This window comes from Pollachius pollachius (assembly GCF_949987615.1).
Source record: "Pollachius pollachius genome assembly, chromosome: 3".
In the NCBI taxonomy this organism is placed as follows: Eukaryota; Metazoa; Chordata; class Actinopteri; order Gadiformes; family Gadidae; genus Pollachius; species Pollachius pollachius.
In genome coordinates, this window is record NC_136936.1 from 30683955 (window position 1) to 30807036 (window position 123082).

The window sequence follows — 123082 nt, forward strand, 5'->3', positions numbered from 1 at the left end:
AAATTTTCTTTACATCCCGACAGCAACAATAAATTAAATGCTCTGACAGAAATAGAAAAACAATCCGGTATCTGTGGCGTGTCTGTAATAAGGTCATCTAATTTTGTATGATCAATTTTGCATCTGTATGCGTTATTCATGACAGATACAGTGAGAGCATAGGGACTGAGCCCTAAAAGTACACGCTTCCACCTCAACCTCTAGGTCCAGCTCCACCTCTCCACCTCCACCTCTAGGTCCAGCTCCACCTCTAGGTTCAGCTCCACCTCTCCAGCTCCACCTCTAGGTCCAGCTCTAGGTCCAGCTCCACCTCTCCAGCTCCACCTCTAGGTCCAGCTCCACCTCTAGGTCCAGCTCTAGGTCCAGCTCCGCCTCTAGCTCCAGCCTCACCTCTAGGTCCAGCTCCACCTCTAGGTCCAGCTCCACCTCTCCAGCTCCAACTCTAGGTCCAGCTCCACCTCTAGGTCCAGCTCCACCTCTCCAGCTCCAACTCTAGGTCCAGCTCCACCTCTAGGTCAAGCTCCACCTCTCCAGCTCCAACTCTAGGTCCAGCTCTAGGTTCAGCTCCACCTCAAGCTCCACCTCTAGGTCCAGCTCCACCTCTAGGTCCAGCTCCACCTCTCCAGCTCCACCTCTAGGTCCAGCTCCACCTCTAGGTCAAGCTCCACCTCTCCAGGTCCAACTCTAGGTCCAGCTCTAGGTCCAGCTCCAACTCTAGGTCCAGCTCTAGGTCCAGCTCCAACTCTAGGTCCAGCTCTAGGTTCAGCTCCACCTCAAGCTCCACCTTTAGGTCCAGCTCCACCTCTAGGTCCAGCTCCACCTCTAGGTCAAGCTCCACCTCTCCAGGTCCAACTCTAGGTCCAGCTCTAGGTCCAGCTCCAACTCTAGGTCCAGCTCTAGGTCCAGCTCCAACTCTAGGTCCAGCTCTAGGTTCAGCTCCACCTCAAGCTCCACCTTTAGGTCCAGCTCCACCTCTAGGTCCAGCTCCACCTCTCTAGCTCCAACTCTAGGTCCAGCTCTAGGTCCAGCTCCACCTCTAGCTCCACCTCTAGGTCCAGCTCCACCTCTAGGTCCAGCTCTAGGTCCAGCTCCACCTCTAGGTCCAGCTCCACCTCTAGGTCCATTACCCTAACCTTAACCCCTTAACCTACCATAACACCTAAACATAACACTAAACCTACCATAACCCAAACCTTAACTCCTTAACCTACAATAACACCTAACCCTAACAAATAACCCTACCATAACCCTCACCCCTTAACTCCTATACCTTACCATAACCCTAACCTTAACCCCTAAACTACCATAACACTAACATTAACCCCTTAACCTAACCATAACCCTAACCGTAACCCCTAACCTACCATAACCCTAACCTTAACCCTTAACCTACCATAACCCTAACCCCTTAACCTACCATAACAACTAAATCTACCATAACCATAATCCTTAACCTACCATAACAAAACCCATTTATCTGGACTAGGTCCAGAGAGGTGAAGCGGGACTAGGTCCAGAGAGGTGGAGCTGGACTAGGTCCAGAGAGGTGGAGCTGGACTAGGTCCAGAGAGGTGGAGCTGAACTAGGTCTAGAGAGGTGAAGCTGAACTAGGTCCAGAGAGGTGAAGCTGGACTAGGTCCAGAGAGGTGGAGCTGGACTAGGCCCAGAGAGGTGAAGCTGAACTAGGTCCAGAGAGGTGGAGCTGGACTAGGTCCAGAGAGGTGGAGCTGGACTAGGTCAAGCTCCGCTCATTTGGCTCTGCAGTGAGAACCACTTGCAATTTTTTTATTTGGCCCTAAGGAAATGATTAGATGGCTTACCTGTCTGTCTACTACGTGTCTGTCTACTCCCCGGCTACCCGTGCACACTCCATTTATTGCGCATGACCAGTGAGTCTTCCACTGGGAAGCAGACCTATTGCTAAAGCTAGCGAGCTAGTCACTTGTTTTGGAAGAGTAGCTTTGGAGGAAGATTTGAAGGGAGAGGTGAAACATGTATATTCTATATGTATGATGCATGTGTGTGGTTAATGGACTACATTAATATAGTGCTTTTCAGACCTGCTGTGGCCACAAAGTGCTTTGCAGTTATTGCCTGGCATTCGCCCCCATACACACATTCATTACCTATATTTGATGTCTGTATAAAGTATATATGTATATATAATATAGATGTATGGGTGGTGTTCAGAGTGATATTCTTGTTATCAGGACTTTGAACTGCAGAGTGCTTGTTGCTGTGGTGATTTCTCATTGCTAGGTGGGTTACCAAGCAACCGGCAAATCATTGATTGTCTATCTCTCTGTCTATATGTTTGTCTGTCTATCTATCTATCTATCTATCTATCTATCTATCTATCTATCTATCTATCTATCTATCTATCTATCTATCTGTCTATCTGTCTGTCTGTCTGTCTGTCTGTCTGTCTGTCTGTCTGTCTGTTTGTCTGTCCCTCTGTCTATCACTCTAACTATCCATCTGTCTTTCTGTCCATCTGTCCTCTCTATCTCTCTCTCACACATAGTCTTTGTGTGTGTGTATGGAGAGAATGAGAGAAAGAGAGTGTGTTTGTGTGTGTGTGCAAGATGGAGAGAGCGAGGGGAGAGCGAGAGATCGATTTCATTGTTTGCTTGGTCACATGACTGATTATGGTGATCTGACCTTTAAGAACACACACACAAACACACACAAACACACACAGACACATACACATACATACACACACACAAACACACACTTACACACACACACACACACACACACACACACACACACACACACACATAAATCACATCCGTGATAGCACTCAAATGTTCCTGTTCATCCAGCTGTTTAGCCCTGTTACATACGACCCCGTTATATACGACCCCGTTACATACGACCCCGGAATATACGACATGTTACATACGTCCCTGTTATATATGACCCCGTTACATACGACCCCGTTACACACAACCCTGTTACACAGGACACCGTTACACAGGACCCTGTTAGACACAACCCCGTTACACACAATCCCATTACATATGACCCCGTTCTTTAGCTCCACCTGGAGAGCAAGTTTATGGGCGTTGGAGCAGAGAGACAGAAAGTGTCCCCTGAATTTCAATCACTGGCCCTTGGTTCCAGTGATTGAAATTGATTATTGGCCGAGCAGACGTCATCCATTCTTATCCAAGTTTTGATTCCAACATCGGGAATGTAAACAGATTTTATTTGTCAAATTCAAAAACTAATCCAGGCCAATACTGAGAGAATAGTGCACACTTTTATCACTAGTAGGCTGGACTATAACAGTGCTCTCCCTTCTGGTCCAGCCAGAGAAACCTTAGATCCACTCCACCTTCTCAAGAGGAACCATAGATCAACTCAACCTTCTCGAAACATCTCCTGGTGTTGGCCAGGAGCAGCAGACACATAAAGCCTGCTTTACTGAAATCATGGCATCTGCTCTTAGTTTGAGGATTACTGTAATATGAAGAGTAATTTATTGGTCCCTAATAACTAAATGTTCACGCTCCTGACTCCATTTCTGAGATGTTTTTACGGTAAGATGTGTACCTACTAGGTTCCTGAGGGCCTCTGGTACCTCCCACTGTCAGCCCCCCTCCCCAGCCCTGGAACCACTCTCCCTGAGACCCTGGGGGTGGCAAAGAGGGTATCTCTAAAATAACACCTTTAACACACCTATTAAGCCTTGCTTTAATGTTGTGAGGTTTCTTTTAGTTGTATTGTTATGATTGCGTTTCCGCTTTTGTTATTAGTTTTATTATATTATATTTATTCATTTTCATATGTTGTTTCATAACTCATGTTCTTCTTAACCTTACTCCTATTTCCACTTTTGTGTTCAGTTGCATTTGATGTATAACTTAAAGTGCTTTAAAAATAAAATGTGATAGATTGAATGAAGTGTATATTACATTTGAGTTCATTGAGTTTCAGCAACACGGTTTTAAACTGGCTTTTGGCGCCCCCCATTGGTCACATCAACATATGGTCTTCTTCTTCTTCTTCTTCTTCTTCTTCTTCTTCTTCTTCTTCTTCTTCTTCTTCTTCTTCTTCTTCTTCTTCTTCTTCTTCTTCTTCTTCTTCTTCTTCTTCTTCTTCTTCTTCTTCTTCTTCTTCTTCTTCTTCTTCTTCGTACTAAAATAGTTATAGCAACAGTCAAGGTTATAGTATTATCACTTATATTCCAATAGGTATCAGGCCTATTATCATTATTATTGATAACATTGTTATTATTATGTATATTTTTTACATAACCAAATGATCATGATGAACAACATTATTATTAGTATTATCATTATTATTAATAATAATGACATACCTATTATTATATTTATGGTGATTATTTGATTATAATCTGCGTGAGTTTCCCACGGACGGTGGTTCTGACAGGCCCCCACTCCTTGACCACGCCCCTATTAATCGGCCACGCCCCCGTCATCGGCCACGCCCCTTGGTCTGCTCTGTATGCGGAAGCGGAAAAACGGCAGAGAAAAGTTTTGAAAAGTTTTAAAGTTTATAAAGTTCGGATATCGCCTGAAATCAACGGAACGCTTCGAGCGGCGGAGGGCGATGGTAAGATAAGACCTCCATCAGGTTAAGGATCAGGATTAAAAGGTCCTAGTAATTGGTGCTGTATTCTGAAACAATGTCAGACAAAACTTTGTTGAAAGTTAGGAAAAATACAACATATGGAGCTCATACACATGTTACATCCCGTATAACATTACATATGTTAACTAAACTTGTGTTTCTTCAAGGATAACATAGCATAACGTATGTTAACTAAACATATGTTACACATGTTACATGACGTGTGAGAGGTGGACTCCGTACAGCTACTGTTCTGTTTCTGGTTTTCCGTACAACTATTATTAACATTAACGCTATATTCCCTAACTATTGTGCTTTTAGTTGTGCAAACTGTGTTATTTTATTTACATCCAGCATAACTAAATTTCTGTAAACTATGTTATGTTATTTATATCCAAGCCAAGTTACTGTTAACTATGTTATGTTATTAACATCCAGGACAACTAAGTTACTGTTAACTATGTTATGTTACTAACATCCAGGGCAACAAAGTTACTGTTAACCATGTTATGTTATTTGCATCCAAAACAACTAAGTTACTATTAATCGTGTTATGTTATTTACATCCAGGACAACTTAAATTACTGTTAACTATGTTATGTTATTTACAGCCAGCACAGCTAAGTTACTGTTAACTATGTTAGTGTGAGCTGTATTCAGCACATCTACTATTAACTCTGTTGGTTGTATTCAGTCAGAAACACTAGTGATGTTTGGTACCGTTTAGTGGTTTTCAGTGCTACCACTAAGGGGATGTTAGTTGTATTAAGTAACTTTGGTTTTATTCAGTGCAGCTGCTATTCATTTAATGTAATTTGTGTTCTGTACAGCAAACATTAAGCTTATGTAAGTTGTGTTAATGTTATGTTAATTGTATTCAGTACAACTACCATTTACTGTGATGAAAATAGTTTTCACTGTTATGTTAATATTGACTATTGTAATGAGGTACATGTTGTGTTAGGATGGAGTATCAATTATTGTTCATTACTCTGCTGGTAATTGTTATTGTGTGTACATGTGTGTCAAGGTTGAGTGCCATGTAGTTTGCCGCACCTTGACTACGAAGGTGTGTGTGTGTGTGTGTGTGTGTGTGTGTGTGTGTGTGTGTGTGTGTGTGTGTGTTTGACAGGACACAATGCTAGCCAACATGGCTTGTGGAAGGCTGGTAGACAACATGACTGAAAGTACACTATAGGGGTCAACATGGCTGACAGGATTCTATGGGGGCCACATGGCTGGTAGGACTATGGTGGCCAAGCCTCTTGGTAGAATCATGTTTGTTTTTTAGGGCTAGTGGTTACCTGAGAAACTAAGTTAAAGATTAACTAGATAAGATTCGGACGCATTATCGACTGCTCACTGCAGTGTTTCCCCCAGCACTGTATGGTTAAGGCAGCCGCCTTAACAACAATAAGGCCCCGCCTTGACTACCAATGTACGAAAATAAATAAATGAAAATAATAATAATATTATTATTTATTTTTAATAAATATTTTTTAATTATTATGCATTAGCAAAGTACAAAAGTCCCATAGGGAAAGAAGTATTTCCCCCCCACACACACACACCGCTCCTTAACCACCTTGCTGACTCACCTGTCACTCAAGCCATTTCCGCACTAGTCAAGACACATTTGAAAACACTTTCCCAGGAAACGTTTTGTTTTCACAGTGTTTCCAAGACCTTGAAGTCTTTTCTGTCCTACTTCAAATTACAGAAAAGTGGCAGAGAATACAAACACATGAATAGTTATTTAAGCCAAATGAAACAGACATGTTAACAAAGACTGCTATAAAGACAGAGATCAAACTTTGTAAAATGGCTGGCCTATTGAAAATCTAGAATTTATAGAATTAATTAAACAAAATGGACGTTAAACAATGATACAATTTTATAAAAAGGTTAATCTATACAAATTAGGTTTTTGGTGCTGATGAAATCAATCAAGTGAGCCAGCAGATGTCCGAAATGGAGGGAGACGCTCCAGGGAGACCCTGATCTCTCCTTCTGGTTGAAGGCTCCAGTAGATAGAGGGCCTCGGTCGAGGTTTGGACTGGTTGGATAAGGGGTCGATAGCCCAGCAGTGTGAGCAGGAGCTAGGCCACGCCGACCCTATAAGAGTCAAAGAGTCGGAATGTTGGACCTGCAGCTCATCTCGTTAGCAGCCTGGCAGCTCACTCTGTACTCGCTGGAGGAAGTCCGACGTCTGGTTCGGGCGGGTGAAATGGGGGTTACAATCATCTGAAGATGAAGTTATGAAGAAGTCACTCCATATAATTTGGTCATGACAACTCTTGCAATGTTTAGTATCTGTAAAAAGCCTAGCTGCACAAGCTCGGTGATGCGTTGCTCGCAGTGCAGGTCAGAACCAACGCCGGGATTTATCAAGGAGGCATGCTGTAGCCAGGGGTGAAATATACTGAGCCCCCACTCTGGAGAATCACAAGGATATTCTCCCTTGATCAGGGTCAAGCCGGAGGAAGATTTGAGACAAAGAATAGAACACACAAATACAACGTATTCAAAGCCGATAAATACCCTTCGACCCCTCGACCCCATAGCTGTGAGCAACGTGATATCGTAAAAAGTACCTGTATGTAAACGGCAAATATCACTTTAAACCTATCAAAGTGTCCCTTCTTAGTTCTTAGTATGTTGTGATCATGTCAAAGTCACGTGGTGGACCCAAGGAAGAAATAAGAAATTTCGGAAAAATTGTATCAAGTTACAAAACCTAAGAAAAACAGAGATAGCTATTTGCAGTATTAGTTTGAATCTGTGTGTGTAATCTATAGATCCCATCTTGTAATGTTCTTTCTATCAACCAGTCCCCCTATCCCTCTGGTCTTCCCAGACAGGAAGTGGTTATGATCTTTGATCTTTATTATAAACACTTTCTTCCTGTTTACTGTCCCACTTCTCATTTCATTTATTCTCTCTTCCTCTGTTTTTCCTCTCTTTTCTCTCTCTTTCTCTAGCTTCAATGCCAGCCTGGTTCTCTTTGAGATGTAAGCGAGCTACAGGTGAACTGTAATCATGGGGCCAAATGGCACATATTACTATGTTCAAGATCATAGAAGACATACTTTGGTGTATAAAGGTAGCTCATGTGGTATCCGTCTTGAATTCCTTCTGGCCTCTAGGTTTTCTCCATCTTTCAAATGCACCTCTAAAGACTGACCTTGTTTCAGCAACGCCATTGAGGTTTGAGGACACGCTTATCCCCAAAAACCTAATTGGGCTATTCCTTCTTGTGCACAATTTGTAAAGACTGAATTGTTCAGAAGATCAACTTGGGCCTTGGTCTGATCTGTTAGACTAGTGGTAGGCTTAAAAGCCATACACTGTTTTGAATGCTGGCCTTGTTAATAAAGCCTTAATATGGGCTCATTTGTTTGATAAGTCAAAGGGATCACAGCTGCCATTTTGTGATTAAGAAGCTAGTGAAACACTGGTACCAACGCAATGGTACAATGTGGAGTCCAGAAAGGTCTTTACCTGAAACACGGGTTCAGTACACAGATTACCAGTGCAGTCATCGAGGCAGAGGTATCCAGAAACAACAGAGCAGAGGGGAGGAGTACGGAAACTAGGTCTGTTATAATCAGGAGAACACAAGGAGAAAACTGCTGCAATACTAGAACTTAGATTCAGGGATGAACTGGCCCAAGGAGCAGGGAGAGCAAGGCTCAACACAAAGCGATGATGAACTAATACGAAGAACTAGAAACCATAGAGCATCCTCTGGTACCACATGCTATAATGGAGCTCTAGCTCTGTGAAAGAATATTTCTTCAAGGATTTATTTTTCTGCAGTAGAGGAGGACTTTAGTTTTTTAGAGTGTGCCACTGCTGGCCACGTCTTGCTCTGTCCTCCTGTTTGACTTGGTGAGCGCTACGGTCTGAGAATGTTATTTCCTGTTTGCATGGACACATAGCAGATGTGCTAGCGGTAGCTCCAGTAATAACACATCATGTGTGTGTTGTTAGGTGTGTGAGTCCCTGTGAGCAGGGCGTCCAGTAGAAAGAGAGAGACTACACTCCCACAAGCCCATGGAAACCATCAAGGAACAAGGTATGTAAGAGTTCCCCTCACACACACTGCTGCACATTGGATGGTCAGGATGGTTGGAGACTGTTTGGTTAACTGGTGGACTGGTTCGTTTTATCCTTCATATCTCTGAGTAAGGGTGTAACGATTCACTCCGTTCATGGTCCGGTTTGATTCACGATACTCAGTTCATAATTCAATTCTCTTACACATTTTTGGGGATGTTTTAATGTGGTTAAGTCTGTACTGATCCTAGACTTTTATATTAAACACTGAACGTATATAGCATGTGTTTTATTTTATGACAGAAGTGAAGACAGAGGCCCAGTCCCCTAGCCATTACTTTAGGCTGTCCCCAGAGTCGTTTCATTGAGGGGTAGGCTAAGGGTAGGGCAAAGGGAAGGGCTGTCCCAGAGTGTTTTCTTTGAGGGGTAGGCTAAGGGAAGGGCTGTCCCAGAGTTGTTTTATTGAGGGATAGGCTAAGGGTAGGGCTAAGGGATGGGCTGTCCCAGAGTGGTTTCATTGAAGGGTAGGGTAGGGCTAAAGGAAGGGCTGTCCTAGAGTGGTTTCATTGAAGGGTAGGGTAGGGCTAAGGGAAGGGCTGTCCCAGAGTGGTTTCATTGAGGGGTAGGCTAAGGGGATGCATATGCAACGACAACGTTCTTGCCGTTATTACCAGACGGTTCTGGTGGGAAATTTGGGTTAAAAAAACAGTATTAAAGTAGTGAACAGTGCAGTTTTTTGTGATAAATGAATTATAATAAATATCTGATTATTATCGCCGGAAACTGAACTGAATCACTACGTGCGCCTGAAGGAATATTGCATTGTTGTTGCAATTGACGTCTTGTTTCATATGCAATACATTTATCAGGGGTGGGAATCTCACGATTCTTTTAGATTTAAATTCTTGGAGTGAAGCTTTGAATCAAAATATATTCTCAATTTCAACATTATGTGCAGCAAGAATACAATTTTAACCAGTGATCAATAGCCATTTTTAGCTTATAATCACTACCCAAGTCAACATTTAAGGTCGTACTAGTTGAGAATAAATCAATTGAATGTAAAGCCAGGGTAGGCAATTTGCTGAAACCAGCCAGGGTAAGCTAGATTTTAAAGTATCCAACCAAACCAAAACTCTCCCTTCCATCAAGCCTCCCTCCAAAACCACTCCCATAAAACACACGACTAGCTAGCTAAATCATCTGTAAACGAAAAATAACAGTCTTTGCTTCCCAGAAGTAGATAGGCACTCGTACCAGGAGGAAAATATACTATATAAAAAGTCTGCTGCCATCTAAAACTGTCAGTGACTGTCGGTGAAGACGGCTGAGAATGTAGCACCTATAGTGATTTCATAACTGGGAACATGCAGGAGCATGTAATCATGTAATCTACCAAACAACTTCTCCTTTGGAGGCCGAGATGTATTGATTCAGACAGGAACTTCGCTCTGTGACCAAGCAGAGCCAGTGCTGAAGGACATAGACCTGCCCCTGTCCAAAGCTTTGTCAACTGCCATGCTTCCACCCAAAGTACCCGCAACAGTTATTCCCAGGGACTACTTCTAGACCCTGGTTCCTGCTGTGGAGACGCTGAATAAACTAGTTCATGGTTGAAGTGAATAGATGCCTCCTGCACATTACTGATGTTACTTCCCCAAACAAAAGAGGACAGAAAAGTAAATCATGACTTGATGTGTTTTGACTCAGTAGGGATGATATTAAATGTTATATTAATATTAAAGTGGAATTACAGGAGTAAATATTTGAAAGCAATTCAGAATGCTTGAGAGCCTCACTGCATGACTTCCATTATCTCTGGAATCGTCACTTGTTGCTTGAGTCTTTGGTTTCTGCCATAAATAAAAACATTTGAACCATGGATTGATGCAGAGAAAGAGGGTGAAACACTTGACTTCCTCCGTTGGGGCTAATGGAGGAAGTGGAGCTCGGCAGGTGTAGACTGACTGACTGATTGTGTCCAGGTGGGCAGGCAGAGCGGAAGGCAGCCGGTCTGAGGCGGAGGGCCTGGGCCCAGAGCAAGGACTTAAGCTGGGGCCCCACCAAGGAAGAACCAGGTCTTTACTGAAATACTGTATCTACTATCTGTGTGTATTACCATTATTATTATTATGTAATTCTATATAGAACCAATCGCTCTCGCTCTCTCTCTCAGGGGAGGGTCACCAGATCTCCAGTTGGCTGAGTGAGTGCAGGTATTGTAGCCCTCCTCCGTTACCATAGCATCACAACACCTATAGTGTATACCTGCCGTGTAGCGACACCAGGTGACCTCGGTACACAGATCATTACTCATGTCATTCACTAGGAACCAGCCAACCCTTATGTCAGGCAGTGTGGCCTGGGGTGAATCAACACCATAATAAGGCAAGAACAAGTGCTTTACAGCATAACCAACCAAAACAAAGGCTATGGGGGGTTTACTGCAGACTCACTTCCAAGACTGTCTGTAACCCAGTTACCGTGGTGACCATGGTAATTAAATAAGGAGTATGTTGACCACTTAACTGAAAAAGACCGTAGCCAGGTTACCTTAGTGACCAGGTAAAGCATCATTAGTATGTTACCCCTTAACTGGGGGTGTAATAAGCGTAACCCGGTAACAGCCTGCCCGGGCTCCCCTTTGTCATCTGCAGTTTGTGACATAAAGATGGCTCTACAGGTGCTGATAGGGTTGCACAAACGTGTGTGCGTGGCATGCCCCATGTGAAGATAAGAGCAGAACACATTGTATAACAGGTGGCTTCAGTGCTGCAGGCTTGTTGTTCAGCCTCCTGCTGTGAGCTGTGGGCTTGTATCTGATGTCTCAGACCATACACTAGTTAGTCATACACTTACTGGGCTAGTGAGGCTTTAAGCAGGCAGCTTTTGCTTTCCAGAGATATTAAGCACTGCTAAGTAAGATACACACACGCACGCACGCACGTGTGCGCGACAGTGAGCTATATAACACAGGCCCCATAAGAAGCCTGTCCCCTTAAGAGATGGCATCAGTAGGTCCTTCAGGGCCCTGGTGCAAACATATTTATGGGCCACCCTACTGCCGCCTAACACAGTTATTTATTACATAACTTCGAAAACAATACTGCAATTCAGTATTCAAAAATGTAAATGTTTTTTTACCATCTCTGCATATTTGGGGACTGCGGACAGAAGGCTGGGTTACATTTGGTCTGAATATCCCAATGAACAGATATATATGTAATATAAATGCAATATATATGACGGGGAGCTAGACTTCAGAGAACGCCTCACGTCAACAAACATCAGAACGGCCAAACATGGAAGGACAGATTATCATTGGTTAGTTTTGGATTGAGGTCCAGTGTGAGGCCATAACCCCCTAGCCATCTGCATGTTAATGGTTGGAGAAGGGTTTTAATAATGAACGTATTTAGCAGCTATTTCAATGTTCAAACGAGCCAAAAGACACCACAGAGCTCTACCTACTCATAATAACAATGTGTTGGTTGTTTAGTAAACATGACCAGAACAGGTAGTGATGTTTGTCCTTCATGGCGATCCGTCCCTCACAACAGAGCCTGTGTGATTAATCACCGGTTTACGGCACTAAGGTTTACGGCACTACAGGACTTTAACCTAGTCCTGCTTTGTAATGTATTCAAAACTTGGCCCAATGTTCAAACCCCCTATAGGCTTTTTGATAATTGGAAGTAGGCCTACTCTCATACTTTCGAAACCGTGTTCAGAAACGTTTGTCTGCATTGAAGCTCTGTAGTAGTCAAACTCAGACTGATGGGTGGGTACCCACTGACGTGATGACCAATAGATCCACTTTAGAAAACCCTTGATAAAGAGTTGATGTTGCAGCAGTGAACTCCACCTGCTGCCTTTACAGACTGAGGAAGATGCACTCTTCTTTCTTTACACTTCACTGAATATTCTGATATTAGTTAAAAAAAACTGATGAATATTCAAAGCTTGAATAGATGTATTGTGGCAAGCCCTACAGGTCTCCCACAGGCCCATCCACCAAGAAATGTTTGGTTCCTTCAAATGCATTCAACCTGGCGGAAATTAAAGGCTACTATAGTTAAATATATAGTTATAGGCCTTAAAGGCCTGATGTACTATAATATAGACTAGTATAATATTCTGTGATTAATATAAAACATCTATGACACCAAACAGAGGCCGGTGTCCATGGAAACGGAGCGCTCTGTCCTGTCTGATTCCGCACCGTATTCAAATCCCCTCATGACAAAACCTTCATTGATAAATTGACTGGTCATGTGACAGATAATCAATCTAGAATCCATGTGACTAACGTGTTGCAGTATAGAACAATGCTGCCCCATTCTCTTCAGCAGAGCAGCCAGAATACACAACAGACTACAGAGGGAATCCTTCCACCAGCGTGAGTGCTGTGATATGACAGCTGCTATGGACACTGGTTGAATTTTACTTTTTTGGATCATCTTGAATTGTTTAGAAATTCTGCCAAACTCTAGACTTTTTCTTCCATGACATTGTGTTTCCTTCTAGACTACTGGACCAAACTATCTCAAGGCTAAACCATATCCCATCCCACTTCATTTCATTTACAACTAGAATATGACAAACTAAGCAAATGCGGGGAGTGTTGCTATAAATGAAACTAAACATAGACGGATACTCGGTAATGTGCCTAGATTTTCTCGTGATGCCGATGGATGCTCCTTAGGTGGTTAAAGTTGCTCTTAACTGCTCCTGCAGTGAAACTCTGACATGTGGCTGGGCTTGTCTTCTTCCTCTATATGTTTTTCTTTCAATCTGCAAATAAATGCTCACTCTTTCATTCCTAATTTCTAATAAAATATATCGCATACTTGCGCCACTACTCTTGAGCCCTGAGAGGCGTGTTGGCGAAAAGCAAAGGCGTGTTCCAGCGCAAATGACACATGTTGCTATCTAACTGATCGATTAAGTAATTTCGCCACTGATCGAAAAAAATCCTGGTCTAAGAGCACTAGCGGATAGAGCAGTTGGTGTTGCTATTTTGACGTACCATGGCAGGTCGGAACTGCAACATAAGCTTACACACCAGTAGGCTATACACAGCACAAACATGCAAACGATTAGCCTAATTGAAATATTATGATGATGATGTGGATTGTGGAAAGAATAATGAACACTGCAGTAGGCTACGCCATGTGTTAAAATAATAATAATAATAATAATAATAATAATAATAACAATTATGAACTTGATTAAAGTAGGCTATATCCCAGCCTTCCAAAACAAAATCTTGTTTTAGGGTAAATTATAACGTTGGTTAAATTATTTGAGAAACAACAGCTGATACAGCGGTAAGAAGTTGTACTTTTAAAACAATGCATCTGCACACCGTACAGCAAACACATCTTTTCTTGAGACAGACATCGTGTACAAGCCCATAACTTTTACGATTGATATATATTTGATCGTGAGGAAACATAGTTTTACCGCGAGTGAGTGTTTAAAAAAAATGAATGAATGCGGGTGATGCTTGGCGTGCGTGTGTTTGTTTTAACACACGCAAACTAAACACGTAAAGCATAATACAGTCCATGGCAATGCATATTCACGGGGAGACACATGCATATTATGAACATAAGTCGATAACGATACTGTATACAATACTGGTAAGAAACGATGTTCGTTAATGTATTGCCGCATATCATTAAATAGACCCACAGTTGCGGCCACAGGACCGCATATCATATAGGTGTTAAGTTCTCTTTGCCGAAATTTACATGACGACTCAGTTTCTGAAGTTGTAGAAGAAACGCTATTCCATGTGGGAATAAGGCCTATTATTCGGCCATTGACTGAGCCATTTGAAGTTTGAAATTCATGTGGTCATGCATCTGTCTCAGCGGAGACTGCAAATGCGCTGTCAAAATATCAACTCGTCAAGTTCAAATGCGCTCTTGGCTCTTAAAGGGGATGGGAGATGGCACTCTCATTGGTTAATTGCATGTTACGCCCAAAACACACCTACGGGTATTCAGACCAACCCATTTTAGATTTGCGTCGGGCGCAAGAGTCATTTATCCGCTGGTATAATAGCAACAGCGCCAGAGATCCGCCCACAAAGCTACTTGCGTTTCGCGCTTCTCACTTGCGTTTCAGACCGTTAAAATAGGGCCCTAGATTTGTTGGTCCAGTTGACAATCCTCCTTGGACTAAACATGGGCTCAAAGCTGTAGAGAGAAGGCATGGTTTCCCAGCCCAGTTAAACCGTAGAAAGAACTCCTCAGAACCAGTACTGATGGTGGATCTGAGGGGGGACGTTTACAGCCACCCACAAATACAGCTGTATTTTCTGTGTCTTTTTTTTTTCTTCATAAATGTATATATTTTGTTAATTGTTGCTCTATATCTTGGGTAAAGTCTTCTAAAGCAATGTTCTCTGTGTTTTTGTTTGTCCATGTGTCTTTGTGTCTACTTGTCTATGTGATCATCATGTCTGTCTATCTCTCTTACGGTCTTCCTTGCTACCTCTATCTCTCGGCTTGTCCGTCTGTATACATGTGTCTCTACCTGTCTATCTCTCTTCCTGTCTGCCTCTCTACCTGTCTGCATGGATACCTTTCTGTCTCTCAGGACTCCTCTTACGGTTTCTATGGATGACCCAAGTACTTTACCTGGCAAAGGTAAGTGTGTGTTTGTGTGTGTGTGTGTGTGTGTGTGTGTTGCGTTGCGTTGCATTGCAGCATGCAAGTTCATATTTGTGCATTTTTATGTTTTTTTTGCATTTTCTTTATGTATTTTTGATGTGCGTGTGTGTGTGTGTGTAACAGGCATTTTAAAGACTGGGTGTAGCTTTGAAGATGACCTCAAACTGGGAGCTGAAGGTTAGACACACACACGCGCACTGTGCACACTCACGCACTGCGCACACACACTCCTGCACATACGGCCGTGGTGGTGAGGGCTGGGCATTGTGGTCCAGTTCTCACAGAAACACCTCGATCTTAATCAGTGATGTATCCAGGCTGCATTTAGAGATCTGTGGGCTGAGACAATTACAACGAGAAACTAATGGTATTAAACATTTTTGTCACTTTCCGCAATTGGACCTAATTTCCTTCCTCTTTGATCCCGGTTCAATAAATAAAAATCAGGCTAAAGTCTGATCTCCGCAACAGAAAGAGTTGGGGAAGGAACTTTTAAATGGGTAGTGAACCCAAAATCAATCACTTTTTACTAAAATAGGGCCATCATTAATAAAAAACAGGAGCTAATTCATATGTTTTGGCTGTTCTCTACCACCAAGTTGAACGTCCCCCTCTGAAGGCATCGCCCAACACACGGATCATGTGATAGCGACCGCGGCTGAGCTCGCAACCAGCATCTCACCTTTATTTTAGGTTTTGTTTTTTGCTCGTGAAAGTTAGCAGGGTGCTTATGGTGTGTGATATGAAATCTAAATCATTGTTTAGTTCTCATCACTCATCCAATCCTTTGCTCAAGAGAGCTTGCTCAGGCAGCAGCCACATCTAGGTGGCCTCTGAGGGAAGCGTAGTTCCAACACAACTATTTGTAACTTGTAGTTTCTAACCCTAACCCAATTTGACTATTTGTGTGGTCGATTTTTAGTTTTAAGAATACACAGCAGCCTTTAGCATTAGACTGTCATCAGTTTAACCTCAAACTGCGTGTTGCATTTTGAAGATGATTCTACTTATTCATCACACATCACACATCAGTTACAGCAGAACTAGAAGTCACGTGATGGAGCCTCCAGTAGATATTAAGTTCCAGACAGGACGGCTTGAGGCTTTCTGTCCGAGGCGTTTCTCCAGGAAAGGTCAACATTGTTTGGCAGGAGAAAGGTAGGTGATAAAAATAATGAAAACAATGACCTTAACCTTTTTAATTCAATAATTATAAGATAAAAAACAAAGACAGATCCAGCAGTTAATCTACTCGGCATGTGTGTATCCCACCCAAGAACACAAACACAATTCGTACTTTTAATCAGATATATTATAAACCATTATATTATATATTTTCGAAGTTATGTAATATATATTTCTCAGAGGGAGAGGTTAACACTGGAATTTTAATTATATGAACAAACTAATAATGAATCAAGCATTGGAGAACTCTGCTCTCACACACACATGTAAACTTAATGTATTTAGTCCAATAATATTGCCCTATGTGATTGAATCGTTTAAGAAACCTTAATTATGTTTGGATTGTTTAACCGAACACACATAACGATATCTATTATCGTTATGTGTCGTTATGTGTATGCGCATACCTACACCTAGCCCCATACCTACACCTAGCCCAATACCTACACCTAGCCCCATACCTACACATAGCCCCATAGCTACGGCTAGCCCCATAGCTACTGCTAGCCCCATAGCTACTGCTAGCCCCATACCTAGAGCTAGCCCCATAGCTACACCTAGCCCCATTGCTACACCTAGCCCCATATCTACACCCAGCCCAATAGCTACAGCTATCCCTATAGCTACAGCTAGCCCCATAGCTACAGCTAGCCCCATAGCTACAGCTAGCCACATAGCTACATGTAGCCGCATAGCTACACCTAGCCCAATAGCTATACCTAGCCCCATTGCTACACCTAGCCCCATGCCTACACCTAGCCCTATACCCACAGCTACTCCCAGTCCCATAGCTACTGCTAGCCCCATAGCTACTGCTAGCCCCATACCTACACATAGCCCCATAGCTACAGCTAGCCCCATAGCTACTGCTAGCCCCATACCTACACCTAGCCCCATACCTACACCTAGCCCCATACCTAGAGCTAGCCCCATGGCTACACCTAGCCCCATTGCTACACCTAGCCCCATATCTACACCCAGCCCAATAGCTACAGCTATCCATATAGCTACAACTAGCCCCATAGCTACAGCTAGCCCCATAGCTACATTTAGCCCCATAGCTACATTTAGCCCCATAGCTACAGCTAGCCACATAGCTACATTTAGCCCCATAACTACACCTAGCCCCAATCCTACACCTAGCCCCATACCTACACATAGCCCCATAGCTACAGCTAGCCCCATAGCTACACTCAGCCACAAAGCTGGACCCAGCCCAAAAGCTACACCTAGCCCCATACCTACACCAAGACCCAAACCTACTCCTAGCCACCTAGCTAAAGCTAGCCCCATATCTACACCTAGCCCCATACCTACTCCAAACCCCATAGCTACACCTAGCCTGTTACCTACAGCTAACCCCATAGCTACGCCTAGCCCAATAGCTACAGCTAGCCATATAGCTAGAGTTAGCCCCATACCTACAGCTAGCCCCATCATTTTCAATACACAACTTGTTAAGAACAGCAGTGTTTTTTGCAACACCTTTTTTTTATATATATATAAATGCAGCAGCTTCACCACGGAGCGTTTGAATATCTCACAAAAGGAACGTTTAATTTTGTGCAATTCTCCAGTGTGTGCGGTGCACAGCATACACAGAGCACATGAGAGCACATTGAGAACACATGAGAGCACATGAGAGCACCACTTTAAAAAAACAAAACTATTGTCTTCTGCTCCGGCGCCGTTTTATTTGCAGGTGGCGAACGCCAAAGTAGCTGCTCAATGTATTTTGTTTGATCTCCCGTTAGTTATGCAAAAGCGTTGTAGTGACACAAGTGACGTTACGCATCCCTGATTATGGGCGCGCATTCATACTTGCGTACCAGTTATGTGCACCCCTGCCCATACCTACACCTAGCCCCATACCTAAAACCAGCCCCATAGCTACACCTAGCCCCGTAGCTACAGCTACGCTTAGTGGAATAGAGCGGATTGGTAATGTCTTTATAAATGATAAACATATTAAGAACGGGGGGGGGGAGGAAGGGGGAACTCCATGTTGCCTCAGGGCCATGGTCATGTGCCCCTATCGCCCTGAGGTAATCTGTCATTGTATATCATCTGTCTCGCCACACATCGGACTAGGTTTTACCTCCTCTATCTTGTCTTACTACCTATATCATCTGTTTGAATTATTTGAAAAACCTCTTGTTTTCAGCTAAGCATCTTCGGTCCCCTGATGCCAAAGCTGAACCCATCTGGTAAGTTCTGGTCCTGTTCTCTTCTTTTATATTGGAGAGGGTGCATCTGTTGACCCTGATGGATGTGGGTCTGATTCTCTCTCTCTCTCTCTCTCTCTCTCTCTCTCTCTCTGTCTCTCTCTCTCTCTTTCTCTTTCTCTTTCTCTTTCTCTTTCTCTCGGTCTCGGTCTCTTTCTCTCTCTTTATCTCTCTCTTTTTCTCTCTCTCTGTCTCTCTCTCTTTTTCTCTCTGACTTACCATTTGGGTTAGGGGCTATATTGAAAATTATTCCATTGTTTTTAAACAGTTTTTTCCAGTTTATTTTAGCGTACTGTGCAATGATCTTGAGTTGAATCCAACATACATTGAGAAACTTTTGACTGTTAATGACTGTAGTTTCTTGCTTCATTCTTTGAATTGTATTGATTGCTGTAGCATAGGCTATTAGGACAACATGAACAATGACTTATAATACAGTTGAGTGATTATCATCATCACCGATCATTATCAGCAAATATTTACGCCCTAAACACACCATTGATCGCTGAAATTGGTCAATTGCAGGAGGAGATCTCAAAATATTGTGCACAAGACGCACCATCATTATGTCACTGAGACCATTAATGTTGTGCTTAAACAATGACCTGCTTTAACAAATTTCATACATATACTTAACTTAACCACAGACATAGGCGTCACTTTACCATAGACAAAGGCTTCACTTAACCATAGACATAGGCTTCACTTAACCATAGACACAGGCTTCACTTAACCATAGAAAGACATAGGCTTAATTTAACCATAGACACAGGCTTCACTTAACCATATGCATAGGCTTAATTTAACCCTAGACATAGGCTTCACTTAACCATAGACATATGCTTCATTTAACCATAGACACATGCTTCCCTTAACCATAGACATAGGCTTAATTTAACTCTAGACATAGGCTTTGCTTAACCATAGACATAGGCTTTATTCAACCGTAGACACAGGCTTCACTTAACCATAGACACAGGCTTCACTTAACCATAGACATATGCTTCATTTAACCATAGACACATGCTTCCCTTAACCATAGACATAGGCTTAATTTAACTCTAGACATAGGCTTCGCTTAACCATAGACATTGGCTTTATTTAACCATAGACACAGGCTTCACTTAACCTTAGACACAGGCTTCACTTAACCATAGACATATGCTACACTTAACCGTAGACATATGCTTCACTTAACCATAGACATAGGCTTCATTTAACCATGCCTACATCACAAAAACGAAACCTTAACGAAACCAGCTGATCCCACATTAGAAATATCGGCCTAAAAAAACTTGATCAATGCATCGCAAATACTAATACTAATGAATATGTTGACCATAATTATTGTAATAATCGTGATGATGATGAGTTATTACTAATAATAATAATACTAATGGTGATAAGAATGCTCTGTGTAGTTTTGGTGTCCAGGAGAAGAGAATTCATTACAAACAGCGAGGAAGGAGCATCAACTCCACCGGCTCTGGGAAGAGTAGCACTGTCTCAAGGTACACCGGCTGTCTGGCTGTGTTCAGTCAGGGTCACCTGTCTGTCGGCATGTCTATCATAAAGTCTGTGTCTGATTGTCTGTCTCTGTGTCTGATCGCTTGGCTCTGTGTCTGCAGCGTGTCTGAGTTGCTGGATCTTTATGAGGAAGACCCAGAGGAGATCCTGTTGAATCTGGGTTTTGGTCGAGAGGAGCCGGACTTGGCCTCTAAGATCCCCTCTCGCTTCTTCAGCAACACATCGGGGGCCCAAGGCATTGATATCACGGTGCTGCTCCCTCTCTTAGCCCTGTTGGGCCTTATATCTGTCTGGTGTTGTGTTGTGATATTCATCTTCACCTGGAGATGCACCTGAGTATATGATTGTTGTGATGATATTATTAATATCATCAATATATGTGATGATATTATTAATATCATCACAACACAGACACAGCCCAGCCATCCGTGAGGAACTCGGATTAGAGCCGCTGCTCCTCTGCTTAGAAAGGAGTCAGTTGAGGTGGTTCGGGCATCTGGTAAGGCTGCTCACTGGGCGCCTCCCTTGGGAGGTGTTCCAGGCATAACCAGTGGGGAGGAGACCTCGGGGAAGACCCAGGACTAGGTGAAGAGATTATATCTCAACACTGGCCTGGGAACGCCTCGGGATCCCCCCTCAAAGCTGAGCAATGTGGCCCGGGAAAGGGGCCCCTGCTTGAGCTGCTGCCCCCTTGACCCGACCCTGGAAAAGCGGTAAGACGATGAGGATGATGAGTATAGATACTAATACTATTCATCTCTGCCTGCAGGTGTACCTCGAGGCTCAACTCCAACGGTTGGAGCTGGAGAACCCAAACTACGCTCTCACAAGTGTGTACTGTGTGTACTGTGTGTATTGTGTGTGTGTGTGTGTGTCTGTGTGTGTGTTGCCTAACACACTAAACAAGCTCTCTGTCTTGTGTCTCAGGTCGGTTCAGACAGATAGAGGTTTTGACGACGGTAGCCAACGAGTTCTTCCAGTTATACAGTCATGTGTCGGGCCAGCCGCTACACCGCATTGGTAAACATGACCGTCCTCTGCCCTCTGTCCTCTCCCTGTGTCCTTACAGTCTAATAACTGTGCATCCCTGTGGCGGTTATTGCTCATAGTAGTCCTAAAATTCCAGATATTTGAAGTTGCCCTCATGATGGGCTATATGCATCTAGCGGCCATCTTGGTTCTAAATGCTAGCTGAGGGGGGAAAAGTGTTCAGTTTCCCAACTAGCACTTAGAACCAAGATGGCCGGTTGTTGAATAAGGCCCATTGAGGTTTGGGTTTAACGTTGACCTTTGGCCTGTGTTGTTTTGCTCATAGGAGGAGAGGGAGGAGGAGGTGAAGGGCAGGTGTTACCCTCTCCACTAAAGAGGAATAACTCTGCTCTACATGTTGCTAAAATCCTCAAGAAGACCCTCACTAAACACAACCTGCTGGGGACATCCCAGTCCACTAGTGGAGGAGAGAGGAGTACAGCACCCTTTAGTGGTGGAGAAAGTGGGAGCCCCATAGCACCCCCTAGTGGAGGAGAGGAGAGTACAGCACCGTTTAGTGGTGGAGAAGGCAGGGGTACCCAGTCTCACCACGAGGTGAAAGCACACTCTATGAAGACTGTCAGCGAGCAAACTGATGGTGGTCTGGAGTTGACGGATGGACAGCCAGACACCAGGTACAGAAGGAAAGCTGGCAGACAGACCGTGTTAAGGTGCCCCTATTATACCTCCAGGTGTGAGTTTGATTAGCCAGTACAAGCAGTTTGAAAATCTGCTTTTCCCTCTGCCTGTGACATCACAAGTGGGCGTGTCCACCTAGATGTATGATGACTAATGTACTGGCTAATCACACTCACAGCTGGTGGTATAATTGGGGCCCGTTAAACTGGTTCCTATCTGATCTGTTATATTAATGATCTAATATAATACATGCTAATTATCTAAAACATGTTAATGATTGCATATAAAATACGTTAATGATCTCATATAGAACATGTTAATTATCTCATATAGAACATGTTAATGATCTCATATAGAACATGTCAAATTATCTTATAGAATATGTTTATAATTATTACAGAAAATGTTCATTATGTTTAATATCTCATGTAGTACCATTATCTCAGAATATTTGTATGATTTAATTTCAAACCAGTTAATTATCTCTCATGGAAATGATCTGATACAGAAAATGTTGATTTTCTATATCAACATTTTATATCACCATAGACCACCTTAATTATCTCAAACAGAATAGGTTTATTATCTCATGAAGAACATGTAAATGATCTCATATAGGAGATATGTATTGTCTAATAGAACATGTCAATTCTCTCACATAGGAGATATGTATTGTCTAATAGAACATGCAACCCATGTGAGCCATCTCTCGTCCCCCAGCATACAGCCATGCCCGCAGTCCCCAGCCAGTAGAGACACAGCTGTCCTCGAGGGGACCAATCCACAGGAGAGGAACGGGGATCCAGCATTAGAACCAGGGAGGAACAGGACATCCACCCCAGAGAAACCGGTCTGCCTGGCACCCCTGCTTCCCCTGCTGGCTCAGCTGAAGCAAAACACCAAGGACTCCTTTGAGATGGAAGAGGTAGGCCAGCCTCTACACGACTCCTACCAATCACTCCTCAGGGCTACAGTCAAATCAGCTCCTAGCTCTTAGACTGCGCCGTCCTTTGATTAGGCCTGCTTCTCTTACTCTCGCGGCCTCAGAACTACCCAGAAGTCCCAGCAAGCACTACGAAGTGTCCCTATACGTGTTCTGCATCTATCTGTCTCCATCTCTCTACTAAATCATTTTTACGTGACCATTGTCTGCCAGGTTCAGAGTACCGATGACGACCGTCCATCACAAACCTCCCAAGCAAGTGGTGAGCTGTCCTCTGTTACACACATGTCCTGTTATACACCAGCCCTGTTACACACCTGTCCTATTATTAACCTTCCCTTTTATACACCTGTCCTGCTATACATCTGTCCTAGTATGAACCTGTCCTGTTATACACCTGTCCTGTTAACACCTGTCCTCTGTTAACACCTTTCCTGTTATACACCTGTCCTGTTATACACCTGTCCTCTGTAACACCTGTCCTCTGTAACACCTGTTCTCTGTTACACCTGTCCTGTTAACACCTGTCCTCTGTTACACCTGTCCTGTTAACAACTGTCCTGTTATACATTTGTCCTCTGTTAACATCTGCCCTGTTATACACCTGTCCTGTATACACCTGTCCTCTGTTTACACCTGTCGTCTGTCCTCTGTTAACACCTGAACTGTTAACACCTGTCCTCTGTTAACACCTGTCCTGTTATACGCCTGTCCTTTTATACGCCTGTCCTCTGTTGAAGGACACTACCAGAGTACCATAAAAAACCAAATGATCTACTTACCTACTTATTTTAGTAAGTTAATGTGTGTGTGTGTGTGTGTGTGTGTGTGTGTGTGTGTGTGTGTGTGTGTGTGTGTGTGTGTGTGTGTGTGTGTGTGTGTGTGTGTGTGTGTGTGTAGTGTTCCTGCGGTCAGTCAGCCAGCAGTCGGACAGCAGTGGTTTTGCTGAGGATCCCTCCAGCGACTCCACCAACCCCCTCAAGGTTGGAGTTCCATATAGATACCATGTGATGATAATATATCAATATAGTTTTTAGATATATTATTTGTTCATAAATATTATGTTATTTTATGTTAAATTACTATTGTATATTTTAATATATTGTAGATGGATGTAAAAAAATATTTTTATCCAATGTGTCGTGTGTGTGTGTATGTGTGAGTCAATAAAATTGTTCTTACCATGTCTCTTGTTTAATGAATTGTCCCATCCAGGTGCAGGAGAGCAGTGACAGCTGTGACAGTGAGACAACTGTGACGTCCCATGACCCGGCCACTCCCCTGGCCCAGGACCAGCCACTGTTTGGTGGCTTAGCGGACAGAGAGGACGGTGGGAGGGCCTGCAGTGTTGAGGTTCCTCAGTATTCTGTCCACCACATCCGCAGGACTGACGCAGTCGCCACCAATCCTCCCAACCAACAGGACTGTACCCAGGCCCTAGCTTCTCTCCCTGAAGAACCGTCAGAACCACTACCTGGTCCCCCTAACGGACCAGCAGGACCAGAACCTTGTTCCTCTGCAGGACCAGAACCTGTTTCCCTTACAGAACCATCAGAACCAGATCCTGGTTCCCCCACAGAACCATCAGAACCAGAAACTTGTTTCCCTGCCGACTGTTCCTTACAGACGCACATGTTTGATAGCCCTGCCTCCCAGGACTCCGGTCCTGGGGCCCAGGTCTCTGCTGATGGTTTCCAGGTCTCTGCGGCTGGCTCCCAGGTCTCAGATTCTGATTCCCTGGTCTCAGGTCCTGGGTCCCAGGTCTCTGCTGCTGGTTCTCTGGTCTCTGCTGCTGGTTCTCTGGTCTCTGCTGCTGATTCCCTGGTCTCTGCTGCTGGTTTCCAGGTCTCTGGTCAACCAGAGCTTCAAGCCCCCTCAGTGCAGATCCAACAGGCTCTGGATCGAGCCAAGCACAGCCAACCACTGCACAGGATCCCGAGTCCAGCCTGGTCGGCCCCGGTCCAGACCTCTTGGGAGGCGAGAGCCAGGGCGGGGCGGTTTCCCCTGGAGAGGGCCTCCTCTCTGCCCACCTCTATCCTGGCCCGTACCAAGGTGGTGTCATCGGTGAAGATCCAGTTTGGGAGGGATGCCCCTACCTCCTGCAGCGCTCCACGCTTCTCCTTCAAATACAGCTGTGGAGAGGAGGAGGAGGAGGAGGCGTATTCAGACAACGAGCTGGACAAATGTCTCTCTACTCTTATAATAAACCCTGCCACCTCTAATCCTGACAACCAACATCTAAAGCGCCACCAAGATCCTCTATTGGCTCAGCAACCCCTCCTCCACCACCGAGCACCCTCTTCGCTGCAGTGCTCCAGTCCTCCTCCTAACTGGCTAGAAAGACCACTTGGTAGCCAATCCCATTCCTGGAGCACCCAAAGTGTCCCTAATCTCTCTTCCAATGAGCAGCAGTCTCGTCCTTTGAATCCGTATCCCTACAACCATCAACACGAGTCGTGTAGCTTCACCCCCCTGTGCCCCTACACCCCCCATCACACTGCCATGCATCAGCATCCCACACATCCCCATCACAATGCCATTAATCTGCCTCCCACACACCCCAATAACACTACCATGCATCAGCCTACATCTCCCACAACCACCCAGCATGCCTGCCAGCAGATGCCTCACCATGGCAGTTTGTGCAGCTTGCCTGGAACTCCTGGGATGCAATGCCAACATTGTAGCCACCAAGAGTACTCCAGTCCTTCCCCTTATCATACTCCTGTCCAATACTTCTCGCCCCTCCATACTTTCTATGGGTATAGCCCCTTTCCTGTCACACCCTATGTATTTAGTCCACAGCAACGACCTGCATCTGTCCAAGGACAGATGCTTCATCCTGGGCTGTCTCCAACCCCGGTCCCTGGCTTTGACCTGGGGCCTTCCAGCACCGAGCTGCAGCTAAAGGAAGTTCTGCACCAGATCCACGGAGTCGTCGGGAGTCTAGGCCATGTAACTTCAATATAATGCACACTATTCATATGTGTGTATATATATATATATGTATATGTGTATATATATATATATGCCCGCCATGTTATGTTTCTACGTTAATGTGTTTAGGTTGTCTATTATGAAGGGTTAGGGTTTGAAAGATGCTAATCTCTATAAACAGAGTCTGCTGCAGATCATCCTCCACACACTGCTCTGCTCTTCTCCTAGGAGGCTGAACAAGCTGCTTTACCTGAAGGGTCCAGACACTGTCCTGCTGTTCACATGCTCATGCCCATCACAGAGTGATGTTTCTGTGGTTGGGTTAACTTGTTCAGGGTTGGTGTGTTAACAATATCACTGTTTCTTTTTGTCCGTAGCAGTCGGCAGTGTCGTCATCTAACATGTTTAACGATCAGCGAGCAGCACTTAAATCAAGACAGGTAATGCAGTACATCACAAGGTTCTGGCGAGGGTCGGGGGGATCACCAATTTTTACCGTTGTCCAAAATGTATTGAAAACTGACTCCCTATAATATTTCTACTTTGTACCCATAATGGCTATATGACAGCGGAGTAGACCACAGAGTAGAGATATAAAGATTGATATATCTATATCTACATCTGAATGTACTCTTTGTGCATCATATTTTCAATCTATTTAAATCCTTTAATCAGATGTTGTTTGTATGTATTTTTTTTAATCGTATTTCAATTGAACTTAAACTCTAATCTAATGTCCAAACAAAGGCTGAGATCCAACAGAAAAGGCAGACGCTGAGTGCGTTCCGCAGTCACATGATCGATCTGGAGCTGTCAATCATCGGAGAGCAAGCACAGGTCTACCCACATCTGAGCCCTGCTGAGAGGTACACACACACACGCACGCACGCACGCACGCACGCACGCACGCACACACACACACACACACACACGTAATGCATACTGTGTGTCTACACAGACTCCAGGTTGAACAGTTGAAGACGCTCAGGTCAGCGGTGAGAGAAGAACTGCAGGAGCTGGAAGTCCAACTGGCCAAACACATGGTATGTAACTATATATATATGTATATATATATAAATATATATATATTAGGGCTGTCAAATTAACGCGTTAATTTCGATTAATTAATCACAGGATAAAAAAATTAAACCAGATTAATCGCGCTACTATAGTGCCGTTTGACCCGGTGCGTCATTTGCGTTGAAACAACGCTTGCGGGTAAAAACGACAAAATGTTTTATCGGAAGTGCCTTTCGTTTAGAGTCTAAACGAAAGGCACTTCCGATAAAACATTTTACGTGCAAGCGTCCTCGTGTAAACGGGGTCTTAGGCCCCGTCCACACTAACCCGGGTAACTGTAAAAACGCACATCCGCAATGAAAACGATCTCCGCCCACACTATCGTTTTCATATCGTTTTCGGAATGTTTTGCATCCACGTTCTACACTGAAATCATTTTGATAAACAGTTGTTGTCATGGTTACGTAACTCCGCCACGCCTCTCTGTTTAGATTACAGGCGCGCGATCAGCTGATATTTACAGTTGATCAGCTGGTTAATCATTTTCGACCCGGTCTTGTCCAGAAACGCCGCTCCAAGTACGGTTTGAACTGCCGTCTTTCGGTTTTTTTTACCATCACTGAAGAAGATCAAGTACAGCGCTCGCCTCTGGCGTTGGAGCAACGAATATGTTTGAGCCAATATGTCGAGTTGTATCTGGAGATAAATTAGTACATTGTACAGAGAGATCATCATTTGCATTTCACCTGCCATTTTTTGATGAGCGTCTCGGTCTCGAGCGCAAGCTTGTGGCAGCGTCATGGCAGTGTCATGGCAACCGAACGTCATCGTTTCTGAAAGCCTCCGTCTTCCCTGTCCACACTACAACGTGAACCCAGCGTTTTCACATGTTTTGCTACCAAATAAACTTAAAAGTATATTATGTCTATTATTCATTGAATCACTCATCTGCCATCATTTACCTGAATTAAATTATTTTAAAATACTTTCTCGGAAAGTAATCGCTTGACAGCCCTAATATATATATATATATATATATATATATATATATATATATATATATATATATAGCACATGGTATGTCACGATATGTATATCATATTAGCATTTAGGATTAGCATTATATAAGCATTGAGTAGACGTTACAAATGTCGATTTTGAAGTCAATCCACGTTTATTTCCATTTGATCAGAAGTTCTTACAAACACATGATATGTATATACAGACTGTAGTCTAACCCTAACCCAACAGGATCTGCAGATGGACATGAGTCTGGACAGTAGCTCAACATCAGTAGCAGACCCAGTAAGCCCACACCTACACACGCCTACATACACACACGCACCTACACACAGGGCCGGCGCTAGGCATAGGTGAACTAGGCGGTCGCCTAGGGCGGCAAATGCGTTTGGGGCGACAAAAGCGTTGGCTTAATAAATAGATTAATGAATTTTAATGAAACAAGCGAAATAAAACATGCTGTCCAAACACGTTTCGAAATGGAACGGAGAATGGGACGAACGGGGGAACAACAGCTATTGAATTGTTATTGAAACCATCACTGAAGCTCGCTGAAGCCTCCCCCCCCGCTCGGAAATCTCATATTATATAGCGCTGGGCCTGCCTACACACCTACACACGCCTACACACACACACACTCAAACACATTCTTATCTTCACACACAGACACACGCACACATGTACGCACACGCACACAAGTCCTCCCTTGTCATAATTATGTACTAATTCAAGGCTTAGACAACTCTGCCTTTGAGGTTAAAAATGTTATCTCCCTCATTCAACCTGTCTGTTGGTCTTCTTCCTGCCTGTCTGTCTCTCTACCCGTCTGTTCAGGTGGAGCGTCTCCTTACAGAACAGCTCCTACTCCAATCAGAACTTGATTACGTAGACCACTCCTCCTCCCCTCGGCCCTCCTTCTCTCGCTCCTCTAGTCCAACCAGATATCGCTCCTCAATCAACATCACTCCGGCCCCGCCCTACCGCGCCTCCACCGCCCACGACAGGGAGGAGAGGGGGAGGGGAGAGAGGGGGGGAGAGGAGGAGAGGGGGAGGGGAGAGAGGGGAGGAGAGGATGAGGAGGTGGGGAGGAGAGAGAGAGGAGGAGAGGAGGAGAGAGGAGACACCAGACACGGTATCTCTGTCAACAATCTACAGCAGATAATTCAAGAGGTCAGCCACCTGTCTGTCTGTCTGTCTGTCTGCTTATGGTCTATCTTCTACCTGTCTGCCAGCTACCTGTGTAATGTCTTTTTGTTTTCCAGATCAAACAAGATGTCCGCCAGGAGATCTTCCAGGACCTCCTAGCCACTCTGAGCCACTGGTCACCACAGACCATTAGCAAGCAGCCCCTGTAGCCATGCCAACCCATACATACAGAGAGAGGGGGACAGATATGGAGACATGGATATGTCGCTTTCAATAACAACAATAATAATAAGTCCTTTTAATTAACATAGCAGCATATAATGTACCGTCCTCTGTCCTTTGACTTCCTGTTACTTGGTTAGCACAAGGAGTCAACAATCAGTTATAATAATATAGTTAAACCTTATCTATAATACACCTAAACCATCACAATAATATACCAAAACCATTACAACAATACACCAACTCAATAATATACTAAAACCATCACAATGATACACCATCACAATTATATACCTAAACCATCACTATAAATTAAACCATCACAATAACATACCTAAACCATCACTATAATAAACCATCTTTATAATTTACCAAAACCATCACAATAATACACAATCACAATAATACACCTAAACAATCACTATAATAAACCATCATTATAATCTACCAAAACCATCACAATAATACACCTAAACCATCACAATAATATGCCTAAACCATCACAATAATATACCATCTCAATAATAAATCTTAGCCATCAAATTATTCCTGAACAATCTCAATAATGTACCTATACCATCAGCATTAGAATAATATACTACTATTATGGCTACTACTAATACTATTCCTTCTTTATAAACTACACTGTGACTACTACTACTGCAACATACTTTGTAAGCTACTCCATGACTACTATGAGTTATTTAACTACTGCTACTTTATAAACTACCACTAGTTCTATAACTACTGCTTCTTCATAAACTACCACTAGTTATTTAACTACTGCTACTTTATAAACTACCACTAGCTCTTTAACTACTTCTACTTTATAAACAACTAAAATTTCTTAAACTACTGCTACTTTATAAACTACTCCATGACTACTACTATTTTTTAAACTACCACTAGTTCTTTAACTACTGCTACTTTCTGAACTACTCCATGACTACTACTAGTACTACTACTATACTACTACACACTAATAAATCCACCTTGACTACTCCTACTGCTGCTGCTGCTCTGTATATAAGGATGATTATGGATTGGGACCATTTCCAAGTGGTGGAAGTCATTCCAACATTTCAACAACAGGGAAGTCTTATTCCACTTCAATACTTAGCATTCCAATGAGTCACTACACACTCAAGTAGATCTTCCACTGAGGTGAACAACTGTTAGCAACGTGTGTCTGAGGGAAAGTAAAATTAATGTGTTTGTAAATTAACAGCTGTACATTTTGTTTTGTCTTAAAGCCTGACTCCATCTATGTGTGAATAAAGACAATCATGGGTTGTAGATATGAAAGTATTGATACTCTGGGATGAAGAGGCTTGCTTAATAGTATCAAGGCCAGCCTGCAATCCGATATGTGAGTTAAGCTTAAGGAGAACAAAACAGCACTAAATGCTAACCTCTCCGTCAATCTGTCTGTAACATATCTATGATATCATGGATACAATTTTACTGAGGGTCATTCTTTAAGATCCATGTTTTTTATAATGAGATTATGGTAAAAGTCCTACTGGGGATTGATGTTGCAGAATGATCTTGTGCATCACAGTGTTTCTAACTATGACCAACCACAAACCCAAACACCATCTGTGTGGCTAAACTTTTGCAAATGTCAGCTAAAGCTAATGGCTAAGTTAATAGAGGTTGCTAAAATAAAAGCTATGGGGGCTCTCTTTTACTAAATTACAATCTTTTGCTGCTGTTCAATAAATGTTTGTGTTTGTTTACTTTTATTGTAGTGGATGATTGATTCAATAAAGATATTTATTTTCAAATAAACTTTGGCTGCAGCATCACTCTTTTCAAGATAGCTGAATATACTTAACTTTTAATATTCATGTATTCAGTAAGTCAGTTCATTTCTAGGGTAGTACTTGGCCTGAGTTTAAGTTCTGTCTAACGCTTAGTGGATGCTCTCTAACCCGACCGTAGGAGGGGGGTTAAACCCTACTTTAACCCTTTCACCTTCTCCACCACGGACTTCAGCCTGAATTCTGGAACAGGCCACCTCCAGAAGGTCTCTTAAGCCTCCTCCATAGGGGAGCAGCCTCAGGCTCCTCCCCTCCCCCCACTAGAGTAGTGCGGGTGCAAAACGAAGCAGTTCAGCTGTTCGGCTATCACACCACACTGCTGAGACTCCAGTCTTCACCCGCCCCCCCCCCCCCCATGTATACTTGATCCCTTGACAATTTTGTACGTTTACAGTTAAGACCTTAGATTAAACACGTAAGACAAGTTTTTCGTTGTTTGTGTGTTAATGTTTATTATTATATTAAATGCTTAATATTGGTTTTTAGATTCTACTTATCTTATTTTGGCACTATTTAATCTTATATCTCTAGTTTGGCTGTTTGAATTTCCCCCCTGGGGTTAAAATACACTTTTGTTTCTATCCATCTATCTATCTAGCCTCTGCCTCTCCACGTCATCAGATGAACCCGTCCTTAGTAGTAGTTATTAGACTACATGTCCTCACTGGTCAGATGACCCGCTCCTCCTAAAGGCTTCTTACCCTCCTCTTCTCAATGTCCACATCCTCACTGGTCAGATGACCCGCTCCTCCTAAAGGGTTCTTACCCTCCTCTTCTCAATGTCCACGTCCTCACTGGTCAGATGACCCGCTCTTCCGAAAGGGTTCTTACCCTCCTCTTCTCTGGTCAGATGACCCGCTGCTCCGAAAGGGTTCTTACCCTCCTCTTCTCAATGTACAAATCCTCACTTGGATCCGTCCTTGAGGCCCAAATTCCTATTTCCCTTCCCCTAGAAGGCAACATGGTATTGGCACAAATCTCAGCCACGTCCACCTTCAGCTCAACCCGACTGAGATCTCCTCAGGCTGGTGAGATCTCAGGCTGGTGGGTTCTCCTCAAGCTGGTGAGTTCTCCTCACGCTGGTGAGTTCTCCTCAGCCTGGTGAGTTCTCCTCAGGCTGGTGAGATCTCCTCAGGCTCGTGAGATCTCCTTACGCTGGTGAGATCTACTTAGGCTGGTGAGTTCTCCTCAGGCTGGTGAGATCTCCTCAGGCTTGTGAGATCTCCTCATAGTGGTGAGCCGTCCAGCCCACACAGATCCACATTTCAGTTTGACCCATCACCAGTAGCACCTACCTAGTCTGCTAGAAACCTTGGTGTGTGTGTGTGTGTGTGTGTGTGTGTGTGTGTGTGTGTGAGTGAGAGATCATATTGTTAATCTGGTTCCAAAAGAGAAGCAGTAGAACACAGGTTTAAAGGTGTTTGTTTTCTGTAATAGCACGTGTACAGTACATCTGTCAACAGGATAATCCATCAAACACAAACACAACAGAGCACGGTCTAAAGCACGATCACCGGCCCACACTGACTCCTCCTCTGGGTTCTGGAGAGCTCTTCCACGCCCCTCCCTCATACATGCAGCACATTTCAATTGTTTTTCCTATTAACCGTATAAGTCATACTTTAGGTATTAACCAGGACACATATTAATCATAGTAAATATTTCCCAGCAATTCTTTATTCTAAATTCACAACATTATCTCTTGCAAAAGACTGACCAGGGGTGACAGAGCGTGACGGTGGGACAGTGGCATGGCCGCTGTCCCGGGACCCGGACTACAGTCCACACAGCAGTCCTGCTGGCTCAATGCCATAGTGGGTTGCAATGTTGTTCTCTGCCAAGGCATAGGTTACCAAGGTGATAGTTGCCATGCCACTGCAGAGTGTTGTCAGGCATCCCCAATAACATCCTCCTCAGGCCCCTCCCCTGAAAAACAGTAACCATGACAACAGGGAGTTGAGTGAGTGAGTTTGTAATTGTTCGAGATGTCGAGATAATGAAAGGATAAAGATAAAGGAATGGATTACTGTTCTACATGTCGGGATAATGAGGTTCTAAAGGAATAGATTACTGTTCTACATGTAGTGATAATGAGGTTCTAAAGGAATAGATTACTGCTCTACATGTCGGGATAATGAGGTTCTAAAGGAATAGATTACTGTTCTACATGTAGCGATAATGAGGTTCTAAAAGAATAGATTAATGTTCTACATGTTATGATAATGAGGTTCTAAAGGACTAGATTACTGTTCTACATGTAGCGATAATGAGGTTCTAAAGGAATAGATTACTGCTCTGTATGTAGCGATAATGAGGTTCTAAAGGAATAGATCAGACAGAGATGATGAGATTCTAAAGGAAATTGTTAATGTTCTACATGCAAAGATAATGAGGTTCTAAAGAGTAGACTGTTCTATATGTAAAGACAATGAGGTTCTGAAGGTATAGGTCTGTGTTTTACATGTAGAGATAATAAGGTTCTACGGACTAGATTACTGTTGTATATTTAGAGGTGATGGGGTTTTAACGATGTTTGGGGGGGTTGGACCACACCGTTCAACGTGGTCTTCTCCAGTGGGGGGACGGGATGTGAGGGGGGGCTGTGCTGTCCATCAGGGCTGGGGGAGGAGACCTCCTCTGGGCCTGGGGGGTCACTGGGTTCTCCTGGGCATGGAGAACTCTCTGGTTCCTTTTTCACTGTTTCTGGAGAAACACTTAAAGGTCCCATGACATGCCACCATGCGTGAGTGTGATTAGCCGTTACAAGACGTTTTGAAAATCAGGCTCTTATGACATCACAAGTGGGCTTGTCAACCTAGATGTGTGCTGGATAGATCAGTCTACCAGCCTACCCATTGGACTGTAGCAAACGATGCTCATCTATCCGTCACGCATCTAGGGGGACACGCCCACTTGTGATGTCTTAAGAGACAGATTTTCAAAATGGCTTGTGACGGCTAATCACACTCACACCTGGTGGCATGTCATGGGACTTTTAACATTAACACACTCTAAACCCAAAAGAACAGACATGGTTTATATATGTGAGTATATCTATCTGTCTATCTGTCTATCGATCTAGATATAGATATCTCACAATCTCTCTCCTTCTCTATGGACCTCAATGAGCTGGCCTCCAACTGGCGTATGAGAGTGTCTGTGGTAGTGGACAGCTCCTGGTGTATGAGAGTGTCTGTGGTACCTTGGGAGGACAGCTCCTGGTGTCTGAGAGTGTCTGTGGTAGTGGACAGCTCCTGGTGTATGAGAGTGTCTGTGGTACCTTGGGAGGACAGCTCCTGGTGTCTGAGAGTGTCTGTGGTAGTGGACAGCTCCTGGTGTCTGAGAGTGTCTGTGGTAGTGGACAGCTCCTGGTGTCTGAGAGTGTCTGTGGTAGTGGACAGCTCCTGGTGTCTGAGAGTGTCTGTGGTAGTGGACAGCTCCTGGTGTCTGAGAGTGTCTGTGGTAGTGGACAGCTCCTGGTGTCTGAGAGTGTCTGTGGTAGTGGACAGCTCCTGGTGTCTGAGAGTGTCTGTGGTAGTGGACAGCTCCTGGTGTCTGAGAGTGTCTGTGGTAGTGGACAGCTCCTGGTGTCTGAGAGTGTCTGTGGTAGTGGACAGCTCCTGGTGTCTGAGAGTGTCTGTGGTAGTGGACAGCTCCTGGTGTCTGAGAGTGTCTGTGGTAGTGGACAGCTCCTGGTGTCTGAGAGTGTTTGTGGTAGTGGACAGCTCCTGGTGTCTGTGATACCTTGGGAGGACAGCTCCTTCCAGCGCTCCTTGTTGCTGCTGATGAGGCCGGCCAGGCGCCGACGCAGGGACGGCAGGTCCACGGCGGCCAGGGAGAAGTCTGTCTGTCCGTCCTCACTATTTCCATGACGACCAATGCTGTGCCGTTGGACTGAATCCACGGTAACCGATCCACTTCCTGTTAGACTAGTACACATACTCCATGATGACACTTGTAGTATTATAGTTTTAGTTATCAGTATTGTAGCGACCCTGGGACATTTAAATAGTTTGTGTGTTATGTGTTGCATTGTATTTCGTTGTCCGTTATGCCAGTTGTTCTATGCGCATGCATTGCAATGTTGTTCTTGTCAATCAGTGTGGGGGCCGAATCATCAGGTCAGCTGGGGGAGGGCCTTGGGAGAACAGGAGGGTGGGGGCTTGCACGTTGAAGGGACCGGGTTGGGGGTTGCCTAGTTGTTGTTAGTGTAGATTTTTGCCGTTGGTTATGGGTTACAGTGACCTGGTTTTTGTGATTAAAAAGTTCCTTCAAATACTTATGACTGGACATCGTTATGTTACCGGCGAGGTCATTACAGTATTAACATTATTATAATAATAAAATTTACAGTTAACACTAAGGTGTACCAATAATACAACGTGAGTGTTAGCCGGCCCTGATTAGCCTAAATATACATGTAATTACATTACCTTTACATAGGTAACATGTGCTTCCTGGATACCTGCATTGTCACATATTGACCTGTACCGGTAACTGTATCCGGGGAGCTAGGAGGGTGCAGACTGATCAGTGTGAAAGACTCTCTGATTCCCACCGAAGACGTTGAGGTCTTCCCTAACAAACCATGGCTTTCTAAAGCCCTGAAGGGTCTCATGTTTTAATGAAGGTGATGCTCCCCTTGGAGCGAGAGACTCCAAGGGGAGGTCTTAAATGAGATAGGCTTGAGGTATTAGGTTGGACTGAGGGATTCAGGTATTGGATGGGTTAAGATATAGGATGGATTAAGGTATGAGGAGGGATTGAGGTATGAGGAGGGATTGAGGTATAAGGAGGGATTGAGGCTGAGCTAAACTGCAACTCTACAATGAATGGAATGGTCTGAAAATATGACGGGGTCCCATCAGCTAGGGAAGGGCGGGATAACTCTTCATATTTGACAAAAGGCTGTCTGACAAATTTGATAAAAAAGTTAAGATAAAGTTTTATCCAAGATTTGATTATCATGATTTTAAAACCCAGATGAATGAAATAAAGGAAAACACTTGAGTCCATCCAATTGGCTTGGATGTAAAGAGCATATATCTCTGTACCTAGACCTCCTGAGTCCGCTCTCCCTGGCCAGTCTCTCCTCGTCTATCAGCGGCAGCATCACCTTCTCGGTTGCGTCTATAAGGATGCTGAAGGTAGGCTCCACGATGAAGTCTATGAAACCTACACACACACACGCACACTATGAAGTCTACTCCCAACACACATACACACACACACACATCTGTCATGTGGTATCAGAGGAGGAGGTTCTGCTGGTGTATACCTATCTGTGATTGGCCGATCATGGTGGCTTTCCGGTCGCATAGCGGCGAGAAAGGAAGTCCCAACTGCACCTCTTTATCCCCCTGGAAGGAAAGGATCAGCCATGAGACTCCAGGAAGAAGTCTAGACCTCACCCCAAGACAGACCCCCAGACCCCTATAGACCTCACCCAAAGAGAGGGCCCCAGACCCCTAGACCTCCCCCTCAGACATGGCCCCCAGAACCCTTGACCTCATCCAAAGACACGGCCCCCAGACCCCTAGACCTCACTCCAAGACAAGGCACTAGACCCCTAGACATCACCCCAAGACACAGCCCCCAGGACCCTAGACCTCACCCCAAAACCTGACCCCCAGACCCCTAGACTTCACCCCAATACCTGACCCCCAGACCCCTAGACTTCACCCAAGACATTTCCCACACCCCTAGGATTGACCCCAACACAGGGCCCCAGACCAGCAGCGGAGCAAGGGGGGGGCTAGCGGGGGTTAAAGCTCCCCCAGAAAAAGGCTTTGCCCCCTGAAAGCCCCCTGTCCAAAAACTCCCAGTAATAGAGCGTAACAGCGACGCCCCCTTTTTGAACAGCTCTGGTTCCGGAAGTAAATTTCCCATTCATTTTCACCTTTTGATTTTTCGTAAAATCGTTATATAAAGAGTTTTAAGCCTGGAACCAAGGCAATCGTTCATCATGGTAGTCGTGACCATATAACTTTTGATTCTGGGCAAAAAAATAATTTGGAAAACGGAAGAGAGGCAAAGGTATAAGACTGTGTACATTATTTTTGTGAACGAGTGAGGAACTCCTCATCCCATAAACCCTTGCGAACCTTTTCGCAATGGTTCCAACCCAATAGTTTAGCGTTTTTCTTGCATCTTATTATCTGTGTATGTGTGTGTGAGTGTGTGTGTGTGTGTGTGTGTGTGTGTGTGTGTGTGTGTGTGTGTGTGTGTGTGTGTGTGTGTGTGTGTGTGTGTGTAGTGTTTCATATAGAGTGGCGAAGTCACGCCCCTTCCGGTAGAGCCCATGGGACCTATGACATCGAAAAATATGAATGGGTTTCAATGGAGAGAAAGTAATTATTTAAGTAATTAATTGTGGAGTTAAATGATAATTTTTCATGTCAAGAGTTTGACCGTTTATTGTGCAATTGTTCAGTTAAAGGCTGTAGAGAAAACACAATGAGAAAGACTACATGTCTCGTATGTGACGTCAAGCTCCCTGCGACTGGCGTGGACAAGACCGACAATCTCCCCATCGGCATAACTGAAACTCTCCACATGCCCCGACTTATAATGGTTTTCACCTCTTTCGATGCTTTTATCCTCCCCTTGGAAAAAAGCCGTGAAGTGGAGCAGAGAGATCGACATGAGTTCCAAGTGCGGGTGGTGTCGTATTTCATTCGCGTCGAGAGCAGCGAAGAGCTGTAGTTCACAAAGCGACCTAACACAAAACCTAACATCATCAAACTTGTTTGCGAAAATTTTTAGTTTTCTTTGCAAGAAAAATTATCATTTAAATCCACAAACAACATATGTGTAATCCAGGGCATATAAAGACTGGGACCAGAAAATAATTACTTACTCTCCATTGAAACCCATTCATAATTTTCGATCTCATAGGTCACATGGGCTCTACCGGAAGGCGCGTGACTTCGCCACTCTGGTGAAAATGAATGGGATTTTTACTTCCGGAACCACACTGTTGCGCTCTATTTTTTTTTTAATAATATTGTGGGGAGCAGCACGGGAACGACCAGACAGGAGACCAGGTTATTTGATGTTGCAACTCTCGTGGCACATATTCCGCAAGACCCTGAGAGTTGCCTTTATGTAAACAAACCACACATACTCACATACTCCTGGAAGGGTCGGTGGCTGTGATCGCCACAATAATACTATATATATATATATATATATATATATATTAGGGCTGTCAAAATTAACGTGTTAATAACGCGTTAACGCAATCTTATTTAATGCGATTAAAAAAAATCACGCATTAACGTATTCTCTTTTTTTTTAAGTTCCACTTACTTTACATTTAATTACACTTGCAGTAAGTGACAGCCTGTTTACAATTCCCAAATCTGTGGTGTTCCGTAAATTTCATATTCAACCCACACTGGGTAAGTCAATAAAACTCCCTCAAGATCATTTGTCTAGTATTTGCTTATTAAGTACATTGGTATGAATGATAATATGTCATTCCATTTGATAATCTCTTTTAACTTAAATTGGAGTGGATTTAAAATAGAGGATAATAGATTTTAAAAGTGTGATTAATCGCGAGTTAACTCACCAATACTACTAGGGATTAATCAAGATATTTTTTTTAGCGTTTGACAGCCCTAATTTACTTAAGACATCGGACTGACTTATATGTAACAAAACAGAACTATGAAAGTATTATTTGTTGCGTCAAAATGTAGTTGCACCTGCTATAAACCATCTTGCCCCCCCGTAGCTCCTGCAATCATAATTCTTATGCACCCCTACTGCCCCAGACCCCTAGACTTCACCCAAAGACAGGGCCCAAGACCCCTAGACTTCACCCCAAGACACGGCCCCAGACCCCTAGACTTCACCCAAAGACACGGCCCCAGACCCCTAGACTTCACCCAAAGACAGGGCCCAAGACCCCTAGACTTCACCACAAGACAATGCCCCAGACCCCTAGACTTCACCCCAAGACACGGCCCCAGACCCCTAGACTTCACCCCAAGACACGGCCCCAGACCCCTAGACTTCACCCCAAGACACGGCCCCAGACCCCTAGACTTCACCCCCGGACATGACCCCAGACCCCTAGACTTCACCCCAAGACACGGCCCCAGACCCCTAGACTTCACCCCCGGACATGGCCCCAGACCCCTAGACTTCACTCCAAGACAGGCCCCCAAGATCCCTTGATTTCCCCTTAGCCCTGACCACCAGACCTCTAGATCCAAAGACCAGACCACGAGACCTAACCTCCATACCAGTGGTGGTGCAGGGGCCAGTTGTGTTGGGGTTAGTGATCGTATTTGTTAGTCTGTGTTGGAGTAAGTAATAGCATGTGTTGGTTTGTGTTTGGTTTAGTGGTAGTATTTGTTGGTTTGTGTTGGGGTTAGTTAGTGTGCATGTAGGATGTGTGTTACCTCCATCAGGTGGTGTGTCCACGTGTGTAGTAGGATGTGTGTGTACTTTGTGTTAGTGTGTGTTACCTGTCTGAAGAACTCCATCAGCTGGTGGATCCAGGTGTGTAGTAGGTGTATGTTAGTGTATGTACTGTTTGTTAGTGTGTGTTACCTGTCTGAAGAACTCCTCCATCAGGTGGTGGGTCCAGGTGTGGTGCAGACCCCAGGTCTTGGCTGGATGACTGATGTCTGCCGCGTGGAGCATCAGAGACAACACCTTCACCTTGTCCATCCTGGGAGACAGCAGACAGACAGGTTAGCCCTAACCCTGTCCTGGGAGGGCAGGGATGAGGGTTATGAAGGGGTGAGGGTTATGAAGGGGTGAGGGTTAGTGGTGGTGATGATGTTGGTAGTAGATGTCCTGGGAGTTAAAGATTGATGTATGAATGAGGGTTGAGGGTTAAGGCTGGTTTATAGTCCTCCGTAAAGTGCTGTACGTAGACACGGTGAGCCCTCTCCGTAGCCGGAGAGCCTGTCGGAGAGCTCTTCGTAGCTTACGTGCGCATTCAATATTTTTTAACTATCTGTCGACGCAGCGGAGACGGTAAGGGTTGTGATTGGTCCTCTAACAAATTCATTTCCGGAATCACTTCCCTGGTTTGACTTTGCACCTATTTACTTTGTTCATTGTTCACTTTGCACATTAAGGACCAATAAAACACAGAGTAGGATTTGTAAAGCTTTGGAAGTTTATTTACAAAACTATTGACATGGTTTGTAGTCAACATTTCAGATCGATCGGGCGGCGAATTGCATTGCGTATCCGACATCCCGAAGGAGAACTTCGAATGCTCAAGGGGGTCTCCGTAGTTACAGAGACCGGATATGGATTACGGATACGGAGTAGTATAGGGGGATTATTTGTTTATCAACAGGGCGGATGCGCGCACAGAATGAAAAGAAAATTTGTTTGACCTATTGCCATGCTTATCTTCGTGTGGTTAATTTGCAGTTGCGGTGTTAATTAGCGATTTTGTCAGCTTACTGTTACATTATACTGAAATCAGAAAACACGGTTATATGCTATAGACCCTATAGTATCTGTGGTATAAAGGGACGAATTCTAAATTATAAATATGTACACTTTATGTTGAAAGTATAGACCGTCGCGAGTCCCATTGAAACAAATAGCGCGGTGATTATTCTTCAAAACGAGAGCTGGTAAATTGTGAAAAATGAATTAAACTGTAATCAGACAACGCGGTTATATGCTATAGACCCTAGCGTATCTGTGGTATAAAGGCTTGGACGAATTTCGAATTATAAATATTTACAATCCATAGTTTTCTTTGGCAAGTGACCATGGTATAAGCACGATAATGCCCTTCGAGGTATCAAAACATGTTTGATCGATCGTAATTAAAGGGGACTACTTTTTGAGGGAAGCATGCAATGCGAATAAGAAAAAGCTTAATTATTAAAGTATTTGAATTGTTTTATTATGTTGGCAAGCAAGAAGTAGAATAAATGGGATAATCAGTCTTATTAAAAGTGTTTGTGCAACCAACTGCACAACAAGACATGATTGCGGCTCTTGGCGCTCTCGTCTCTTTCCGCAAATGACATGCGCGTAGAGCGGGGAGTGACGTAGAGTGACGTAGACTGATAATCTTTCTATACTTTGGCCTTTGGTGTGGTGATGGTGTTGGTGGTTCATACTCTTGCACCAGCAGCTGTATTGAAGCGTGTGTTGTGGATCCAGTATGGAGTAGGGCTTTGAATTTTGCCCAAAAATCATATTCAAAGTTCTTTTGTTTATTAATATTAATATTCGAATATATTCGAATATTTATTAATAATATTTTGACCATTAAATGCCTTCAGTAAGACCTATATGGTATAAAACTCAAGTTGTATTTGTTTTGTCCACCAGAGGTCAGTGTATCAGTCAACGTCAAATTGACGTTGATGGTGGAGGTGGAAGACATGGTGGAAGTAGGAGTGATGGTGGGAGTGATGGTGGGGGTGAGGGGAACACTGGTACTGACTCATGGTTCTGGGGGAGATGGTGATAGTGGAAGTGAGGGGAACACTGTTACTGACTCGTGGCTCTGGGGGAGGTGGTTTCTGATGGTCTTGATCTGCTGGAAGTGGCAGGACATGTCAGTGGACATCACCATCTCTATGACCAGAGCCCTCAGCTCCCTGGAACACACACACACACACACACACACACACACACACACACACACACACACACACACACACACACACACACACACACACACACACACACACACACAGACACACACACACACACACACAGACATGCACAAAGACAGACACACAAACACACACACACACACACATACACTGGGACACACACAGATGAGACAATACACACACACACACATACACACAGACACAGACACACACACACACGCACTGTGTGTTAGGGCAGGGTGATGGTTGTGGTTGGGATTAACCAGAGTGTGTGTGTGTGTGTCACTGTGTGTATGTGTGTGTGTGTGTTTGTCTGTGTGCGTGCGTGCATGTGTGTATGTGTCTGAGTGTGTGTGTGTGTGTGTATCTCTGAGTGTGTGTGTGTGTCTCTCTCTGTTTGTCTCTGAATGTGTATGTGTCTCTGTGTGTGTGTGTGTGTGTGTGTCTCTGAGTGTGTGTCCCTTTAGTGTGTGTGTGTGTTTGTGTGTCTTTGAGTGTGTGTGTGTGTGTGTCTTTGTCTCTGTGTGTCGCTGAGTGTCTTTGTGTGTGTGTGTGTGTGTGTCTATTTCCTGACCTCCAGTCCTCCTTGTTGAGGTTGGTGAAGATGTTCATCTCGTCCTCTGCCATCAGCCTGTAGGCGGCGCTCACGTGGTGGTTCTCCAGCACCGAGCGGTCGTTGTACAGGAGGGCCACCTCTGACCTGAGGGGGGGGGGGTCTCAGGTCAGACCCTCTCTGAGCTTAGGAAGGGGACCGGGTCAGACCCTGTCTGAGCTGATGCTCTATCAGTAGTTAGACATTAGTTAGATATCCCCACCTGACTCAGGTTCAGACCCTTTCTGACCTTGGGAGAGGACACGGGTCAGACCTTCTCTGAGCTAGCTGATGCTACATCTAGAGCATAGTTAGACATTAGTTCGATATCCCCGCAAATCATGGAGTCCATTACCCTCCAGCCCTCCTCTGAGCGGGCTATAAACTGTCTTGTGGATCTTGCCTGAACTGGTCTAAACTGGTCTAAACCATGACGGTAAAGAATATGGAAGAAATATGGCGGTAGGTCATGCTGATGAGCTTTATACAGACCCTGGCTATTGTTCTAGATGTTCCTACCAGCAGCAGCAGAAACGGTCCATATTTTGAACATTGTTGAGAGTGAACAGAGAGTGGGTTTGTTCTACGGGCATCAATCCCATGTCCTCCCGTCGTTCCTCTTGCACCCCCTGCAGGCCCTCAGATGAAAGACATGCTGCTCTCTTTCTCTTCTCATTACTCTTGGTCTTGACTGGTCTGAACTGGTTCAGTGTATCTGGTCTGAACTGGTACGGTGATTCTGGTCTGAACTGGTACGGTGTATCTGGTCTGAACTGGTACAGTGCATCTCGTCTGAACTGGTAGTGATCATCTTCTCTGGGAGTGTATTTTGGTATTCTCATCTGGCGTCTAGACCAGTGCAGCTCCTCTCTGCTGGTCTGCTTGTGTGGGCCCTCAGCCTCATCATCACTCATTCATCCTCCAGCTGGTGGAACGAGAGCTCCTCAGCCTCCTCCGCTCCCCGGCTGCTCACACCTCATCACTCACTGCTGCCAACAGGCCCATCCTCCAGCAAATATCACACAATAAACCTGGATATGTATACATATATGCATATGCATATACATATACAATTCTCTATCACTTGTTCCTATATTGAGGCGCTTAAAGCAACAACTTATTTGATCAGACTGATCACTTTACTGACTCTTTGGGTTTTAGTTTAATTGTTGAGTGCACTTAATGTATGTTGCTTGAAGTGTCAACTTTATGAAGGTTTTGTAATGTTGAGTGTATATCTTGTCTGAACTAGTAGAAATGGGCCGACTTGCTAGTGTGTATCTGGTGTGGGTGGTGTAGTTGTAGTAGTTTGTAGTACAGTGTGTGTGTGTGTGTGTGTGTGTGTGTGTGTTACAGTGTGTGGTTGTGTGTGTGTGTGTCTGTATGTTTGTGTGTAGTGTGTAGTACAATGTTTGTACCTGGTCTGTATGTGGAAGTTGTTGGTGGTCCCGGTGTGTTCGAAGTCATGGATTGCTGCAGCGAAGACCATTGCTAGGATCTCCAGTTCACTGAGCCAATGCTGCACACACACACACACACACACACACATACGTTATTGAGGTAGTATGCATATATTTATTTATGCTTATATTTTAAGTACTTAGATATAGTAAACTGTGAATATGGTATAATATATACCATGACACACACTATACTATATCAACACTGCCTCTACCACTACCATATCACTGTGATATGGTATACACACACTAGTATATATATATATATATATATATATATACAGTGGGGCAAAAAAGTATTTAGTCAGCCTCCAATTGTGCAAGTTCTACCACTTAAAATGATGAGAGAGGCCTGTAATTTTCATCATAGGTATACCTCAGCTATGAGAGACAAAATGAAAAAAATAAATCTAGAAAATCACATTGTCTGATTTTTAAAGAATTTATTTGCAAATTATGGTGGAAAATAAGTATTTGGTCAATAACCAAAGGTCATCTCAATACTTTGTTACATGCCCTTTGTTGGCAATGACAGAGGTCAAACGTTTTCTGAAAGTCTTTACAAGGTTTTCACACACTGCTGCTGGTATTTTGGCCCATTCCTCCATGCAGATCTCCTCTAGAGCAGTGATGTTTTTGGGCCACACGGACTTTCAACTCCCTCCAAAGATTTTCTATGGGGTTGAGATCTGGAGACTGGCTAGGCCACTCCAGGACCTTGAAATGCTTCTTACGAAGCCACTCCTTCGTTGCCCGGGCGGTGTGTTTGGGGTCATTGTCATGCTGAAAGACCCAGCCACGTTTCATCTTCAGTGCCCTTGCTGATGGAAGGAGGTTTTCACTCAAAATCTCACGATACATGGCCCCATTCATTCTTTCCGTCACATGGATCAGACGTCCTGGTCCCTTGGCAGAAAAACAGCCCCAAAGCATGGTGTTTCCACCCCCATGCTTCACTGTAGGTATGGTGTTCTTTGGATGCAACTCAGCATTCTTTCTCCTCCAAACACGACGAGTTGAGTTTTTACCAAAAAGTTATATTTTGGTTTCATCTGACCATATGACATTCTCCCAATCCTGTTCTGGATCATCCAAATGCTCTCTAGCAAACTTCAAACGGGCCCGGACATGCACTGGCTTTAGCAGGGGGACACGTCTGGCACTGCAGGATTTGAGTCCCTGGTGGCGTAATGTGTTAGTGATGGTAGCCTTTGTTACTTTGGTCCCAGCTCTCTGGAGGTCATTCACTAGGTCCCCCCGTGTGGTTCTGGGATTTTTGTTCACCGTTCTTGTGATCATTCTGACCCCACAGGGTGAGATCTTGCGTGGAGCCCCAGATCGAGGGAGATTATCAGTGGTCTTGTATGTATTCCATTTCCTAATAATAGGGGTTATGCGGAGCGCCCAGCGTTCGAACCGGAAAACAGGTGTAAACGGGTCTAATCATTTCCGCTTTTCACTTCCGTACACTGGTTGACTGCAGCGGTAGGTGATCTCCTGGTAACTTCTAAGTTTCGCTTTAGTGTATTCTATTTAGTATTTTGTTTTCTATTTCGTGTGATTAAAATTTAATTTTAACATTTGTGAAATTAAAATTTCACAAATGTTAAAATGTTAAAATACCAGAAACGGCAACATCTGAACAGCAGTTTTTGTTGTGTGCCGAGCTGTTCTGTGTCGGGGAAATTTAACTCTAGCGTAAGTTTCCACCAGTTTCCAAAGGATGAGTCAGTTAGGGCGATATGGGTCCGAAACATTAGGCGTGATAAATTCGTTATAAGGAGACACACCACTGTCTGCAGTCGGCATTAGACGGACCTGTGACAAGCTGCTCTGACAGTGACAGTACCTCTCAACCTGTCTTTGTTTGAAACTGGTGGAAAAGAAGATACAGCATCATTTCATTCATTCATTCATCACAGTTGTCTTTATACAAATCAATGTTTTAGAAATCTGAAACACATGCCAGAACGGTAGCAGCTAATCGACATTAATCCAAGCAGCTATCCTAGTAGAGTCTACTAGGATAGTAGTGTCTGGTCTTATGCGTCTACTAGACACATACGACCAGCGTACCACGTCGACAAAGACCAGCTTAAACACACAGGACATCGTAGTAATTATACTGTTGGTAGTATAAACCCATCGCTAAAATGCAGTCTTCATCTGATTGTCTTAATTGTCTGTGAGCAAAAATACTGCTAAACTAACTGATAGCATACAAGTACACAACTAGGCTACTTACAGTTAACTAACGCTAACGAGCGCTATTAGCAAAAGCTACAAATGTAAATACCTTCATAATTATGAATAAATGAGGAGGCGTAAAACTTAAATCCCTTGTCTAACAGAGTCCCCGGGGCTCTGGACGTCCGTTTGGCAATACTGTGCACATCGCTAATAGTTGTTCGGGGTAGATCCTGTAAACACCGGCTGTAGAAGGTCGCCATAATAAACTCAGCTTATTGAGCAGCGGACGACCGGAAGCCAAGACCACTGTTTTGTAGAACCCGGAAGAATGTTGCGCATAAGGCCTATTGCTCCCACAGTTGATTTCTTCACACCAAGCTGCTTACCTATTGCAGATTCAGACTTCCCAGCCTGATGCAGGTCTACAATTGTGTTTCTGGTGTCCTTTGACAGCTCTTTGGTCTTGGCCATAGTGGAGTTTGGAGTGTGACTGTGATAAGGAGTTCAAACAGGTGCCATTAATACAGGTAACAAGTGGAGGACAGAGGAGCCTCTTAAAGAAGAAGTTACAGGTCTGTGACAGCCAGAAATCTTGCTGGTTTGTAGGTGACCAAATACTTATTTTTCACCATAATTTGCAAATAAATTCTTAAAAAATCAGACTGTGATTTTCTGGATTTTTTTTTTTCATTTTGTCTCTCATAGCTGGAGGTTTACCTATGATGAAAATTACAGTCCTCTCTCGTCTTTTAAAGTGGGAGAACTTGCACAATTGGTGGCTGACTAAATACTTTTTTGCCCCACTGTATATATATATGGACATATATAGTGTCTACATAGTGTGTGCATAGTGTAAAGTAGACTCCAATGAGTCCCATCACGTTGATATAGTTCAGTGTTTGTACGTGAGGCCTGCAGACGTGTACTTGAGTAAATTAGTCTAGCAAATGGTGAACAATTGCAAAGATTGTAATCAAAAATTGTTCAGCAGTCATTTTCCAACATCTTAAAAATACATCAGCGTACATATTATGTATTTTGGAAAGTGTTGAAGCAGGATATTTAATTAAACAGTCAAATGCCTTTGTCTAGTGCTGGCCCTAAAAATAGATTGATTCCCCGGCGTTTTGTGAGTTCTCCACTCGCTCCCCAAGTTTTATAACAATGGCCACATTACAATAATTCTCCAAGCCGTGCGTCGACAAGCTGGATGCAGAGATGGGAGAGATTCTGTGGAGCGAGCACTTTAGAAGCTCTGAAGAGAATCAGGTGAATACTTTGATCTGTTATACGGGAGATGAAGCTGAGGAATGTTCTGAGAGGCTCAGTGGTCATTAAAGCTCAGTGATACACTAAAGTGAGGGATGGCTTTCAGTCTTTCTTTGAAGTGAAAAAATAACTTTTTAATATGTGCAAGCAAGAAGCATGGCAGACTGTTGCGTTGTGCAGTCTGACGGTGATTACAGGGCCCTGGAGTTAGGGAGCGTTGCAGGATGATTGCATCAGGGACAGGATGGTGGTTTGGCTGGCAGACACATGGCTATAGACCTGGATCTATCTGTTAACATGGGAGGACAATGAGAGGAGATCAAACAGCGGTTCAACACAGTGGGGAATCGCAGAGGGATGTTAGCTTCGTGGACAGAGTACTAAAGAGGCAGGGGGCAAAAGGAAAAGACAAATATTAGCAAATTCAGAAATAAAAGCCCCACATTTGTCAGGGCAGGAATCCAAAAAGCTGCAAGTGCTCCAAAGTGGAGGCCTGCCTCACCCTAAGCAGGGGGGCCGGCGTGCCTCCCCCTAAGCAGGGGGGTCCAGCCTGTCTCCTTCTAAGCAAAGGGGTCCGGCCTGTCTCCCCCTAAGCAGGGGGGCCCAGCCTGTCTCCCCCTAAGCAGGGGGGCCCAGCCTGTCTCCTTCTAAGCAGGGGGGTCCAGCCTGTCTCCTCCTAAGCAGGGGGGCCCAGCCTGTCTCCTTCTAAGCAAAGGGGTCCAGCCTGTCTCCTCCTAAGCAGGGGGGTCCAGCCCGCTTCCCCCTAAGCAGGGGGACCGGCATGCCCTCCCTTAGCAGGGGGGCCCGGCCTGCTGCAAAGTGCCGTGCCCTTGCTGGGTAAGCTGTGCATTGGATTGAGGGAGAGGAAGAAAGCTTCTTTCTAGGCTCTGTGACAATGGATGCTGATTCATATACTGTGGTCATAGACATAATGGACAAAAACATATCTCTCAAACTTGACACAGCAGTGGATCTCACCATTGTGTCCCAGACTAGTTCGGTCCAGGCAGGATTCCCCTGAAGGTGCGGCCAGACTGAATGAGGATAAGAGCCAACCAGACCACCAGGGAACACGGGAGCCCTGCCATCGCAGCCCTGGGCCTACTCCTCTGTGTCGACAGCATAGACATGGAGACCCTCAACACCCAGTCAGCGGGCGAAGTGAGGTACAACAACCCTGCAGCGTCAAGCTGAAACCAGAGGCCGTCTTCTGTAGGACTGCGCTGTTCAGTAAACCGGATCGCAACATGGGATTTGGCGAATTCCGCTTGCAGAGGAAACAGCCGTACATGGCATTCAATGCACCTACAGGTGGATTCACCTCAACCCTCTTCCTGCAGCATTGCCTCAGCACCCGAACACTCCCAGTGTGAGGGATGAGGTCATCGAGGGGCTAGAAGATGTGGTATGCAACATAAATGACCTCTTGGTGTGGGGGCGGGGCCAGGGAGAGCATGGAAACCTTGCAGGGTCTGGGAGGTGGACCAGGCCCCATGGTTTACTACGCTGTCGTCTCCTCCTGTGCGGGCCATGCAGGACCCTCAATAGGACAGCAATGCTCAGCCGATGCATCATGTAAGGCTTTGGAAGCGTCTTTCTCCAGAGCTGGGAGGAAGAATGGAAGCCTGTGGCGTATGCATCGCATTCGCCTCCTCCAATCTCCTCCAAGGCCCAGGTAGAGGAGGACGGGCTCTGGGTGTTGTGTTGTTCGCTCAGTTTGGTATATGCAAATATGGATAAACCCATATGGATAACCTGCAAATATGGATAAACCTATACTGATAAACCTGCAAATATGGATAAACTTGCATATATGGATAAACCTGCAAAAAATAAAGAATATGAATATCCCATACCATGACTCAAGTGTGTTTATATAGTATAGTGTTAGCATAACATATACCATGAGTCCAGAGTGTTAATAAAGTAAAGTGCTAGCATAACGTATACCATGACTCCAGTGTGCAGCATCAGGTAGTGTGCGGTCTGTAGGACGTCAGCAGCGTGGGTCAGGTTGTGGTAGGGGTTCCTGTTCCTGCTGTAGCCGGCCTCCAGAGCCTCCACGTACTGAACCAGAGCACCTAGCGGGATCTACATAATACACATTATTACACATTGGTAAAAACATACACGTTACAAGGACGTTCTAAACACTAGCCTGCCTGCAGAGCTTCCATGTACGGAACCAACCTACTACCGGATCTACATAATACACACATTAGACACACATTATATACATTGCACACCTGTCAAGCTAGCACAGTAGATTCACAGTAGATCTCTGTCAGACAAAACATTGGTACTACATGTCTTCACCACCCTTCATATTGGGATGGACATTATGTCTATGCTCATGTGAGCTCTGTCCACTGAACGCAGCTCTCTGAACTCTCTGACGCTTACTGGCCGTTGTGGGAGACTTGTGGTCTTTAGCAGTGGTCTTTGGGACCATCAAAAGCACTAATGTAGGCAGAAATCAAATTTTAGGGGGGCTAAGAGAAAACGTTGGATTGCCTTGCCCATCCAAGACCAAGCATTCACACTTCAAACTACCTGCCAATGCACGACAGTTTAATGGTCAGGTAACATTGCAGGCACTGAGACAGGCAGTAAAAAGTCACATAACACAACTGTATCGCACGGTGACTTGACAGAGCATAACCATAAGCACTCACACACATCATACAATGGGGGCTTGGAATGTCTTTTTTCCGTTGGCACTTTCGGCCGTGCCGAGTCAAACTGTGCCGCCTTGATTACCAATGTGCCGCGTCATCACTTATTCAACAAGGGTGGCAGTAACAACCAAACAAGATTGTTGTAGTTGTAGTCTGTCTACAAACTCAGAGATATTTTGGCACTTAATACCGATGGTAACCTGTCAGTTCTATGATCAGCTGCTTCTGTCTGGTAGTCTACACTATGGGGTAACCTGTCAGTTCTATGATCACCTGCTTCTGTCTGGTAGTCTACACTATGGGGTAACCTGTCAGTTCTATGATCAGCTGCTTCTGTCTGGTCGTCTACACTGAGGGTAACCGGTCAGTTCTATGATCACCTGCTTCTGTCTGGTTGTCTACACTGAGGGTAACCTGTCAGTTCTATGATCAGCTGCTTCTGTCTGGTCGTCTACACTGAGGGTAACCGGTCAGTTCTATGATCACCTGCTTCTGTTTTCCCATGTTCTCACTGGTTCTCTATTTTGATAGAGATAGTTATTATTGTAGGGGATTAAATATAAATGTTGTTATTCAACCTGCAACCATTATGCAGACTATATTAAGGTGGTAAGGCAAATGTCTGGCCCCGCACATAATCCTTGTCCCTGCATCCATCTCAAGACTGCAATTCTGACCATAAACCATCTTCTCTCACATTTACTTTACCTTTTCAAATTCGACCAATCACATGCCATGTGCTCCGCTTAATCGATGCTCAACAGGAGGGCCAGCCACAGATCACACATACTCAACCACTTATGCTCAGGTACTTGAGATGCCATTGATCCCCTATCAACCAAGTCTTTATCATGTGCTGATTCATCCCCTGAATGAACCTCTACATACAGCCTCTATGTATCTGACTCTATATACAGCCTCTATGTACCTTACTCTATATACAGCCTCTATGTACCTGACTCTATATACAGCCTCTATGTACCTTACTCTATATACAGCCTCTATGTACCTTACTCTATATACAGCCTCTATGTACCTGACTCTATATACAGTCTGTATGTACCTGACTCTATATACAGCCTCTATGTACCTTACTCTATATACAGCCTCTATGTACCTGACTCTATATACAGTCTCTATGTACCTGACTCTATATACAGCCTCTATGTACCTTACTCTATATACAGCCTCTATGTACCTGACTCTATATACAGCCTCTATGTACCTTACTCTATATACAGCCTCTATGTACCTTACTCTATATACAGCCTCTAGATACAGCCTCTATATACAGCCTCTATGTACCTGACTCTATATACAGCCTCTATGGACCTGACTCTATATACAGGCTCTATAAGCAGACTCTATGTACAACCTCTATTGACCTGACTCTATATACAGCCTCTATGTACCTGACTCTATATACAGCCTCTATATACAGCCTCTATGTACAGCCTCTATGTATCTGACTTACAGCCTCTATATACAGCCTCTTTGTACAGCCTCTATCTATCTGGCTCTATGTACAGCCTCTATGTACCTGACTCTATATACAGCCTCTATATACAGCCTCTTTGTACAGCCTCTATCTATCTGGCTCTATGTACAGCCTCTATGTACCTGACTCTATATACAGACTCTATATACAGCCTCTATGAACCTGACTCTATATACAGCCTCTATGCACAGCCTCTATGTATCTGACTCTATGTACAGCCTCTATGTACCTGACCCTATATACATCCTCTCTGAATGTAGGAAAGCTGAGTGCAGATGGAGGACCGAGCTGTCAACCATCTACACATGAAAGAATTATCATCCCTTCTTGAGAAATCTTGAGCTGTCTACTTAGCTTACTATAACTGATTACGCCAAAAGGCAAAACCAGGTTTCTATTTAGGACTTTAGAGAAGCTTAATAATCTTCAAAACCATCAAATCCTTCTGCTGCGTTTAGCGTTGCCAGGATCAACGGTATCAGATTGAACATTCTGCCTCCCTCCTCCTCTCAAACCTTCTGTTGGAGTATCCCTGTCTCAGTTTGGAAACAGCTGGATAAAGAGTCTAAACATCTCCCTGGCAGCTGGTTACATCCCAGAATACTCAAGATATATACTTAGCTAATATAAAATACACAACTCCCTTAGTCTCTTTATCCGCTCAAACCGCTATGTCGTGTTCCCCAGGGAACAATACCCAGACCCATTCTGCTCTCCCTTATAGAACCTTGGGCAAGCTGCTTTTGGGGCGTCTCTTACCACTACCACACAGACATGTTCAGTTGTACCTATCCTTTAAGCCAAGAAAAACATCCAACCTGATTAAGCTCCCCAATCCACATCTATACATCTATAATGGCAAACCAAAAACAGCTATTGTGTTTGACTCAGAACTTATAACCTGGAGGGTTTACCTCCACTCACTGCTCCTAACCAGCAACCTTGGTACGTCCTTCAATCATGAACATAAACCTGAGGGCCACGTAAAGAAGCTGCTCCAATCCTGGTTCTTTCAGACGATGCAATGCACACACTTTATAGACACTGTGAGTGTGTGTGTTTGTGGGTATAGAGTGTGTGTGTGGGGGTATAGAGTGTTTGAGTATAGTGTGTGTGTGTGTGTGTGTGTTTGTGCATGTAGGTATAGTGTGTGTGTGTGTGTGTGTGTCTGTGTGGGTATAGAGTGTGTGTGTTTGTGTATGTGTAGGTATAGAGTGTGTGTGTGTGTGTGTGTGTAGGTGTAGTGTGTGTGTGTGTGTGTGTTTACCCTGTATCTGTTGATAAGGTCATATCGGGTCAGGAGGTCGTAGGTCAGGAACTTGAGTGCGTGTTCTCCGGTCGCCTCTTGGAACACGAAGACATCGAAGGACCACTTGTCTATTTCCTGGAAAACAACCATTCCCAAGCTGTCACCGCCACCAGCGCTCCAGGGAGGTGAAAGCTATGATGTCACATCCTGTTTACCTTGAGAGAGGCGAGAGCGGCTGGAGGGTAGGTGAGACCGGCCATGTTGGATGTACGCCTGTAGATCCTTCAGACAGACAGAAAATATAATCTAAATCATATGTTCTATATATTATACTTTATAGAATATAGTACCAGCAGTGTTGGGTTCCTGGCTGTAGATTCTTTAAAGATCCAATTTCATGCTTTTTTAGGGTTAATAACATTCATTTAGATGTACTTCTAGAATAGGGTCACATGCCTGTCTGTAAACAATACCTCTTATTATTTGCACACTGTTTGTTTCTGCAAAACCAATTTCAGCGTCTTTCAAAAACGTTCTGATTTGTATCATGTCGCTTTAAGGCCCCCCTCCCCAGTAGAGGGGGATTGATCAGCAAGCCCACTCTGTTGCGATTGGTCTAACACGTGTGTGTCGGCAAATTCACCCCCCCCGAGAAGTTGTAAACCTTGCCGGGAGGAGGGACTTCTGCACCGCCCACGCCACACTATTACGGAAGTAAAGTTTTGAGTGCAAACAAGCTGTTTCCCGCACTTACTGAGGGGCATTCTTGGTGCGCGCAAATAATCCCCCTGGCACAGACTTAGATTTTTCTACTTTAGCAGACGTAAAACTTGTAGGCATACGTCATATAACAGTCATAAGCAAAGGGAAAAGTCGAAAAAGCATGATATCACCCCTTTAAGGTGTTTTCAACCCTCCTCCTGTCCCTCACCTCTCCACGAAGATGCCGGCCTGCACGGCGTGGACGATGCTCCTGAACCGGGGCTTCTCCTCTGGCCGGCGCCGGGCCACGCCCAGTTTCCTGCTGAAGGTCGACGCCAGCCAATAGCGGACCTCGCTTGGCACCGACTCTGCCTGCAGCTCACTGAGCTCATCCTCAGTATCCAGCAGACGTCTGTGGGGGCATATACACGCATACACACGCACACGCACACACACACGCACACGCGCACACGCATATGCACAAACACACTGTTGTCAACATGTGTAACCTTTGTGGGTCCTCTCTGCGTTGGGGGTTGTGTTTGTTCTGGGCCCACCTGCTCTCATCGACGTACACTGCCTCCAGGACAGAAGCAGCCAGCTCCAGGTTCCTTCTGAGCTCCGTCAGGTCCACCAGCCCCTCATCCATCTGGGCCAGCACCCCCCGGAGCCTGGACATCAAAGCACACCATCAGGTCTAATGCTGTAGCTATATGGTAGAATGCTGTAGCCAAACGGTCTTATGCTGTAGCCAAAAGGTCTAATGCTGTGAGGCCATAGGGTCTAATGCTGTAGCCATAGGATCTAATACTGTAGCCATAGTGTCTAATGCTATAGCCATAGGATCTAATACTGTAGCCATAGTGTCTAATGCTGTAGCCATAGGATCTAATACTGTAGCCATAGGGTCTAATGCTGTAGCCATAGGGTTTAATGCTGTAGCCATGGGGTCTAATGATGTAGCCATAGGGTCTAATGCTATAGCCATAGGGTCTAATGATGTGCGGCCATATGGTCTAATGTTGTGATGCCATAGGGTCTAATGCTGTAGCCATACGGTCTAATGCTGTAGCCATACGGTCTAATGCTGTGGCTATCGGGTCTAATACTGTGAGGTCATAGGGTCTTATACTGTACCAAAAGGGTCTAATGCTGTGAGGCCATAGGGTCTAATGGGGGTTAATGTCATACACACAAGGATTTTCAACAAATTGGTACGAGAGAAAAAACTGGCTTGCCGGCTGTGAAGAAGCTAACGCAGTCTTCTGCTACCCCTGCCTACTCTTCCACCCTGATGGCGGCAAGACAGACAGCACTACTTGGGTATCGACTGTTGTGACAGATTGTTGCGGCCACATTGGCCTTTCAGTTGTCATTGCGTGTGTGCTACTCGTTTTGTTTGCCTTTGCACTCATAGGCCTGGTCCCGCATGTTCCAGGATGAGGGTGTTCCCGCATACGGGGCGTGTCCCCTTGAAACAGATTAAAGTGGGCCTGGCCTCTGAGAGACGTGGCGGGAGATTTGATTTGTGTTTTTTTTTTGCCAAGATCAGTTTGATTCATGCTTTTCACGCAATTAAAACAAGAAACGTGGATTGTCGCGCTGTCTCCTGCCCCATTTCTTTGTTACGTCTGAGCCGCCTGACACAGATTGAGATGAGATTTGCGGCTATTGGCAGGGTGAACATTGCCATTCAACTCCAACTCCAAGATAGTTTGACTGCACTCTCTTTTCTACAATCTGAACAAATACCAAGATGCTGTATTTTCAGCTGATTTTGTATTTAATTTGTGTATGAAGAGACATTTTTTGTGAAATTTTTAGTGAAATGTTGAGGAATGTAAAATTATTGTATTTCTATGTACCACTTTCACACCACTTATTTTGCTTTTGTAAGCCAATACTTTCAAGGTCAGTCAATAAATACTTGACTTAATATGCTGCCCCTGTTTATGTTGTTGCCGGACATATCTTTTGTCCTGTTTAGCTATTTTACATTATACAACATTAGGTTCATGTAAATAATTATATAAGGGTTAAATGCTGTGAGGCTAAAGGGTGTAATGCTGAAGCCATAGGGTCTAATACTATGAGGCCATAGCGTCTAATATTTTAGCCATAGGGTCTAATGCTGATGCCATAGGGTCTAATGCTGTAGCCATAGGGTTTAATGCTGTGAGGCCATAGGGTCTAATGCTGTAGCCATAGGCTCTAATGCTGAAGCCATAGAGTCTAATGCTGTGAGGCCATAGGGTCTAAGGCTGAAGCCATAGGGTATATTGCTGTGAGGCCATAGGATCTAATGCTGTAGCCATAGGGTATAATGCTGTAGCCATAGGGTCTAATGATGTGCGGCCATATGGTCTAAGGCTGAAGCCATAGGGTATATTGCTGTGAGGCCATAGGATCTAATGCTGTAGCCATAGGATCTAATACTGTAGCCATAGGGTCTAATGATGTGCGGCCAGTGGAGGTCCCGAAAAAGGGGGTTAAATGGGAGAATTTTGGTAGTTTGAACACGAGGCGTGCTGCAGTGTTCTGGATACGCTGCAAAGGTTTGATCGCGGAGGCAGGGAGTCTAGCCAGGAGCGAGTTGCAGTAGTCAAGGCATGAGATGACGAGCGCTTGGACCAGGAGCTGAGCTGCTTCCCTCGTGAGGGGGCCGGATCCTGCAGATGTTGTAGAGGGCAAATCTGCAGGATCGGGCCACCACGGTGATGTTTGCAGTGCAGCAGAACTGAATGTCCAGTACCACACCGAGGTTTATTGCCGTTGGTGATGGAGATACTGTAATGTCCTTGACAGTGACCAGTAAGTCCATGTGAGGGCAATCTTTCCCAGGCATTAGGAGGAGCTCAGTCTTGAAGCTTAACCGAGGTTAAGCTTCAAGGTGGTTCTTCAGGTGATGGGCGGTCGTCCAAGTGCTGACGTTTGCCAGACATTCTGAGATGCATTTTGCAATCAGGGTGCTGTCAGAGAAGAAGGGGAACGAGAGGAATAGCTGAGAGTTGTCAGCGTAGCAGTGATAGGAGAAACCGTGTAATGTAATTACAGAGCTCAGGGATCTGGTATTTCGGGAGAACAGAAGGAGTCCCACTACAGAACCTTGAGGGACACCAGTGTCGAGAGTGCACGGTCTGGACAAGGAGCCATTCCATGTGACCTGATAGGTGCAATTTGTCAGGTAGGACGTGAACCAGGATAGTGCAGAGTCAGTTGGCGAACGCCGCGGACAGGTCAAGGAGAATGAGAACTGATGAGAGGGTCGAGGCTCTCGCATCACAGAGTGACTCAGTCACCACGAGGAGAGCTGTCTCAGTGGAATGTGCGGTCATGAAGCCTGACTGATGAGGGTCAAGCAGATTGTTTTGTGAGAGATAGGGGGACAGTTGGTTAGGGATGGTACATTCCAGTGTTTTAGAATGGAATGAAAGAAGAGACACTAGTAGTAGTACTGGATGTGTTCCTGTGAAAACGATTTTTGGTAAGGTTTATTATAGTATAGGCACATGTTTGAGTATATATATATCACATCAAATATTACATTTTATGATATATACATCGGTGCGACTGGTATCTTTCCGCAACGCTGTCTATGACAGCAGCTCTGCCCAGTGATGGAGACTCGTTTCTGAGACTTAGGATACAGTTCTGGACAACACATGCGCAGTTAAAGAATGCAGTCCTGGAAGATGCATGAGCAATTTTATCCCAAAAATGGCATTAAGAAAGACAAAGCTTACGGAGTAATGCTACGTCAATTCTGACTGTAATGTTTAGTAAATATCGTTAAATCTATAAAATGCTTAGGGTTAGGGTTTGCTTGCTCAGGTCAGCGCGCTGTAAGGATTGAGGTCAGCGTGAAGGACGGCAGCCCAAGTGCTTCATCTGAGATGACCACCACCTGCAAGGGTGGTGTCAGCGTAGTGCAGCCCAGGTGCTTCATCTGTGATGAACACCACCTGCAGGGGTGGGGGTCTATCAAAAGCCAAGAGATGGTGCAGTGTCCTTTTTTCTCCCTGGCCAGCCCGTGGGCTAGGTACTTAAACCTCACCCGAGCCTGGCCCAGTCTCTCTCTCCTGTTCCTCTGTTTGTCTCTGTGTGGATTGGTGGGCTTGGTCCAGGCTTCAGCTCTCCTGTTCACCCTCCGCATCCTCTGCTCAGTGTACACGAATATTCACCCTTCACTTCCTCTGCTCAATCTACACCGAGTGTTCATCTGCGTCTTCCCTTTCACTCATCTCCAGATAAGTGAGTTCTCATTCAACGTCAGTATTTAAGCTGATGGCGTTTTCTATGTCCCCCATTCGAACGTCCTGGTTTCAGCCTGTCGATCTGACCTGTCCTGCAGGCCCCATCTATCAAGCCCACAAGGCAGACCCACTTTTCTACCTCCAACTCAGACCGGGCTGTACTGTGGTTTTAGAACAGCTTAGATATATGATAAAAGTGACATGAGTCTGCTTTAAAGTTGTAAAAATACCTTGTGCAGGTTGCAACATAAGAGAAGTGCGTCATCAGCTAAAACAACAGTTGAAATGGAGATGCAGGTCTCCCTAGCTGGTCCACTAGCTGGTGTCGTCTAGCTGGCCTCACTAGCTGGTCTCACTAGCAGGTCTCTCTAGCTGCTTTTGCTAGCAGGTCTCACTAGTTGGTCTCACTAGCTGGTCTCACTAGCTGGCCTCACAATCTGGTCTCACAACTTAAGGCGGGGCTGCGGCCAATGGTCGTTCTCTCTAAGGAAGGTTCCTAACTGAGTGAAATGACCAAGAATTATTTAAGTGGAAGCCATGATAAATGGCTTCCCGCCATATCAGGCTACATGGCGGTGCTGTTGTCAGTTACGGACGTCACCGTGCTCAGAGTCCTGCTCAAGACAAACACAACCCAACATGAACTGCAAACAGCCTAAATCCTAGCGATCTCCCACTCATAAGCCTTTGCACAGAACACAAACACAGTACTGCGGGCGGCCCCTGTGGTTCGCTGCAGCATGGCCTTGTCTTCTGGCTAAGACACGCTATGGGAACTGGCATCGACCTGATATTCATCACAACCTCCTCAGCGCAGCAGGGCTTTTCTTGCAAATGTGTTAAAACCTTTTCATTGGTTTCACACATTTCTCAAACCCCTTTTCAAACACATCACATTTAACACAGAACTCATAGAAAGACCCACAACGTTATGGGATTAACTCGGGTAAACAAGAGGACATCTATTAACAGCTGATGGCGATTACTTGCATAATCATGAGCCTCTTATCCACCTTTGTGAAAATCCTTTGTACAAGTCTTCAATCAGCAAATCAGTCCTCTTCCACCTAATAAAGTCACCTCAGTGTTGCTAAGAGCAGTTTGATGGGGATGGAGGCGCAGCAAGGGGAGAAGATAGAGCATGAGTTTCAGATGAAATGTCATGGCATGTCCTTCAGAGAGGCGGGACAAAGGGATTTGAACGAATGGAAGCAGGTAAGTCACAATGTTACTGAACACAACTGTGTCATTCAGCTTTACTGTCTTGCCCTGTTGGCAGAACTGTTACTTCTCCTCACTGCCTCGCACGGGAACACATGGACTGGGATGAGAACCTTGGCCTTGAGAAACCAGCGGGCTCAACTTCCTTCCAATTTTGACCACCTATAAGGTTCCTTTGGTTTCTTTTATGTTTATTATTTGAATTGATATAAATACTATGACCATGTAAAGTATTAACAAATGGTGCAGACATCTAGCACAAACCCCTCCCCCAACAGGTGAGGTGGGCGTGGTCAAGTGGCAGGTGGCAAAGGTATGTTAAGGACAGGCAGATTCAACACATTCATTGTGTTCAAAGAATAAAAATGGAAGGGGAAGGAAATTAAATGGAATGAGTCTTTTCATAGTCGCCCCGGAATTGGGGTCAATTCCTTCTGAGAAAAAGACTCACTCTTTTGTCAGCTCAGGAAGCACCATCAGACGTGACACTGGTCTCGTATAAATCCGACTGCCAACTTGGACGTCAAAGGACCGGACACGCCCATCTCTACCGGCCATGACAGCTGTGACATGGCCCGTTGGCCAAGAGGCCCGAGGCAGTTGTGGATCAAAGATCAGAACAATCTTCCCTACTTCCAGATTCTGGACTTCTCTCCGCCATTTTCCTCTGGGTTGTAGGTTAGGCAAATAGTCCTGAATGAACCGCGTCCAGAAGTGGTCAGCCAACATCTGGCTGTGATGCCACTTTCGTCGCCCAAGGAGCTTACTGTTGGCAAACATGGCTTGTGGCAGAGAGGCGACATGTCGCCCCATCAGGAGCAAATTGGGAGTGACTGGATCAGGATCAGCGGCGTTTGAGGAAAGACAGCCTAGAGGCTTTGAATTCATGATGCCTTCTACCTTGATCAAGACAGCTTGAAGGACATCTTCGGAGGTGGTATGCTTTCCAAGAATCACTCACAGGGCAGTCTTGACTGATCTGATTTCGCATTCCCAGACTCCACCAAAGTGTGGATCCCCTGGTGGATTGAAGTTGAATGCAATCTGCTGATTTGCAATGTGTTCCTGGAGTTTGGGTTCCATCGCCTGGAAGCATTGCTTCAGTTCTCGGTCCCCAGCACGGAAGTTGGTTCCTCTGTCTGCCCAGATCTCGAAGGGCTTGCCCCAACATGATATGAAACGATGGAGAGCTAGGAGAAAGGCGTCTACATCCATACTCCCAAGCAGGTCAAGATTTAAGCAACGAGTGGTTAAGCACTTAAAGATGATTCCCCATCGCTTTTCTGTTCTACGGCCAAGGTGGATGACAAAGGGTCCGAAGCAGTCTACACTGGTGGACCAGAATGGGGGTTTGAACAGAAGCAGCCTCGCCGGGGGTAGATCAGCCATCTTCGGCACTTCAGGAGAGGGTTTCCATCTCTGACACGCCCTGCAGTGGTGCTGATGTTTACGGATGGCTGGTCTTCCTCCTACGATCCAATACTTGCGTCTCAATTCTCCAAAGACCCTCTCTGGGCCTGGGTGCAGCAGGGACTCATAAGAGTCCTTAATGATGAGCTGGGTAATAGGATGCTTTGGGTCCAGGATAATAGGGTGGATGATGTCGGGGTCCAGGTCCTGGGATCGACGTAGCCTTCCTCCTACTCTCATCAGCCCAACATCTGGATCCAGTTCAGGAAAGAGTGAGAGGAGACGACTTTGCCTAAGAAGAGGCTTCCCTTTCTGGAGAGCGTCAAGTTCTTCAGGGAAACATGACGCCTGGGCTTGTTGCAAGATTAAGGTTTCGGCTGCTGCACATGTGGAGACTTTGTCAGAATGGGTCAGTGCCTGCAAAGTGGCGGTGACGAGGTCACTCCAGCTTTGATGCTGGGAGGTGTCTGGCACTCTACTGGTAGCAGCAGAAACATTCAAGCACAGAGCAGTTTTCTTTAATTCAGCACTGTCTGTGAGTGGTGATGAGTGGGCAACATCAGGGGCAACAGGCCAGCAAGTCTCAGGCTTCTGCAGGAAGAGCGGCCCGGTCATCCAGCAGTTAGTTTGAGCCAAGTCACATAGTTTCTTGCCTCGGGTAAGGGCATCCGCTGGGTTGTTTGGACTCTCAACATTCTCCATCAACTCTGCAGTAGCTGGGCAGGATACACGATCACAGAGAGTGAACAAGGCTTGTGCATCCGAAGTGGGTGATCGAAGGTAAGGCATTGGCTGGGCCCTGGACAGCACATCCCAGTGCAGTATGTACGGTGATGGGTCCCCCAAAAGGTCCAATGCGGACAGGCTCTTTGGGCACCAACAAGTGGGCATGATCTGAGCCTATAAGGACTAAGGGTCGAGCATGGACAAAGTCCGGTAAGGGTAAGCCTTGCAAGTAGGAATACTCCCTCTGCAGGTCAGAGGCACGACAAGAATGCTCAGCCAGGTTGAGGACAGGGGCAGTAAATGCATTAGCTATAGGGAACCTAATCTTTTTCCGGCTCACATAGGAGATATGACAGGAGATGGTCTCACCACTCATGGTAATTACCTAATGCCGCACGGTTCTGAGGTTCTGAGGTTTCTGAGGTTGGTGAGATACAGCTCTTTGCAGGTGTTGTAAGGCTTTTTGAGGTTGCATTTATCCGGCTTATGGCAGCGAGCACATCTGTTGCAATGATCATTCTTCTCTATCCATGTTCTCAGTTCTGATTGGCTGAACGCCTTCACTTTTGGGCAGGTTCCCAGGAAGTGGTCGTGGTTGTTACAGTATGGACAGAAAGGTTGGAACTTGGGTTTATCAGGTAAGGTCATCCTCTTTTCACAGCCCTGGTGGACACTAGGCTGGCTTTCCACAGTGGCTGTGTTGCTAAGATACATAGTAGTAGGCCCCTTCCTCCCCTGGTTCTTCTGGACAGCCCCTCATCGCTCCATTGAAGCAGGGACTGAGACTTGTTTGGCAATACTCTTGGCCCGGGCCTTCAACTGGAGCCAGGCGGAGAAGTCTTCCAAGGTGTGTGTTTGTTCTGCGCCATCTTTCAGGATGCCACGGTTCAAACAGTGCTCAATGAAACTGTCCCGGTATGGAAGGGGGAGCTTGGTGAGTAGCCTGTCGACATGAGAGCCACACCGCAACTCACTTCCGCCTGTACCTTCCACTGTTAGCAGCATGCCAATCAAAGAATGTACAGAAAGAGAAAAGTCCTGAAAGGCATTGCTATCTCCGAATCTGACGGGTGGTGAATGAAGGATGCTATATATTTCACTTTGGATCAACTACCGTGGCTGGCCATACTTTGCCTTAAGGGCACCAAGAGCAGATGTGTAGGGAGTTGAGGCGTGCATATAAGACTTTGCTTGCTTGTACGCACTGGGCAGCCCCAGGTGGTCCATTAGAACCTGGTACTTGTATTGTTCAGAGAGGTGAGCGTGGATATCTAACAGGTTCTCCAACGCCATATTAAGCAGAACAAAGTCACTTTCCTTTCCACTCTTGAAATAAGGCAGTCTTGGCTTTGGGATTCCAAAAGCAGTGGCCACTAACAGCTCCATGATACTAGCTCCCTCTGATGCTCGTTCAGTGGGCTTAAGCAAGGTAAGAGGTGTGGCTTTCTCAGAAACTGGATCTGAGGGTCTTTGACTCTTGGCAGGACGAGGTGCGGTCCGCACTAAATGGTGGAACGACGGAGGTGAGGGAGCTGCATGCTCTAGACTGGACGTCTGGACTACTGGGTGGCTCCCTTGGGCTGGAACTCCCTTCTCTGAGAACATGTCAACATGTTCACCTGAATCGAATACACTTGAGCTCATGGAAAACGGAGCCAACTCTTGAGATGGGTTATGAACCCTAGGCATAGCTTGCGAAGCAGGTGGATGCTCTGTGGTCACTTCTACGGTGAATGATGTTAATAGCCGAGCCTCTACCAATACTCGTTGAACTCTCCTTAGCCGTCGCTGTAGAGTCAGAGATCGGGTCAACCTCTCTCGCTCCTTCAAGGCTGCTTGTGCTTGCCTGTCCAGTTCTTGAGCCCTGTCATCTAGGGCTTATTCTTCCCGGATCTGACTTTGGATCTCTTGCAGTTCTCCAAGTTTCCTCCTCTCCTCAATCATGGCTGCCTGTAAAGGGGTGAGCTCCACCTGGTGACTCTTGCGTGAGATTCGGGAACTTCATAGTGTTTAATGATGTAGTCATAGTGTTTAATGATGTAGTCATATTGTGTAGTGATGTAATGTTCAATGATGTAGTGGTTAATGATCTAGTGTTTAATGATGTAGTGTGGCAACCCGGTCCCGACACAGCGGCCATGGAAGCCTAGGGGACAGGTGGTGCAGGGGGTCTACCACCCTTCTCCCCCAGAGGGCGCCGGGGACCGCATCGTTGCAGCCCCACTCAAGGAAAAGGGGAAACACCTGCGAGGCAGAGGGACCAGACGCAGGTGAGAAAGATAAAGGGCAGTAGAGACGGGCTAATGGGGGAACGTGTGGATCCAGTATAGGATCGCGGACCGGATCGAGATTCGCTTCCCGGACGGACCACGGCACGAGAGACCAGGACCCAAGGAGGCCGACGGGCCACACAGACGGATCGCCGCCTCCAACGATCGGGACAAGATCGAGGGAGAGTGATCGAGAGAGGACCGGAACGTCCACAGAGGCTCAGGGAGCCCAGACTTTGATTTCTAGTTCTGCCGGGACGGAAGATTCCCCCTTTGTATAATTTAACTTGAATAAATGCGCCGTTGCTGGCTGCTTTCGCAACAGAGACGTTAGTGATTGGGGGGAGGCGGGGCACGACGGAACCGGGTTAACACAGTAGTCATAGTGTTCAATGATGTAGCGTTTAATGATGTAGTGTTTAATGAAGTAGTGTTTAATTATGTAGTCATAGTGTTTAATGATATAGTGTTTAATGATGTAGTAGCCATGGGGCCCTATCTTGCATCCAGCGCAATTTACTTTCTACACCAAAGCATGTGTCGTTGCTAGTTTGCAACTGGCGCGGAGGGTTCTTTTCCCTCCACCACCACGCGTCGGTAAATTGGGGAATGATCTTGCGCCCCAAGAGGCGGTTCGGCGAAAGGAGGAGGCGTGTTCTGGCACAAACGTTCCCTGGTGCTATTTTGCAGTTTCAGAAAACAATTGCGCCACAAACCAGGAAATACATGGTTTAAAGTCAGTGGCACATTGTTCAGATGCTATTTTAAGGGCACATTAAGGGCGCATAATGTTGCTTGTGGACCTCGCGCATACACTTTGCTTCTCTCATCTACCTAGCCACACATTCTTGGTAAATTATTTGGGAAAGAACAGCTGATACAGCGGTAATAAGTTGTACTTTTAATCCAATGCATCTGCAAACACCGTATAGCAAACACATATTTTCTTGACGCAGACATCGTGTACAAGCCCATAACTTTTAGGATTGATGAGTATTTGATCGTGAAAAACATTATTTTACCACGAGTGAGTGTTAAAAAGAATGAATGAATGCGGGCGCGCGTGTGTGTATGTGTAAAATAATTAATGAATGCGGGCGCGCGTGTGTGCGTCCATCTGTTTAAACACACGCAAACTAAACACGTAACGCATAATACAGTCCATGGCAATGTATATTAACGGGGGGACACATGCATATTAGGAACACAAGTCGATAACGATAATGCATATAATACTGGTAAGAAACGTAAGAAACGTATGTATTGCGTAGATCATTAAATAACAGTTACCGCATATCATATGTGTGTTAAGTTTTCTTTGCCGAAATTTATTTGAGGACTCAGTATTTCTGAAGTTGTGGAATAAAACGCTATTCCATGTGTGTATTAGGTCAAATTATTTGGCCATAAACTGAGCCATTTGAAGTTTAAAATTCATGTGGTCATGCATCTGTCTCATCGGAGACTGCAAACGCGCTGTCAAAATATCTTAAAGGGGATGGGAGATGGCACTCTCATTGGTTTATTGCACGTTACGCCCAAACCACACCTACGGGTAATTAGGCTACTTCAGATCAACCCTTTTTAGATTTGCGCCGGGTGCAAGAGTCATTTATGCGCCGGTAAAATAGCATAGAACCGCCCACAAAGCTACTTGCACTTGGCGCTTCTCACTTGCGTTTCAGACTGTTAAAATAGGGCCCATAGTGTTTAATGATGTAGTGTTTAATGATGTAGTATTTAGCAAAGTACAGTAGATCCTCCTTTGTTACACCCAAAACGAAACTTAATATTTTCTTTCTAAAAAAATACAATTAAGAAAGAAAGAAGAAAATAATGTTAAACAAGATATTTATATAGGTTTTTTTGGGAGCCAATCAGACCCAACGGACTGTTGGGTAAGACAAGCACCCTGAAAACCATGGATGGTCCAGTTGACAACACTTTTACTTTCCTTCTGTCTCCTCATCGCTCCACCTTGTCCTTGAACCTGTGTGCCCGTGTGTGTGTGTGTGTGTGTGTGTGTGTGTGTGTGTGTGTGTGCATGTGTCTTACCTCTGGGATGTGCTTTTGAACTTGTGCCTGTTAACAGAAATAGAGGTAATTAGAAACACTGTTCAGATATCTCTCCCCCTCTACCCTCTCATTTGATTAATTATTTATAGCACGACAACAACATGGTTGCATTGCCAAAGCCTCACATACAGGGCCAGCAGGGTCTTAACAGGGAGAGGGACAACACAGAGGGGACGGCTAGGATTATGTTTATCATTTAAAAACAAGTATTTGACTGATTATTTTGACTTGGTGGTTGGGCTTTTCAAATACCACATTCTCGCTCTCTCTCCCCCACTATATCTCTCTGTCTCTATTCCCCATCTCTCTCCTCTCTCCCTGGTTGTCTCTGCCTGCAACCTCTCTCTCTCTATCCCCTCTATCTCTTCTCCCTCTCTCTCCTCCCCCTCTCTTCCCTCTGTCTCCTCTCTATATGTCCCTCCATTTTTCTTTCCCTCCCTCTTATTTCTACCTCTCTCTCTCTCTCTCTCTCTCTCTCTCTCTCTCTCTCTCTCTCTCTCTCTCTCTCTCTATCCCTCTCTCCCCTTTTCTCTCCTTCTCCCCCTCTCCTTCTGCGGCATAATGCCTTGTCGTTGTCATAGAAACACAAGGAGGAACTTTGAGCGGACTCCACCAACGCAGTGTGAACACACACACACACACACACACACACACACACACACACACACACACACACACACAAAAACATACACAATGTGCTTATGTACCTATCTATAAATGTCTGCATTGCTCTGAATTACTGTGTGCATTAATGAATCTGTGTGTGTGTCTCTGTGTTTGTTTATATGAGTGTATTTTTGTGTGTTAATGAGTTTGCTTCTGTATTCAGTGTGTATGTGTTTGTGTGTAACATTGTGTATGCATTAGTGTGTCTTTGATGTACTACAGTTTGTAAGCAGAGAAGCGAGCAATATGAGTTTAAAGCTCTGGTTCTGTTGTCATGGTTACCGATGGGTCACTATCTCACCACTCAGTCTGTCAATCACAGCATTACCATGGAAACAACATGTACTTATTTCACATATACCTATATCTAATCAATATACCTATATCTCAACTATATATCTATATCTAATCTATATAACTATATCTCATATATACTTATATCTTATCTATATCCCTATATCTCATCAATAGCTATAGCTCATCTATATATACCTTTATCTCATCTATAGCTTTATCTCATCTATACCTATATCTCAGCTATACCTATTCTTATCTATATACCAATATACCTATATCTCATCGATATATAGCTATATCTCATCTAAACCGATATCTCATCTATATACCTATATCTCATCTATACCTATACCTCATCTCAGATATACACTGTATATCTCACCTATACCTATATCATCTATACCCATACTCTATCAACTATATCTCACCTATAGCTATATCTCATCTGGACCTATATCTCATCTATACCTATATATCATCCATACCTATATCTCACCTAAAGGCCTTAACTATATCCCATCTATACATATATCTCATCTCTATATCTCAACTACATCTGTTACTCTTTTCTATATCTCATCAGCTATTTGTGTGATTCAATCTCAGCTCTATCTCACCTATATCTACAAGGATCAACTTCCCCTCCAGATTTGCTGATATGTTCTATTATTAACTATTCTATTAGTTATTATTTAAAGTTTGAAATGGGCTCTACGATACATTATCTCTATGTAGACACTGACTATAAGGGATCTAGGTTAATGGTTCAGACTCAGCAGTAGAGGAAATTTTCCTAGTGGGAGTAGTTCTGAGGAGGGGGGAGATCTGTTTTTTATCTTCTTCATTTGGACTGGAGCTATCTTAAAAATAAACGTGCATATTGCAGGCCTATCTTGAGTTATCTTTATGTTCTCAAATAACAGCTGTCGGTAACGCTTTATATTAAGGTCCTTGTAATAAGCCTTTGTTAATAGGGTGATTATTTGTTTATCAACACGGCGGATGCGAGCGCAGAATGCTGGCAAAAATAAAATTTGTTTTATTGAAACGAATGGCGCAGTGATTATTCTTCAAAACGAGAGCTGGTAAATTGTGAAAAATGAATTCAACTGTAATCAGACAACGCGGTTATATGCTAAAGACCCTAGAGTATCGGTGGTATAAAGGTTTGGACGAATTTGGAATTATAAATATGTACAATCCATAACGTTAGCTCTCTTGCTCATCTCTGGAATACCTCCCGTTGCCAAGTCGTAGCTACGGTCCGTCCTATTTATGTGAAAAACTTTATATTTGGATTGTAAAACGCTTGAAAATATAAATGAATGATAATAATTTATTTTCTTTGGCAAGTGACCATGGTATAAGAGGAATAATGCCCTTCGAGGTGTCAAAAACATGTTTGATCGATCGTAATTAAAGGGGACTACTTTTTGAGGGAGATGAACTCAAACAGATTTAATAAGCATGTAATACGAATAGGAATAAGCTTAATTATTTAAGCATTAAGTATTTTAATTGTTTTATTATGTTGGCAAGCAAGAAGTAGAATAAATGGGATAATAAGTCTTATTAAAAGGGTTTGTGCAACCAACCGCACAACAAGACATGATTGCGGCTCTTGTCGCTCTCGTCTCTTTCTGCAAGCGACATGCGCGTTGAGCGGGGAGTGACGTAGAGTGACGTAGACTGATAATCCCTCTATAGGTAATAAGACACTTATTATATGCTTATTAACATTAATTGGTGTTGATAAGACTATCTATAAGTGTTAACATAATAAACGTGTTTATTGTGAGATTAAAAGCACTTATAAGAAACTTGTTAACTATTTATTGATTGCTTCATAACATTAATAATAGTCTTATGAGTTTATTATAGTTGTTATTAAAAGCATAACAAAACCAATGTAATGCTGGACTCGCCATTTCTGCTGCTTCATCGAATATGTTAGGTGTGAGCGTGTACGTGTGTGTGTGGCGCGCGTGTCCTGGCTTGTATGTAAAAACATTGTCTACGATTGGCTACCATGAAACATGACTCTGCCTTAGCCAATCATAATCACTTATCTCATTGTTAACCCACCCGGTCTCCTCACTAGCAGTTTGTGTTTGGAGCCAGGGGTGCGTTCAGATTACGCAGTTTATTCAATCAATTCATAGTCACGCACAGCATTTAACGTACAGTAATAGTAATGGCGTTGTAACGACGGAAACAGTAATTAGTTAGATTACCCTTACTGAAAAAATAACGGCGTAATAACGGCGTTATTACAAACTCTGGCAACCACACATGAATAGGCTACACAACTTAATTATGCTCAGGGCTTATTGCTTGGTGGCCGGTCTGTCCTTGCATGAGGTTTTAGCCTTATGTTTAAGACACACAACGTATCCTTTAAATTGTTCATAATTTAATTACTTCTAGTTTAGTTTGACTCATCAGGGCATCGGGCGTCCCTGTTATCCCCGCCCGGTTAGCAGTGCTGACAGAACAGTGGCAATGCCTCAGAGACTCAGACTGGAGTCTCACAGCAAGCCAAGGCACAAGTCACCATTTTTGTCAGAGTCTCAAGTAACAAGTTTCCAGGTCTTGTCAGCTGCTGGAGGAGCTCATGATGTCACAACCCAAACTAAATATAAGGCTGTGAATTATGGACTGCAGATCCCTTTTCATTCTTTGCCGTTCCAACAACTCATGGAATTACAATTGCATTAAACCAAGCTTCATCCAGCTCCAAATGTAATCTGCCTCCCTCTACTGTGGAGGAGGAGACCTCTGTAGCCCTCTGTGAGGCCAAGGGGGCTCCACCTCCACCCTCTGTGAGGCCAAGGGGGCTCCACCTCCACCCTCTGTGAGGCCAAGGGGGCTCCACCTCCACCCTCTGTGAGGCCCGGGGGGCTCCACCGCCACCCTCTGTGAGGCCAAGGGGGCTCCACCTCCACCCTCTGTGAGGCCCGGGGGGCTCCACCTCCACCCTCTGTGAGGCCAAGGGGGCTCCACCTCCACCCTCTGTGAAGCCAAGGGGGCTCCACCTCCACCCTCTGTGAGGCCAAGGGGGCTCCACCTTCACCCTCTGTGAGGCCAAGGGGGCTCCACCTCCACCCTCTGTGAAGCCCGGGGGGCTCCACCTCCACCCTCTGTGAGGCCCGGGGGGCTCCACCTCCACCCTCTGTGAAGCCCGGGGGGCTCCACCTCCACCCTCTGTGAGGCCCGGGGGGCTCCACCTCCACCCTCTGTGAAGCCAAGGGGGCTCCACCTCCACCCTCTGTGAGGCCAAGGGGGGCTCCACCTCCACCCTCTGTGAAGCCCAGGGGGCTTCACCTCTACCCCCACCGCTCCATCCGCAGAGCAGCGCCGTCTGTCTTTATGAGCTTCAATACATTTAGATAACAACTGGACATTAAATCAATAAAACATATAAATGTGTCTGTGTCTGTGTCTGGGTTGTTGATGTAACGGGGAAGCATTAATGTTTTCAATTGAGCCCCAACCCCTCCCCAAAGCTCTGTCTACATCAGACATACTCCTGTTACAAAAGCTGTGGCAGGACCTTTGGTTCAGTACATTTATATCTCTAATTAGTTAACGTATTATATTAACTATGATACATAGTTAATATAATAACTAAAGAGAAACCAACCTGTCCCAGTCCTATATTGCTTATACACTCATTTTGTGTAAGAAATATAGTCTGCTTTGGTCACTAGTCACAAAACAAACAACAATGTGCGAATGCTACACTAACCCAATTAGTCTGAACTTTACAACTTCATAGTTGAAAGATGCATGTACTGATGTGTGTACTCAAAATGTATATATTATCTAATCTATATTTCAGCTCTATGACAATTTCATATTTTTGTCATCTATAGCTATATCTCATGTGTATCAAACCTATGTCTAAGATATAGCTTAATCCCAGCTAAATCTAAATCTATAGCTCACCTATATTTCAGCTTTATCTATACCACTTTGTCTAAGCACTATCTCAACAATTGTATCCTCAGCTTTATCTGTATCTCATTTACATCTAAACTATGTCTTTATCAAATCTATCCAATCATACCTCCATCTCAGCTCTATTTTCTATACCTTATATATTTCACCTATATCGTTATTTCAGCTCAGGTATTACTATCTCGCATCTCTTTTTAACTAAATATATATTTCACTATCAATATGTCTATAACTCAGCTATGATCACACCCATATCCAACCCATTTCTCCACTTAACCTCTCTCATCTTCCGAAATCTAATAGGGCCCCGAAGTTTTAGTGAGTCATGTTTTGATAGGCCTGTTTCTTTTATTTGAACACAATCCAGCACAGCTCCGGACTGGGCACTTGGATTAATCAAAAATAACTAGCCAACTTCTAACAGTGTGTGTAAGGCACACAGCAACCATTCATCACTTTCATATTCACTTCAAACTCCTGGTTTGATTGCATGAAAATAAATAGTCTCTTCAGGACTCAAAATCAACGGCTCCGATCTATCTATCTATCTATCTATCTATCTATCTATCTATCTATCTATCTATCTATAGATAGATAGATCAATACCTTTTGAGCTTTTCCCTGCAAATTATGCAGATAAGTGACCACAAATCTGAATGAATATTTAGTGTTCGTAAAAATATACTGTTAATACATAATACAAAAAAACAGAGCGTTCAAAAATAATAATTCATGTGAAGCGATAATACATGTGAATTAAATATATATAAAAGAATATATATCGCATTTTTGTTGTTCTAATCAATATGGTATGCTGTCATGAGAGGCTTTTGGTCATTAAATAGGCTGGGGCAATTATATTTGTCATAATCATGACACTCGTTTTAATGAATAAAACCTGCGGTTTCAGTATGTCAATATAATTTCAACATTAAAATTATATGGATATTTGTATACTTTGCTAGATAACGTACTTGGGGATCAGAGTGCGTAGTCAGCAGTATTAAGGTGGGGTGGGGGGGGGGAGGGGGGGAGGCTTGTCAGGGCATCAACCACACGATGCTCAAGCCCACACCAGGGTCTTATGATTTGAAAGCATTCTGGAACTCACTGGACTCGCATGGCAAAGTGAGAACATAACATTATGATAAACATTATCTTAGGAAACAACGTAGAACTGACATTAAACAATATACAAAATAAACATAGCCCACGGAAAACTGACATCGATGTCTGACGTGAAAAGGTGCGGAATTAAGTCCACAAACATTGCAACAGATTCCAACAGATTGAAAATCAACTGAATGGACTAAAGCACCCAACAGCCCAGTGCCTGCAGAGTAGGGGGTCCTGGACTAAGACTTTAGGTTTAAACGTATTCCTCAGGCCTGACCATCGGCGACTGGTTGAAGCATATCTTCTTTATTTAGGCCAGGTGTTTGTGACTTTAGCGTGGTTTAAACGGCTGATCAGGACTTCCCACAGCTGTCTAAAGGCGTCATAATATGACGTTCATGACAGCATCTGCATTAAACTATTAGCCTAATACACTATAATATAAGCCATTATAGTATACCATATTTACTATAAAACATCTATGACACCAAACAGAGGCCGGTCTCCATGGAGACGGAGCGCTCTGTCCTGTGTGATAACGCACGGTATTCACATCCGATCCTAACGAAACCCACTGTGATTAAGCAAAAGCGTTTGACAGACTAACATTTTTAAATAGACCTGAATGAACGTTTCAGTGTGTAAAAGAAATGCACCATTTATTTCAGTGGAGCAGCAAAGATGCACCGCAGAGTACGAACAGAGAATCACTTTACCAGCGCAAGTGGGTTGATGTCACAGCTGCTGTTCAGTGTGCTTTTGACTTGTTCCTCTTCCTCTAATCTAGAATGTGTTCCACTTTAAAATAAAATTATTTGATTTTGCCACTGCAATTATCCAAAGGTCCAACAAACAATAAGGAGATTTATTTACAGAAGAAGATAGCTAATTGCACACAGAACACTGAGTCAATCCCCACAACAAATGTTTTATACCTTTAAGGCTTTTCCTTCTAGAAGCCAAGCAATGCTGTGGTATCACCTATTTAGCAACCCCATACTCCCAATGCTGTGGTATCACCCGTTTATCACCCCCATCGAGGAATACCACAGCATAGGGAGCTATGCTGTGGTATTCCTCGTTTAGCACCCCATCCTCCCCTTGCTGTGGTATCACCCATTTAGCACCCCCATCCTCCCCATGCTGTGGTATCACCCGTTTAGCACCCCCATCCTCCCCATGCTGTGGTATCACCCGTTTAGCACCCCCATCCTCCCCATGCTGTGGTATCACCCGTTTAGCACCCCCATCCTCCCCATGCTGTGGTATCACCCGTTTAGCACCCCCATCCTCCCCATGCTGTGGTATCACCCGTTTAGCACCCCATCCTCCCACTGTTGTGGTACCCCTCCTTCAGCACCCAATCCTCCTAATGGAATGTCCTGCTGTTATTTTCCAAATATTTCGATTATTAAAGACAACGTCTATCAAAGATTTTAATTGTGGAAGATTTAAAGTCACCCCTACTGCAAAGAAAAGGTAGAAAAAATGAGCACATCCTTTCCGCAACTCCCTGCATAGTAGTGAGCTTGCAATACTGCCAACCTTGTAAGAAAAGATGAGTTGGAGAGAGAAAGACAAGTCAAATGTAATGTTCACTATTTTTAAGGAACTAACCAACTTCCTATATATTATATTTAAAGAGCCCAATATAAATTTGGGATAGCTCCGAGACAGTGTTCTGGGAGTGCGCTTTAAGGGCACTTTCCTCTGAGCTGTTTGTTTCTAACCCTAATAAAACCCCTGAATAGTCTGTCATAGGGTGGGGGCCCCAGTTTAAAACCGGGCAGATCACAACTTAGCCCCCATCATTGAGGCTCCCAGGAGAGCCCCAGCCAGCACTAGGTATTCTCACGAAGAACATTTGCCTGGGGGTTGAACGCTTTTTCCCCAGTGCCTTGGTAGTGCAGCCACTTTAGACGGTAGAGGTATCGCCCCGTCTCTTGTATTCCTATGGCTGAGGAAATCCATGGCTGAACTGGCACTTGGCTCTCTGATGAGACTGGACAGATCGAGCTACTCGAATAGGGCCAGCATATGTGACAGGAGTTCTGCTCTGGAGGTGCTGGTGACGCGGATTGACGACTGTCACACAAGGTTACAGAGATGTAACAGAGATTCTACTGAAGAAACTCATCAAACGAGTGGAGGAAGCTTTCAGAGGGGATTCTAATACAGCTGTCAGTCTACACAGTGTGGATTTGATTCGATTTTTACCACTACAAATGGTCGAGTTTGTGTTCTGACATTATGCACACACAGATCCTCATCTCCAGCAACATGATTGGTCTAAACAAACATGAAGTGGAAGTAAGCAAAAGTTCTCCCAAATTTGACCATGTCTGCCATTAGACCTTAGAAATTATTCTAAAGTGTGATAAGTTAGATGTGCCGAGATGTGAAATCGTTTCACCGTCTACTTTGAGCTTAATCTTTGTTGTTTTTACCTGTTATTGATAGAAATATACATTAAGAGTGAATTATTCCTTTAAGCACCTCAGTTGATACACTGCTGAGATGGGTACTTTAAGCTAACCTGGGGAGAGCTAGTCATAGTGGTCTGTTGAATCTTATCTTTCAGCCACATTATAGGCTACAAAAATACTATTGATAACATGAAAAACACTGTCCTAATCAACCATTAAACACAGGTAAAATGAATATAGCCTTGTTAAAAATATCTGATTTGGGCAATTTGCGGTTATCTATCAAGACGCTGTAAATCAGTGTTTATTAAAGTCTAAAAGGGACAGTGGAAGCCCGGTTCATACTATTGTAAAGTGGTTGCGGTGCATGAGAAAATAAATAGAGTTAAGGGCCTGGTTTGGAAAGGTATGGTTAGCGCTGCGCTAGAGAGAGCGTTTTACAGATATAAGCGCAGGCTTCCACCAATAGCATCAGTTTATCAGAAATGGATATCAGCCATAAACACAAACATAAATGTTCACAGCTGGATTTCTATGAGAGCAACAGACAGGAGGCGTCCTTATTGGCTGAAGGGACTAAAGACCTCACCAGAGGGGCTGGTGAGGTCATAGTCTAACCGTTACATAGAGTATATATTATACATGATCTTCTTGCCCCAGCCATGACACTATCTTTTAAAACGTCATTGAGTGTGGATGTCTATTTATGTATCCCGCATGCCTGCACAATGTCTCGGAGAAATCACTAAATGATATTGTGATAAAAACAAATACATATTAATTTGGTCTTAAAGTTAACATTGCATTTTACTTGTCCCTCTCTTGTCCACAGGGCCTGCTGGAGCAACTAAGACACCTGACAGTGCATGTCAACGCAGGAAAATGAGGCCATTGGTCTGGGGAAGAGCCTCCAGCCCTCTGCTAGAGGCTTTCCCCTGGGCTAGTCAAGGTGTGCTTTAGTCAAATCTACCTCAGATCTACGTCATGCCCTTAAGTGCCCACTGTTTGTATTTATTCCTGTTTGTGAAATTACGATTTCTTTTTTTTTCAATTGTATACTGTCAGTTCTAGGTTGTTTCATTAATGTTAGGTTTTTTGTACAACACTTCAAGTAATCAAGTAATTTGATTGGACAAGAGGCATTCCATGAGTGCTGATATAGAGTATAACAGCACTGGGACTTTTAACTATACATCACTCCGCTTTACAGATGTTCTAATAACCGTTAATGTTATTAACTGGATAGTGTGTTTATGTGTTGCTTGGCAACAGTTCAGTACCAGTCCAGTTGCGGATCTATTTGTGTTGGCGGAGCCAAATAAATCATTAAATAAATGAACAAATTATAATCTTTTGTTGCTTATTACTGTTAACAAATAAATGGTGCATGTAGAACTTGTAGTTGTATAAAAGCAATATCCCATTCAAGGTCATGCTGTTGTACTGAATATTAGCACGGCTGTGATTATCTTCGGCACTCGGCCTACAGCCTCGTACCTACGACCGCCGTGCTGATATTCAGTAAAACAGCACTCCCTCTTGTGTGATATTGCTTAAATAATATTTATTTTGTTCTTCAATAATGTTCTTGCTACTCTGCCGTCCCAGTCCCATTCCCAATCCTTGTCCCAGTCCCAGTGTCGATCCTAGTCCCAGTCCCTGTCCTAGTCCCAGTCTTAGTCCCAGTCCCAGTCCCAGTCCTAGTCCCAGTCCCTGTCCAGCGAAACCAGAATGCTTTAAATATATATTTTGTGAGTGCACTAGTCCGGTGTGCATTTAATGTATTTAAATTGCTCTATACTGAGAAGTGTCTGTTCTATCCTGAGTAGTGTCTGTTCTATACTGAGTTTTACAGCTTTTACTGTGTTGCCAGATTAAAGAAGTTGAGAGATGTAAACATAATGGACCATACATTTATCTAATCTTAGTATTTTACACTATAGAATATAAAGAAGATATATACTGAGAACACATTGCTTGTGGAAGTAGTCTGAAGTCCTGGAGCCTTCTGGGTTATGGAGCTCCACCTGGGAGCGGCTAACACTGATAGCTTCATCTGAGAATACAAACGTCAACGTTGAAGCGCCTAAAATGTTTTTTTTGTTTCATTTATCGTTTTATAGGGAAAATACTCAGAGATACCGCTATGGACGTTGTGTCAATAATGACTCTGCAGTGGGCTTATGCACTGTGTGATACTGTTGTTACAGGATACCGTGAAACCTACTGTCCCCCACGCTGATAATATTTCCTACACCCCAATACACATTATTTAGCAAAGTGGAGAAACAACAAGCATGATTATGATGAAACCAAACGTGTTGTGTCTTATTATGTCTCTGACAGACAACAACCCTCCTCTTGACCACATCCACAAATGGATAAAACATTTGTTACACATGTTATGTTTATATGAGAAACATCAGTCATTACATCCACATGGGGTCTGTTCTGTTATACACTCATACTGTTTTGTACTCATCTATCATTCATGTTGTATCATGTTTTATTCTATATATTTAGATCCACATGTTGACCATATATAGGCTCTATACATACTATTCTATATGTTACACTAGTGTTATATTGATGTGATATTAAAGCGATCTATAGACTCACATTCCCTTCAAGCGGATCCACATGTTGCCTGTTCAAAATGTTATATTGATGTTATATATAAATCTATAGACTCACATTCTCTTCACATGTTGCCTGTTCAGAATTTTATATTGATGTTACATATCAATCTATAGACTCACATTCTCTTCACATGTTGCCTGTTCTAAATGTTATATTATTGTTATATATAAATCTATAGACTCACATTCCCTTCAGGTGGATCCACATGCTGTCCGGCTGGTTTTGTCCTGACGCGCTGGGCTCCTCTTCGTCCATCCTGAGGAAGAGGAGGATGTCTGTGAGCTGTTTGCTCTGCTCTTGACTCAGCTACTAGACTCCTCCCACTACCCGTCCTTATGTCTTATTGGTTCATAACGCCCTCCCCCGATCTCCTTTGGGGAGAGTTTACTGAGTTCCACAGCTGGACATTTAAATAGCTAGAATGCTAAACATGTTAAAAAGCTCCAATGCGTTGATTGAATCCATTACTATGGTAACAAGAGAGCAAACAGGGAAGGATGAAGAGCTGAGCAGTGGAATGCGGTTACCGTGGTTACTCCACAATGAAAACCATCAGTGGTGGAATTTTCCGAATAGACAGATGCTCGCTCCCCTTCTCTCTTTCTCTCTCTCTCTCTCTCTCTCTCTCTCTCTCTCTCTGCCTATCCTCCTCAGTCTCTCTCAATCTCCGCCTTTCCTCCTCTCTCTCTTTCTTGCTACATCTTACTCTCCCCGTTTCTCTCACTCCTCTTCTTTCACTCTCTTCTGTGTGTGTGTGTGTGTGTGTATGTGTGTGTGTGTGTGTGTGTGTGTGTGTGTGTGTGTGTGTGTGTGTTCGTAAGAATGTGCATGGTCATTAGCCTATTAATTCATAATTACTATGATGTCACTAGTCTTTATGACAAGAAAGGGTTGATGTGTAATGGTGCGGGCAGCAGGCTGTCTGGTGGTGTCTGGTGGGGCAGCAGGGTGTCTGGTGGCGTCTGGTGGTGCAGCAGGGTGTCTGGTGGTGCAGTGTGGTGTCTGGTGGTGCAGCAGGGTGTCAGGTGGTACGGTGTGGTGTCTGGTGGGGCAGCAGGGTGTCTGGTGGTGTCTGGTGGGGCAGCAGGGTGTCTGGTGGTGTCCGGTGGTGCAGCAGGGTGTCTGGTGGTGTCCGGTGGTGCAGCAGGGTGTCTGGTGGTGCAGCAGGGCGTCTGGTGGGGCAGCAGGGTGTCTGGTGGGGCAGCAGGGTGTCTGGTGGGGCAGCAGGGTGTCTGGTGGGGCAGCAGGGTGTCTGGTGGTGCAGCAGGGTGTCTGGTGGTGTCCGGTGGTGCAGCAGGGTGTCTGGTGGTGCAGTGTGGTGTCTGGTGGTGCAGCAGGGTGTCAGGTGGTACGGTGTGGTGTCTGGTGGTGCAGCAGGGTGTCTGGTGGTGTCTGGTGGTGTCTGGTGGTGCAACAGGGTGTCTGGTGGTGTCTGGTGGTGCAGCAGGGTGTCTGGTGGTGTCCGGTGGTGCAGCAGGGTGTCTGGTGGTGTCCGGTGGGGCAGCAGGGTGTCTGGTGGTGTCTGGTGGTGCAGCAGGGTGTCTGGTGGTGTCTGGTGGTGCAGCAGGGTGTCTGATGGTGTCTGGTGGTGCAGCAGGGTGTCTGATGGTGCGGCAGGCTGATGCATGCAGCGTAGTGTTATCTGGTGCTTGCAGCAGAGGTGGTGCATATAGCAAGGTGGCGGTTGCAAGGTGGTGCATTGTTTTGCAGTATGGTGAATGGAGAGGAGAGCTGAATTCACAACACAGGCAGTGGAGTGTCCTTTGATTTGTCTCCATGGAAACACGTTCCTCTGCATAAAAGCAGTTGCTGATTTTACACTGAATTAGACTTTAGAATTAGTCAGGTGGAAGTACAGGTGGGCCAGCCAGTAGGAAGACCGACAGACAGACAGTCTGACAGATACTGTGTGTCTTAACCTGGCCTGTTATTGTCTCCCCTCACTTACCTGTCACACTGGGTCTGATGAGTGTCTTACCTCAGTTCACTAGCTCCATTGTGATTGGTATTTCCTCTGAAACATCCCCGCCGCAAACCATTCCTCTTACTGTACCGATGGGCCAGCTGATGGGATGCTTTGATTTGTGGCACAGAATCACCTAGGCCAGCAGAAGAAATGGACGGTCGGTATGATGGTAGACGGGTTGTTGTTTGGCATGGCTAGGATCACTGTTCCATGTCGGGCCCGACCCCACTTTGGATGGTTAGGGGTTATCTTAGGGTGTGTAAACATGATCAGGTGTTCTGTAGCCAACCTCTAGCTTAGCTATTGCACAGAATGTGCCAAATATCAGTATAACATTATGGAGCAGACGCCCTTTCTTCACACGAGTGTTTGAAAGGATGTAGGGGCAGATGTTACAAAGATCTGAGGCTACCACCTAAAGGTAGTTAAATATCAAGTAATGCATTTTTAACTGCACATCCCATTTAAAATGCTATTTCAGCACTGGGCCGATTAATTTACCTTTGGTTTAACGTTGTTTGTGTGGTTCTAACTTGTACCTTGGGGCTAGAAGAGGAACAGCCTCACCACTAAACCAGTAGTTCAACTGTTCAGCCTCACCCAAATGTGTCATTAATCATTAGGTCATGACCCAAGAATAAAAACAATATTTTCCAATATTGCAGTTATCAACCATGCCTTCATGAAATGTTAAAAATAGAAAAAAGCCATTGAACCATACATTAACATAGAAATACAGGTAAATTCATGGGCTTCATTCTTAAGATGAAGGTTTTGTATATGCTCTAGGACCCAGTTAAAATGCCATCGTGACCCCCCGGCGGGCAATCCCAGCACTACCCTGATCCCATCTCACTGTTCACCTGAGAGGAAGGGTTCCCACAGGGAGGGTGGGGGCTCAACCTTGGACCTTCTGGAGGGTTTTAGCTAATTGATGTTTCACATTAAATTGTAAATACATTAAGACCATGGTGAGGGTTTTAAAACACAAAACACAGAAGAATAGAGAGTGGTACTGCAACCATCGGTATAAAATTATTATTTTTTTATGGACTGAAATCAGCTCTCACACCAGATAGGCTTCACAGTCTTGGCAGTTGGATCTCTCAGCAGGAATAGTCCCTCTAGTGGTCTAACCCCTTCAGTACATCCACCATCCTGGTGGGGTCTACTCTTTTATGATAAATGTTCACAATACTGCTTACTATAAACCATATGTCTATAAGTAAATGTACATATAAATATATATGTAATATGTGCAAAACACTACAAATGTAGAAAAGATAGATTAGACTAGGCGGAAGCTATCCAAGTATGCAGGACTGGTCAGTGTCTGTCAGCAGGCTGGTTGGAGAGCAAGGTGTCTCTTGGTGGAGGTTGGATGCAGGGGTTTTTGCAGCCCGTTCCCTGAACAGAGCCTTCAGCAGTTTGGGCATCGAGGGGGAGAGAAGGAGGGGAGCCATCCGCAGTACCAACGATGCAGCAGAGAGGGCCTCAAGATGGCTGTGGCTCAAAAGAGGAGAGCCACGGAGACATGGTAGCTAGCTAGCCATCTGGACACAAGCTGGGGTCTGATCAGCCCCGGCTGGGTCACCTGGAGAAGGGCATATTATGTTGAAAGACCCGAAATGTCTGATGATTCCAGGCACATCACTGATGATGTGTCCAGAGGCAACAGTAGACCAAAGACCCTATAGCATTGCTGCCCAATTTGGGGCCCGCAGGCCAAGTTTGACTGATTATATTTGGCCAGTGCCTTGCCCACTGTATAATAAATAACAATAAAAAGTATATATTTATTTATTTTGCCTTTGTCTCAATTACTTTGTGATAGTGTTTATTTTGCAAATGCATTAAATATATAACCATAATTAACTTAATGTACCGCAAAATTAACATTTTGGCCCACGACCCTGAGATTCAATTTTGGCCCTCCACTGGGAAGAATTTGGGCACCCCTGCCCTATAGCCAGTAGACTAAGACCCTGACCACTAGACTAAGACCCTGACCACTAGACTAAGACCCTATAGCCACTAGACTAAGACCCTATAGCCAATAGAATAAGACCCTAGCCACTAGGTTAAGACACTACAGCCACTAGACCAGGGGTTTTCAAAGTATGAGAGAGTGAGACCCCCTCAGAGAACAAATTTCAGCTGAGCCCCCCCCACTTTTTTTTGTGTGTTTTGAAAGATCTTTTAATCATTTTACACATTTTAAACATCTCTGATCATATCTTAAACATCGCTGATCATATTTTACACATTTTAAAGATCTCTGATCATATTTTTTTTAAACATTTTTGACACATTTTAAACATATTTTTGAAACATTCTAAACGTCTTTGTGCGTTTTTAAAGACATTTCTTAACACATTTTAACATCTTTATCTAAGCATGTTTTTGCTTAACGTTTTTAAAATACATTTGAACATCTTAATCTGTAAACTGCCAGTTTAGCCTCCTTTTTAGCTCACCTCAACTTTAGTGGGAGCAATGAGTTTGCGTAGCTATGTTCGAAATCGTTCCCTATCACGGATATAGTGCACTATATAGGGTGCTCGCCATTTTTTAGTGGTGTTCGAATTCTCAGTGGTAAATTGCATGCACTATATAGTGGACTTAAAATACCCAACATTTAAGTGAACATACGATGTTCCGTACATGTTACTCCCGTATACCACAATGCAATGTGGTCATGTTTTCCGGAGGAGAAGAAGAAGCTGAATAACCGTGAAAACGAATAGAAATGTCAACAATTTATTTGGGATTTAACATAGAAAATGTAACATTCAAAATTAATTAAAAAAAAACCTTGATCAAGGAAATGTAACTTTCAACATCAATACAACCTCCAGTTTTCCTTGTGGGTGCCCGGTTTGTTTACATGACGTGGGCGCAGCTGCCTGCGTTACACAAATACCCGGCGCATTTACTGACGCAAATTACGTTTAGAAATGCGTTACTTTTTCTTGTATATTTTTTTCTCACGTCGCGCCCCCCCTGAAGAACTCTGGTGCCCCCCAGGGGAGGCGCGCCTCACAGTTTGAAAACCACTGCACTAGACTAAAACACAATAGCCACTATTCAAAGACCATATAGCCACAAGACTAAGGCCTAATCTGTGACATAATTCACACATTCATACCAACAGGCCACATATGTCCTTGGCGATTAGAGAAGCTTCTTTCTCACCATAGGGTGGGATCCTGAGCCCAGGGAGGCGCCCAGGTATTCGAGAAACCAATTAGAGAGGCTTCTTTCTCATCCTAGGGAGGGATGCTGAGCCTAGGGAGGCGTCCAGCTCATACAGGAAGCCATTCATCATGTGTCAATTCTAGAGATACAGCGGTCAAGATGTTCGAGAGACCCAGATGCTCAAGGCCACAAAAACAAGTGTAATTCCCGCACATAGCCACAAGAGGTCAGCACCAAGCCACACACCAAGTTGCAATGCCAACACATAGCCGTAAGGGATTAGCGCAGAGTACACATACGGGTATCCAGGAGGCGGGAGTTCAGCACCATGCTTAGCCAATCGGAGCACATAACTGAGTCCACGCCTGCCCAGTATTAAAGCAGAATCGGGATTTAGCCTAAAGTGTCACAGTCCGGGTCGGCTCTTCACGGTCCTGAGCCGGGTTTCCCTCCTGCTACCTGCCTTCACTGTGCCCAAGCCACCCCCACTCCATGGCCTAATCAGTAGCTGATACAATCTGCCACAGGATAGACTATTTAAGCCCAGGCGGCCAGTCGGCCACTGCGGATTTATCTTCATTCATGGAGCCACGCTACACCTGCTACAGCCAAGCCACGCTATTCTACAGCCACGCCAAGCTACAGCCCCGCCAAGCTACATCCACGCCGAGCCACGCTGCTTCACGGCAAGCCCGTGCTCGGCCCACGACCCCCCCTTGCCCTTGCCCATGCCATTGTCCCAGCCCTTGCCCTGGCCCTTGCCCATAATTTGCTCTTTTCCCTCCCATTTTTTGGACTTCCTATTGGAAATTTTTCCGGTCGTTGCGACCGCTAGTTTTCTGTTCCCCTGGACATTAGTTCCCCAGTGCCAGCCAAGCTCCTCAGTGCTCGTTGGAGCCTGTTGCTCGTTGCTCGTTGGAGCCTGTGCTCGTTGGAGCCTGTTGCCTATGACCCCTGTTTAAAATAAAACTATATATTTTTTGTTCAAGTATATCGTGTCTGCATTGCGGTCCATTTTCTGCACCTTGGCCAGGGGCCGCGACAACATGGAACCCGCAGGCATAGCAAACCTAAGACAGACCTTTGAGAAGCAAGGCGCTCTCTTGGGTGTGACATAATTCAGACATTCATACCAACAGGCCACATATGCCCTCAGAGATCAGCATAGAGTACACACACGGGTATCCAGGAGGCGGGAGTTCAGCGGCATGCTTAGCCAATCAGAGCACATAGCTGAGTCCACGCCTGCCCAGTATTAAAGTCACAACACATAGCCCAGGGGGCAGAACGCTCCAGGTAACGCATCCATCAGATGCCCTACTAAGCGTATCTCCACGCGTGCCTATACAATTCCCCTCCTTTTGCTTCATAGAGACTAGTCCAAACCTTTACCAAGTAAAGTGAGTTACAAGAGATCCTGACTCGGCGACCTTTTTCCAAAAAGAACACAGCATGGGCCATTATCGACATGAATTTGCCAAGGTCGATCATTCCTTCTCTGTCTCGAACGAAGCCTCGCAACACTGTCTGCCCAGTTTCATGCCCTCCAACCACAGGACTCCCCCACCCCAGCGCCCAACCCCACGGATGGTTCCGCCCCGGTACTGCCACTACAGGAGCCTCGACTTCCCCCTCCTCCGCCCTATGCGGGCGAACCAGGTACCTGCCGGTCCTTTTTGCCTCAATGTACCATAGCTTTGGAGCTACAGACCTCAATGCTTCCGACAGATCAGTCGCGCATCGCTTATGTTATTGTGTTGTTAACCGGGAGGGCACGTGAATGGGCTACTGCAGTCTGGGATGCAGACACTACTTGCTGCACCTCCTTTAAACTGTTTTCTGAAAAAATGCAGAAGGTTTTTGACAGATCATTGAGGGGAAAGGAGGCGGCGAAGGAATTAGTCGTTAGGTTTACGACTTTTTCCATTGAGTTCTGCACGCTTGCGGCTGCGGTCGACTGGAACCCTAGTGCTTTGTATGACACCATTTACAATGGGCTTAATAATGCTGTCGTGGATCAGATCGCCTCGCTGGAGCTATCAGACACCCTAGAGGGCCTCATTGATCTCACTGGTCGAGTGGAGTCTCGGCGAAGGATAAGAGAGCTAAGGAGAGATAACCGAATGCAGCCCAGCGCTACCCCAACTCCCACTGCACCTCTGCTTACTTCCCCTATTCCTTCCGAACCGGAGCCAATGCAGATTGGTCAGGCTAAGGTCTCGCCAGAGGAGCAACAGGAAGTGAATGCCTGCTACTACTGTGGCAAGGCAGGACACTATTCCCTTCGCTGCCCATCAAGACTTGTAAAAGAGACTGCCCGCCAGTCATGGGAATACGGGTGGGCGTGGCAGGACAACTTTCCCCCTCCGAGAGAGCCATGTTTTCTGTGGGATTAGTTTTTCGGGGGAGGCTCTCCTCGGTCCAAGCACATATTGACTCACGGGACAGATCAAAGTTTCAATCGTACTTTGTTAGCACACGAGCTAGGGATTGCGTTGAGGGAGCTAGATTTCCCCCTAGTTACCAAGGCCCTCAATAATGTCAGGATTTCCTCAGTTACCCATATCACTCAACCGGTCACATTAAAGGTGGCCGGTAACCACGTTGAGACCATGTCCTTTAATGCCATGTATAATTCTGTTGATCCCCTAGTACTAGGCCTCCCCTGGCTCCCCCTACACAATCCTCACGTCAAATGGATGGACAGGTCCATCCTAGCCTGGAGTACTCGTTGCCATGCCACCTGTCTGTCTTCAGCCCAACTCTCTGTCTCACACCCCGTCCCTCCCAATGACAAGATTGACCTCCCTAATGTTTCCCCTGAGTATCACGGTCTCCGCCAGGTATTCAGCAAGGCCCATGTGTCCTCTCTACCCCCACACTGCCCCTATGATTGCGCTATTGACCTGCTCCCCTGGACCTCTCCCCCTAAAGGACGTCTTTATTACCTTTCGCCCCCTGAGAGGGGGGCCATGGATAAGTACATTTCGGAGTCTCTGGCTGCAGGCATTATGCGTCCATCTTCTCCTCAGCAGGGGCAGGATTTTCTTTTGTGGAGAAGAAGGATAAGAGTCTCAGGCCGTGCATTAATTATAGGGGGCTTAATGATATTATGGTTGAAGACTACCCACTGCCTTTGATGTCCACCGCGTTTGAGTTGCTCCAAGGCGCTTGTATTTTTTTAAGCTTGATCTAAGTAACGCATTCCATCTGTTGCGCATCAAACAAGGTGACGAATGGAAGACAACGTTTAACACACCAACAGGCCACTACAAATATTTAGTTCTCCCTTTTGGTCTCTCAAACGCCCCCAGTCAATTCCAGGCCCTTATTAATATTGTTTTACGTGATTTTCTGAATACGTTTGTTTTTGTTTATTTGACATTTAAATTTTTTCCCCCACGCCCGAAGTTCATCGCTGTCATGTCAGACAGGTTCTGCAAAGACTGCTGGAAAATCAGCTGTTTGCCAGGGCTGAGAAGTGCGAGTCTCACAAGGACAAGGACTTTCTGTATGATATGTCGTCTCCCCCGGAAACGTCAAGATGGATCCCGGCAAGGTAAAGGCCGTAACCGAATGGTCCATCCCCTCCTCACATCGGGAAACAACAGTTTCTCGGCTTCGCTAACTAACCTAAGCAAAAAGACAACATACAACAATAGCCAAAGATTATATGCCAGGAACCCAACATTGCAATGGAATGTAAACATAACTGTGACACTGTTACAGGTGAAATCCCCCTTCATATGTAGGGGGATTGGAATGGCTAGTTAGGCACTGAAATCTTTATTTGTGCCAGATGGTTTGTTGCACAGGCATCTGGGAAGTCTTCATTGGAAACTTTTAAGAAAAGCGGAGGCACTTTCACAAAATACCTTGCAGGTGGATGAACCATTTGTCTATCAACTTTTACCACGCATCATGTTTGTTGTGCGTCACTGTTGGTTGGCCACAAGAGGATAACATGAAGCCTTGCAAGATAGCTTCACGCATGATCGTGATCTTGTGAATCCAGCTGCCTTGGAAGGTAAGTTCAACAAAGCTACAAGGTATAAAATGAGAATTTCCATACATTTCAACTATTCGCTGCTATTGTGCAAATAAACATGACCTCCTTTCCAAAGCAGTTTCAGTAGCCTCAAGCCTACAGGGCACACCGAGCAGCCTGCACCAATGGTGTTCCCCCAGCAGCTCACAGTTTGCTTTAAATTGGAGTCATTTTAACATGACAGTCAATGGGAGAATGCTAGGGCGATTTTCCACGTCAATGAATTTGCCCAGAGAGACGGGACAATTTGAAACGCGACTTGAATCCGACGATTCTAATTGGACAATGACAGATAATATGTCTAGAACACTGAAAACTACTTTTGCTGTGATAGAATTTGTTAGAAAAAAAATCCTCTTTCTCCCAGTTGGTAGTGCGTCGCCCAAATCGCCCCTATACACCATCCGCCCCTGCTCAAGACACACTTTGGCTACATTTGCTTTTTATTCGCAGTTGATAAGCCAGTTATTTTTTGAATTGGAGTGACATATATGTGAATGTAAGTGAGATGAGGTGCATTTACTGTCGTCAGAATATTATTTTTTTATTATAATTTTTTTTTTTTTACCAACTCAGTCGGTCAACCTATCAGGCGAGCTACTGAAAACCTGCAGTAGCTACCAGTAGCTCGCGATCTACGTGTTCGAGACCCCTGTATTAGAGTAATGTTACGCTCTGGAGAAAAGGCCACACCTTGACTTCTTAAAGGAAAAAGGAATATGTTTTGGCGGTCTTATAATAGGACACATGACTAAAGACTGCAAAAGGCATCCAATCTGCAGCTGGTTGCACCAGCTGAGTGTAAATTCCATATTAGCTTTCTGGTCGTATTGCTAATAAGTTTTACCACACTATTGCTTCCTCTTCGGCCGATATGAAAACTAAAGGAGTTGCCATAGTAATAAGACGCACACTGAAAGTCAAACTATTGGGCATATGGGCGGATACAGACGGTATAATGTCATGTGCTAGAGTGGAAATGAACGGGAGAAAGGTGGCTCTTATCTCTGCATATGCCCCCAATATTTTTGATAAAGATTTTTACGCACTGCTAACACAAAAAAATGCTGGAGCTAACTGATTATGCGTTTGTGGTAGGAGCTGAGATGAATGCAGTATGGCATGCAAACGATCGTTCGAGTGCAACTGCCTCTAGAGAGCAGGGACTGGCAACCGCGGCCTTACGGTCTTGGGTAGGGAGTTTTGGACTTGTTGAAATGTGGCACTCTGTCAACCCGACAGTAAAGGACTACACGTTTTTTTCAGGCAGACACAAAACCTTCTCCAGGATAGATTTTCTTTTTTCTTCGCCGCAACTTTTCCAAATAATTGATAGTGCAGTATTACTTCCCATCGCATTGTCAGACCATAAGGGAGTACTCTGTCAGGCTCCTTTGGGTCGTATATCAAAACGCGCCGCTAGATGGCGCTTTAATACCACATTATTGGGTAATGACGATTATAGATCACAATTCTTGACCCAACTAAATTAATTTCTTGAATTCAACGTAGGCTCAGTTGAGGACCCTAGAGTCTTATGGGATGCTGTTAAAGGTTTCATAAGAAGAAATGCAATATTGTTTTCCTCAAATTTAAGTAAGGTTAGATCTGCCAAATTACAAACTCTAGAAGCAGACTTTGCTAGAATAGACTCCATTTTGCGAAATAACTACTCTAAACAAACAGCTTCTCAACGTGACATTATAAAGAAAGAAAGAAATCATATCTTGAAACAACGCTCTGAATTTTTAATACATAGAACTAGACAGCGCTACTGTTTCCAAGGGTCCAGACCTAGTCACCTTTTAGCAATGACAATCAGATCTAGTGAGCACTTTGCAGATATCCCTTCCATCAAAGCTTCCAATGGAAACATCATAACTGAACCTAAGCAAATAAATAAGACTTTCCGCTCCTTTTACTCTGATTTATATCAGTCAGAGTTCAAGCTAGATAAAGATAAGTGCAGCAACTTTCTTGGTCAATTACATTTACCTCAGCTTGCAGCAGGTGACTCTACTCGCCTGGATGACCCGATTTATTTAGAAGAATTGAAAATGGCTGTATTTACAATGCAAAGGAATAAATCCCCAGGTGTGGATGGGATACCACCTGAGTTCTATGTTACATTCTGGAGCAAACTAGGTCCACTACTCTTAGACATGATTAGAGCCTCTATAGATAAAGGTGGTTTCTCAAGAGATGTAAATATAGCTCTGATTTCATTACTATTAAAGAAAGACAAGGATCCAACAGAATGTCAAAATTATAGGCCTCTCAGTTTGTTCAATTCCGATCTTAAAATCTATGCAAAGGTGCTTGCCCGACGTATTCAGGACTATTTACCAGGACTAGTTAACTGTGATCAGACAGGATTTATAAAATCAAGGCTAGATGCGGATAATGTAAGACGTCTTCTCCATGTAATAGATGCTGCAAGTAGCAAAACAGAACCTGTGGCTTTGTTGTCCCTTGATGCTATGAAAGCATTTGGCAGACTTGAATGGGCCTTTTTGTGGTCTGTCCTGGAAAAAATGGGTTTCGGTAAGGCCTTTATACATATGGTCAAGGTACTGTATTCTAACCTCTCAGCTCTCGTGCTCACTGGACAATTATCTTCCACGTTGTTTCCGGTCAGGGTTGCCCTTTAAGTCCGGCACTCTTTGCACTTTCCCTTGAACCTTTAGCGCAAATGATTCGTCAATCTACTATCCTACAGCCTATCTCTGTTTACGACACTCAACACCATGTAGCATTATATGCTGATGATGTTTTAGTTTTCATGGAAAACCCTACACTTTCCTTGCCTAATCTGCTGTCAATATGTGAGGAGTTTTGTGGTCTTTCAGGATTCAAAATTAATTGGTCCAAATCTGCCCTCTTACCTTTAAATGAGCCAGCTAAAACACTGCAAGTTCCAGCTAATGTTCCGGTTGTTCATCACTTTAAGTATCTTGGGATTGATATTTTTCCATCTATAACCCGCATTGTGACATACAATTACTCAGACGCATGGAACAGAATTAAGGCAGACATAGATAGGTGGATCTGCCTTCCTAATTCTCTTTGCGCCCGTTTCTCAATAGTGAAAATGAATATTCTCCCAAGAATTAATTTTGTGAGCTCAATGATCCCCCTCTCTCCTCCTCTCAACTTCTGGTCGAAAATACTCTCTAGCATCTCCCGGTTTGTCTGGAATACAAGACGCCCACGTCTGAAATTAACCAATACACAGAGGAGAAGGGAAGATGGGGGTCTTGCAGTACCAAATTTTAAATTCTATTTTTGTCATTTACTCTCCGACCAGTAACAGTTTGGTGTGACCCTACTGCCTTTGTCTCCTGGCGTATTATTGAAGAAAATATAGTAAGACCATGGAATTTGCAGGATGTCCTCTTTGCTAACATTTCAGACAAGCAATGTCAGTTACACTTTGGCCCAATTGTCTCCCATTTCATCCGGACATGGCGCACAGCTGAACAGGGTTGTAAGATCTCCTGTAAGTGGCATTCACATTCACCTATATATACTAACAAGGGTCTGTTAATTGGATGGAGACCTATCTCACCATCTTATTGGAGTGGCACTAACATTTGCCTTTTAAATTACATTTATGATGACATGGGCTTACGCTCCTTTCAAGATATTCGTGGTGCATTTAACCTGCCCGGTTCCTCGTTTTTCTTTTATTTGCAGCTCAGATCAGCTCTTAAAGCACACGGTGTTCCATGGCAACAACCTTTGCCTACTCATCCAATGTATAAATTGTTTACAGTACTGGGTAAAAACAGAGGTATGGTGTCCACACTGTATACGTTTTTTTTTGGAGGCCTCATATGTTGATCTACCCCTAGACAGAGTATGGAGAAGTTACTGCCCAGATCTGGACCCAGATTTTGATTGGAGGGAGGTGTGGTTAAACATAACGGAGGCTACTCGTAATCCCGACCATCAACAAATTCACTTGAATTATGCTCATAGAACATATTTAACACCGCGCAAACTCTACTGTATGAAGGCCATAAGTGATCCCTTCTGCAGTTTATGCACTATGAAAACTCCTGGCACTTTCCTTCACATGATGTGGGATTGTCCGCCAGTGTCTCAATTCTGGGCTTAAATGGCATCCGTAATGTCTGACTTACTTTCAGTAACAGTACCAGTGACTGTGTCTGTCCTTTTGTTGAATGATTTGGCAAAGCTCAATATCACCAAGCTTAAAATACGCATAGCACTGGCAGGCCTGACAGCTTCCAAAAAGATGGTTGCGGTGCGATGGAAGCCCCCCCACTCCCTTGTCATCAGACATTGGGTCCTCACCTTTTTGGATGTAATTTATCTTGAACTTTCAACTGCTCGGATTAATAAGGCTACTGAGACCAATTTAAACAACTGGCACTCTGCCGTTAATTCTCTGAAAGAATTTGAAAGAAAGAAAGAAAGAAAGTGACCCCTTTCCCGTAATCTTGCTTGAGTAAACCCACAGAATCTCCCTGGTGTGTGTGTGTGTGTGTGTGTGTGTGTGTGTGTGTGTGTGTGTGTGTGTGTGTGTGTGTGTGTGTGTGTGTGTGTTAGTTTTGACATTAGGGATGTATTATTTTGTTTACACTGGCTGGTGCCAGTGTAAACAATTAACATTTTCTCATTAATGAGAAAATGTCAAACTGGCACTGCATGTTGAAAAGGTTGCTGGCCCCTGCACTACAGTAATGCACCTGCTATACAAATGCTCAGTATAATTACCTTTCTGCATGTGGAGAAGAAGCAGGATCATTGCAAGAAAATATAAAGGTAGAGGTGACTGGTATTTTGCAGCCACTTTTATTCAAAGCGTGCAGATTGAACCACGGTCTCCCGGATGTCAGTCGAAGACACTAGCCACTGCTCCAACACGCCCACAACAAAGTTACTTTCTGACATGGTAAGTAAATCATTTTGCTTTCTAAAGTTTAGTTGACTATACATTTATTTATAGGCCCCTACATACTTTTATCTGTTAGTTACAGCCTAAAATGAATGTTGCTAGCTAGCATCCAGCTTAAGTTAGCTGACATTAGGCTAATGTTTATTTACCTTAGCTAAATAAACCATTGTAAATAGTCTCTATGTCATTGATCAACATTAATTGTGTTGTAAATTGTGTCATTTTATAGTGGGCTCACTATATGATTTCAAGTGAAATTATTGCTTATAGTTACACATAGGGCCCTATTTTAACGGTCTGAAACGCAAGTGAGAAGCGCCAAACACAAGTAGCTTTGTGGGCGGTTCTATGGCGATGTTGCTATTATACCAGCGGATAAACGACTCTTGCGCCCGACGCAAATCTAAAAAGGGTTGCCCTGAAGTAGACTAATTACCCGTAGGTGAGGTTTGGGTGTAACGTGCAATAAACCAATGAGAGTGCCATCTTCCATCCCCTTTAAGAGCCATAAGCGCATTTGCAGCTGACGAATTGATATTTTGACAGCGCGTTTGCAGTCTCCAATGAGACATGCCCACATGAATTTCAAACTTCAAGTGGCTCAGTTTATGGCCAAATAATATGTCCTAATTCACACATGGAATAGCGTTTCCTTCTACAACTTCAGAAATACTGAGTCGTCATGTAAATTTCGGCAAAGAAAACCTAACACATGATATGCAGTCCTGTGGCCGCAAATGTGGGTCTATTTATTGATATGCGGCAACATTAACAAGCATTGTTTCTTACCATTATTGTATACCTTATCGTTCTCCACTTGTGTTCCAATATGCAAGTGTCCCCCCGTTAATATACATTGCCATGGACTGTATTCTGCGTTACGTGTTTAGTTTGCGTGTGTTTAAACAGATACAGCGGGCGCGCGTGTGTGCAGGCACACACACGCGCGCCCGCTTTCATTCACTCTTTTTAACACTCATTCGCGGTAAAATGATTTCTCACGATCAAATACTCATCAATCCTAAAAGTTATGGGCTTGTACACGACGTCTGTGTCAAGAAAATATGTGTTTGCTGTACAGTGTTTGCAGATGCATTGATTTAAATACAACCTATTACCACTGTATCAGCTGTTCTTCCACAAATAATTTAACCAACGTTATCGTTTAGGCCTACCCTAGCCTACTTTGCTCGAGTTTATTATTGTTATTATTATTATTATTTTAACGCATGGCATAGCCTACTACAGCAGTGTTTCCCATACATAGACCAATGTGTGGCGCAGCACCACAGAATCAACACCGAGCTCCAAAAAATGTATTCTGCTTTTATATTTTTTACGCGATTTAGAAATATAAATATCGTTCCGTTCATTCATCTCCGCATAGCACTCTTTCTCCCTGTCATTCTCGTTCACCCCCGCACAGGCCCGTTGCTATGGGCGGGTCTTAGGGGGCCGGGCCCGCCCCCCACAATGCCTGTGCCCCCCCACTTGAGGCACAGATCTCTAAAAAAAAAAAAAAAAAAAAAAAAACATTTTTATTTTATATTATTATTTATATTATTAACGCTCCGTTCACTTGCATGGGCCCTTCACAAATTCCGGCAGTGAATTATTTTTGATAATTCACCGTTGCCAAGTATTATTGACCGCTGTCAAGGTAAACAAAGGATTTTTTGCCTCTAATGGCATCTTTGGTATCACTCCGCAAGTAGACCGGTAACTTGACAACCCCAGCGTCTTCGGTTGCTAAGTGACATCAACGTCTTTGGCGGACTATTAAATCTGCTGATCTAGGCTACGTAGGCCTACCTAGCTACGTCAATGTAGCCGCTAACAGTTACCGCGCATTTTTGAAAAGTGAAGCTGGATGAGTTTTCGCCAGCTTACTTTCATTTCTAGGTCATCATCATGGATACGTTACATGGATTTCAACCACGTAAGTGGTTGAAAAGCCCACCAAGAGCCTCCTCTGCCAAATCGGATACAACACCAACGTCTCCTGATGTTGTCGTTGTAGTAGACCCTGGACGACAATCTGAGCCTGAGCGCGTTGCTAGTAGCTCCGTTGTGGAGCCCGATCCTGGGCCTGGCAGGACCTGCAGCGACCACGGTGTGGAGGCTACCAGCAGCCGGTCAAGTGCAACCGCGACTGGGGCAGTATTTGGTCGGATCAGTGGGTCTGAGTGACCTTGGCACGGACAAACCCAAACAGGTTGTGTTTAAGAAATATCCAGTCAAAATGTTTGGTGCAAAAAAACGATCATTTTCCTCTATCTGGTATTTAAACAGGGACTGGCTTGAGTACTCGATGGAAAAGGACGCTGCATTTTGTTATGCCTGCAGGAAATTCCAATCTGTATCATTGGACGCAGTCTTCTCCAATAAGGGATTTAATGATTGAAAACATGCAATTGAAACAGGCAAGGGCTTAAATAAGCATGCAGCTTCAAAAGAACATTTAGCCTGTGAAGCAATGTGGAGAGATTTAGAAAAAAGTAGAGAGACAGGGAAAGAGATTTCAACTCTCTTAAATTCAGAGCAACTGGCGCGCAACAGATATTACATGTCAGCCGTAATTGATATGCTGGAGTATTTAGTGGTGAATCAATTGCCGTTATGTGGCGATAATGCTGGTTTTGCCAGTGTGCTAGATAAAAATAGTTCCATGGGGCTGTTCTTGTCTCTCTTCGAGTACACAATGCGCAAAGATCCAGAACTGACAAGGATAACAAAAACAATCCCACAGAATGCACGCTATACCAGCCCACAGATACAAAATGAGATTACTGAAATGATGAGCAAACTTGTGACAGAGGAGATAGTGCAATAAGTCGGCGATAGCTGGTATTCAATTAAAGTGGATGGCATACGGGATCCTTTGGGTCAAGAAAATATATCTGTAGTTGTGCGTTTTGTTGACGAAAACTATGGTGTGTGTGAACGCCTCTTGGCAATGGCCACATTTGAGAAAGGTGATGCAGAGGCTCTGACAGGTGTCATCATTGATGAGCTCACCAGCGCCGGACTCAGAACAGACAAAATTCTGAGTCAAGTTTATGATGGTGCATCACTCATGTCTGGCAGGCATGGTGGTGTGCAGAAATGACTCCAAAACAAGCTGGATCGTAACATACCATATATCATTGCTTTAATCACCAACTTCATCTGGTTGTGATTCATGCCATGTCCAGTGAAGCAGCTGTCGAGGATTTTTTCAGACTACGCAACATGCTGTACAACTTCATCAGGAAGCCAACCGTGGCTGTTCTGTACAAAGGCGAGACCTTGAAACGTCTCTTGGACCAGAGATGGACTGGACACTTGGCAACTGTAAAAGTTGTGGTGAAGAGTTTTCACAACCTATCCACATTACTGACCGAGGTGGAAAACACACAAGGCCTTGGAGCCGAGGTTCACGTCAAGGCTACGAGGCTGCTTCGTGCCATTACGCTGCACAGTTTTCTTTTCATTGCGCAACTTGTTAAGAAACTGTTGTCATTTTTTGAGCCGCCTAACAGACTACTACAAGCCGAAGACATGGACTTGTTCAACGCGGTGACACTTGTGAATAGCGCTTCTGACTGTGTGAAGAAACTGCGCACAGAAAATGAGTTTTCTGCACTGTGGGATCTCTGCGCTCCTCCAGCCACGGCCACCGAGGCTGTGCCGGTGACCGACCCCGGTCCAAGCAAGAGAAGACACAGAATTAACAAGAACCTCAGTGGATTTACAGTTGAAGAAACAGTTGGTCAGCCAGAAAGTGACATAGAGGTTAGGGTTAGGGTTAGGGTTAGTATTTTACAGTGTTATTGATGCTGTGCAAGGAGAGATGGATGCGCGTTTTGGAGAGCGCAGTAGAGACCTCATTGGCGCACTGGCTGCTTTGAACCCAGAGGCCGGGGATGATTTCCTGGACCCATCAAAGGTAACCCCTCTCCTGCTAATAGCTGGAACTGATGTGGCTGAATCTGAATATACTGTGGCTCGTGAGTTCCTGGTTAAGAAAATGAATGACACCCCGATTCCCCCCGAAGACAGAAAATGGACAATAGCAAACATCCTTAGCACATTCAACTGTGCACTCCAGGCTATGCCGACTGTTCTCACAGCCTACACCCTTGCCCTAACTTTAGGAGCTTCCACAGCAATGTGTGAAAACTCATTTTTCACGCTGAAAAACGTCTTCTCAGAGCATCGGTGCAGTATGCTGCACAGACGCAAGGCCCAGCTGATTCAACTTGCTTTTGAAAAGGACCTGACTCACAAGTTTACGTCCGAGTGGAAGGACTCCCTCCCTCCTGTACTAACAGGAGGGAGGGAGGACAGGGCTGACTCCACTCAAAGTAAGCTACCGTGTGTGTATTTGCTTCTGTGTGTGTGTCTAATGGCAATGCATATCCCTCTGTTAACTGCTTTTACGCTTAATATGTTGTATAGTCCAGTGTTTTATGGATATATATTCATAGCATTGCTTCTATGTAATGTATTGCTTTAAATGATGAGGAATGATGTGATGTTGTAGTCTATAGGCTACCCGGTCATATTGCTGTTGGTTATGTTTAACGTGATGATTATGTGCTGCGCGAATAGAGGATAGGATTATTCAAAATATACATACTGTAGGCTACTAATAATTGTGCCCCGCTATGCATTTCATATGCCCCCCTTAAGACTGGCGACGGGTCTGCCCCCGCACACGCACACAGAGACAAGCGCGCATACATGCCAATGGTGTGCGGGTACACTACCACTTATTGGATAAACCCGCGTATCACTGATACTTGCACACGCACTGACAGCTGATTCGCCCGCTCCTCCTCTCAACGCGCCTACAAAGGAAAACCTGAAGCAGCGGGATATTTGCGATTAATGTGAAATGCGGTTATAGTTTATATAAATTACGGTGTTCGACCCCCAGCCCGTTCTGTGGGCGATTTGAATTCGCTCTGCAGCAGGGGCTGGAGATCGGGAAGATCGGGAGGTCTCCCGGTGGGCCACTTAAATGTATTTTGTGCGCGATTGCTCGATTACGCGAATAAGCAATCGCGAAATGCCCCCCCTCCCGGCTGGACTCCTTGTCCAATGTAATTTCCACTGCCATTCATCTGATCTGTGGAGACTTGGCAAGAGTTTCCCTTGACACGAAGCAGTACCCCTCAGTTGACAGCAGGACCAATACACAGAGCCAACTTGCTCTGATTCCTGACAGCCTCAAGCAGTTGCTGAAAGCAAATTGTAAAAACTGACGAAAAGGTGGCAATGTGGGGACAGAACCTGCTGAAAGCATACCGCCCTCGATCAGGAGTTATGCCCTCCCAACTTGGACTCACAATTCAGCTTGACCACATGTTTGGATCAAAGTGGTTGATTGACAGTATTCAGCACTTAGGATACTCTGAATCATATGTTGACCTCCATCACTACAAGTATTGTTACTTGAACGTGAAAAATGGATGTGGTAGCATGGACAAGGATAGCATAATCACAGATGAAGATGTTGTGGAGTATGAGGGAGCAGAGGTCGATGCAGTCCTATCTGCAGAACAGCCAGAGGAGCCAGAGGAGGAAGAGGAGAGTGGTGATGGAATGCATGAAGAAAATCAGCAAACATCTGTCCTCTTTGTTCCTACAGAAAGCACTGTTCATCAATGTGTTGGCGATAATATAGATCTCAACATTGTGTCACTACAACGAAACACAGCATTCCATGCTTTGGGCATGATCAGAGTAACTTTTCCTGCTCCAGCAACAAGATGAGCTTCACGTAACCATACCAAGGAGGAACATGGCGGTTGAGGAAAAGGTAGCAACTCTCAAAGCAACAGAGATGAAAATACTGTCCTTTGTACCAAAAAATAAAGCAGGATTGGCAGACATCTGTTTGGTTCCCATAGCTGACCTTCCCTAGTGACCTTTATTGAGAAGCAAGCAACTATTGTCGCACACCCGGAGACATTCATTATCCAACAAGCAGCAGCAAATCCGAAGCCCCAATGAAGCCTATTTCTAAGGGTAGTTTTGATACACATGTTGATGTTAGGTCGGCTCTACAAACACCAGAACAATCCATAACCCCTGGTAAAACAGTGCATGTATTTTCTGTCCTGGCAAGCATGAATTAAAGGCATGTTCTCTGATTCAGTCAAAGCCACATAATGAAAAAATAACATTCCTCAAGCAGAATGGAGTTTGCTTTGGATGCCTGGCAAAGGCTGGACACCTCGGCAAGGACTGTGCCAAATGTCTCCAGTGTTCCGTATGTTACAAACAGCATCCCAGTGTTTTGCACATTAAAGCAAAAGACGCATGAGTGTGTAGCATACAGGTTCCTGTAAAAACTGATAGACATACTGGGGCCGGTAACACACAAAGATATAAGGATACATTAGCTATTGTACCTGTTCAGTTGAAAAGCACAAAAGGTAGTAAGATTATTAACACCTATGCCTTCTTAGATCCCGGCAGCTCTGCTACTTTTTGCAAATAGAATCTCCTGAACAAGCTTGACCTCAGAGGAAATAAGACCAACATCTTGTTGAGAACCATTAACCTTGAGTAATCTGTGCATGCCTACATGTTGAATGGATTGGAGGTTAGTGCATTGAATGAAAACAACTTTATTGCTCTTCCTGAAGTTTACACTCAGAAGAGTATGCCTGTGGATATTGACAGCATTCCAAGGACAGAAGAGCTCTCTAAGTGGCCTTACTTGAGTGAGGTTCAGATTCCGAAACGTAATGCTGAAGTGGAGCTATTGATTGGAAACTGTTAGTGCCATTTTGCCATATTGTAATTTAGACTTAGATATTATATATTTAGATTAATGTTTAGTGATTGTTTATTATATTGATTAACTAATTGTTTTGCATAGTTTTGTTTTTTAGTTTAATAACTGTTTAGTGTACTTGTTTTCATTGCTTATACTTATTAGAGATGCATAGGACATTGGTTGCTATAGAGGGCGCTGTTATGCTGTAGCATTGAGGGAGAGTAAAACTGTTTTGTATCTTTTTATGGCTTTCAGTAAAGACGGAGCGAACGCACTGTTTTTTCTACCGTCGTTTCAACAGTAAACACGCGTAGATCTCGTTCTTTCTGTCAAAGAGTGGTTAATCGACTGAATATGTTTAGAGAAATTTACAAATGCACAAGAAGGGAGTTTTAGCCACTACAGAAACAATCCCTAAAGCAATAAAACCGTGGAGAGTCATTAACAGTCATGGAGATGGGCCGTACGCTGTGAAAACCCTATTGGGATGGGTTATCAACGGTCCTTTAGAAAGCAGTGTTCTATGTAGTGTTTCTGTTAATAGAATATCAGTTGCAAAACTGGAAGATTTGATAGTGCAACAGTACAATCATGATTTTAGTGAAACATTGGATGACAAAGAAATGTCAGTGGAAGATAGAAAATTCATGAACATCACTGAGCAGTCCATCAAGCTGCAAGATGAACATTTTAACATAGACTTACCTTTCAGGACTGAAAGCCCAGTCATGCCCAACAACTATCAGGTTGCAGAACAACCTGATAGGCCTAAAACATTTGTTCAAAAGGAATGAGAAGTAGTGCCACAAGCTGAACTCCAAAGAATAGATGGCAGGGTATGGTACATTCCACGCCATGGCGTTTTTCATCCAAAGAAATGCACCATTAGGGTGGTTTTTGACTGCGGCGCAACATTCCAAGGAACATCCCTAAATGCTGAACTTCTCCAGGTTCCAGACCTGACGATTAGATTCAGAAAACATCCAGTAGCTCTGATGGCTGACATAAAGTCAATGTTTGACCAAGTCAGAGTCAAAAAGTCTGATGTTGACTTTTTACGCTTCCTGTGGTGGCCTAAAGGTGATGTATCTCTAGCCCCTGTTGAACATTGCATGTACACCGTGTATCTCTTTGGAGCAGCGTCTTCTCCGAACTGTGCAAACTTTGCATTGAGACAAACTACCAAAAATAACATCTGTTTTAATCCAGAAGTGATGAGCACTATTGAAAACAATTTTTATCTAAGGACCTTACCTGTGTTTGCCATAAGGGTGGATTCCACCTTAGTAAGTGGGTGAGTAACAGTCGTGCTGTACTGTAAAAGAAGATAGAGCCACTGAAATTAAAGAACTGGATTTGGACAGGGATAAACTCCCCACAGAAAGGGCCCTAGGACTATTATGGTGTGTAGACAGTGACACATTCAGATTTAACATCTCTATCAAAGATAAGCCACACACCAGAAGAAACATTCTGTCAACGGTCAGTTCTATCTATGACCCGCTTGGGTTCCTGTTACCTCTAACTCTGCCTGCTAAGTTGCTTCTTCAGGATCAGCAGAAACAAGTGCAGCTGGGACCATTTAGTATCAACGGCTGTGTCAGAGAAGCGGAGGAAATGGATGGCCAGCCTAGACACACTGGAAAGGTTCACAGTGGAGCGCTGTGTGAAACCAGATGGAATTGGAGCATCCACATAGGCTGAACTGCATCACTTCTCAGGCGCTAGTGAACAAGCATATGTCACAGTAAACTATCTGAGATTAACAGCAGGAAAACACACTGTGCATGTAGCCTTTATGCTGGGCAAGGCCAGAGTAGCACCATTAAAGACAATACCATACCTTGAACTTGTGGCGGCTGTCTTGGCTGTTAGAGTAGATAAAATGCTCAGAAAAAATTAGACATCAAGCTCAACAGTTCAACATTCTGGACAGTCAGTCAGTATTAAAATACATTGCAAATGAACACACAAGATTCCGTACATTTGTGGCCAATAGAATCTCTGTCATAAGAGAGAACACCATAGTCACCCAGTGGAGATTTATTGGAACAAAGCTGAATCTAGCTGATTTAGCTTCTAGGGCAGTGGTTCCCAACCTGGGGTCCGCGCCCCCCAGTAGGGGGCGCCAGAGATCGCAAGGGGGGCGCACAAGTGTGTCTGCGCTGAGGTTGTGACTTGTGAAAAAAAATAAATCCACATTAAATGTATAAAACCCCAAAAACATCCAATTGGATAATCGAAACGATGTCTAATGCCAGTTAAAACATATCATTGGTCCACATTTAAATTCATAATTATGTGACCTCTGAACTTGCGTAAGCAACCTTCCGGTCAGCTCGTGGGTGGCGGGCAATGCTGATTGTTTCCCTCATTAGTCGGCCTCACTTTACACAGAAAGAAAATGTCTGTGAAACGTAAATATACAGATGGGTCGTCTGTACCAAAGAAGAAAACAAAGCAATATCTCGAGAGATACATCGATTTTGGTTTTATGGAAGGACTGGAAAGTTTTCGGCCAGAATGCGTCATTTGTGGCAAGAAGCTAGCTAATCAAAGCATGAAACCATGCAAACTGAAACGACACCAGGAGACCAAACACCCCGAGACTATTGGTGAAAGTCGAGAATATTTTGAGAGAAAGAAGCAATTGGCACTATCAAGAAGATCCACGGACATCAGAAAAGCTTTTGAAAAAGCAGGTACTGATTTACACAGAGCCACGGAGGCGTCATTTGACTGTTCACTGTTAATTGCGAAGGCTAAAAAGCCGCACAATATTGGAGAGCAGCTAATCAAACCCGCCCTCCTGAAAATTGTAGAGAGGATGTGTGGACCGCAAGCAGCTGATAAAGTGAAAACTGTCCCACTCTCGGACAACACTGTGAAAGACAGAATTGATAAAATGGCTGCAGATTGCCAAAACCAGCTCCACGAGAAGCTGAGGAATGCTAACTTTGCCATTCAGCTGGACGAAACAACAACCGTGTCAGACGAGGCCGTTCTCATTGTTTATGTGCAGTATATTGATGGCGAGGACTTGAAACAAGACATTCTTATGTCTACAAATCTATCAACAACAACAACCGGCCAGGATATATTTCTGGCTGTGGACTCATATCTCTCATCCAACAATCTGCCCTACGAAAACCTGGTTGCATGTTGCACTGACGGAGCCGCAGCAATGATGGGAAAGAACAAGGGGTTTAACAGCCGACTGAAGGAAAAAGTCCCAGGGTGCGTGATTTTCCACTGCATGATACATCGGCAAGCACTGGCGAGTAAAAAACTTTCCGAAGACCTTAGTAACACCCTGTCAACTGTTGTTAAAGTTGTAAACTTTATTAAAGCTCGCCCAACAAACAAGAGACTCTTTGCCCAGCTGTGCGAGGATGAAGCGCATCAAACACTTCTTCTACATACGGAGGTGCGCTGGCTATCGCGTGGACAAGTGCTTGTGCGTTTTATGGAACTGCAAGAAAAAATTAAGGAATTCTTACAAGATCACAATCGACCACTGTGTGAACAGCTGACTGATGCGTTTTGGATTAAAACGGCGTACCTGGCGGACACGTTCGCGCTCTACAATGAGACGAACAAGCGAATGCAGGGACCTGAATCAAACGTCATGCAGTGCAAAGACGCCCTGGACGCTTTCTCGCGCAAACTGGATTACAGAGTTCAAAAAATGTCAAACGGGGAATTATATCACTTTCCACTGCTGCTGAAACAGTCTGCTGGCACTGTGTGTGCGTCTTTACGCACCGAGTTTACCCGCCACCTGAACCTGCTACGCGAGGAGATTCAAAGCCGCTTCGCAGACATCAGTGAGTACTTATCAAAGGAAGCGTGGGTAGTGGACCCCTACACTTTCACCCTCAAGGATGTGGAATACCTCAGCTGTGAAGATGAGCTTTGTGATCTTCAGGCTGACTCTGTGGCAAAAAAATACTTACAGGAGAACGGATTCAAAAAGTTTTGGATTGTCAAAGGACAAGCTGTTGCTCCCAGACTGGCCAAACACGCAGTAAGGAGGGTTATTCTGCCATTCAGCACTACATACCTGTCTGAGACAGCATTCAGTGCCCTTGTGACAATAAAAACAAGAGCCAGAAACAGACTTGATGTCCACCAGGACTTTAGACTGGCTGTCACAACCATCACACCTGACATCGCATCCCTGGTCAAAGGTATGCAAGTCCAAGGTAGCCATTAGTTTATGAATTAATTTACTGGCACAGAGTAAAAAAAACGTAAGGAATAACTTGTTTACTGTTATTGATGTTTACTGTTATTATTACACATAAACGTGTATAGCTGTGTTCTATAGCTGTTCTGTTCATATTTTTATACACTTTGTGTGTGTGTGTGTGTGTGTGTGTGTGTGTGTGTGTGTGTGTGTGTGTGTGTGTGTGTGTGTGTGTGTGTGTGTGTGTGTGTGTGTGTGTGTGTGTGTGTGAGAGTCCATGTGTCTATATACAGTGTAAAAGCAAGAACAAAAGCCTACAACTGCTGTTTATTTTTGCAAATAAAAGTTTGTAATTAATCACTCTATTCTTTTATTGTGTGTATGTGGGTCGAAGTTAGGGTTTGGGGGGCCTTGCTTGTCTTGGACCCTGGCAGGGGGGTCCTCAAGGAAAAAAGGTTGGGAACCACTGTTCTAGGGGAATGACTGCAGACGCCTTTGTCAAATGCAAATTATGGATACGGACCAGAGCTCCTGTGGAAGTCAGAAACAGAGTGGCCACATAATTCGTTAGAATCTTTATCACTCTCACAGGATGACCTAGAGGTCAAGAAGAGCATAGCAGTCTATAGTGCTGTGACTAAGAAAATTGATAACCCCACATGGCAATTGCTAGAATACTTTTCTAATTGGAACAAACTAAAAAGTGCTATTGTGTTGTACTTGAAGCTTGGAGACCTTCTTCTTGCTCTCAGTGTGAATAGAAAGCTCCAGAGTAAAGTTGTACCACAGCCACATACAAGGTGCCAGAGCAAAATGAAAACCTGCAGGAATGATGCACATTGCATTTCCTTTAATGACTTGATAAGGGCGGAGAAAGCCATCATAATGTTTCGTCAGCGCCAAAGATATCCAGATGAAATAGCAAAGTTGGAAAAATCAGCTGGAAAAGAACTGAGCCGAAAGCATCATTGTGATGGAAAATCTACATGTTACTTTTTCTTTATTAACATAGGTTATGTTTACTATTCCTTGAGTGAACTTGCCTGCTACTCTCCTTCAGGGACGTCTAAAATGTAAACCTTTGTGTTTCGTGTGATGTAATCTGTTTTCACATTCTGTTCCCATGCTGCTTCCTTTTGGTTTGGGCCTGTTCCTCGACCCCCTGGGAAGCGTCGAGAAGCAAAGTGTTACATGGCACGGCCGCAACCCCCTTTTATAACACCCTGAGGAGCTTCAATCAATAGATTACCATCTGGTTAACAAAGGCTTTTGGTTTATGCAGGGATAGCTGCCCTCAAGAACAAGAAAGAAGTGTATAAGAACTCCTGACTTAAGCCACGCAGTGGACTTCTCCTTGCGAACCTTTAGAGAGACGCAGGGTGAACTCCCATCTGAGGCCTCAGATTATTGTATTGTATGCCTGGTTTATTGTTTGTTGATGCATGTTGGAATGTATCTTTGTTCGTACTATTATTACAAATATATATGACCAGCAATTGTCCACAAGTATTGTGTGCTTTTTGCATCTAAATATCTCATCTGTCTTAGAAGCAATATCTGATAGAGGAATTGCCACGACACCATCTACAGGCTGGATCCTGTACTGGAGGATGGAATCTTAAGAGTAGGAGGAAGACTGAGCAGAGCCGCGATACCCAAAGAGGCCAAGCGGCCCATGATACTGCCCAAAGATCTGCATTTCTCCACACTCATTCTTCAGCACATACATCAGCAACTTGGACATGGAGGGAGAAATCATGTTCTCTCGCAGCTCAAAAAAAGATTCAGGATCATCAATGCCAACTCTGCAGCTCACAAAGTCATATCCAAGTGTGTAACGTGCAGATGTTACCGAGAAAAGGTAGGAGAACAGAAGATGGCGGACCTGCCGAAAGAGAGACTCGAAGCTGAGCTTCCACCTTTCAGCAATGTAAGTGTTGATTACTTTGGGCCTTTTGCCACCAAGAGAGGCAGAAGTCTAGTGAAATGCTATGGAGTCATATTCACTTGTATGTCAAGTAGAGCAGTTCATTTGGAAATGGCACACTCCTTAGATACTGACTCCTGCATTAATGCTCTGAGGCGGTTCATTAGCAGAAGAGGTCAGATCACACATATGCGTTCTGACAATGGACCTAACCTTGTAGGAGCTAAGAGAGAATTGCAAGATGCAATCTCAAGCTGGAAGGAAGAAAGAATTCTGAACACAATGTTCCAAAATGGAACCCAGTGGACCTTTAATTCACCTGCAGCCTCACATCATGTTGGTGTGTGGGAAAGGCTGATCCGTATGGTAAGGCAAATTCTCCACTCCATAACCAAAAAACAAATCCTGAGTGATGAAGGTTTGCTGATCTGGAAGAGATGGACAAAGGAATACCTCCCATTGTTACAGGAAAGACTAAAATGGACAACCGTCAGAAGAGGATTGCAAGTAGGAGACATTGTGATGGTGGTGGACAATACAGCCCCTCGAGGGTCTCAGAATTAAAGATGTCCTCCCAGATTCCAAAGGCCTTGTAAGGACAGTGAAAATAAAGACGAAGACTGGTGTCTTTGAAAGGCCAGTCACCAAGCTCTGCCAGCTACTGGAGGGGGCAGATGAACCAAATTAAGTGAAGCCCAGTGGTGCCGGCAAACGATGATTACCACTCATACATGTGATGTTTAATAGCTAGATATACATATTTACACCAACTTAGAGTAGATTTAGGCTTCTTTATGTTTTGAATTTTGTAATAGATGCCTATGAAGACTATTAGGGTCCAGTGTGTAGGAGCTATATATATATACACATTTTTGTTCATATTTCGTATTGGTTTTGCATATTGGAAGCAATAGGTATTGGATATTTAATTTGTATTGATTCTTTTGAATTGGAACAGTGTGTGGTCACGTGAGTGTGTATGCCCCCCCTATAGGTCAAGGGGAGCATAAAGGTGTGCCAAACCTGGAGAAGGAGCCACCGGTGCTTGCGCATACCATCATTGACGACAACGAAACCTCAATCAACTACATAGAAAAACAGTTTGTCATACTTTTTACTATTTCATTGTTAAAACAAAATAAATCAACCAGATCCAATCAATGTCTCTTGGTTTTCGAGTCAGGATAACAAGACACCGGTACACCTCCGAAGTGGTGAGAAATAAGTCAAAAAGCTGTGTCAATGGGATACAGTCGAAATCATCTTATTAGCCACTACATTACCCTTCCAAAAGTATTCACACAGAAAACTATACCAGTGAAAAAGACTTACATTCCAAAACAGGAGGACTTTGCAAAATGGCCCTACTTGTGTAAAAAGCTATAGATGCCAAAATAGAGCTGCTGATTGGGTCCAGAGCTAGTGAGCGGAGCTGAGCGGTGCGAATATCCTGCTCCTTGCTCGGGTGGCTGTTCACTCAGCCGCTCCTCTGCTCAAATTCTCGTCAGGTCGCTCTGTTCAATTTCGCTCCCCACTCCACTTGAAAATCCTCCCACTCCAGTGAAATTTAAAAGAGGGAGAACTAATCTACTGCGAATTGTCACCTTAAACAGAAAACTTAAATACTAAAGAACTACAATCTACAATTGTGTTTCTGGTGTCCTTTGACAGCTCTTTGGTCTTGGCCATAGTGGAGTTTGGAGTGTGACTGTTTGAGGTTGTGGACAGGTGTCTTTTATACTGATAAGGAGTTCAAACAGGTGCCATTAATACAGGAAACGAGTGGAGGACAGAGGAGCCTCTTAAAGAAGAAGTTACAGGTCTGTGACAGCCAGAAATCTTGCTGGTTTGTAGGTGACCAAATACTTATTTTCCACCATAATTTGCAAATAAATTCTTAAAAAATCAGACAGTGATTTTCTGGATTTTTTTTACATTTTTTTACAATTACAGGCCTCTCTCGTCTTTTTAAGTGGGAGAACTTGCACAATTGGTGGCTGACTAAATACTTTTTTGCCCCACTGTATGTCCTTGGCGACTAGAGAAGCTTCTTTCCCATCCTAGGGAGTGGTCCGGCCCATACAGGAAGCCATTGATTCATGTACCAATTCTAGAGATACGAGCGGCCCATGTGTTCCAGAGACCCAGAAGCTCAAGGCCACAAAAACAAGTGTAAATCCCACACATAGCCACAAACCAAGTTGCAATGCCAACACATAGCCACAAGAGAGAAGCATAGAGACACACACGGGTATCCAGGAGGCGGGAGTTCAGCACCATGCTTAGCCAATCAGAGCACATAACTGAGTCCACACCTGCCCAGTAGATAAGTCACAACACATAGCCCAGTGGGCCAGAACGCTCCAGGTAACGCATCCTTCAGAATGCCCTACTAATTGTATCTCCACGCGTGTCTATACAATTTCCCTCCTTTTGTTTCATAGGGACTAGTCCAAACCTTTACCAGATAAAGTGAGTTAAAGCGATCCTGACTCATCAGACTTTTTCCAAAAAGAACACAGCAATATGCATGGTGGTGCAAAATTGCCTGTCAAACCGCATGTCAAATCCCATGTTAAACCGCATGTCGAATCGCATGTTATCAACCCTTTCAAAGAACCGAGCATTAACCGGACCGAGCATTCCCCCTAAAAAAAAAATGCTGTGCCTATGTGTACGGTGGTGCGGCCTCGTGCTGTCTTGACGTGTAAAACCCGCAGGCAAAGGCCGCAGTTAATACAGTTACTAAATTAATAGCAGTATACATTTCCACTATGTACTTTTCCGTTCTAATTCACTATTCTGTCTGTTCTAGCGTGTTGCGGTGACTGGACTGGATGCCTGGACCCCCCTCATTGTTAACCGGCCAGCACCACATCACCAATTTAATATGATGTGCATGCATTTACGTGTATGTCAATTATGGCACCCAATTGCACTCCTGACCATCCCTGGAAGAAGGGATCCCTACTACGCGTTTCTTCTGATGCGTTTCTTCTCTCATTTTCCTTGATAATTCAAGGGAGCTTTTTCTTGCCTTTGTGGGGGCTTGGGTAAAGGGGGTGTCATAAATATTTGGCCTGCTAAGCCCTCTGAGACTCTAATGGTGATTAAGGGCTATACAAATAAAATTGAATTGAATTGAGTGATTGTGTGATTGTGCGAGAGAGAGAGCGCACCTGCCGTGGTGATTTTTGGCTTGTTGTGGGCTTTGTGTATGTGTTCAATGATGTATCTGTCTGATCGTATTTGCTGTAGATGAATGGTTAAATAATGTCACAAGATCGGTCATACTGCAGGCTCTCATTTGCAAGTGCACTGATTTTGTGCCCGTCTCCAATGCTCCGAGGCTATATACCTGGCGTTCATTCAGTTGATTGTTCTTTTAAGTGCGCCAGAATGTTGCCAATTATTGTCGTGTTTGCATTGTAATGCACAACTTTGCCTCTCCTTGTTATAAAACAATGTGCATCCCAACAACTTTAGCCAATGCAGCCTCCTATGTCAGTGTTGCTTTACAAATAGGTATCGGATTATCCAAAATTGTTAAGTGTGTGCATGCGTGTGTTGTCAAGTAGGCTATAGGTAGACTGATTGTCTTGGGTTATCTACATGTTGTTTTATGAACTTAGGTTTTGTTTACTATTCCGTTTATGGTCATCCTGCTCTCCTTCAGGGTCGTCTAAAATGTAAACCTTTGTGGTTGGTGATGTAATCTGTTCTCACTATCTGTTCCCGTGTTATCTTCTGGTGGTTTGGGCCTGTTCCTCAACCCCCTGGGGAGCGTTGGGAAACAAAGGGTTACATGGCACGGCCACGACCCCTTTTATGACATCCTAAGGAACTTCAATCAATAGATTACCATCTGGTTAACAAAGGCTTTTGGTTTATTGGGGGACAGCTGCCCTCAAGAACCCAATCTAAGTGTATAAGAACTCCTGACTTAAGCCACTCAGTGGACTTCTCCTTGCGAACCTTTATAGAATGAAGTGAGACGCATGGCGAACTCCCATCTGAGGCCTCAGATTATTGTATTGTATGCCTGTTTTGTTTGTTGATGCATGTTGTGATGTATCTTTGTTCGTACTTTTCTTACAAATATATATGTCTACAAATTGCCAATGAGTATTGTGTGCTTTTTGCATCTAAATATCTCATTTGTCTTTGACGTAAAATCTGATAGAGAAATTTCCACAACACTTGCATCCACGAAATTTCGTAATGTCATGGCCTACTGCATATTGAGAACATTTAGACTGGTATTGCGCAACAATCGGGGGATGAGGACACCCCCAAATATTGACGGGTATTTTGCACACTGCCATCTAATTATATAGCCTAACATATATAAATATAACACTGTACTAGACACAAATGTATTTTCCACTAGCTAGTGGTGGTCCTTACATTGTAGTGAAACTAGTAAAGACAACATAGCTATAGTTACGGCGTAACATGGCAGGCACTGCAGCGCTCGACATTGCATTACTTTAGTCTGGCATTTCTTTTCACTGATTACAAAGCCTTCAAACTTAGTGGTCAAGCAAAAAAGAGGGAAGGGCTTGTTTTGCTTACCTAATAGCCACGGCTTAATGCATCTAAGCCGCAGTTTAGAGCGTTTAAACAGGCCGAATGCCGGCCGGTTTCCATACGGATTCCGTATGGATTTCGGCAGGGTTAGCCCTTTTACCTCGCCAATCTAGGGCCGGATTGTGGCACTCTTGGCTTTCCATATTGCCGGGCCCATGTCCCATTTTGTTCAACAAAATGGGACAATGATATCCATATGTGCCATGTTCTAGGGACTCCAGGTTAAAGATAAGCTTTAATCCCCTGCCAAGTAATGTAATAGTTAGTTTTAAAAATGCTTATTAGTCTGGAGAATGGTGGATCAATCAGTACGTTTACATGCATAGCTTAATCCGATTAAAGCCATAGTTCGACTATACTCCTCAATTTGACAACTGCAATATTACATACATACAACTTGTCGGTTCATGTACCGATTTTTGTGCGAAGTAGATCGGTTAAAGGTGTTTACATGCATTTTACAAGTCCTGTTGAGGTCTTATTCATTTATTTACCCGATTATGACTGCATGTATACCCACTGACTGTGATGTCCTTTTTTTTTTATTTTTCCAATTCCAGACACAGATATTGTATCAACAATATCAAAACCCCGTCAACGACTACTAATGATGAACTGTAACTGGGTCTTGAAGGGTTGTCGTCCCATTTCATAGGGGTAGGGTTATGGGGTAGGGTTAAGTGGTAGGGGTAGGGTTAAGGTGGAGATTTTGGTAGAGCAAAGAAACGGGATTCGGCCTTAAGAGTTGTGTTTGACTGCAGTGCAACTTGCCAAGGAATGTCATTAAACACAGAACTGCTACAAGGACCAGACCTGACAAATGGACCTGTCGGGGTCATTTCCAGATTTCGTCAGGAGCCAGTCGCAGTCATGACTAATATAAAGGCCATGTTTCACCAAGTAAGAGTGTCGCCAAATGATGTGGATTTTCTTAGGTTCTTATGGTGGCCTAAAGATGTGAACCAGAAACCAGTTGAGCATCGTATGCTTGTGGACAATAAGAACAGTTTCCCCAATGCAAGAATCATAAAACACGGGATGAGATAACTGTCCGTTGTGCCAATAGATGGTATTGATGCTCACACATGAGGTTTGCCTTGATGTTGAGAGTGACGTGGGAACTGACAGAAGATATAAATTTCGGGAAACATCCTCAGTAGTGTACCTTTGAATCAGTGGGTGTTTCGGCCTTTCATCACTAGACACCCTCATTAAAGGTGGCCAGCTACAGGGTGATCAAGCCTGAGCTTGTGTCTCATGCCCAATCATGATAATTGATAATTGTTAGCGCAGCCCATGGGACTATACAAGGCAGGGGGGGTCCTCTTCCCTGAGTCAGGCCTAGAGCTGACCGCAAACCTTGTTCACCCTCCTCCTGGAGGGTTCTAACCTGGGTTCTCAAGTGGCTGGTGGGGGTGGGGATAAGTGAGCATATCATGTTGCTGTTCTATGAGCCCAGCAAGGGTCCTTCCGCTTGATCCATATCCACTGGCTGCTTCTTTCGGCCGCTTCAGAGACTGATTTTATTGTCTGTCGCAGAGCCTGTCCATGGATACCAAGGTCTTTCAGCAACCTGATGGTGGAAGAAGCCACAAAACCTCTACATCCACCTCAACCGGATAGATTTTTGAATTCCATCCTTGTAGCTGCGCGTCTGCTGCCAGTTCTGTGTAGCGCAGTTTCTTGCGCTCATAGGCCTCTTCAGTTGAATTCTCCCATGGGACTGTGAGCTCTATGACATTGACATACTTCAGTGAAGGGGACCAGAGTACCATGTCTGGTCTAAGGGTGGTGGCTGCAATCTCAGGTGGAAAGATTAGTTGCTGGCCAATATCGACTAGCATCTATATAAGTATTTAGGGGTTCATATTGATAATCTTCTCTGTTGGAAGACACATATTGACATGTGTAATAGACTGCAACAGAGGCTATATTTTTTGCGAAGATTAAGGTTGTACGGCGTAAGCAGCCACATCATGATGATTTTCTACCATGCCATTGTAGAGAGCATCATTAGATATGGGATCACCTCATGGTTTGGCAACCTAACCGTTGCTAAAAAGCAAACTGGCCGGCATGCACAAAACAGTAATGAAAATCGTAGGGAGGAAAGAATATGAGCCTATACAGAGCATCTATGAGCAGGCAGTTAGGAAAAAAGCAAAGAAATAATTTCGCTCTCCCAACACCCACACTTCCCTGAATATGAAATCCTCATGAAAGACTCTGTGTGCCGCTATGGAAATCTAACCGCCTTAAATTATCATTTGTCCCAGCCTCCATTAAGCTGACGAACAATGTGCAATAAATAGGTTAGCACTTTAGCACATAGTACTTTAGCACATAGCACTTTAGAACTAAGCACTTTAGCACATAGCACTCTATCCATAAGTTCTAGTGCAATAAACACTTGCACTTTATCCCCATACTGTAGAATTCTATGCTATACAGCAAGGTGCAATTTAAGTCTATCCAGCTCCATGTTCTGGATGTTAAAATGTTGGTTTGTCTGGTTGTGTTTGTGTCTGTGGTTGTGTTTTTGTTCTGTTGTACTCTGTGCATGTTAAGAAAGCAATGATGCACTGGGCCAAGACAAATTTCCCCACGGGGACAATAAAGTTGAACCTTGAACCTTGATCTTCCAATCCCGGGCCTTGGTTAGCTGCCCTGCTTCTGGTTTGGGAGGGGGATGGTTGGGCTTTTTCTGTCCCTCTCGGATGTATGTTGGTGTTGTGATGGGATTTGTTGCTCTAAGGGGCAGGGAGTTTGTGGTATTCCTTTTGCTCTCCAAAGCTGCTGCCAGATTCTTGAGGACCTGGTTGTGACTCCAGGTGTAGCGGCCTTGTGTGAGGCTAGTCTTACAACCGGTCAAGATGTGTTGGAGAGTCGCTGTGGGGTTTGGCAGAGGGCACAGGTTGGGTCCTTGCCATACCACTGGTTGAGGTTTTTTGGAGATGGGAGCACATCCTAGGTAGCTCTGATGATGAAGCTGATGTTGCTTACCTCCATTTCCCAGAGCTCCCTCCAGCTGATCTTTCTCCTCTCCAGGCCTTCCCACCTCATCCATTGTCCCTGCTTGACAAGAGAGACGGCCTTCGCACTTCTTTTAGACTCCTGACGGCGCACCTCCTCTACCACCATTTTCCTCCTCTCTGACGTTGAGGCCTTACGCCAAGTTGGCTTACTTGCTGCAAGGCCAAAGCCTCCTCTTCCCAGCTGGACATGCCCCACAATGCCGTTGTGCTTAAGGGCTGACGTAGCATGCTGCGCCGCATCGGATGATGTCCATTTCCGTCCAGTTAACAGGTTTGGTACAGCATTACTGATGGTCTGGTCTCTGGAGTCCTTCTAAGTCATATGGAGTCTCCCTTTAGAGCACTTGTACTCTTCAGTGAGGCTTGTGATAGGCAGTTCAAGGACCCCTTTGCCGTAGGGGCTGTGGTTAGTTAGACAGCGTGGGAACCAAAGCCATTTCTTCATGTATGAAGTCATGGTTCGCTCCATCTTCTCCACAGTTGTTATTGGGACCTCGTAGATAGTGAGTGGCCAAATTACCCGAGGGAGAATCACAAATTGCAGGCACCAGAGCTTAAGTTTCTCTGGCAGCAGTGTCTTGTTAATTTTTTCCAGACTGTTGGTGATGTCCTGACTTATTTTCTGCACTTGGTCTTTGTCCCTGAGGCTTGCGTCGTACCATCTGCCCAGGCTTTTGATGGGTTGCTCAGACACCGTTGGTATTGGGTCGTCACCAATGTAAAACTTCACGTTTTTAAGCTTTCCCTTGACTATTGAGATGCTTCGTGACTTGCTCGGCTTGAATTTCATCCAGGCCCACTTGATGTTCTCTTGCAGTTTTCCAAGTAGCCGCCTGGTGCATGCTGCAGTAGTGGTCAGAGTGGTCATGTCATCCATGTATGCTCGGATAGGTGGAAGGCGGATCCCGTTCTTAGTTCGCTCACCCCCACCACTCAACACAACTCACCTTGAGGCCCTGATGATGACCTCCATGGCCATTGTGAAGGCCAGGGGTGAGATTGTACAGCCTGCCATGATGCCTACTTCTAGGCGCTGCCATGAGGTTGTAAAGTCAGCTGTTGTGAAGCACAGCTACAGTTCTTTGAAGTAGGCTTTCACTAGGGTAGTGATGGATGATGGAACATGGAAACAGTTGAGGGATTCCCAGAGGAGGTTATGGGGAACTGATCCAAAGGCATTGGCCAGGTCAAGGAAGGTGACCCTTTCCTAAGACACTTGACTTTTTTGTCCTTCTTTGCAGCCTGCATCTGGTGCCAGATCATACTGGTATGCTCCAAGCAACCAGAGAACCCAGAAATACCGGCCTTCGGCCTGGATGTATCGATGTATTTATTCTTCACCAGGTAGGTGGACAGCCTCTGTGCGATCTTGCTAAAAAAGATTATCCCCTCAACGTTGAGAAGGCATATTGGTCGGAATTTACTGCATCCTTCTCCTTGGGAATTAGCACACCTCCAGCCCTTTGCCGCGCCTTAGGTATCATTCCCTTCTGCCACACTATCCTCATGAGCCTCCAAAGAGAGCGTAGAACATCTGGAGCATTCTTATAAAGCTTATACGGTACTCCATTCGGCCCAGGGGCTGATGCTGATCTTGCATGCCGTACTGTATTCTCTGCTTCCTTCCATTTTGGAGGGCCACTCTCCAGATGGAATTCAGGAGGTTGAAAAGGTGGGATGTCATGTGGGATTACTAGCTGTTTGTGCCTTTTCGTGTAAGAGTGGACCTTTTCCAGATGTTCTTCCAGTTCCTGCTTTGGAGTTTTCAGGGTTCCGCTTTTTTCCTTAATGAAGAGGTCTTTGAAAAACTTGAAGGGGTTTTTATAGAACCGTGTTCTTATGAGTTCCTTCCCCTTACGAAGTTTCCTGAAGTTCTCTGCTCTTAGCAAGGTTGCCAACCGGCATTTGATGTCCCCCTGGAGTAGCATGAGACCATCTCTCTCTGCATCAGAGGCCTACTTCCATAGCTTTCTCAGCTGCCTTCTCTCTCTGACCAGTCTTTCGATCTCTTGCTGCCTCCTGGATTTGGCTTGGCCTGATGTTGCTTTGTCACTTCTCCTTATGTTCACTCCAAAGCACTTCTCCCTAGTGGTATATGATGTCGCCCATCCATTCCAGCTGTTTCTCTACTGTGCCCACTTGTTGCTCCAGGATTTTTGTTTGTGGTTGACTGTTTCCCACTCTTTTGAACAGCTTTGGGCCACTTCACACTCAGTCTGTGCCCTTTGATTTTTCACTCCTTGGGAGGTCTCTGTGGTTGTGTTGGTTCTTCCACCGGCATTTCTGTGCTTGTAATGTCCTCCTCAGCAACAGGGGTGCTGATGCTCTGCAAACTTTGTTTTTTGTCCAGTTGCTGAGCTTCAATCGACTGATTTGACAAGTTGCTTCGTAAGAAGAACTGGTCAATGGCCCCTGTCTCTGCTCTCTCAAGCACCCTCTCATTCCTTGGTGGATTCTCAACCCCCTGAATGATGTTATTTTCGCCCATCCACAGGGGCACACCTGAAGTGAGTGTCCTGCTGCTGCTGTGGTTGTCTCATGTGCCGTGTCCTTGCTCGTAGTTATGTCTGTTCCTGGGTCTGTAAACGTGTTGTCAATCATTTAGCCTGACACTGTCAAAATGAATTTCTATGTTGATGAATGTCTAAAAGCCCTACCCTTGGACCAGGAGGCCATACAGCTTGTCACTGACCTCTTAACCTTATGCCACAAGGGAGGATTTCACCTCACTAAATGGATGAGCAACAGCCGAGCAGTGCTCTCAGTCATTCCACAATCAAACAGGGCAAAAGGAGTAATACAACTGGATTTAGACAAAGATAAACTTCCCACAGAAAGAGCACTTGGTTTGCAGTGGTGTGTGGAAAATGATGTATTCAAGGTTAACATCAAAGTCAAAGAAAAGCCTGTAGTGAGCTCAATCTACAACCCTCTTGGGTTCTTGGCCCCCTTAACACTTCCTGCTAAGTGTCTCCTACAAAAACACTGTAAACAAAATAAGGGCTTGGATCAACTCATACCTAAAGCTACTCTGAAAAATGGCTTAAATGGACTGATGATCTTGTCAAGCTGGCAGACTTAAGAACGCTGCATTAAGCCAATAAACTTTGGGAAACCTGTTCAAGCCCAAATACATCCTTTTTCAGATACAAGTGACTACGGCTATGGTATAGTTAGCTACCTTGGATTAACTAACACAAGAGGAGAGGTCTCTCTGACCTTTATGGTGGGAAGGGCCAGAGTTGCGCCACTGAAAAATATCACCATCCGAAGAATGGAATTGACAGCTGCTATGTTGTCAGTCAAATTGGACAAAATGCTAAGAGCAGAATTGCAGTTTCTACTGAAAAAAACATTTTTTTGGACTGATAGTCAAGCAGCAATCAAGTATATTGCAAATGAGCATACCTGATCTATCCATACTTCCATTGCAAATCGAGTGTCAACAATCAGAGATAACACAAATGTGTCACAATGGAAGTATGTGCAGACCAAGTTAAATCCAGCCGACGATGCATCTAGAGGGCTAAGTGCTGGAAGATTTGAGAATGGAAAAAGATGGATACAGAGACCAACTCTCCTGTTGAAGCCAATAAATGAATGGCCAAATGCACCCATGGAATCTTATGCACTTAAGATGACCCTGAAGTCAAAGTAAGGTTGGTTGTGCATAATATTGTTTTGAAGGAAACAGAGAACCCTACTAACCAACTGCTCTGTTATTTCTCCTGTTCGCTGAAGTTAAGAAAGGCTGTGGCATGGATATTCAAGTTAAAAAGTGTCTTGCAATCTCTAGCAAAACAGAGAAAATAAAAAGAAAGTGTCAACCGCCCATACACCAGATCACAAAGTAAAGTGCCTCACTCACAGCAGATGGGAAAGAAGGCGAAGAGAACAAAACATTACTATTGATGACCTTGAATTGGCAAAAGAAATCTATCATCTGTTTTAGCCAAAAACAAATATTACCAGAAGAGATGACCATATTGGAAATGGCGACATCTGGTGTCAAAAGGTCAAGTCCCCTTTACAAGTTGGACCCAGTATTGGAGGATTGGATTTTGAGAGTGGGAGGTAGACTTGACAGATCAGTTATGCCTCAATAAAGCAAACATCCTATCATCCTGTCAAAGAACATGCACATTTCCTCTCTTATCCTTCGCCATATCCATGAAAATGTTGGGCATAATGGAAGGAACCATGTTCTCTCGCAGCTGTGCCAGAAATACTGGATTACAGGTGCAAATGCTGCCCTAAGAAAGATCATCTCCAAATGTGTTGTATGCAGGCTTGTAAGAGGAAGACCAGGAGAACAGAAAATGGCAAGTTTACCTGTTGAAAGACTAATGCCAGATAACCCTCCATTTACAAAGGTTGGACTTTATTATTTTGGGCCCAAAGAGGTAAAGAAACCAAGGAGCCTTGTGAAAAGATATGGTGGCATATTCACCTGCATATCAAGCAGAGCAGTGCATTTGGAGGTTGCTCACTCACTTGATACAGACTCCTGTATAAATGCTATAAGGAGATTAATCTGCAGAAGAGGACAAGTGGAACATCTAAGATCAGATAAGGGAACTAATTTGGTTGGAGTGGAGAGAGAGTTAAAGAAAGCTCTATTAACACTGAATCAACACCAAGACCAAGATTTCCTGCTACAACATGGAGTGAAGTGGAGTTTCAACCCCCTCGCTGCCTCTCATCACGGTGGAGTGTTGGAGCGACTTATCAGAATGGTGAGATGCATACTCTGTTCAGTTTTGCCTCAACAAACCCTCGATGATGAAGGCCTTTGTACTGTGTTTTGCGAAGTGGAGGCAATTCTTAACAGTCGGCCTGTTACGTCATTATAAGGGCAGATATTGTATTTGTGCAGCTGCGCTCTTCTCCGCTCTTGATTCCCCTCCACAGGCTGTTCCTGGCTGGTCCCGCCGCTGACTGATTGTGGGCGTGGCATCGGGGATATAAGCACACCTGTCCCGATCTCTGGCGGATGATCCCGCACGCATCCCGCTTCCATGTAGCAATGCCGGGTTGTTTTCACGCTGTGCCACGCCGGCACTTTGTCTCCTATGTGTATAGTTTATTGATATCTACTGTCTGCAAGTTGCTGTCAAGCATCAATTTCCCATGTGGGAACATTCTTGCTTTTCCTATCATTTATGCGTTGGTGGTTGGCGATGGTTGTTTTCACGTTATTAGTTCAGGTTAGAGCAGCGTAGTTAGAAAACCCGGCAGACTCACCTACTTTTCTTTCTGGTCGGGAGGAAGATAGTTTGTTCCCCCAGAGTTAGATTTAGTTAGGGTTTCCTTTCTGTTTTGTTCTATTTCCTTTCGTTGATTTAATAACCATCCCACCATGTGTCTAAAGCAATGCTTAAATAAATTCATTGTTTCCAATGCAGCCCATTGTCTTCAGCCTTTGTGTTATTTGGTACCATCTCCGACCTTGTGCTGGTCCCATAACACAGACTTTAAAAACTGTCTCAGCTGATCTACACGATCTTGAGGCACTGACACTTAATCACATTCCTCTCTTGAGAACAAAGCCTGCTTTCCCCCCAGGACTCTTTCGAAAGTCAGACCTCTATGCTAGACGTTGCTGGAAGCAGATCCAGTATATAGCAGAAATGTTTTGGAAGCGCTGGACGAAAGAGTACCTGCCCTTACTGCAGGAGAGATAAAAGCGGTCTGCAGTGAGAAGGAATTTTCAAGTTGGAGATGTTGTGATGATCGTGGATTCAACAGCATCCCGCGGCTCTTGGTTGCTTGCAAGTCTAAAGGAAACCATTGCTGACTCAAATGGTCTAGTTCGCTCTGTCAAATTACAGACGAGGACAAGTGTTCATGAGCGACCTATCACCAAGATCTGCCTGCTGTTGGAGACTGAAGATGTCCAATGAACTTGAAATAATTTATTATTTTTGATGTTGTATTTCAGCACACATATAGTAGCTCCTTCTTATTTTGATTTATATAATTGTAATTGTTACACACCTATACAATAAGGGGCCAGTGTGTAGGAGCCATTTTCTGCCTTTTATTAATTAAGTGTGCTATGAATGTTTTTGGCGAACTCTACAGGTCTTGAGTGCTTGTGTACACATAATTGCGCCAGGGCAGAGTGCCAGGTGTGGCTGATTACACAGCATAAAGTTTTTCGACAATAGCTTAGCCCACTTCCTGCCTTTTTGTTGGTTTTAAGTATTAGAAGTCAGTTTTCTTTTGTTTATTGTTATACCAAATAAACCCAAAGACCTTTCTGCAAACTCAACCAACTTCTGGACATTATATTCTTTTACACCTCATGGATTCAAGCATTGTAAGATAATAGGTATAGGACATGATTTTGCGTGGAAGTTGTATGGCTGCTTTGTGTTAAAGAACAGCCGAATTGTGCTTTCCTTACTAAGACCCTATAGCCACTAGTCTAAGACCCTCTAGCCACTAAAGAGCCCCCCCACCCCGCGCCTTACCCACTGTATATATTATTGTTTTCCGCCCTCAGCGCTCGGAATCTGCGCTCGCTCTCATTGAATATTACTTATTGGTGCACTTCCATTCCTGACCCTAGAATAACATTGTGATACATTGATGGTAGGGTGGCGCTGTTGAGCTCCTATCCTGTTCAGCCGCCTCCCACATATTTGACTAAATATACTAAAAAATTTAAATTTTGTCCCACAAGCCTCCCCACGATTACATTTTGGCCCTCCACTGGGAAGAATTTGGGCCCCCCTGCTCTAGCCACTAGACAAACACCCTCTAGCCACTATACTAACACCCTCTAGCCACTAGAATAATACCCTAGGAACTGCTGGATACTAACTACTTTCGAGTTAACTTAATTACTTTGAATAACAGCAACTGTCTCATAAGGATATATTGGGAATCAAACGTAGTATCTTTCTGATAGGAGTCAAACTAGACTAGACTCTAGACTAATATAATCTGCCCTAGCATCTCATACCTGACAACTCATACCTGACACCACAAAACACAATACTGATGTGTTGCCTCTTACTTATAACACAAGGAAATAGCTTCAGGGACTCAGCATGCTCACTTTCCCACAGGTCTGTGAGACATGACTGCGTGTCTGCCTGATCTGGCTCCACCACAGAGGGTGTCAAGGCTTTGTGTGTCGTCAAAAGCTGACAGAAACGCTGTCTAGTGTTAGAGTGGATCTATCTTCAGTAGAACAGCAGATCTACTCCTTTATTCCCACATACTCTACAGACTCAGATGTACTAGTATGCAGAGGTGAAGTAATGAATCCCTAGTAAGCACATTTAGAATAAGACTCAGCAAATCATTGACATCATGTGAGCTGTCAAAGTACACATCGGAGCAGCTCTTGGGATGTCCGCCATTAACCATGAGGAAGATTTGTGTGAGATTGACATGACTAACAGTATCTGCAGCCCAGAGGGAACACAGGGCGGCAGGCCCAGCGGATGTTGTTATTTGTCAACAAATTATTTTATTTGTGAATTCTTCCCCTCGTAATTAACATGGAGTGTGTGGTGCTGATTGGCTGATAATTGTCTCTACACAAACATTCACTGTGATTGGCAAATCAGCGGTGGAGTGACACTAGAGACATAATTAAAGCCAACAGCTCTCTGTGAGTTTCTCTAATATATTCAGTCTTTTCAGTGGAGAAGGCTTGCCTTTCTCAACAAGGAAAACATAGCTCCCTAATTAGCACAGGCGTCGAGCTACAACACATACACAGGGCACGACAGACTTTCTACAATTCACATAGCATGTTGTTCCAGTGTAACACATGTCTCTTTATTGTAAGGATTATTATTCATATGGATGATTACATCATTGTTTTAAGCCGCAATAAGTGGTGGTTAGTGAGGTCCCCCCGTCTTTGAGTGTCTAGAAAAGCGCTATATCAATTCAATCAATTATTATTATCATTTTTTACAATAACATTGCCTGCCAATATTTAGCATCAAAATCTTCTGACTTCGTTATGTGATTCTAGAGAATATAACATTTAATTTCACTGAATATAAAAACAATGAGCTGAACCCTCTATTTTATGCATTCTACTGTACATATAATTGTAATTGTTACACACCTATACAATAAGGGGCCAGTGTGTAGGAGACATATTCTGCCTTTTATTAATTAAGTGTGCTATGAATGTTTTTGGCGACCTCTACATGTCTTGAGTGCTCCCCCCCCTCCGGATAGCCTCCTGAGCTGTAGTAGGGTTTGAGAGGTTAGTAACCTGTTGTGTAAAACAATACAGTTCACCATATGGATATAAAAGACAAGTCGTTCTGTACAACTGTCCTGTTTGTCAATTCCATTCAAAGTTATTCAAAGAGGATTTCTGAATGGAGAATTAAAACATTCAATCAAATATGAAAAATCCAACCCAGTCTCACAGAAATACGTGACACTGTCACGTCACATCATTTAATCTATTCATTCATGATCTGGGACACGTAATTTCAATTTTTTCGTACCAAAAGCACAAATTTAAAACTCTCGGTTTGCCTACAGAGCAGCGCACCTGCATTAAATATATCCGTGAATTGTCACAATTTCTCAGAATCAAAGGTGAAAGTAGAAACGGGTGGCCAAAAGCTGTCATATTGTTAGAAAATTGTGCTTTTTGGCACGAAAAATATTAAACTACGTGTCACAGATCACGAATGAATAGATTAAATGACGTGACAGTGTCACGTATTTCCGTGAGACTGGGTTGGAAAAATCACACCAACTTGTAAACAAACACACACACGCGCAAACACACGCACGTTATTTTTACGCTAAGATAGCCAGCCAGAAAACTGTCAGGCCAAGGCTTTACGGCTCGAGATGATGGCTGAAAGCCACATAAAGATACGAATATCAGAAGCCTACCTCTCCTCGCCGAGCCGTTGGCGGCATGTGGAGCCGTGAGCAGCGGGACTCCTGTGCTCCTCTTCCAGAGGACGTCCTCCGCTTCCCCCCGGTGGTCCTCCGCTCCCCCCCGGGGGTCCCTCACCATCACCACCGCCGGCTCCCTGCCCCTCATCGTGGAGGACAGGGTCCCCATGGGTCTCGTCGTTACTTACTTTACACCCCCTGGGGAACAAGTCCCATCACATTTTCTTGCGGGATTTTCCTTGTATTCCGGCATCTGTGCCATAGGGAGGCTTCGGTCTAAACCGCGGGGCTCCTCCAGGTGACGGGGGCGCGTCCTCCAATATTTAAATGTTATATATTTAAAGAAATATTTATATGTTTAAAAAACCCACTGCAGCGCTCATTGACCTCTCCAGGTGCTGTCTTAGTAGGGACGCAAGGGACATGCCCCCCCCCCCCCCCCCCCCCCCCCCCCCACCAGACAGTTGTCCCTTTCAAAAATCACAATCAAGCTGAACATTAATGTATCGTGACATGACAGATCACTCTTCCTATAGAGCAGGCACGTGCAGAAGGGGGGCGGTGGCTATGGGTGCCTGAGTGCCAGCGCAAACTGCTACATAAATCTGACAGTCAGCTCAGGTTGCAGTTATAGGCTGCCTTTAAACTGTTTATCTGGTTTGATATCTTGTTATCTTGACTCTTTTTGTAAAACGTACAATTCTAAAATTTGATATAGCCCTTTCTATAGTATTAATATTGTATGTAAAATTACATTTCCCTTGAATAACGGTTGCATTTTTTTATACATGTGGATGTAGTCTGATGTAAGGCTCCATGTTTCATTTGAAGTTGTATATTTAGGTAAAATTGTGGATTTAGTATTATGTAAAATTTCACATTGACTGTAGGGACATAGTATGGATACTAGTAGTATCCATACTCCATCCACTAGTAGTATAGTAGTATCATACTACTTTGTAAGATCGTATGTAAGTGTAGCAGGTATGGGAAAATGTTTGTATTTCGTTTTTGTTCCTTTGCGCCCTCTGCTGGTCGTTTTGTAGAACGTACGTTTAGGTTGGTTTTCTCGGCTCTCGTCAGATTACTTTGGATCTAACCGAGAGCGGTACGTACATGGTATTGGTACTTGGCACTTAGTACTTCGCGATTCCAAACGACATATGTGTAATCCAGGGCATATAAAGACTGGGACCAGAAAATAATTAATTTCTCTCCATTGAAACCCATTCATATTTTATGATCTCATAGATCCCATGGGGGTCTACCGGAAAGGGCGGACTTACGAGCTCTATAGAGCTCTATAGAGCTTGTACGAGCTCTATAGAGCTCGTAAGTACGCCTCTTCCGGTAGACCCCTCATTGAACCTCTGGGCGAGGAAAATTAGAATGGGAGTCGATGGAAAGAAATTATTTTCTGATCCCAGTCATTAAATGCCTTGGATTACACATATGTTTTGTGTGGGTCCAAATAATAATTGTTCACGTAGAGTTTGACTGTTTATTGTGCAATTGTTCAGTTAAAGGCTGTAGAGAAAATACAATGAAAAAGACTACACGTCACGCTCCCTGCGACTGGCGTGGACAAGACCAATAATCTCCCCATCGGCATAACTGAAAATCTACACATGCCCCGACTTATAATGGTTTTTACCTCTTTCGATGCTTTTATCCTCCCCTTGGAAAAAAGCGGTGAAGTGGAGCAGAGAGATTGCCATGTCTGTGCAATAGTGGTGGTGACGTATATCATTCGCATCGAGAGCAGCGAGGGGCTGTAGTTCACAAAGCGGCCTCACACAAAACATAACATTATCAAACTTCCTCGCGAATTCTTTTTGTTTTCTTTGCATGAAAAATTAAAATTTAAACCCAAAAACAACGTATGTGTCATCCAGGGCATATAAAGACTGGGACCAGAAAATAATTACTTTCTCTCCATTGAAACCCATTCATATTTTACGATCTCAGAGGTCCCATGGGGGTCTCCCAGAAGGGGCGGACTTACGAGCTCTATAGAGCTCGTAAATCCGCCCCTTCCGGTAGACCCCCATGGGACCTCTGGGCTAGGAAAATTAGAATGCGTGGAAAGAAAACAAAATAATTTCTCGAAGAAGTTTGATAATGTTAGGTTTTGTGTGAGGCCGCTTTGTGAAATAGAGCCCCTCGCTGCTCTCGACGCAAATGATATACGTCACCACCACTCTGGTACAGACATGGCTATCTCTCGGCTCCACTTCACCGCTTTTTTCCAAGGGGATAACAGCATCAAAATAGGTGAAAACATTATAAGTCGGGGCATGTGTAGATTTTCAGTTATGCCAATGGGGAGATGGTCTGTCTTTTGCACGCCAGTCGCAGGGAGCCTGACGTCACATACGAGACGTGTAGTCTTTCTCATTGTTTTCTCTACAGCCTTTAACTGAACAATTGCACAATAAACGGTCAAACTCTTGACATGAAAAATTATCATTTAAATCTACAAACAATATATTTGTAATCCAGGGCATATAAAGCCTGGGACCAGAAAATAATTACTTTCTCTCCATTGAAACCCATTCATATTTTACGATCTCAGAGGTCCCATGGGGGTCTACCGGAAGGGGTAGACTTACGAGCTCTATACTCCCCCTTTGTGGCTTTCTTGGTTCATTGGAGTAGGCGGGACTACGCATGGAGACCTCTTTCGAATATTTGCATACTCTGGATGTTTTTATTTTTTTATTCAAGCCACTCGCATGCAGGAATGAGTAGACGACGATCTATGAGTCTAGGCTACAAATGCGATTGACAAGATCAAAAATGCCAACATATTCTTTATTTTGCTGCTCACTACTAGTTTGCCTCATAAGAAAAGTGTGTTCTCCAGTAAATAAATAGTTGCCAAGAAAATCATAAAAGACTATGTTGAGCAGTCATGTTGTTCAGAGGATGTACAACAATAGGTTTGTTACAACGCGCTGGACAGGCTTTACAAGGCCCGCATACGAGGAACGTCCTGACACTAAACTGAGAGTGAAATGTATAGCAGTGTAGCGCTGCTGTCGTGGTGTACTGTATACCAACAAATCACACAAAATTAAATTCCCGCTTTTGGCTAAACCGCCGATATTCCGGCCAGAGGCGTAGCCACGGGCGTGCCTAGGCCTGTCCAGGCCTGCCCATG

General features: G+C 44.3%; 2 protein-coding genes across 2 annotated transcripts; one reads left to right on the forward strand and one right to left on the reverse strand.

Moving 5' to 3' along the window:
• The first annotated feature begins 4467 nt into the window (after positions 1 to 4467).
• On the forward strand, positions 4468 to 31022 carry itprid2 (ITPR interacting domain containing 2). Its single transcript, XM_079733217.1, has 22 exons — positions 4468 to 4584; positions 8596 to 8680; positions 10647 to 10739; positions 10838 to 10877; positions 15271 to 15320; positions 15468 to 15521; positions 18694 to 18736; positions 20176 to 20265; positions 20383 to 20530; positions 21051 to 21111; positions 21209 to 21301; positions 21597 to 21945; positions 22670 to 22874; positions 23106 to 23154; positions 23793 to 23875; positions 24108 to 25847; positions 26207 to 26269; positions 26577 to 26695; positions 26788 to 26872; positions 28101 to 28154; positions 28704 to 29039; positions 29132 to 31022. Exons 2-22 carry the CDS (start codon positions 8659 to 8661, stop codon positions 29222 to 29224), a joined length of 3870 nt encoding a protein of 1289 aa, XP_079589343.1. The 5' UTR covers positions 4468 to 4584; positions 8596 to 8658; the 3' UTR covers positions 29225 to 31022.
• Positions 31023 to 32948: 1926 nt separating this feature from the next.
• pde1a (phosphodiesterase 1A, calmodulin-dependent) lies at positions 32949 to 76630 on the reverse strand (the record flags this gene model as incomplete). Its single annotated transcript, XM_079733775.1, has 17 exons — positions 32949 to 32986; positions 33614 to 33763; positions 34263 to 34733; positions 34805 to 34989; positions 36115 to 36235; positions 36339 to 36420; positions 39626 to 39746; positions 41557 to 41658; positions 42251 to 42376; positions 43687 to 43787; positions 49138 to 49278; positions 52631 to 52747; positions 52828 to 52894; positions 53544 to 53726; positions 53872 to 53985; positions 65250 to 65276; positions 76560 to 76630. 17 exons carry the CDS (start codon positions 76628 to 76630, stop codon positions 32949 to 32951), a joined length of 2217 nt encoding a protein of 738 aa, XP_079589901.1.
• Positions 76631 to 123082: the final 46452 nt, after the last annotated feature.

Excerpts from the sequence above, each read along its gene's own strand:
- itprid2 (XM_079733217.1), top strand. The coding sequence starts at position 8,659 with ATGGAAACCATCAAGGAACAAG. Across the intron at positions 10,740-10,837 it reads CCCCACCAAGGAAGAACCAG|GGGAGGGTCACCAGATCTCC; the intron begins GTCTTTACTGAA and ends TCTCTCTCTCAG. Across the intron at positions 28,155-28,703 it reads CAACATCAGTAGCAGACCCA|GTGGAGCGTCTCCTTACAGA; the intron begins GTAAGCCCACAC and ends CCGTCTGTTCAG.